Raw genomic sequence first — 144179 nt, 5'->3', positions numbered from 1 at the left:
ACTCTCTGCAGCTGTCATTGTTCGAGAGCAATAGGCCGTTGGCACCTCATAGTCATTATCGTCAACGTGGCTCAACACTGCCCCAAGCCCGTAAGGCGAAGCGTCGCAGGCCAGTATTAGTGGTTTCTGGACACTGAATGGGCAAGGACAGTTGAAGAATGCACCACCTGCTTAGCGTGACAAAAAGCTTCTGTCTCTCGTTTTGTCCACTTCCCACTGCTATGCTTATCAAGCAGCCTGTGCAAGGGTTATAGTGTTTGCGCAGCTCCGCACAGGAACCTGTTTCAGAAGTTCAAGGCACCCAGTAAGGCCTGCAACTTGTTTTTACACTTTGGTTCCTGTGCTTCATGTAGAGCACTCACCTTGTAATCAGTTGGCTGGATGCCCGCCCCGCTGACTTTATATCCCAGAAACTCTTGCCAGTTGTTTTTATTTATGAATTGCCTTCCGGGATTTTTTGCTCACGGCCAACGCCACCGACACCAACGCCGCCGATACCGGCTTTTCTGCGACCCGAGCTCCCTAACGCTGTCACGTTAAAACAACTTGCAAGATGGGCTGGGTGGGAATCGAACCAGGGTATCCGGAGTGTGAGACGGAGAAGCTGCCACTCAGCCATGAGTTCAATGGTTCAAAGCGGGACAAAAGCGCCTCAAGTGAATGCGGTGTTGCCTTAGAAACGTGCCGTAGAAAGTTATACTACGGTATATATCGGTAATTATCAGCATGTAAATTACAGAAGTCGCAGTTAAACGAGTAGTGAAGTAGGTTTCCGTTACATTTCTTCTGCGCTTGGCGCACACGCAGAGCCATCTTGCGGCAAACACAGAAGACCTTTCCTCGCAATGTATGGCGCTGCCCCGACAGGTGGCCCGCCACTTGCCCGCTTCTCCCCTTCGTCTCGTTGAGCGCATTGGGGCCGTACGGAGACCGGTGCGAGGATGCCCCAATACCCTTGCGTTTAATAAGTTTTCTCGCTCTCTCCCCTTCCAACTTCCAGCGTGCGTCACTCGAACCCTCGTGTTTAGGCGATGCGGCTCCTCTGCGGTGCAGAGTCCGATGCGGGACGCCTCTGACGTGTCGCAGCACCGTAGCGTGTCTGGTGGGAAAGCGTCCCCTGCGATGTGTGCCGTGCTGCTGGCGAGGAGTCATGCGTTTGCGTGGTGCTCCTGGAACAAATAATTAGAAAAAAGTTGTGCTGTGTGCTTAGAAGTGTTGTATATGAAAACTATGACTTTGTGTGACTCAAAAGCCTGCCGAGCGAATGAGTGGGTGGTGCGAACGGGGTGCGATAACGCTATCGTTCCACTCTTGAAGGCGAAGGTTAAGCGTCCTCCAATTTCCTCCCCTATGGCTTGGGGTTGAAATGCGCCGACAGCAGAGCTGGTGGGTACAGGGAACGAATGACCGCGTACGTCGCCGGCGAACTTACTGTGCACAACACGGCACGCTTCTTGACTTCCGTGGTTATGTCATTCGCTTCGAAGTAAAATTCTAGCCGTTCGAAGTACGAAGACCATGCCGCCTTACCGGAGCTTTTTGGTGTAAATTTTCCCACGGAGCCCAACGTTGGCGTCGTCGTTGCTGCCATATCGGTGGTTTCGCCTCGTCGCCAATTGTTATATCTTTATTAACTTAGCCACTAGCTGGCGGCACACAGGGGGTTACATAGTTACGCGTTACAACGGTTACAACTTCGGCAGCGGTGTAGGCGAGGCTCTGTCCGCCACACCGGGCACACAGGTTCTGGTTGCCAGTTACCCGCAGTCTGCACTCGATCACACAAGGTTACCAACACAACACAAGGGAACGTTTAACATCAACTCACCACTCTCGTGTTGGACAAGACGTTGAATAACTTGAACTTTCACTGTCAACATCACAGAGAATCATCGTCAATCAAAGCAAACTGCACAGAAAGCTTCGCTCACATCGATTCCCACAGCGCATGAGATGCGCACAATTTTTTTCCTTTCCGTCTAGCGTAATGGCCCTAGCGACGGCGGTAATGATGTGACTGGCTGACGGTTGCTACAACCCAGAAGTTTCTACATTCCAGACGCATTGCTGAGAAAAAAAAACGACGCAAAAAAAAAAAAAAAGACGCAGCGCGCACCGCACTTAGTCGCAGTGCCAACGCTACTAAATCATTGTGGTTCGAGATATTCGAGCTCGTCGCGAATTTATCTCATTGTGTATCCGCAGAGCCTAAAACGCCTTCGGAAATCTCCTTAAAAAATTATGGGGTTTTACGTGCCACAACCACTTTCTGATTATGAGGCACGCCGTAGTGGGGGACTCCGGATATTTCGACCACTTGGGGTTCTTTAACGTGCACCTAAATCTAAGTACACGGGTGTTTTCGCATTTCGCCCCCATCGAAATGCGGCCGCCGTGGCCGGGATTCGATCCCGCGACCTCGTACTCAGCAGCCTAACACCATAGCCACTGAGCAACCACAGCGGGTTCGGAAATCTCCTTCGCTCATGTCGAATGCGTCGCGCCATTGCCCCTCGTCACGTCATCGTCTTTGGCCAACACTCGCCAGCAACACAACCAGAGAAGCACCACGGCAAGCCCGTGACATTCCCATAGGGCCAATGGAGTCGGTTTTCGCAGATGGCTGTAGCGCCGCCTGGATTCTAACGCTAGTTGCACTGATACCAGAAAAATGTTTACTTACTAAGTAGAGATGATGTTTTGAATATTACTCATTTACAATCTAAATGTAAAACGACAGGTGACGTCTGAATGATTTCTAATTGCTTAGAAAGTCAAACGTGTATCGAAAGCATAATGACGCTTGCGAGGAGTACCGCAAAGCAGACGACCGACGCCGGCGTCGTCTGCTTCTGCTTTCGCTGTTGCGCTGCCCGCTTGCTTTGTCCAGGCTTATCCTAATTCTACCTCGTTCACATGAGACATATTTTTTTCTTATTTGGCTCTTAGAATCAGCTTGTACATTTACCTTTGAATGTTGGCGCTGCGGCATAGGCCGAGCGAAATCACAACGTTCATCACACCTACTTGCTGCAAATAAACAGCTTTATTATAACAGCGTCGATGTTTACATGAAATCAAAGGCACGTGAATAGCGTTTCAAAAGATATACTGGTGCGTAACATGCATCAGTCTTTATGTGCAAAAAGATACTTCGCACAGTCTCGCTACATATTTCTGGTGAACCGAAGTTGTCCGCCGCTTAATGAAGAAATGCATCCGATCACAAAGAACCGTCGCAGGCTGGTATGTTGCTAAAGTTCCTCCAGTTTTGTAGCTGAAGATGTCACACAACTTCGTTCACAATATCCAACAAATTGCAGCTCGATTTGCACTTAAACACGTAGCTTTCACAAGGGCGAATTCTGTCGCGACGTTTTGTCGTCTGCTTCAGATTGCCTGCTCTCTCTCTTGCCGATACCCATTCAGGAAGTTGTTACGATATAAATCTTCTTAGCGTTTAAACTGAATTTGCTTAAACAGCTTAAAATTTTAAATTAATGTTTTTCTGTGCGTGCTGATTTGAAGCGTTACAAATAAAGTTTAGAAGATACAGGCTTAGCTGAAGCTTCGATTACAACTGACGGCGGTGCGCTGTCGTCGTTTCGATGGTGGCGCCACCCCAAGGCTTGGGCGCGAAACACGCCACGTGCCCGGGGCTTGACCACGGGCCGCACTCGGCGTCTCCCTGGTCGCGCCGGCCAGGTAAAACTAGCAGACAGCCATGGTTGCCTTAGCAACTCTCGATATCATGTGATTGCGAAGAGAAAGAGGCGCTATTTTCTGCACCACGATAACATGATCGCGACCACGCGCGACTCTCGAGCGAAACACTTCTCCGCGGTTCTGCTCGTAGCAGACGACGGGTTCGGTTTCTAGATGACTGACAACCTGCGTGACAACAAAATTTGTAGTCACGCCCGCGAAGCGCCAACCTGTGGCGCTCGTGAGAGCGGAGAGGTTCCAACATTGAGGAAGAAGAAAGATAACAGGGAACGTTACGTCACGCAGTAAGGCTTGGCAAACGAACGCTCCTTGAAGTCACAGTGGTGGCCCGACACGACCCCTGCGTCGAGATCACGGAGCAAATTCGAGATTTGCGGAGACGTTTGGTTACCGGTAGCTTTTATTCGGTGCGCGCACGGCCAGCAGCTGCTAGCTGCTCAGATGGAGGCCTCCATTGCTACTCAGCTGCTGTGCCTGTATATCTGGTCACATTTTTCTCGGCATGCTTGTGCCGCTTCGGTCTGTTCCTGCAAGGCGTATGTTCCGCACCTTTGGCGAGTTGCGAGAGGTTGGCAATCCAACGCCTACGCATTTAGGCTACAGGTATACTTCGGCCTAAGTAAACCGACCGCTGTGAGCGATAATAAGAGATGTATGTATTCGTCAAATTTTTGACCGTGGCCTTGCCCGTGTGTAGATTGCCCTGATATGCGAGCATTATTGATTTGCATTGTCGCTGGTTCAGTGGCATCTTACGCATGAGGGCTTGATTGATCGTATTGCAGTAGCGGAGTCATCCTTGCAGGCCAAACGCGGTGGAGCTTATTGCCTCAGATGACGCTGACTCTCGCAAGAAACGGTGAGTTACATTTGATATGTACGTGCTATGCTCTTCTCTCGTGAAACGTGGTGCGTTGTCAATTTATCTGCCTCCAAGAAAAGCAGCAGCAACTGCAAACAGCGCTTGTTCCAACTTTTGGAGTTCGTGACCGTTATACGGCCGGGTCATGCAGTCTCCGCTATGTTCCCAAGTACTGGGCCTGCTTCGAAGACTGCCTACTGCAAACATGAACGAACGGTAAGTCATCGGACGCATACGATCTTATTAAAAAAATCATGCTGTTTTATGTGCCAAAACCACGATCTCATTATGAGGCACACTGCAGTGGAGGACTCCAGAATAATTTTGGCCACCCGAGTTTTCTAACGTGCACCAAAATCTCAGTACACAGGTACTTTCGCATTTCGCCTCTGTCCAAATGCGGTCCCCGTAGTCGGGATTCGATCTTGCGATCTCGTGCTTAGCAGACCAACACCAGAGCCACTAAGCAACCACGGCGGGTAAAACATAACATGTATCGGCGAACAAAAGAGAAAGATGCCCTCCAACTCATAAGCTAAACTTTGTTTTATCCCTCACACGAGAACTGACCAGCTTACAAAACAGTCTTTAGCCTCCCTGTATAAGTGAACAATACGCGTGCTTAGCTTCTGAAATGACAACAGACATTACTACGCAATTTACTGCAACACGAACCGCAGCGATCATTTACCGCCAAAGCAGACAGCAGTGCAGCAATGCCGCGCATCTCTCGGAGAGGCCTGCGACATTTGCCTTCTCCAACTTCCGACACGCTTGCGAGGCACTCACTCTGATGCGGCTCGCCGAACGGACACGCATAGCGCAACACCGCGATTCGACGCCACAATCCATGAGGGCGGCAGTAAGCGGAAGTGCCGCGGTGAATGTTTTTTGTTTATTTGAAGAGCTTCAAATATTTTTGAATGTGTATCGAAAAAGAAAAGAAGAAACCAACCGGGAGTACTAAAACCTACCGCGCGCTCTGACGTTTTTATCAAGTGTTGGGCCGCTACATCGGCATAAATCGCATCGCGGCATGCTCCCTCCAATTATTTCCTTCCTCCATGGGCTCCAAAGAGAGAAAAGAATGCAGAGAAAGGCAGGGTGGTTAACCAGAGGTAGTTCCGGTTGGCTACCCCACACGGGTGGAAGGGCTAAGGGGGATAAAAAGAGAAAGAGAGTGGAAGGGGGAGATAGAAAGAGAGAGAGAGAGAGGAGCACGAACAAAGCGCGCACACTATAGAGCGGTAAGGGGCGGCATTCTTAATGTCTATCGTGAAGCCACGTAGACCGCAGGAACCTTAATAACGCGAGTAAGGACTTCAACGCGGATGTTCTTTCGGAGCACTGACCTAAAGCTTTGAGTTCTGATAGCGGACGATTGTCCAACTGGTCCAGTACTCTGCACATCACTTGTCTCCGGGCACTATATCGCGGGCAGACACAGATATGTGCGAGCGTCTCATCGATGTTGCATGTGCCGCACGTGGGGCTGTTGGCCATTCCAATGAGGAAAGCATATGAGTTCGTAAAGGCAACGCCTAGCCACAGACGGTATAGCATGGTCTGTTCGCGTCGTGGTAACCCAGGCGGGAGGTGCATCCGTATGTCCGGAGACAACGAACGCAAACGACACATGGTGAAAGCATTCGGGTCCCACAGCGGCAAATTACAATCACTGGACATCAATCGCAGCCCAGCCGCAGCGCTTGTTCGCGAAGGCGGAAGGAGGACTCGTTGACCACTTTCATGTGCAGATCGGGCGGCTTCGTCGGCGTGGTCATTCCCGATGATGTTACAATGTCCTGGAAGCCTTTTAACGATTATGTTGTTTCCCCTGTCATGGCTTTGATGATATATTTGTCGAAATTCTGAGGCCACTTGTTCATTGGGTCCGTGGTGCATTGGGCTTCGTATGCACCAAAGGGTTACCTTGGAGTCACAAGACTGTCCGCTGTTGCGGTGGCTCCTGTTTAATGAAATCAACTGCAGCACGGAGTGCCGCGTGCTCTGCACCCGTCGATGTGGTCACACATGGAGTTCTTAATTTGATTTCTTCAGATTTTGCCGGGATGATGACTGCAGCAGCAGCAGAGCTGTTGAGTTTTACCGAACCATCTGTGTAGACATGTTGCCGGAATCTGTGAACGTTGTGACTGTTTCCAAAGTTGCTTGTTTGAAACCTTGCAATGGCGCTCCAGTTTTGTTTCTGATTCCTGGAATTGTCAGTTGCACTTGTGGCCGGTGCAGACACCACGATGGATCTGATAATCGTGTAGCGGGCGTAAATTCTGATGGCAAGTAGGACTGAAGTCTTGCAATAGTTTTGGCAAAAGTTGAATATGGCCTTTTTGCTGCCAAGCAAGCAAGATGGTGGGAGGGAACCCGAGTGAGGTGTCGGATGTGTGCTCTCAGGACCTCTGTATCAATGTAGAATGTCAAAGGAGTGTCTCTGGCTATGGCCACTGTCGCAATCGATGACGTAATTTTGGGGAGATCGAGAAAAGTTCTGAGGGCTTGTGCTTGCACGCTCTGGAGTTTGCGGACATTTGTAGTGCAAGTATTTCCTAGTACAGGTAAGCTGTACTGCAGGAAGCCCAAAAAACAGTGCTTTATATAGTTGCAACCTTGATGGTACTGTTGCACCCAGGACTTCCCGCCGAGAAACGCAAGAAGGTCCACAATGGCGGCAAAACACTTTGTCATGTACGAGATGTGAGGGATCCAAGACAAGTCTCTATCAATGATGACGCCAAGAGATCGGTGCGTTCGTCTATATCGTATAATTTGGTCATTAATCCGCAGAGCATCGCTTTGCGAGTAAAAGCAACGAGTGCACATTTCTCAGCAGTGTAACATTCGCGGTGCTGGTCGCATTCTCCGTTGTAATCTACAGATAAGATTGCCCCGCTAGCCACGATATCTTCCTTTCTTTAGCCACTCCCTGATTGGCTGTTTAGCGCTCGAAAAGCACGTCGCCGAACGAATAAACGTCATTGTCTTCCTGGCGCTGCGTGGGTCGTCTGTTCCTTGGGCCGGTCGTCCTGCCGCCCTCGGTGTCTAGCCGTCGAATACGTACCAGCAGAAAGCTCCAGGCCTTGTCTTCATAGGTATCTTGACACAGCCATTGAAGCTTTCTGAAGTCGTGCGCGGACTTGTACACGTGTCACGCCTGAAGCCCATATGCAAATGTCGTCTGCATATATGGAGAGCTGAACGGTTTGGGGTAACGAATCAGCGAGACCAACGAGCACTAGGTAGGAAAGGGTAGGGCTGAGTACTCTGCCTTGCGGTACACCGCCGCCTGTATAGCTAGACGGCGTTGGTCCGTGTTCAGTGAAAATAAAGAAAGATATGCCATTCAAATAGTTGCCTATCCAGCGAAATGTGGGCCCACCACAGCTTCTAAGGCGCCCAGAATTGCATGATGGTCTGGATTGTTGTACGCACCTTTAACACCAAGGAATAGGGCCGCAGTGATTCGTTTCAGATGTTTCTGGTGTTGTACGTATTTTACAAGGTCGATTACGCTATCTATTGACGAGCGGCCACGTCGAAAACCAGCCATTACCTCTGGATAGACGTTGTAAAATTCCGAGTACCATTCTAACTGTAAGGATCATTCTCTCCATTACCTTGGCGACACAGCTGGCCACTGTTATTGGACGGTAAGATGACCATTCCAAGGGGGATTTGCCAGCCTTGAAGAGCGGAACAAGCCGACTGGATTTCCACGTGGTAGGGACCAGGCCATCACGCCATGATGCGTTGTATAGGCCAAGAAGGGCATCTCTGGCCTCTTGACCAAGATTTGCAAGCGCAGAGTATGTGATGCCATCGGGTCCTAGTGACGAAGATCGCCTGCACCCAGCAAATGCGGCCTCCAGTTCTTCGATGGAGAATGGAGCGTCCATACGAGGATCTCGGGAGCAAGGGGGGACAATGGGAATAGGTGCGCAAGGTGAATACGTGAACGCCGGACCCGTGTCCTTGCGCAGTAATCTTTGGCTACGTCGACATCTCGGCGTCCTTGACGTAGGGCTAGAGATATAAATGAACGGCGCTGTTGAGAAGCTGTTCGAAATCCGCGGATTGTTCTCCAGACAACCGACAGAAGTATACGCGTATCGAGAGACTCTCAAAATTATTTCCAGAGTTGATCTTGCAGTACAGCAAGGCGACACTGAATTTTCTTTTGAATGCGTCTGGTCTCTCTAAGGTCGTAGACCGATTTAGGCCGTCTGTACCGTCGCTCCGCTCGCCGGCGGATTGCACGGAGGCTCTATATTTCCGCATCAAAATCTGTGTATTGCTCTAACGGTCGAAATGAACGCATTGCATCTCGCGTAGTCATGGCGATCTGAAATTCTAGTGTGGACGAAATGCCTTCGTGGCATGCGTCTTCCATAAGTGATTTAAACACGGGCCAATATATCTATCTATCTATCTATCTATCTATCTATCTATCTATCTATCTATCTATCTATCTATCTATCTATCTATCTATCTATCTATCTATCTATCTATCTATCTATCTATCTATCTATCTATATATATATATATATATATATATATATATATATATATATATATATATATATATATATATATATATATTGTAGTGAAGAGGAATTCCCGACGCTGCAGCCACATCGCCAGTCGTCCGGGAGGCGTGAGCTTGACATTGCCTGAGCTGCTCTGGTTCAGACACGCTGCCTGCTGCTTTGTTGTACTGTTCTCACATTAGATTCTGGTAGAGGAGCCGCGGTTTTCCCCGAACCTGGAATTACGCACCCGAACTCTGTCATCCGTCATGCCTGACGACCCCAGCTCGACATCCCCATCGTACGTGCCGGTGCCCAGCGTCAGCGGGATCCTGATATCTTCATCGGCACCGACGAGAAAGACGTTGAAGATTGGCTGGAATCGCATGAACACGCCAGCAACACCAAGAAATGGGACGATCTCCTCAAGCTCTTTATCGGGCGTCGCCAAGCTGTGGTTCAAAAACCACGAAGCCGATCTCCGCACGTTGGCTAGCTTCAAAACCATCATCGCTGAAGTTTTCGGCCGCCCTGGTGTGCGCAAAACTTCGCGCTGAACAATGCCTATGAAGCCAATTCCAGCAAACTGGTGAAACGTTCACCAGCTATATAGAGGACATCATCGACCTCTGCCGGCGCGTCAACCCGATGATGGCGGAGGTGGACAAGGTACGTCGCATCATGAAGGGCATTTCCGACGATGCCTTTCATATGCTGTTGTCTAAAAATCCAGGCACTGTTTCTCAGATCAATGAGCTTTGCCAGAGTTTCAACGAGCTCTGCAGACAGCGTCTTCTCACGCTGCGCACCCCCCGCATCCGACGAAACCCTCGCGAGTATGACCGTGGCTCCTGAGATTGACTCCTTGCTTTTGCCAGATAAAAGAGTTCGTCCGTGCTGAGGTCACTCGTCAGCTTTCGCTGCTGTCCTCTGCCACGCCACCACCTTCGCCTTTGCCGGCCAACCTTCGCCAGGTCATCAATGAGCAAGTTTGCGCAGCTCTCCCTTCTTCCAGCGAGACTCCGCCGGTGCCGACTCCCGTTGCTTTTCCCGAGGTGACTGCACCTGTCAGCTATGCCGAGGCTCTCGCGCGGCCACCACCTCCGACCTTTGCGCCATGCCCATCGGTCGTACCACTGCGTTCAGCTCCTCACCTCGTTCAGCCGTGGTACAGCAGTCTACAATGACGCACTCCTGAAAAGCGGACAATATGTTTTGCGTGTGGTCTACCTGGCCACGTTGCACGATTTTGCCGTCGCCGCGCAACCTCCTACCGCCGTAGCTTCGACACCGAACCATACGTTTCCCTATGACCGTCATCCTCCGCGTCTCGGAACCCTGCCCAGATATCTTCCTCCTCGGACCACGTTCCTCTTGTGGACCGCCGTTCGCCATAGCCTCGATGCCGCTCGCTTTCGCCGATGCGTCGTCGTCCTTCTAAGCCGGAACGGGAAAACTAATCGTCGCAGTTCTAGAGGCAAGAACTGCGTCACCCACGAACAGACCAAGGCCTCTCCCTTCTCCGACAAATGTTATTGACGTGTATGTGGACGGCGTCGCTGCACTCGCCCTCGTTGACACTGGTGCCGCAGTTTCAGTTATTGGTGCTAAACTTTGCCGTTCACTCAGAAAAGTTACGACACCACTGTCAAACGTGTCACTTCGTACTGCCAGCGCCGACCGCATCACGCCTGCAGCTGCGTGTACTGCTCGCGTTGTGATCAACGGCCTCCTCTACATCGTAGCATTTTCGGTGCTGTGTTCTTGTTCCCACGATCCTATTTTGGACTGGGACTTCCTTTCCGCTAATAAGGTCGTCATCGGCTGTTCTCGTGCTGAAGTGGAATTTCAAATGCTGTGTCATGCCCCACTCCTTGACGCTCGCGAACCTGAAGATAAAGTATTTGTTGCCGAAAACGTTACAATTCCACCGCACTCATCTGCCCTTGCAACAGTGTCCTGCAACATTGTTGCTGATGCCAGCGCAGTTTTTACGCCATCTGCAATTTTCACTCGTCGTAACTGTTCCCGCTACCTTTCGCTCATTTGGACGTTCATGCCGGAGTCAGCAGGCTGCTCGTCACCAGCAGATTGTCTTGTCCTCTCACTTTGCTTCGTGGGGAGTGAGTTGGCCGTGCCCACTGTGTCGAGCCTGCTGCCATCATTGACGTGCCAACTAGTTCCATCGCCACTCATGAGGTCGCCGAAGGGACCTGTAAACCCGCGCAGGAGCCGACTTCGCCCATCGCCAACACGTTCCATCGCCGACACGCTCCGTCGCCAACACGTTGAGTGCCTCTCAACGCGTCCAGCTTCTACGCCCTCTTGACAAGTTCCGTTCGTCTTTCGACTGCCAGCATGTTCCCTTGGGCCGCACGTCAACTGTTTGTCATCGCATCGACACGGGTACCAGTGCGCCACTGCGACAAAGACCATCGTGTATCCGCGACAGAGCGCCTTGTTATCAATGACCAAGTAGCTGACATGCTCAAGCGCGGCGTCACTCATCCTTCGGATAGCCCCTGGGCTTCTCCCGTTGTTCTTGTTAAGAAGAAAGATGGATCGATTCGATTCTGTGTCGATTACCGTCGTCTTTACAAAATCACTCGCATAGATGTTTACCCTCTTTCGAGAATTGACGACGCACTTGACTGTCTCCAAGGCGCGGGGTTCTTCTCTTCTATCGACTTCCGCAGCGGCTATTGCCAAGTCCCCATGGCACCCGAAGACCAACCTAAAACGGCCTTTGTAACACCTGATGGCCTATATGAATATCGTGTCAAGCCTTTCGGGCTTTGTAACGCCCCCGCGATATTTGAGCGTATGATGGACAACCTTTTGCGTGGTTTCAAGCGGAAAACGTGCCTATGCTACTTAGATGATGTGGTTATTTTCTCGCCCGATTTTCCCACCCATCTCTGTAGGCTGGGGGAAGTATTACAATGCCTAACTGCCGCCAGCCTTTAGCTCAACCTGAAGAAATGCCACTTTAACACAAGTCAGCTCACCTTCCTCGGCCATGTATTATCTAAACACGGTATTCTTCCTGACGCCGCCAAGCTCCGTGCAGTTGCTGATTTTCCCAAACCTTCCTCCGTAAGAGAACTTTGCCGCTTCCATGGCTCGTGTTCTTACTTTCGCCGCTTCATTCGGAATTTTGTGTCCGTCACCGCTCCCTTGAATTAGCTTTTACGGAGCAACTTGAACGATTACGCCTGGTGGTCCGCTTGTGACGATGCCTTCCAAGAGTTGCGTCGTCTACTGACCTCGCCGCCTATGCTGCGTCACTTAGACCCGACAGCTCCGACCGAAGTACACACTGACGCCAGCAGTGTCGGACTCGGCACTGTGCTCGCTCAGCGCAAATCTGGATACGACGAGTACGTCGTTGCATACGCAACCCGCACCCTCACCAAAGCCGAGAAGAATTATTCCGTTACGGAGAAGGAATGTTTGGCCATAATCTGGGCACTTGGTAAATTTCAACCCTACCTTTATGGCCACCCCTTCGACCTGATTACAGACCACCATGCACTTTGTTGGCTGTCCACGTTGAAGGACCCCTCAGGTCGATTAGCTCGCTGGGCTTTGCGGTTGCAAGATTTCAACGTGCGCGTTGTCTGCAGGTCTGGCCGCCGCCACACCGATGCCGACGCGCTTTCCCGTTCGCCCGTGTCAACCGAAAGCGATGCCTGCCTCTCTGCCGTTGATCAAGTACCTGCGTTCCCAGCAGGCTGCGACATGACTTCGGAGCAACGCGAGGTTTCCTGGATTAGTGCTCTTATCCGATCCCTTTCAAACCCGTCGACTGTTCCTTCACTTTCCCGAGCTTTGCGCCGTCAAGCATCCCACTTCGAAATTCGGAATGGACTTCTCTATCGCCGGAATTACGTCTCAGACGTCCGCAAATGGTTGCTGGTCATACCTCGACATCTTCGTGGTGAAATATGTTCTGCCTTACATACTGACCCGCACTCTGCACATGCGCGTGTCTTCAAGACGTACACATGGCTTCGCTCCAGGTTTTATTGGCGTGGCATGTACACCTTTGTGTGCAAGTACATTTGGTCGTGCCCTCATTTCCAACGCCGCAAGGTTCCTCCGCAGCATGTCTCTGGTCCACTCCAGCCAATCCCGTGTCCTGCCAGGCCCTTCGATCGCATTGGCATTGATCTGTATGGACACCTTCCGAGCACGCCTTCCGGGAACCGCTGAATAGTCGTCGCCATCGACCATCTGACTCGATACGCAGAAACAGTCGCTCTGCCATCTGCCACCGCTCATGATATAGCATCCTTCCTCCCGAAAATCTTTATTCTCCGTCACGGTGCACCTCGCGAACTTTTGAGTGATAGTGGACGTGTCTTCCTCTCCGAAGTCGTAAACGCGCTCCTTGCTGAATGTCACATCGTTCATCGCACCACCACCGCCTACCATCCTCAAACTAATGGTCTGACGGACAGATTTAACCGCACCCTTGGCGACATGCTCTCCAAATACGTCGCCTCAGATCACACTGATTGGGACCTCAATTCGCCATTCATGTTCGCCTACAACACTGCACCACAGGCGACCACAAACTTCTCCCCATTCTTCCTCTTGTATGTCCGTGAACCTTTGACTACTCTTGACCATTCTTCCGTGCAGACCCGACTCATCCGAATGTACGATGTGGGGATGCACGACTCTCACGCGTCTCCTGATATGTTGTTTTCCCCACATAGCTCCCGTCTCCTGTTATCCGGTATCGCCCGCGGCGGCCGGTGTGGTTGAAGTGCAGTACGAGAGATGGCGCGAGTGTTGCGCTGCTAACGCAGCCTCACGGCGGGGTTACTTGGGGGCGGAAGGGAGAAGATGCTTCCTCTTTGGGTGCGGGTGGGCAAGTGCCGCGGACGTCCGGCACGTGCACCGATCCATGCTTCTGCGAGATCGTCTCGCATGGCTTCCTTCGAACGCGCCACCGTTCGCGGGACCGTACGTGCGAACGACCAGGCGTTGGGATTCAGCATGGGGCTCGTTCGTTCGATATTCACTCGTTATCCGGTCGCGGTGAGTCGGACTTCTAGATTTGTCGCGGGCCCATCGGCGTGTCTTGTGGATAGCAACTCGGCTAGCAGGCACTGAACTAGGAAAGGTGCAACAAATGCCCTTGTGGTTGTTTGCCCTACTGTGTTGTCGTCCCTTTGTCCCAAGAGTACGGCGGTGAGAGCCCCACAACGCCCATCTCTGAAGCTGCCCGCCGCGCAGAGAAATGCCGTCAGCTCGCCCGTTCCTTTGTTGCCATCGACCAATGGCAACAAAAGTCTCGACGTGACGATGATCACCCGCATTGTCACTTTCTTCCGGACTCGCTTGTGTGACTTTAGGTTCCTGCCGTTCCTGCTGGACTTTCATCCAAGCTTGTCTCCAAATATCAAGGATCCTACCGTGTTATAGCGCGGACATCGCCTGTGAACTATATTGTCGAGCCTGTCACGGTACCTACGGGCGAACGCTGTCGTGGTCGTGAAACCGTCCACGTACAACGCCTGAAGCCGTATTACGACCCCATGATTCTATGTTCATCAGAGATGGAGATGGATGATTCTATGTTCATCATGAGTCGCCAGGATGGCTCCTTGTCCTATGGGGGGCCATTGTAGTGAAGAGGAATGCTCCGCGCTGCAGCCACATCGCCAGTCGTCCGGGAGGCGCGAGCTCGAGATTGCCTGAGCTGCTCTGGTTGAGACACGCTGCCTACTGCTCTCTTGTACTGTTTTCAAATTAGAATATATATATACACACGCGCTTGGCCGGCAGATCAGATTTTCGACGATCGCCGACTGTGTTCGCCGCTACCGTTGTTCTTTGACTGTAGCTTGCTTTTGAGGGCACAGGGTCACCCAATAGAATGCTAGTTTCGTCAATCGCAGTTTTGCTACCTTCTTGAGACGTGACATCTGGTGGAGGTGCTAGTGCGTTCATGTACCGAACGCCCCCGCAAAGCCGCGAACAGAGCCTGAACCCCGAAGAGAGCACCAACGTCGTCCAAGACCAGCGAGTTAGCCGCAGACTGCAAGGACTGCCCCCGGAGCATGGCCTCCTACTTGATAGGACCAGTAAGACCGTGGCCAGCTCAACAACCACAATGGCAGCCCCAGCGTCCCCAATCGTGCTGCAACAACACAGAGCGCCTCTCAAGTTCTGTAGAGATTCGTCAGATGATGTGGCAACCTGGGTCCCCTATAATGTAAAGCTATTCCAAACTTTTCTATCCTAATTCTGCAATGAGCCCTCCGCGATTGGTCAAAAACTTTTTGAACCACCCCCACGTCGCCTCTCTCTGACGCGACGTCACGAAAACCGCGCTATCTCCCTATCTGATATGGCGCGTACACACTGGTTATGCATGATTGGACCGAACAAAAGAAAAATAGTTATTTTTGATTCGGCGCCTTTTCGCCATTAAACGTCGGCTATTGGTCAGACATTTCAGGGCTGCACCCACTTCACCTGCCTGTCACGCGTTTAACAAAACCAACATTGTTTGGTTTTCACAAAACCAAACAAACTATTTTTTCTGGATAGTCGCAGGCTGGCCCCGTTTCGAAAGGAATAACAGATGGCCGCCGCCGATCGCTCAGGCGCTCGATACTCGCACCTGTCGGAGAGCATGAGTTTATTTGCGTATAATAAAACTTTTTGCGTGGCCGTGCAAAGTTTTCGAGCACTTTCGGCACGTTTGCGACCTCGCTATGTCAACTGCTCTTTGCTGAGGATCTGTTTTAGCAACATTCTCAACCTTTCGTTGCATGCCACAGCGATTTTCGACCAGCCAAAGTAAGGGAAAGCGGACCAATCGCAGACGCCAGCACGATCCCCTTCGTCTGGTTATCGATTTTCAGTCCACTGGCTCGGCACCATCGATACCCTCTCCATTTTGACGTGCTTCTTGCTTCTTGTCAGCCAAAAAGACAAGCCACTGAGAATAGGCAATGCTATTCGATTTTAAAGCAAACAAGCGTGACCTGCTATAAATGAGGAGAGCGCTTGATTGGTCTCTTCAGACACGCCTACGGGTCATCGCTCGATGCTTTCATCGGCGGTTACGCAAGTTTGACGTCAGGAGATTGGAATAAAAACTTATTAGAATAGGGGCCTTATAACGTAAAACTATTCCACTATGTTTTTATCCCAATCTCTTGACGTCAAATTTGCGCAACCACCGACGCAAGCATCGGGCAGTGACCCGCAGTTTAATCACGCGCTCTCTTCATTTATAGGTCACGCTTGTTTGCTTGAAAAACGAATAACATTTTCTACACTGAGCGGCTCGTCTTATCCAATTAGTTGACAAGAGGCGAGGAGCACGCTCATGTGGAGAGGGATTCGATGGGGCCGAGCCAGTGCGCTGAAAATCGATAACTGAATGAAGAGGGCAGTGCCAGCGTCTGCGATTAGTCCGTTTTCCCTTCTTAGCTTGAGGTCGCTGGTCGAAAATCGCGGTGCCATGCAACGGAAGGTTAATGATCCCACTAAAATGCCATCATCACCATCATCAGCCTGGTTACGCCCACTGCAGGGCAAAGGTCTCTCCCATACTTTACCAGCTACCCCGGTCATGTACTAATTGTGGCCATGTCGTCCCTGCCAACTTCTTAATCTCATCCGCCCACCTAACATTCTGCCGACCCCTGCTGCGCTTCCCTTCCTTTGGAATCCAGTCCGTAACCCTTAATGACCATCGGTTATCTTCCCTCCTCATTACATGTCCTGCCCATGTCCATTTCTTTTTCTTGATTTCAAGTAAGATATCATTAACTCCCGTTTGTTCCCTCACCCAATCAGCTCTTTTCTTATCCCTTAACGTTACACCCATCATTCTTCTTTCCATAGCTCGTTGCGTCGTCCTCAATTTAAGTAGAACCCTTTTCGTAAGCCTCCAGGTTTCTGCCCCGTACGTGAGTACTGGTAAGACACAGCTGTTATACACCTTTCTCTTGAGGGATAATGGCAACCTGCTGCTCATCATCAGAGAATGCCGGCCAAACGCACCCCAGCCCATTCTTATTCTTCTGATTATTTCAGTCTCATGATCCGGATCCGCGGTCACTACCAGCCTGAAGTAGATGTATTCTCTTACGACTTCCAGTGCCTCGCTACCTATCGTAAACTGTTGTTCTCTTCCGAGGCTGTTAAACATTGCTTTAGTTTTCTGCAGATTAATTTTTAGTTCCACCCTTCTGCTTTGTCTCTCCAAATCACTGAGCATGCATTGCAATTGGTCTTCTGAGTTACTAAGCAAGGCAATATCATCGCGAATCACAAGTTACTAAGGTATTCTCCATTAACCCTTATTCCCAATTCTTCCCAATCTAGGTATCTGAATACCTCCTGTAAACACGCCGTGAATAGCATCGGAGAGATCGTAGCTCCTTGCCTGCCGCCTTTGTTTATTAGGATTTTTTTGCTTTCTTTATCGAGGACTACGGTGGCTGTGGAGCCGCTATAGATATCTTTCAGTATTTTTACGTACGGCTCATCTACATCCCGATTCCGTAATGCCTCCATGACTGCTGAGGTTTCGACTGAATCAAACGCTTTCTCGTAATCAATGAAAGCTATATATAAGGGTTGGTTATGTTCCACACTTTTCTGTATCACCTGATTGATAGTGTGAATATGGTCTATTGTTGAGTAGCCTTTACGGAATCCTGCCTGGTGCTTTGGTTGACAGAAGTCTAAGGTGTTTCTGATTCTATTTGCGATTATCTTAGTAAATACTTTGTAGGCAACGGACAGTAAGCTGACCGGTCTATAATTTTTCAAGTCCTTGTCGTCCCCTATCTTATGGATTAGGATTATGTTGGCGTTCTTCCAATATTGCGGTACGCTCGAGGTCATGAGGCTTTGTGTATACAGGGTGGCCAGTTTTTCTAGAACAATCTGCCCAGCATCCTTCAACAAATCTGCTGTTACCTGATCCTCCCCAGCTGCCTTCCCCTTTTGCATAGCTCCCAAGGCTTTCTTTATTTCTTCCGGCGTTACTTGTGGGATTTCAAGCTCCTCTAGACTATTCTCTCTTCCATTATCGTCATGGGTGTCACTGGTACTGTATAAATCTCTATAGAACTCCTCAGCCACTTGAACTATGTCATCCATATTAGTAATGATATTGCCGGCTTTGTCTCTTGAGGCATACATCTGATTCTTGCCAATTCCTAGTTTCTTCTTCACTGCTTTGATGCTTCCTCCGTTCCTGAGAGCATGTTCAATTCTATCCATATTATACTTCCTTATGTAAGCTGTCTTACGCTTGTTGATTAACTTCGAAATTTCTGGTAGTTCTATTCTAGCTGTAGGGTTAGAGGCTTTCATACATTAGCGTTTCTTGATCACGTCTTTCGTCTCCTGCGATAGCTTACTGGTATCCTGTCTAACGGAGTTACCACCGACTTATATTGCACACTCCTTAATGATGCCCATAAGATTGTCGTTCATTGTTTCAACACTAAGGTTCTCTTCCTGTCTTAAAGCCGAATACCGGTTCTGTGGCTTGATCCGGAATTCCTCTATTTTCCCTTTTACCGCTAACTGATTGATCGGCTTCCTCTCTACCAGTTTCTTCGGTTCCCTCCTCAAGTCTAGGCTAATTCGAGTTCTTACCATCCTATGGTCACTGCAGCGCACCTTGCCGAGCACGTCCACATCTTGTATGATGCCACTGTTAGCGCAGAGTAGAAAGTCTATTTCATTTCTACTCTCGTCATTCGGGCTCCTCCACGTCCACTTTCGGCTAATCCGCTTGCGGAAGAAGGTATTCATTATCCGCATATTATTCTGTTCTGCAAGCTCTACTAATAACTCTCCCCTGCTATTCCTAGTGCCTATGCCATATACCCCCACTGACTTGTCTCCAGCCTGCTTCTTGCGTACCTTGGCATTGAAATCGCCCATCAGTATAGTGTCTTTGGTTTTGACTTTACCCATCGCCGATTCCACGTCTTCATAGAAGCTTTTGACTTCCTGGTCATCATGACTGGAGTAGGGGCGTAGGCCTGTACGACCTTCGATTTGGCAGAAACGTGGTAGAAACTTGGTGGTTAACAATGAAGCTTGAGAATAAAGAGCGCTCAAACAAGCGATGGAACGAAAAATGTTAGACCTAACACTAAGAGAGAGAAAAAGGGAGTGGTGTGGGCCAGAGAGCAAATGGGTTGGCTTTGGCAGTTGAGATTAAAAGGAAAAATTTGCGTTGGGCAGGGCGCATAATGCATAGGGCAGATAATCGGTAATCCATTAGAAATACAGAGTTGGTGCTATAGGGGAAAGGAAGCACTGTCGCCGACGGCGGAAAATGAGGTAAGGTACAAAATCAGGAAATTTGCAGGCGTAACTTCGAATCAGCTAGCGCATGTTCATTGTAAATATAGATCTCTGGGAGCAGTCTCCATCCTGCAGTGCACATAAAAGTAAGCTGATGACGTTTTGCAGCATCCAAAATTTGTGCGATATTTAGCGGTCTGTTGCTCTTGAGCCGCAGTTCGCTTCGCATTGCGAGTCCGCATTCACATGTTACATAACGCCGTAGGGTGCCGCTTGGATGCCACCACCCGCCTTGGCATCACACTAGATGTGCAGTCAGTACTTTGACCAAAGTGCGCCAGATTGATGACTGGAACAGATTTGATCCGAAACCAGCTGGAACATTGAACCTCGATGTGCTTCGTGTACGGTGCTGTTCAGTATTCTGACGCGCACTTGTGCGTGTGTTCTTATTAGGCTGATAAATTTATGGCAGTGTTGGCGCTGGGTATGGTGGTGATATGACTAATTGTCATTGAGTTCTATGAGGTGCCACTTGGGCAATCACAGATAGCGTAGTAAGGGGTTGAAGACGCTGATATAACCAACCTATGGTTAATTTCTGGTCTCCAAATTTGACGTATATGTGCTTTTGAGCATTTCGGCTCTCTCAAAATGCGGCCGCCTGAACCTACAAAAACAGTTACCTGCTGCGAGGCATCATCGTGTTTTATCAGCTGAGGAAAAGCCAAGCAGGAGCGATGAACGCTGATACGATGTCAAAGTCTGATGGGCAACGAGATGTGGAGGTGTGCATGTTACGTAGTGAAGTTTTCTGCCAAAACTTGGGATTGTCGGTAGCCGCGAATTCTTTTGAATTTATTTTTAGGGCTGCTTCCGTAACTATCCATGCCCTCGACAGTGATACTATGCGAAGGGAGCACGCATTTCTTCGTAGGTTGGCAGTCGACAACATCATCGAGCAGCACCTTAAGGCTGTTTCACATACTGCGACGGCAACGACAAAAATCGGTGCTGTCGCACGCGTCGCAATGCGATTTTTAGTTTTTAGAGGGCTCATTTCACATGATTGCGATTTCAACAATGCGACTGGTGCGACGCCCAGGGTTGCTTACTGCCAGGTTTCGTGGCACACGCCGAATAATTCTTTTATTGTAGTGAATAAAACGTTTACACTATAGTATTATTCACTTCTCTTGATAAGAAGCAAATAATATGTACGTTTACTAATTTAACAACGTTAGTTAAGATTTGTCTTGGAATGCGCGACGGCGGTTTCTGTAGTTCAGTGCGACATCGCGCACGTAAACAGCTGTTCGCAGGTGGTTCAGCGATTCTTTATGGTTCAGCGCTGTGTGTTGTCTTATCTACCTTCTATGACCGTTTCGTTCTGCCTGCGCTACAACAATCTACAAGATGACCCGTCGACAAATTCATATAGCTACCCTCACCGCTTATGCAGTATTCAGAATTCAGCTGCCACGAAGTTGTCGTGTCAGTCCAACAAGATCCTCGCGCTACCCGTGCTCGGCGTGAGCTCCTGGAGAAATGATGCGTGTATATTGCCCGTAATTGCGCTTATGTGGTGCCTGCTCCTAGCCATATTCTTGCGCCAAAAGCAACAAGAATCACCAACCCGAAAGCCCGCGTGTGCCCCTGAACGAAGCCTCAAATGATCTGTGTGATTACTGGACGTGGAATGAAAATTGTGTTGTGAAATTCAACCTTAGCGCTAGCCTGGTTCATCCATCGCCGTGCTTGCGCTGCGAATATATATATGGGAGCCCTCTCTAAACATTTCTAAAGGCGCAAAAGCCGACGCATCAAATGTTTCGAGCAGTTACCGTCACTTTTGTAGAAACCTGTACGTTGTAACACAGCATTATAAAAAACACGCTTCTCGTCCACTTTGTGTCTCGCGCTGGTAGGATACTCGGAACTTCTAACAAGAAGACCCTATCAATACGCGCTATTCATAATGCAGGATCGTAGGCCCACGGTAGGCGCACTTGCCGTAGAACTTTTCGGCTTTCTGGTCAGCCTCGCACGCCGCTCACGGTTAGCCTGTTTTGTGGAAATAAATATTATTATTAAATTAATAATGTTATGAGACATTATAGTTCCTTCGCTGTAATTTACAGCAATCATCCAGATTTCTTAAGCTAGTCATGCATTTAACATGTATTAGATCAACATTGTTACGACATGCTTATGGGAGTCAATTCAATCTACGTTGCTCAGCCAGAGAAAGTACAAATGCAAGTCTCAATGTTTATTCCAATTTAATATTCCTAAACAGATTATAGTGGCAGAATTTTATGCCTGCTTGCACTTCCTGCAATTCAATGTTCAGAGCTGGAAAAACTGATTCCTTTTCTTGCTGTCGAAAGGCTGATTCAATGTCGATAGCAAGCTCTAATTATTCATTTCGAGAGTGTTAAGCAATTACTATATCTCTAAGCTTATCAATGCGTTTTTGTTCCACGAACACAATTAAGTTTTCTGTCTCCCTCTCATTGACAGCCATGGAATGAAACTGTTCACTTTCATAAGTATCAGGATGCAAACATTCTGGAGTTTGTCCTGGGCATTTGTCTGCATCCTATAGTGTGCATGTTTGTATCAAGTTCTGGTGTTGCAATCGCAGTGATCTACGCATATTGTTATATTGCAACAAATTTACTTAGTTTTGTTTTCAAATCTGCAATGTGGCCATGCAGTAACGACCACATTAATAAGCGAAAAAAAAAAACAACTGCAGATGCAGTGAACGTGTTGGAATCTATGCGAAGTGAAGTTTTTGTCAAGTGGTCAATTAAAGGCTGGTAAAGTAACTGCAATATATACAATTTGTCTTATTTTCAACATCCAACATGTCATCTTTTGCAAGGTTTGCTTATGCACCGCATAGGTCACAACCTTAATGTCATGTAATCTTTATGCATGACACTGTTCACAAACCATACCGAAATGCAAACGGCAGTTAATGTACATGCCCGCTGCGAGACGTCAACACAGTGACGTTTGTTGAGCAAGGAATGGTGCGAGGTGTATGCAGATGAATGAATGACGTGCTGGTGTACTTCTTTATTTATATACCTCGCAGGCTGCAAGGTTGGAGTATTATGCAAGGGGAAATAAAAAAGTTGTTACAAAAGGAAGAAGGGCACAACATTAAGAAAAAAACAGCAATAAAAGCAGTACTAATACATTGCACCAACTAGCCCAACGTGTTTTACTGGCACAACGTTATACAATACCTAACAACCAATAACAGAAAAAGTTACTGCCCATGCACCCTGTACAGACGGTAAACCAGCGAAGCTGAAATGTGCGGCCCCGGTGTTTATCACTGGGTTAATTCCAATGGTTTATTCAGGTCTTTCTATATAATTGGTTATGCCTGTGTTTCTTAATGAGGTTATGCACATGTTTGGCTTGGGTTTATCACATTGTTTATTTGGAATGCCACACATTGCACTTTGCAAGATCACCAACATGGAAAGTGCAATGAGTGGTTCATTGTGTTAATCCAGCGGGTCCATCAAAGTCGTTCTGAATTATGTTACGCACTTGTGTTTTGTAATGCGTTAATCATAATGTTTATGACTCAGTTATGCACTGTAGTTACCAAGTAACACACCGGGGCTGCACATTTCATTTAATTAAATACAGGGACATATTTTCGAACCTATTGGGAAGTCGGAGAGAGACTGCTGCACGCGCGCTCTGCTGCTAGAGAGAAACGACGTCACTATCGCTGTGGCCAATAGCCCACCACACTTTGCTGCGAGATAATAATGACATCATGATCTTGTCTTAACCCCATCCCCCTCTGTGTCCCTTCCCTGCAATAATATGCAGATAAATGTATGTTTGAAATGCATAAGCATTTCTATGCCTACCCAACAAGAAATTTCTCCGTCCATCATGCAAGGCGAATGCAATGGCTCACACCCCCTTAAACAATGGCTCATACCCCTACAGTAGGGTTTTTGGGATCGGACTTCTCAACCGAAGAGATACGCACGGCGCTTCAGAACCTAAACAGCAAGTCAGCGCCGGGGCCGGACGGCGTAACTAACAAGGCACTTAGAAACCTCGACGAAACCTCAATCGAAACCCTCACAGAGGAAATCAACAAAATTTGGAGGAATGGAGCACTACCAGAAGACTGGAAAACGGCCCTTATCGTGCTCATCCCAAAGCCTGGCAAGGCGCCCAACATCAATAACCTCAGACCTATCTCGTTGACGTCTTGCGTCGGCAAGGTAGCCGAGCACGCGGTCCTAAACAGGCTCTCGAAACATCTCGAAGATAAAGATGTCTACCCCGCAGCAATGATCGGCTTTAGACCAGGGCTATCCACCCAAGACGCCATGAAGCTCCTCAAGCATCAGATCATTGACGCAGACACGAGAGACGCGAGAGTAATCCTAGGGCTAGACCTCGAAAAGGCATTCGATAATTTATCACATGACTACATACTCGACACGATCTCCAACCTCGACCTCGGCACGAGACTCTACGCTTATACAAAATCGTTCCTGAGCGACAGAACGGCCACCCTCCGTCTAGGGGAAATCAAGTCGCAGAAATACAAACTCGGAGGCAGGGGCACCCCGCAAGGTTCTGTCATCTCTCCGACGCTTTTTAACCTTGCGCTAGCCGGCCTAGGCAAGAAACTCGATCAAATAGAGAACGTCAAATACACGATATACGCCGATGACGTGACGCTCTGGGTCCCCGGAGGTAGCCTGGGATCAATTGAAAGCGCTCTGCAGGAAGCGATCGACGTGATCGAGGAATACCTCGCTCCCACCGGCCTGCGATGTTCGCCTGCGAAGTCGGAGCTCCTCGTCTACAAACCGTCGAGGAGCGGTCCCAAACCAAAGAACGAAATCAGAGACACACACGTCATTACTCTCAGAACAAAAGACGGAGGAACCATTCCACACGTCAGCAAAATCAGAGTCCTTGGGATGTTCATTGAGAGCAACGGCTCTAATGCCGCGACAGTGGAGAAGATCGTGACAAAGTCGAATAATGCCTTGAATCTCATACGACGCGTAGCCAACAGACAACACGGCCTTAAGGAAGAAAATCTCCTCAAGCTAACACATGCCTTTGCGCTATGCCACTTCACCTACGAGGCGGCCATGCACAGATGGAAGGTAGCGGAGAAGGACAAACTCAATGTACAACTGAGGAAGCTAGTCAAACTGGCGCTGGGAATCCCCAAGAATACCGAGACAGAGCTCCTGCTGCAACTGGGGGTACACAACACACTAGAAGAAATCGCCGAAGCTCAAGAACGGGCTCAATGGACAAGACTCTCTGGAACCAAACCGGGTAGAGAAATCCTAGCCAAACTAGGTCATGACACCACAGTAATCGAGAATCTATATCAAAGCATTCCGACGGACACACGCAACTCCTACACGGTTCGCCCACTGCCACGGAACATGAACCCCGCGCACCATCAACCCAGAAGGCTGGCACGCGGATCGTTCATCCTGCGCGAAATACGTGATAAGAAGATCCTAGCCTGTTTCGTTGACGCGGCACAGTACCCGACCAGGAAGGCCTTCGTTGCCACCACGATCAATAAGCAAGGTCAAGTCAGAAACGCTCTCACAGTCAAGACCCACAAGTCCGAGATAGCAGAACAGGTTGCCATCGCACTCGCGCTCACAGACCCGACCATCACCCACGTCTACAGCGATTCACGCTCGGCCGTCAAAGCCTTTCAGAAAGGAGCAGTTGCAAGCCAAGAACTACAAATAATAAATAGATCCGCACCGCTGCAGCATCACACCATCTGCTGGTTCCCGGCACACCTCGGAGAGATCGAGGACGCCCCTCGCAATCTTAATGAGATGGCTCACAGGAGCGCGCGAGACCTAACCCTCCGCGACGCCACCTATTCTGGTCGTGACCATCCCAGCGAGAATCGGGACCCTCCCTCCACATATAACGAGATCATAAAGCACTTTTATCTAGACCGCAGAATATTCAGCACACCTCACAATAAGCTCACCAGGCCTCAAGCCCTGACGTTCAGAATGCTTCAAACAAACACGTACCCTACGCAGAACAGACTACATCACTACATGCCTGACCTATACAAAACATCATATTGCGAAAATTGCCATAGCACACTAGACGTCCATCACTTGCTCTGGCCGTGTGGTCGGACCCACGCAAACAAGGATCAAGAGTCCGCCAGGCTACAAGACGCATTACGCAGCACGGATCTGGCGGAGCAGCTCTGGGCTGTCCAGCGAGCCCACGATGCGTCCAGGGAGTTACAACTCCCGGTCCCAACGTGGGAGTAGCCCGCTCTATGGGACCTAGCGCCCCGTAGCTCGCAGGACCTTTCAATAAAGTTATTCCATCCATCCATCCATCCATGAGTGTTTCGCCTAGGCATATACAGCTTCACTGTAAAAAGAATGAACACCTTTCTGCTAGAGACCAAGACAATCACGAGGTGTATTAACAAATGAAAGTTTATTGAACATGCCGAGTAAATGCTGGTCGACAAGCAATAAATCAAATTTACACAAAAAGCAGAAGCAAGATCTGATGTGTGTCCATACAGATCCCAACAGGAAACGCATCCATCTCTGAAAGTGTAACAGCGGCCGTGCTGACACGAGATTCTCCCAGTGTCTTTGCATCTACAGCTTCCATGATTTCTCTAGGCAGCCGATCTCCACAGAATGCTAGCTTCTTCCTCTACAATGCACTCTCCACATCTGAGCGTGCATTGTAGAGGAAGAAGCTAGCATTCTGTGCAGATCGGCTGCCTAGAGAAATTACGGAAGCTGTAGATCTAAAAATGCTGAGTTAATCTTGTCAGCACGGCCTCCGTTAGAAATGGATGCATTTCCTGTCAGGAAACGCACATGAATTTTTGCTTCTCCTTTTTGTGTATGTTAATTCTATTGCTTGTCAGCGAGCATTTACTCGGTGTGTACAATAAACGTTTGGTTGTTAGATCATCTCAATTTTCTTGTTCGTCCTATGTGTTCTCTGGTGCCATTTGCAGCCAGGCTATTCATATTTTTTTTAGACTGCAACAAGTCACTTTAATGGCCCTTATGATACCTTATAAAATCTTTTATTTGGCCAATGTAGCAAGACTGTACAGTGTGAAGCAGTAAGAACAGGGTACGTTAACTTCTAATTAAAAGGTTTATTGTGAAAATGCAGTGATCTATAAAGGTTACCACAAAGTAGTACAGCAATAAAACCTGATAAAGACTAGTGCTTGATGAAACCAAACATAAAAGCAGGAAAGGGAGAAAATACATATAGATATACAAGTCCAGAGAAAAAAAAACATTGTGATCACCAAGTGTGCATGTGGCTACCTTCCAGAAAACTCATTTTTTTTCCCAATGGCATGGAACTGGAAGAATGTGCTTGCATCAGCAAGCTGTCAGTCTGTTTATTGGAATAACAACATTGTTTCTTGAAAGGTGCTGGCATGCAGGATTGGCAATTGTGATGATTTTTTCCTGCACTTGTAATTTTTCTCTATTTTCTTTCTGTAGCATTTTTATTTATGTTTGGCTGCATCAAGCACCAATTTTTATCTATCCTTCAAAGATGTCTTTCTTTTTCTGGGGAAATCTGTTGCACTTTAGTTAATAATGAATACACACAAACTCATCTAGTTTTCAGTTATCATGTCGGGCTTATAAGCCCGCTTGTGTCCTGGAATATCTGCATGGCTATGTATCCTGTAATTTAATTTCTGGCCATGTGCTTGCAAGTCGCGTGTCAATCTCCTGATTTTCCTGACAATCCTGTGTGATGTGCAGGCCCAGACAGTTTCTGGTGAATCCATGCAGGGTGTTGTGCAGGGTGTAATCTGCACTAGAAGTGCTGCTTTGATTGCTTTCAGTTCAGCTTTTCTAGGTGTAGGATGACCTGGAATGGTACTCACTTATATGTGGTTTAGTTTTATGTAGTGTCATACTACTGTTACACTGCTATTGCCAGACCAGTGTACTATATGTGCCTTATGTTTGCTTGCATCTTCATGATTAGCAACCTCCTCTGTGTGTTTGGCAGTTGCATATAGTCTCCTGGGCTAATTTTTTGCACCCATATTTCACGGTATGGGCCTGTTGTGTTTCAAGTTCAGGTACTCCCGAGGTTGTGTTTCTGAAGGGAGGGATAGTCGTCTTTGCATCTCATATGCTAGTTGGCATAGTATGTTGGGACGAGGTTCTGAGCTCTTGAGACAAAGAATTTTGCTGCAGGCTGCAGCTCTACTCTGTCTAGGTGCTTGTTCGTTAGTTCTTTCTCATAGAGGTCTTCAAGCATGCTAAAGTTGGAAAGACCTATTATTACTACCTGATGTCTGTATTCGATGAGTTGTCTTTTTTGTGTGCTGCAGATAATTCATACCGTACTATACCTTGGACACAAGCACAGCATCTGATTTTCCATAGTATCCACTCGTACACCCCCATTATTTCGAGATTATTCTTTTCACCGGGTGTGGAAGTTGCGTCCAGGCATTGCATAATTGTTTCACCCACGTGCTGGCTCTGCCTTCATGGGCTTACACTAGCTGAGGATTTGTGGATGTTGACTTGCAGGCATATTTGTCCAGCTATGTGGATCACAATGTGTAATCTGGCGCAGTTCTTGATTCTAGTCTTTTTTTTCCGCCGTCGATATGAGCTGACTTATCAGAAAGCGAGAGGCCAGACTGGCCAAAAAAGTCTGCAGTGTTGTTGAGGGCTTGTTGCATCATTCTTGATTTCTGCATAAGATAGCTTTCCCACAGACTGTAATACACCATAGGCTGTAGTGTTTGTTGTAGTATGCCCGTGTTGTTGGTGTGTGTGGGCCAAATGTACCTCCAACTCTCACCTGGAATTTTCTGTCTTTCAGAAAGTTACTGTTTAAGTGCTCTACCAGAAATGTTTTTGCTCATCATTCCTCATATTAGAGTAGCATGAGGTACTGCTGTTAAAAGCCTCTTCACTCTCTTCATTCTTTCATAAGCGGTATTACACAATGTCCTGCAATAAAGTTTCTGCTGCTTATGGCCAACTCATATCTGCCAGAAGGGACAACTCTTGAAAAAGGTTTTCTTTGTGCTATGTGTGCGACATAGTATGAGCATTCATGCCTTGACATTTATACATCTGTAGAACCAGCTTCCTGACAGTACTTGCTATACCTGATCATGCTTATTTGTGCAGTGCTGTTGAACAATACATATTGATCCAATGAATATTTACACACTCGAATTATCACGAAAGATGGTTGTTTTACAATTCTGCCCTTTGCTTTCTATTGGTGCATAAGCATGCCCCCCCTATGCAATAGTATTTTGAAGTGTAAGGGTTCAATAAAAGGTCATAAACTAAATCTAAGTGCAAGAGCTTTTTTTTTCACCTGTGACTCCCATCAAAATGCGACTTCCATGGCTGGCAAATCAACCCCTCGCCTTGTGTTAGCAGCAGATTGCTATAGCCACAGTGGCAGGCGAACAAATTGAAGAACGATATGTCTATAATTTTTTTTCTTGCCTGTATGTAAGTAAAGTTTGGAATAAGTTTGTCATTGCAAAAAAGCCCAGTTTGTGGTCTTTTATTGAATAAACTACATATTGTGTATAGTTGAAATGCAGAAATTTGTTCTAAAATCCTCGGGTGATATATCTTCTTGCAAGTAGCATGGTATTTCATTACTTATAAAGATAGTAATCGCAGCGGATATCGTTACAAGGATTTACACATTAATATATGTGATCACAAACTTATTAGAAACTTACTAGAAACATGTAAGGCATGAATGTTTCTGCACACTTGATCAGCTGTGAACATGCAAGAACTGCTTGTACTGGCCGACTTCCCTTCACAGTTTTGATTTACTTTTCTTCAGCGTGTCGTTTTATACTGTTTTATCCCCACAAGAACAGGCCGTTTGCCTGGTTTTCGCATTGTTGCACGAGTTCTACATGATTGTGCAGGAGGGTACGTTGTCACTGTGCCACTATAGCAAGCAATTTACTTAATTTACTAGCTGTACAGTTAATTACGTTGCAGAGCAAGTGTTCATACAGATGCAGTAAGGATACAAAGTCCGCAACATAGTCAATGTTTATTGGTTTCTGTGCCAGAAAAAAAAAATTCTCCAGAGAAGAGGTGCAACTTAACGCGCATGTAATATTTTATTCAAGCCACGGATTTAATGCTACCGTAGCAAATTCATTACGATAGCCTACACTTTTGCTCTGTCAAATTTAATAAGAGGCAAGATAAGCTTTCAAGATGCATCGGGAAATTCATGCTTGAAAACCGACAAGAAAATGCAACTGAACGGTACCGCGTTTAGCGCAACGTTGACACTTCGGGTAGTTTGCTGTCTTGTCATTTGCCCTTGCCGAGGTTGAAATAATTCAAGCTGCTCCGTAAGTGCGATTTTTGCATGCTACTCAACAAAAGAAAATTGTGACGACCTCGTCGTCTACTGGGGATCGAACACCTCCTAGTACTGACAACTCACAAAGGCGTACGAAGCAAACGTGAAAATGCACTTTATTTGCTGCGTAGCGTGCCGACAAACGTACATAAATGGGAGAATCGAATATGCGGTACAAGTTTTTTATTCTCCCTTCGCGTACGTACCGAATTCGACAATCCACGTCTCCGCGCATTGCACTTGTCGTGCGAGACGCCATTTTCCAACACAAACCGGCGAAATAGCTCCGTTGACAGCTCTCCGCGCAATTTCGACGGAAAATCGCAGCGATCGGTGCGACGGTGCGACTGTGCGACCAACCGGTTGGTCGCAGCCGAAAATCGGGGGGTCGGCACTGCGACTGCGATTTTCATCGCAAACGACGGAAATCGCACTTCCGGTGCGATGAAAATCGCATCATGTGAAACAGGCTTTAGACGGTAGCGGCTGCCGATGACGCCGATATTGAGCATATCGCAGTCACATACCATACCTGTGAATATACGGTTGCTAGGCCACTTGCCTTGAGGCCATACGAACTATATGTTATGGAGCTTTTTTTTCACTTCCTTGATTAAGATTGAAATAAAGGCATTAGGTCGCTTTGTTATAGGGTGGTGGTGATGTATACAGGCGCGTTTAGGACCTGACCGGCAATTGCTCCGACATAGCATCTCTTTCTGTGCCAGAATATGTCACTATGCGTGCGTCAGTCCCGTCTCTTACAGAAATGTGAGAAGAATGCAATTGACGGCGGCTGGGCGAACGGGCGAGCGCGGTTGCGCTTGATGGCGCTGTAGCAGACGCCCGGAAAAGGAAGCTATCGAATAGGCGTGCGCAGTGATTTGCCAATAAAATATAGCCTCAACTACATGTGTATGTAGTTCGTCTGTGCTATCTGTTGAGCGCACTTTCATTTCTTCTCGTTTATTCAGAGCTTCGCTGAATGCCCTGACACTTCGGTTGTCCCCTTACCTAACCGTGAAAACTTTTGGGCTAAGAAATTGCGTAAGGACAGCGCAGCTTAGTGAATTCCGCCCCGATTTTAAAGGGGCTACACGATTGTTTTGCTCGTTCCACTGGAATTGCATATCGCCAGGTATTCGTTGTTCATGATAGATTACATTCACTTTGTCATCGGATTTCCTCCTTGATTTGGCAGAATTCATCAATTTACTTCTTAAATCTTCTATGCAAGGTGAAAAATCTTTGCTAATCGAAAAACCTGGCACGTTTCGCTTCAAACAATTTCTAAAGATCCTATTTTTGTCCCTAAAATTGAGAAATATAAGAATTATTGGTCTCGCTTTAGTGGTATCCGGCCTGCATAATCTATGAACGCGTTCGATACTGACACGTTCCAATTTCAACACATTTCTGAAATGTTTTTTTTAGTTTACTGCCAGTTCTTGTACGTCTTGACTTTCTTTGTCTTCTTCTGGCGCACCTTTCATGGTTATGATTCATGATGATGATGGTGGCAAACCACCAACATTCTCGCAGCTCGGCCGCATCTTTTAACTGAGCATCGTGCACCAACTGCAGCAACGCCTGTGCAAGCTTATTCTCCCCTCACCCAACGGGTGTAGTTTTAAGGTGACTCTTGCTTGAGTGCAGCCTTTCTTAGCATCACAACTGTGATCGTCCGCGTTTCAGAACTCATCCGAAGGAGGGGTCGAGCAACTGTCAGAGCCACAGGAGCCACCCAATTGGGGAACATTAATTGGTCGATTTTTGTCAATATGCAAGCGCAGCTAATGAATTATGTAAATGCCACACAGGGCGAAGTCTCCGAAAAGATGCATGGTGCGCCAGTAATATAGAGGGGAAGGGGGCAGAAGCACAATGCAGTTAATGCGCCTGTGTCTAGGCGAAAGTTAGACTTCAGGGTTAGTGGCGCTCGCTAGGGTTTGACGGAAGGATTTGATTGATTTTATGTATTCCTCATGTGCCTGGCGGCAAATACTCCCTGCTGGAGAAACACTCCCTGTTCGTTTGGTAGTCATTAAGTATGAAAGACGGCATTACTTCTTTTAGGAAATTAGATTGCTCGAGTGCATCTTAAAACGTTTGAACCAACCGATGCCGAACAAATCGTTACAAGATCTACAGCGTCTAATATTGCGTTCGCTAGGATCACTGAAGCGCGTTTTGGGAGAATGTTGAGCACATTTTTTTTTCCGTGGCGCTCGCTTTCAGTCAGACCGGTGATCAAGAAGACGAAGTGCGCCACATCAGCACGCGCGGCTGTTCTTTTGGGCCGAGAACGCGCTTTGCGTTGCGTGAAAACTATGGAACGCGCCGGCGGTGGCGACGTGCCGACTGCTTTCTCAGCGGGCAAGGGGAAAGCTTCGGGCCGAGGGCGCGGTAAGCCGGCGCGTACGGGACCCGCAGTGGGACCACCTTCGAACCAGCCCACCGCCCCTGTCGCAGCGGCACTGCAGTCATCGGACCCCGAGCAACGCACTGCTGCGAACCGCCCGTCACAGTATGGCCAAGGAGACGAGCAGCCCGTACCTAAAGAGGTGAGGCCGCGATCATGCCAAGTCCTTCGGAGGAATTCGCATCGCGTGTAGTGTACGGCGGGTACGGACGATGTCCTCTCGGCTAGTAAAGTAGCCTCTGGGCAAACAATCCGAATCCGGACAGGTATACGGGTCGGTATAAGTCGAGGAGGCGGCGGAAAGGAGGCGAGAGGTTTTGTTTGCTAGCTAACGTTCTCGCTATGATTGAGTGATTTTCTACGCCCGTATTAAACAATTATCGTGCCACGCATTCTTTGGCTCCAGCCAGACATGTGCGGTAGGTAGATTAGCGAGAACGTTACTGCGTCGTCTTTTTTTCATGGAGATCTCGCCCACTTTGGCAATCGATGTAAACGAAACTCTGGTAATCCGACAGCACGAAACGGCGCATCCCTGCTAAAGACGTGTGGCGGAGTTAGCGCTTTCGTGAACCTGGCCGGCGAAGAAACGCGACACAGCGCCGCCCGAGAACCTTCGGACGCCACGAAGCTTTCGCGCGAGAGCACGTCCCATGTGGAACGGAAGCGGACGCGGCCATGTGGGCTTACCTGCTGCCGCGTTCTACGAGACGTGGGGCGCGCGCACTGATTGCAGCAAAGGGCTACGTGGCGCAGGAGACGCTCGGGCGCGGTTGTGGCCTAATTTTTAGTTGGACTGTCGCGCTGGGGCTCTGAGGCTCGGCACAACACCAGACTGCTCGTGCTGCTTAAAATAATCAAGAAAGAACGAGGAACCGTTGCCGCGTAAGTGTAAATATTGCAATCCCACAAGACTTAACGCAACGCACCCGGCTGTGCAGCAGGGCGTTCTCGCAATATGCTGCTGGATATTGAAAGATTACACGGCGTTTATTGTTTTGCTTTACAGTGAGACCCATTCCTCAGTACTTACACTGTAATTCTTGTGGCGCGATTGCTTGTAGGTGAAAGAAGAAGCAAACGAGAAAACCGAGACTTCTAAACCCTTTCGACGCACAGGCTTTCCTTCAAAGAACGTCAAGATCGACACGCAGATGACGAAGCGTTCAGGTAAGAGCTAATAAACACCCACGTTGCGATTCTTACCTTGAACCAACTTTTATGTTTTGTACCGAATGCATTGGAGTAAATGACACCTGTTGTGGGAGGACAACGAAAACTATGATGAAACGGGAGTCAACACGGCAGGAAATGCTGGAAGTGTAGGAAGTGTTCTTCCTCCTTGATGCGTTCTAGCTGAAATTAACACTTTACAGGCCGTATTAGAGCTAACAAAAGCCTAGCTATATAAAAATTCAAGTACGTATGAAGGTTGTTTCAAGAGTAAACAATTTCTTTGAAATAAACAGTGTCGCTTTTGCAGACCAGGTTTAAGGTGAGGCAGACATTGTAGCTAATGACGTATAAGAACACTTTCTGACACAAATTTTTCCCCCTTTGAAAAAGCCTTCGGGGCAGTTACTGGCTATATATGGCAAGTGTTAGAGCAGCCACATATTATTCCTGCCTCATTTTTGAAGGTCTGAAGAATGACTCCAATTAAAAAAATTATGGGGTTTAACGTGCCAAAACCACTTTCTGATTATGAGGCACGCCGTAGTGGAGGACTCCGGAAATTTCGACCACCTGGGGATCTTTAACGTGCACCTAAATCTAAGTACACGGGTGTTTTCGCATTTCGCCCCCATCGAAATGCGGCCGCCGTGGCCGGGGAATCACTCCAATTGTCGACATATAGTCACAACCAAACTTCGACGCTCAATACATTGCGGCAGCGGTGACAAGGGAGCGCCACTATTGTCTCCCAGATAATGACAAGGATAAAATGCGTCACGAATTCTGTGTGATGACGTTTAAGCTACGTTCACACTTGGTCTTGGAGCAGGCGGAAGCGGAAAAAACTTGACAAAATCCGCCCGCCTAGGCGGGAAAACTGGGGGAAACCAGGCGGTGAAAAAATTGGTCTCGGACCAATTTTTTCGCTGCGGCGAAGCGGAAAACGGCTCCGCTTACCGGAAGCTTCACTAGCATGTAAACATCCGGTCGTAAAATTTAACATTTTCCGTTGTTCATTGTCTATTTTTAGGAAAAGCAACTAGCTAAAACTATCGAAACTATGTCGTTTATTTTCCATGGTAGACGAATGTTAAAAGCGGTTAAATGATAGCTTTTAGTAACGGATGGGTCAATGAATGAACGGATGTCCTGAAATAGTGTGATGAGCAGCGCCACCACGCGGACAAACGTACGCAAACTGAATGGATGCGGGCGAAAGCGGCAGTGGTTTCCGCTGCAGTGGCAAAACAAATGTGAACATCTTGTACATGCGCGGAAAAGATTTTCCGGCCGCTTTGGCTTTTCCACCCGTTTGCGGTTTCCCAAGTGTGAAGGTAGCCTTAGCGGCAGATAGAATATGGCATGTTGCACTAGATGTTTTCTATGTTAAGCGTGCCCTATTAGTATTTGTCGCGATAAATTTAAGACTTCCTCGCGGTTTTTCTGATGCGGTGTTCTCGTCTGTCTTGATAGCGGGTACGCATGTGGCTAGGATAAACGTTTTTTCTTGGGGGGGGGGGGGGAGGGGGGAGAGGGGCGGGGGCTGGAGGGAGAGGCGGAGGGGATATATTAAGGGAGCGGTCTCTCTTGACCCGAACAATATATTATCTAGGCAAAATAAAATAAAATAAATAGGAATTAAAAAAAGCGTGCTAAAACCCCACAAATACGGAACGTGAACCACTTGATTGAAATTAAAATACATTCACGTGTGTCTAAAATCAACGTAATTCAATCTATGTGTTCTGGGTGGCGTAATGTTCTGTATGCGTCATGCGGCTTATAATGAAATGTAATTTAAAAGCCTATTACACTGGAAGTGTCCAATGTGCTTCGATAAATTCTAGCATAAATGACATGTGCAATGGTTAGAGAAGTAAAGTTATGAAGGAGCATAAATTATGGATGAAATAGGTATTCGCCGATGTGGCATCTCTGTCTGCTAATAACCGGTTTGTGAATGCACTGGACAACGGGAGAAGGTCCACATACTGATGAATTATGCCGTCAGCGTTCAGGCAAACAAGCGGAAGCAGCGATTACCATGTAGATGAAGGTTCAAGCATAAATAGTATTTTATTCAACGTTGTGAGAATCCAAGCACTAAACATTTTGGCCCAATATGTTAAGCCCTTAGAAGGCCGAATGATGATTCTTATATATCGAGCCTACATCTAGTGTTGTGCTTTTGAAGGTTTCAGAGGGCGTCAACGACACTGCTGCTACGGTATTTTCAAGATCTTCGGCAAGATGTGGTTTTGGCCCTTTATAAAACTTTGCTTCCCACCTCGATTTGCATACATGAGCGCGGAGACAAATTCGTCGACGCTGTTTGAAACTCCATGAATGAACATGGCAGTGAGCACGCGAACTCGCTCTGCAGCCACCCAGTTGAGCATATTGTCAGTATAGTCTGAAATGCTGGTGGAAAGACAATCTCCATCTTTTGAAAGCTACGCACCAACTAGCACCCCACAACATCTTTTACTACAATAACGTCACCGAACGAGCACAGGCACGTGGACCATTCAAAACCCTCATGCCAAAGTAACTCATGCGCTCAGAGGTGGCCGGTGCGTTACGCGATCCAAAGGGCATAATTTTGAACTGGAAAAGACTATCGGGTGTCATAAATTCAGTCTTTTCTCTGTCCATATCGTCGACGGCGATCTGCCAGTATCCAAATCGAAGGTCTATAGAGGAGAAGCAGCTGACACCATATAGACAGTAAAGGTCCTCGCAGATTCGTGGCAGCGGGTACCCATATTGCTCAAGTTACTTTATTCCGATGGCGGCAATCCACGCAGAAGCTCCATGTCCCGTCTTTCTTCTTAGCAAACACTACTGGTAACGCCCACGGACTCGAAGGAGGCTTAGTAATGTTTTTTTATCAAGAATTTTGTTAAACGCAGTTTGAATTACCTGACAATTCGATAGAGATACTGGATACGGTCTACGGTGAATATGAACAGCATCGCCAGTATTGACATTATGTTTGAGGGCAAGAGTCTGGCCTAAGAAGCGATTGCGAAAGTCTAAAAGTTCGCTGTAGGAAAACAGAACGCAGTAGAGGTCTTCAGTTCATGTATGTAAAAGCTCCATTGCTATCATTTTCTGATACTTGGGGATCAGCAGAAGGTGCAGACTTTGGAGAACTGGTAGGCTCAGGCGAAGCATCGGGTAAGAGAGCCGTCACATGGTAATCTAAATGCTCAAATTGCGCGAGGCAAGCTGCTTGAGGCACAATTAGCTTGGTTAAACCAAAACTTACGATGTAAGTCGCGTTGCCCTTGATAAAGCTGTGTAACGTACGGTGGCATTATGCTGTAGTAGAATGTCGGGCAGCGGAGTTAAGGCGCTGAGACGAGAAGCCACGGGGCTGGGATGAAGGAGACTGACGAAGTCACGGTGACGGCGAGCGGTTGTGACGGTTGTGACGAATATTCGGAGCAGGGGCGTCAGTGGCAGTACGATCCTGATGAGAAGCATATGGAGCAGTAGAGGTGCAGAATCACGGAGATGTGCGCCGTTGTGTGTCGGAGATGCCGTTGGCCATCGGTCGCCGCAGTGACGAGCGACGTGGCCAATGCGGAAGTAATGGAAGTAGATGGACCTGTTGGTAGAGGTGCGCCATTCAGACGGGTTGCGGGATGTGGCGGATGTGGAGGAGGGTCGCGAGAGAAGTGCAGCACGCTTTGTACGTGGGTCAACGAGCACACGGAGGTGAAACCCATGTTGTTAAATTCCTGTGTGACAACAAGCTCGATCATAGCAACCGTGGCTGATGATGAATCGGTGGGCATCGCTGAGTTGAATGGCGGATAGGCGGCCTCGAGCTCGCGGCGAACGACGGAAGTTACGTTGCCACATGAGATTGACTGGCGAGGATGGCCCTCTGGAGTGGACGCGGCAGGATTATTTGGCAGGCGCACCACGTGGGGCGTAACACGTCGGCTCTTAGCTTGGTAGAAGCGGCGACATTCTTCGATGATGGCGTGTATAGCAGGAACGTTTCCGAAAAGCAGTAAGGTGAAGGCGTCGTCTGCGATATTCTTTAATATGTGCGCCACGTTGTCTCTGTCTGGCGTCTCCTCCTCTTTGCGGGAAAAATCCAGGACGTCTTGTATAATAAGGCTGATTTTTTGGCTAGTTGGTACGGTTGACTCATAATGGCAAAGCCTTTAGCGCAAGTCAAAACGACAGGGACGTGACAGAGACACAGGACAGCGCTAACTTTCAGCTGACGTTTATTGAAACACAGAGGCAGATATACAGCGAAGCAAGTATAAAGAGATACAAAATATACAAAAATACCTAAGATAAATCATACTCTACGCATGCACACGCCATTGCCGTCGAGGAACGACATTTCCTTGTCAGAAAGATTAACTGAAGATGTACTCACACAATCTGCTCCCTTTTTGCGAATTAGCCGGGCTTCGATTACTTCACGCATGCAGCGGTCTTTGCTTCTGGCCTCCACTGTGCATGCACCGAACATTGGATTGCACGTTTAGCTGGGACAATCATGGAAATGTTCAGAAATGTTGCCGTCCCTTGGTTTTGCAACATTTCGCTTGTGTTCTGCAAGCCTTTCCTTGAGGCTCCTGCCAGTTGGCCCTATGTATACCCGAGCACAAGTTAACGGAATACCGTAAACCACCCCTTGCGAGCACTCCACACACTTCTTTCTAGACTTCACTTTACATCCCCTTGATCATTTAGGAAAAGGGTCCATCAACTTGCTCAACTTTGATAGCTTGTGCTCCGCAACTGTTGTCTTATGTACGGCGAGTGTCCGGACGTGCAGCGGTGGGTGAAAGGGTTGCTTGCATTTTCGATGGCTTGGATGTGTTGCGCCACAACAAGCCCAACGTGCCCAAACTGCCTATGAGCAAAGTGACTGAATATCTGGGCGAAAATTACCTTTGTGTTATTCCCGCTGACAAAGAGGGGGATTTGTCATTTTATCACGTCAGTTTACCAGCAAAACAAGGGATGCTATCACGCCTCTGTTCAACAAGCAGCGGAAAGTCACATTATCCAAGGTGAAGACAAAAGCAATAAAACTGTGCAATAGCGTTAACCTTGACCTTCTAGCTAAGCATGTAGATAATAGCTAAAGAAACAGTTTGCAGGTATTGTTTTCCGCGAACTCTCACAAAGTGGGATGCCCTCCAAGGGTAATCATTTCTTAATGTGATTCCTGGCAGAAGACTGTTGCCAGTCTTCTGAAAGAAAAATTAAATCTCTTGGACATCAACGATACCTTTTGTGGTAAAGAATTCAGAAAGTGTTGTAGAATTTTTAACAGATGATTCCGACAAGCACATGACTGCCATGTCTATAGACGTAAAAGATCTGGATTATTCGCTCCCTCACGACCAAGTGCTTGCTTGTGTGGAAGACAGCATCGATTGCTTTGGGTCTGTCACGTTTCAGGATGCTGCTGGTGTATCAGTGGCAGGGTACATGGAGCTTTAACAATTTTATCTAAACTCGACCTATGTGGAATGGGATCATGGTGTATGTTTACAGAAACGTGGTTTCTGCATAGGGTCTTGCATAGCGCCGGTTCTTAGCGATTTGTTTTTAGCTCACCGTGACAGGGCGGTAGCCACCCATCTACAAGATTTTAAGGTTTTAAAGGTATTTAGATGTTTAATTTTGATATACAACAGCATAGAGAGCGTTGGACATGACCTTATCCTTTTTAAGACTTTTTAGGCACCATTTTAAGCCACTTGATTTGGCCCATGAACTACCGGCTGACAACAAATTGCAATTTTAGATTTAATATTAATTTTCTTAGAAACCCACATAAGCTGGTATACCACCGCAGGGCTAACGAACCACTATTTCTGTATTCATCATCCTACTAGAGGATTGTTAACGGGCAATTGTGAACGTGTGCTTCACCATCGCCATGAAAAAACATATCCTGTCATGATACCCGTCAGCCTGAGCGAGCAAGCCCGTCGGTTTTCTGCGGCTGGTTATACCAACGATGTGCTTGTTTTCGTGGCGGAAGGCTTGGCGAAGATGTGCAACAAGAGTCACTGCAAACAATCCACCGAAAGAAAAAAGATGGTGGTGATTCCGTACATGCACGGAATCTCCCATAGGCTGAAGGGGGTTGCCAATAAGGCGAATGTGAAGTTGACATTCTCTGCCCCAGACAAGCAATCAAAGCTGTGTAAGTAGATGGAACCTTTTCCTAAAGGATCAAGGGGATTAAAGTGAAGCATAGAAACAAGTTTCTGGAGTGCTCGCAAGGGGTGGCTTACGGTATTCCGTTAACTTGTGGTCGGGTATACATAGGGCAAACTGGCAGATGCCGCAACGAAAGGCTTGCAGAACACAAGCGAAATGTGGCAAAACCAAGGGACGGGAACCTTTCTGAACATTGCCATGATTGTCCCAGCAAAACGTGCAAACAAATTTTCGGCGCATGCACAGTGGAAGCCAGAAGCAGACCACTGCATGCGTCAAGTTCGTAGCCCGGCTAATTCGAAAAAAGGGAACAGACTGTGTTAGGACACCTTCAATTAATCTTTCTGACAAGCAAATCGCGTTCCTGGACAGTAACGACGTGCGCATAGATAGAGTGTGACTTATCTTTTGTATTTCTTTATGTTTTGTATCTTTCCATGCCTGCTTCGCTATTTATCTGCCTCGGTGTTTCAATAAACGTCAGTTGAAAGTTAGCGCTGTCCTGTGTCTCTGTCACGTCCCTGTCATTTCGAGTGGCGCTGAAGGCTTTGCCATTATCAGTAAAACGTCTGGTATGTATGTGTGGTAGGGCTCGGTGGCGCCATGTGCAAGCGTCGCAAGGGCCTTTTTTGTTGCAACCGTGCATCCAAAGGGGTCGCCGAATAGTTCGCGAAGTTTTTGATTGAAAATGTCCCAGCTTGTGAATTCGCCTTTGTGGGTTCGGTACCACACGCGTGGGGTGTCACTCTGGTAAAAAACGGCGTTAGCGGGCATGATCGCTGGATCCCCCCTGCTATTAGTGCGGACGCGTTCATACAGGTTGATCCGCTCTTCGATGTCAATGCCGTCCAAGCTCGAATGCAGACCAGGGTGGTGAGCGTGGGATAGCGTTATGACTGAAGCAGTCCGAAGAATTGTAGCCGACGCTTAGAGGGTCTCAGCTCTCGGAGGCATGGTTGCAAACTCGATGTATCGACCGCTGCGGGCAGCCGTGGCGAGGACGGGGATCGCGAACCTCCATTAAAATGTTACCTGTGGGGTGAGACAAAGGAAATAACTACTGCGCATTTGCGAGAGCGTGCGGGATAAGAAAGGGCAGATTGGGTGAGGGAACCAACGCGCGGTAATGACATCTTAGTCGAAATCAAGAAAAAGCAATGGGCATCGGCAGGACATGTACTGAGGAGGGAAGATAACCGATGGTCATTAAGGGTTACGGACTGGATTCCAAGCGAAGGGAAGCGTAGCAGGGGGCGGCAGAAAGTTAGGTAAGCAGATATTAGGAAGTTTGCAGTGACAACATGGCCACAATTAGTACATGACCGGGGTAGTTGGAGAAGTATGGGAGAGGCCTTTGCCCTGGAGTGGGCGTAACCAGACTGATGAAGATGATGATTTGCGAGAACAGCGCATGCCGTGGCCTAGGTAGAAACCAGCTCGTGTCCAGCCCACATGTCCGTCTTCGTGTTCCTTTGCGGCGTGTCTCTTAAGCGTCGTTTGTATCGCAACTATATACTTCCCGAGTGACGAGAAACTGCTTATTCAGTAACTGTTGTCAAAGGGAGTGTTGCCGTTGTTGTGAATGTGTGAAACTTTGGTGAACCAATCACTTTCGCAATCAACTACATCTCTGCCTCTGTTGCACCACGTGGCGGTTCTTCTACTTGCGTGGCCTGCCATTTTCTCTTGCCATACCCGTCGTCCCGATATAATATAGGGATATTACCACTACCACATCCTTGAAGAAAAATTAAAAAGCGCCGAGGCAAAGCGTGCACTTCGCAGCGTGCTTGCATGGCACAAACTGCAAGCTCCTCAGTGTTTTTGGGTGGCTGGTCAGATAATCAATATCAGGAATACACATGTATCGCCTGTAGCACTCCATTGCAGTACTATAAGAATATTTGATCCGCTATTTGTGTGTGCCAACCACATGTGGAACAACGCACTTCGCTTGTAGCTTGGCCGTTCTGTCTTGAAATGCTCAAAACATTTTTATATTCCGTCTCCAGTCTTTTACACCAGGGAAACGGCTCTCTAATGCCGCAATAGTGTCGATAGATGTGTTGTGCAGATGCAAGGACAAGTTATAGATCTCACTAACAGGGAGTGTGTGACAAAAGTGAAGTTGTAGGCACGTTCGTGGAAAGAACATGCGCGAGGAGGAGGAGGAGGAATGAACGTTTATTGTAAGAAACAGCGAGAAAGTGTCCTTTCTTCGCCCTAGGTGGGCGGCTCTCTTAGTCCAGAAAGCCGTTGGCTAATGCTGCATCCCGGGCCCGGTCCACCAGACTTCGCTGATCTTCCAGGCTCTGTGCCCTTAACATTGCCTCCCACGTTTCTTCGATCGCTTGTAGCGGTTCTGAGGCATCATCTTCACTGTTTTTCTCGCGGTGCGGGCACACCAGCACCATGTGTGGGAGCGTGTCTGGTACGTCACAATACCGGCATAGGTATGAGAATTTGGTGGGGTGCATTCGGTGCATGATAATTCCATGTACATACGTACTTGTTTGTAGTCTGCGGAGGGCGGTGGCTTCTTCTTTGCTTAATTTTGGATGAGGTGGAGGATATTGTCTTCTTTCCAGTCGGTAATGTTGCAATATTACGGCGTAGTTGATGGGAATGTCCTCCACCCTCGTCGCTTTCCGGAGACCGTGCGGTAGGAAATCCCGGCTGGTATGCTCTCGGGCGACAGCATGTGCTGCATCGTTTCCTGCCAGGTGTTCGTGGCCTGGGGTCCATGCGACGTAGGTGTCGGGTAGTTCTTGGCGTCTTGTTATTTCTTTGAGAATCTTCACTGCTGTGGCAGAAATTCGGCCTTTTCGTAAGTTTCTACATGCCGTTTGCGAGTCGCTCAAGATGATTGCTGTGTCTTTGCATGTGGCGATGCCGAGGACGATGGCCACTTCCTCCGCCATTTCTGGATTTCTGGCCGGTATGGTGGCAGCGATTAGCTCCTTCCCTTGGTTGTTGGTCACGGTAATTGCGTATGCTCGTCTACCTGGGTATTTTGCCGCATCTGTATATCTCGTGTTAGGGTTCTTTGAGTATTTCTTGCTAAGCGCTCTAACTCTTGCTTGTCTTCTGTCTTTGTGGTATGTTGAATGCATGTTGCGAGGTATTGGAGCGACTGAGATAGAGTCACGAAGAAGTGGCGGCAATCGAGCGTTCGCGTCTGAGTCTGCTATGAAGTTTTTGCAGTATGCGAGCTTGCGAAGTACTGCTCTGCCTGTTTGAGTCAGCTTAAGGCATTCCAGCTGGCTGGCTCTGTGTGCTTCGCTCATTTCTTCCCAGGTGTAATGGAGGCCAAGTTTGAGGAGTGTCGTGGTTGAGGTCGTACTGGGGAGTCCTAGTGCGCTCTTGATTGCTTTTCTGATGATGATGAGTTTTTCAATTTCAGCTTTCTTGAGGAGTAGATACGGGGGGCCATATGTGATCCTGCTTATAAGGAGTGCTTGGATTAATTAGACGGTTTCTTGCTCTTTAAGTCCTCTTCTCTGGGTGGTTATACGCCGAATGAGATGGGTTACTTGTGTTAGGGTCTTCTGAAGTTTCGGAAGTGTAGCTGCCCCAGAACCGTCTTTATGTATTGTGAGGCCAAGGACGCGGAGGGAGCCAACTTGAGGGATATCGATTCCATTGAGTCTGACGTTGGGATCTGGAGCGACGTAGGCTGGTGGTCTTCCCCGGGTCCTTGCCTTGAGTATAAGTAGCTCTGATTTTTCGGGGGCGCACTGGAGACCGCATTTTGAGAGGTACTGTTCTATCTGATCGATTGCCTCTTGGAGAATAGTTTGCTGTTGGCCGGTTGTGGACGCTTTTGTCCATAACGTTATATCGTCGGCGTATATTGCATGGCTTAAATCTTCGATGCCATCGAGTCGTTGTGGGAGCTTAATCATTGCGAGATTGAACAGCAAAGGTGAAATGACTGACCCTTGTGGAGTTCCTTTGTTGGGCATTTCGAACTTGTCGCTTCGGATGTTGCCTATACCCACCGTAGCCGTGCGATCTTTGAGAAAGTCGTGTACGTATTGGTAGGTCCGGATTCCGCAGTTTGTATCTTGGAGATTTTGGAGGATTGCTTCATGCTTCACATTATCGAAGGCTCCTTTTACATCTATTCTTAAAATAGAGAACTTTTTGTGGCGTTCTAGGTGGTCCAAGAGGTCTTCCTTGAGCTGTAGTAGTATATCTTGTGCTGAGAGGAGCTGTCGAAAGCCAAACATTGTGTCGGGCATGAGTCCTGAGTCTTCGAGGTATGTGGTGAGGCGATCGTGAACCATGTGTTCGAGCAGCTTTCCATCGCAGGAAGTAAGCGACATTGGCCGTAGGTTGCTGATTTGTAGTGGCTTGTTGTGTTTTGGGATCATAATTACTTTTGCGTGCTTCCATTCTGCTGGGAGCACACCTTTTTCCCAGCACTTATTCAAGTAGTCGAGGAGTCCATTTAGGGCCTTGTCTGGGAGGTTTCGTAGGATCTTGTTGGTCACCTTGTCATTTCCTGGCGATGTGTTACGGGTCAATTTGGCAAGGGCGGCATGGAGTTCAGGAAGCGTGAAAGGGCCATCGAGGGTGAGATTTGGTTCGCCTTTGTACGGTCGGGGATCGGTAACCTTGGGGGCATTGTCTCCGACAAGCTTACGCTTGACTTCTTCCAGAATTTGTTTTTCTGTTCCTGGATGGGAGTTAATGATTTTCTTGAGGTCATGTCTTTGCTGGGTCTTGGTTCAGGTGGTAGCTAGAAGGGCTCGCAGTATATGCCAGGTCTTCTTCGTGCTGAGTGTGCCTTGAAGTTGGTCGCACAGTTTATGCCAATTCTGTCTGCTGAGCTGATCTCCGTATTCTTCTGCTTGCTTTGTTATGTGAGCGATCCGTCCCTGCAGTTTGCGGTTAAGTTTCATTTTTTTCCACCGCCTCAGTAGTCCTCTTCTGGCATCCCAAAGATGTGGGAGGTGAGAGTCTACGGCCCGCGTGTCCATCGTGAGTTGGATGACTTTAGTGTGCTTCTCCGCCGTCTTGACCACTTCGGTGAGCCACTCTTCAATGTTTTGGATGTTTTCTTCTATGTCATGTTCTCGGAAGGCCTTCCAATCCTTCAGCTTTGCCGTTCCTGTTCTACTCGGCTTCTTATGGTGCAGGATTTCAAGCTGAAGGATGTGGTGGTCGCTGCCGAGATCTTCTTCCAGTCGGGTCCATTCCGCCTTGGATATTCCTACTGTAAAGGTGAGGTCGGGATTTGTATCCCAGGACACACTGTTGCCTATTCGAGTCGGTAGTTTAGGATAATTCCAGAGGGTGAGGTGATATTGTTGCGCCGAATCGTGCACTCGCGCACCTTTCTTGGTCGTGTGCTGGTAACCCCATGCTTTGTGGGGGGCAATAAAATCCCCAATTATTACGAGTTTATGTCCTTTAGATCGTTTTCTGGCTTGCGTGATGAAGTTTACAAAGTCGGATAACGGATCCCTGGGTGGGCTATATAAGCATAGTACGTATAGTCTTTGGTGTGTCTTCTTCTCAGGTAGCACTTCCACTAGGGTGTGTTCCACGGTTGTTCCCTGAATTGTGTGATCCTGCGTGGTGAGATTTTTCTTCGTCAGGATGGCTGTTCTGTGAGATCCGGTGTGTGTATCATATCCCTGTATGCGCAGATTGGTGTAATAAGTTTCTTGGATAGCGATGATATCTGGTTGTTTCAGTTTGGTCAGTTCTTGAAGGTTTGTTCTTTTGGTTCGGATAGAGCGACAGTTCCATTACCACAGCTTCATTGGGAGTTGTGGTAATCTCTTCTTGGTATTGCTCGCCATCTTGTTCGATATCGTTCTTTTCGCCCCGGGCCATGGATTCCGGTCTGGCTGCATTGAGGAGGTCTTTACGTGCTTTCTTGCGAGCCGTGTCGGTGTTGTTGAGTAGCTTTTCTACTGTGGCTTTCGTTACGTGGTTCTGCTTGGCATAGGACATGAAGTTGCTGAGGTCTTGGAGGGTAGAATGGATAGGGGCCAGCTGAGCGGTGAGTTGTTGCAGGAGCTGTTGTGTTATCTCCTTTGCAAAAGTGGCCATGGCCTCCTGTATCTGCTTCCGCACCTCCATTGTTACGATTTCCTTGATTCTTTCTTCCGTAAGGGGCGGTGGGATGTTTGGCATTCCTTGAGGTTTCGAGGCTTGATTGGCGGCGTTTTGTTCTTTGCACCTTTGTATGAGCTTGTCAATGAGGGCTTGCTGATTTTGGAGTTGTGCTCGCAGGTCTCCTTCGGTTTCCGTAGGTTCTTGTGCTCGTGTGTTTCCTCCTGCAGCGTCTGCATACGTGACTCGCTTTTTTGGGTTGTGTGTACGGGATCCAGATCGTGATCTTGTCCGGGGTCCATCGTTTGCTTGACCACTTGTTGATTTGGAGTCACTTCTGGATCTGCGTGGACTGTACACGAGTATGTACACGAGTATGCACACGAGTATGTACACGTGGACTGTACACGAGTCCTTCGAGGCACGCAACTGTGATATCTTGTTTCGGTATCTAATTTTGGTTTCGAATGATTATGACTGCTGGCGCCACTTCGCGCCTAACACTGTAAGTGGGCTTTGATCTATTTCCTTTCCCCGCACTGGAATAAACGCATTCTTTATCTGGTCCCGACTCGAGCAGTCCGGCTCTTCTCGCGCCCGGCCGTTAGGCCTCACGCCGTAGGTCCCGCGTGCGGCCGCCCTCTCTAATGTACTACAAACTGGCGAGGAGGATGAACCCATTCTGCTACCACGGATGCCGGATCCTGCCCGGACGCCGCTAGCGTTGTACCTGTGCCACGTCCGGCTGCGTAGTGCGTTCCCTCGCCATCCCCCTACTACGAACTGGCGATGAGGATGAACGCTCCCATGCTGTCTTGCTGGCGCGGACGCTAGTTCCTGCCCGCACCCTGCTAGCGTTCCACTTGTGCAGCGTCACCCACCGTGGTTCCTCAGTGGCTATGGTGTTGGGCTGCTGAGCACGAGGTCGTGGGATCGAATCCCGGCCACGGCGGCCGCATTTCGATGGAGGCTAAATGCGAAAACACCCGTGTACTTAGATTTAGGTGCGCGTTAAAGAACCCCAGGTGGTCAAAATTTCCGGAGTCCTCCACTACGGCGTGCCTCATAATTAGAAAGTGGTTTTGGCACGTAAAACCCCATAATTTTTTTTGTGCAACGTCCAGCTGCGCATCGCGTTCCGTCGCCATTCACATACTGCAAACTGGCGACGAAATAAACCGTTTGTTCTGCTTGCCTCTGCCGTTCTACTACGGCTCCTATACGGCTACCGCCATGCAAAACGCTACAACTACTACCTCCGTCAACCTCACCGCTGTCAATTATACCCCCATGACCATCCCCATCTTTGTTCCCGAGGCCCATCATGGCGTTTGCACCACCCTTGCCGCCTTTTCTTGCATTACCTCGTACTCCTACGGGACCGTGGTTAACTTGGAAGCGTTCTTTTTGCACGTTTCTCCAGGCGACCAGATGCGACGCACTACAAGACGAGAGGAAGACAGTCATTTTGCTTAGTAAGGTAGTCATTGAGGGGTAGCGTCTCTACTACGACCTGGCGTAGCAAACGGACCTGACAACTGCAACAATCGAAGACATTATTCGCATCTTCGACCGACATTATAAGGGAGGCACAAATCCCCTCATGCATCGTATATATTCAGGGATAGGAAACAACGACGCGGGGAAAACTTCACCACCGCATTACAAAGGCTAGCGTCTGCTTGTGCGTTCGGCGCTTGGCACGACGAGTTCATTCGTGACCAAATCTTGCAAGGCGACGCATCAGCAAGAATACGAGAACGGTTACTCTACGCAGGACGTTCCCTCATACTCATAAGAGCCTAGGAAATCGGACGAAGCGTTGAGCAAGTTCACAAAGAGCTTGAAGTTTTCAACGGCTCGCACGTCCATCGCGTCTCAACGCAACGCCAAGATGGCGGCGACAACCGTCTCCTTCCTCGCCCGGGTACGCAAGTTGGCGGTCCCCGCCAGCCTTCTCCCTCGACCCGGCGGGTGGAAGATGGCGCCCGACGGCATGGCGGAAAGTCGCGGCCTGGGAAGGCCGGTCAACATGTAGCCTGGTCCGAATTCCACGAAGCCAGTCGGGACGTCGCAGTCCATTGCTACCGATGTGGTTCATCTCACCCGATCGCATCCGATCCAGACTGTTCGGCCAAGCACGTTACCTGCCGTGCGTGCGGAAAAGCGGTACATTACGCTACAGTTTGCCGTTTGACGAACCGAACGCATCGACATTTCCCGGCTCGAGCGCAGCTTGTTTCCGCTACCACCGATACAGAATCATCCACTGCAGTCCTGTCTGTGCTTGCAATTCAAGCACCGAATTCCCGTACGGCAATAATTCATGCCGAAGTCCTCATTGCGAATACTACGCTCGAGTTGCTGGTGGATACAGGAGCTACGGTGTCGCTGATGAACAGCTCCCTGTAGGAAGAACATTTCAAGAGTTTTTCTGTCTCCTTTGAGTCTTTGACTCGAGAACTATTCGGAGTAAGAAATTTCGCATCCAGGACATTTCTCAGTGCACGTCAAGTACCATAACAAGGCTGCAGTTGTGACATTTCACGTCACGAACGAAGGCACTTCTCTTCTGGGCCTAGATGCCATTCAAGCTTTGGGCATTGACATTCATGGGTTTTTACTCACATGTCAGCAAGTCTCGGGAATTCCAGCTGACCCAAGCGTTCAGCTTTCGTCTCTACCGCACAACGCTCCAACAGGGTCCGCTCACGACGTTCGTCTTCGAGCTTCAGTGCAACCAGTCTCAGCGAAAATGAGTCCTCTACCTCTGGTTCTCCATGAGCAAGTCTCCACCGAACTGCAATGGCTGGAATCAGCCGATATCATCGAACGAGTCTTAGCGTCCTAGTGGATTTCTGCGCTTGCCGGGGTTCGGAAGAAAGACAATTCCATCCGACTTTGCATCGATCTCAGGGATCCCAACAAGACTATCATGATCAACGCCTTTCCACTACCGAGGGCTGACGAACTGTTGCATAGACTCGCTGATGCTACTGTCTTCAGTAAGTTGGACTTAATAGTCCGCTTATCACCAGGTTTTATTGTCCGAGAACAGCCGTGAGCTTACTACGTTCATGACACCTTCCGCTGTTCTGCAGATAATGTCATCTGTTTTAAAAGACTGTCTAGGTACCTTGTGCTGCCTAAGTGATGTTTTGGTTTGGGGCCACACACAAACTGAGCATGATAAAAATCTGGAAACTGCGCTTTCCAGAATCTCAGCTACTGGCATGGAGCTAAATGCAAAGTGTGTATACAGTGTCCCAGAACTCACTTCTCTTGGACATAGGTTCAGTGCAAACGGCATTTCGCCGCTGAAAACAAAAGTGAAGTAAATTGCTGATGCACCGCAGCCAACTCACAAGAAGTCACTGCATTCGTTTCTTTGTCCCACGCGATACTACGCTAAACTGATCCCGCAGTACGCTGAATTGGTAGAACCGCTTAGGAAACTGCTAAAGCAAGAACCACCTTTTGTCTGGGATCAGGATACTGAATACAGCTTCCATACTATTAAGCAAGTGGTTGCATAAGAGTTCAGCTCTTACTCCAAAAATGTTAAGACGTACGTGGACCGTCGTCGCGCAACAAAATGCTCTCAATTTCGTCCAGGAGATTTTGTCCGAGTACGTAACTCGAGAAAGTCCGGTCCTAAATACTCAGGTACATTCAAGATTTACCATAGGACAGGTCGCAATACTTTCAAGCTTGAAAATGGCAAACGTTGGAATGCGTCTAAACTTGTGAAATGCCCTGCACGACAGGATTCTGTTGAAAAAACTGAGAGGAATCATTCCAGTTACCACCCATTTCTTGATGATGGTTTCCCACTTTTTCTTCTAATTTGTACTGGTATAGGGGATACCTTACATTTCTCGTAACGTAAGCGTGCAGTACGCACAACGTCAAGTTCACTACGGTAATGACCGTGATACGAAATCGTTTCTTTGTGCCAGAAGCATTCTACATGTTGCTTATGTCCTATAGTATCCTCACAGGGTTGAATTCGTTGCATTCGTTGCATTCTCGCAGAGTAAACGTGCACTACGCATATTCAATCCATGGCAGCCAAAGAGTTGTCGCGGCTCAGGCTTAGAGCGAATGAGTCACCCTTCCGTGTTACTGAAGGGGGTACATGGACGTTTGCATTGTCGGTTCCTTGTACTCATTGAACTCTTATCATGTATGACGTATGTGCAAGTACGCATCTCTTCCTTGTCCTCCAAGACGTACTTCAGTGCATTTGTGTTCATGAACTTGTATTCATTTTCAGTGTTTTTAAATTGTATGCTTCTCTATTTTAAAAAATGGGAAAAAGAGATGCCTGCTAAAAAACGGAAGCCTGTGATAGGTACATGTACCTGAATTTTTTACTTTATAGAGACAGAGAGAAAAAACTTCATTTTCATGTTGGGTGGTATAGTGGAAAGGCCCTCAGTCCAGAGCCTCGCTTGCGGCATTCTTCAGTGCAGCACTGATAAACGCCGCAAGGTACCGTCGGTCGTCGGCGCTGGCTGCTTCTGTCAGCCACCCGGCTTGGGGTTTAGGGGAAAGATTTGTGGGGGCAGGATGGGGAGGTGGGGGTGGTCCACAGGACCAGAGGATATGGGATGTGTTCGGGTATTCGCCACAGTATCGGCAGGGTGGGGGATCTTCAGGTAAGTGGCCGCGGAGGAGGTGCATTCGCGCTGGTGCAGGGAGTGTTTCAGTCTGGGCTTGACGAATCAGTACACCCTGTTCACGGCTGAGCACTTACTTTGCTGAGCTTGGGGAACTTGCGTCTTGCCTCTTGATATGGCGGCAGAGGCAGGGGAGCCCACCTTTTCGTCTGGGCGGGTCGCGCAATGCAGGGTGCCTGGTTCAAAGTCTCGCAGGCAAGCTGATTAGCTCTTTCATTTCCCGGCAGCCCATCATAACCAGGTATCCAGATGATTTCCAGAGGACCCTGAAGGTGCTCTTGAATAAATGTCGAAATGTGGGCCGGGAGATCGTTGTGAAATAATTTCCTGCAAGCCGCCATGGAATCAGTAAATATGACTCTTGGGTAGGCTGAGTTACTAAGGGGCATGTGTTTGATCGCGGTTGCGATGGCTGTCAGTTCCGCTAAGGTCGGATCTGTCTCTGGGAGTAACTCAGCATGTACAGTTTGGAGGTCGTTATTCACGACTGCTATAGCGGAGCCCTGTGCACCAACGCTAGCGTCAGCGTAGAAGTAAATGCCATCAGGGTGTCTTGCCGTGTACCTCTTGAAGTAGGCAACTCGCTGTCGTCGCCTCTCCTTGCCTCGTTCTGGATTCATATGGCGTGGCAGCGGAGCTACGGTTAGGAGTTCGCGTTGTTTCGGGGGTAGTGGGCGCGTGTTCAGAAGGGGCGCAGCTTCTGGATGATGACCGATGCTATGGAGGATGTGCGTGCCTTGACACGTGCGCTGCAAACGCAGTTCTTGGCGACGACGATGAGTTCTGACTAGTTCCACCACCGTGCTATGGCAACCGATGTCAAGGAGGAGCTTAGTGCTGGCACTAAACGGGATGCCAATGGCCAGCTTTGTCGCCTTCCGGATGAGCGCATCAAGGCGATTGATATTTTGCTGACGGAGATTGGTATAGGGCAGGTGATAGCGCAGGCACGACATAATTAGCGCGTTTCTTAGTTGAAGCATATCCGCTTCTTTCACTCCATTTGCTCAGTTGGAGACCCTACGCATCATGTGCAGCACCTGTTCTCCTTGCCTGAGAAGGTGATGCACCGTCGCAGCGGGACCTCCATCTTTCTTGATATGGAGACCGAGAATCTTAATACATTTTGGTTGGGAAATCGGCACGCTTTCGTTTACAATTTGTACGGTGGGGGGTTTCCATCTTTTGTGATGGACCAGTAGCAACTCAGATTTTTCCGGCGCACATCTAAGGCCAATAGTTTGAACAGCCTCATGCACCCTGTTCATAGCCTGTTGTAGAGTTGCTTGAATATGCCCTGGTGAACTCGTGTTGATCCAGATGGTGATATCATCTGCGTAGATCGCATATTTGATGTCGGGGATGTCTCGTAGCGCTCTATGAACTACGCACATGGCAATATTAAAGGGTGTAGGCGAGATCACGGAACCCTGCGGGATACCTCTCTGCGGATGGGGATACTGTTGAGGTGATGTCGCCTACTCGTAGTGTGTACGTTCGACTCCGTAAGAAGCCCCTAATATAGTTATAAAGCTTGGTTCCGCAGCCAGTAGCTTCGACCTCTTGCAACATAGCATCGTGGTCAACATAGTCAAAAGCTTTCTTGAGGTCTATGACAAGAATAGCTTTAAGTTGAGCGCTGCTTGTTTCCTTCGTGATTTCTTCGTGTACCTGCAGCAGAACGCCTTGAGTAGATAAGTGATGTCTGTATCCAATCAAATTATGGGGTAGGTGTTGTGATTGCTCAAGATGACTAAGAAGTCTGTTAAGCACGATGCGCTCCATTAGCTTACCCACGCATGATGTTAGCGATATTGGACGCAGATTCGCTATGGCTTGGGGCTTGCCAGGCTTAGGAATGAAAATGATGCTGGCTGTCTTCCACTCTTCTGGCAAGCTGCCTGAGTCCCACACATGGTTAATTTGCTGAAGTAAGAATGCATGATCGGCTTCTGTAAGGTTGCGGAGCTGTGTTGTCGTAATTTGGTCTGGTCCTGGCGCTTTATTCGGCTTTGCTTCTGCTAAGGTACGCTGTAGTTCCGCTAATGTGATTGGGCCGGTGAGACCCTCATTTTCTGGCTCTGCGCTTTTGTAGTCGGCATACTGTGGTTGCGCTGGATCCGCAATGTGTGTTGTTATAAGCTCGTTGAATAGGTCGTCGGTATGCTCAAATGTTCGAGCAGCTTTCGCAGCTTATGGGACGTTTCCGTCTTTGTCTGGGTCGGGTCAATGAGTGATCGGATGAGATTCCACGTGGAGCTCATATTCAATGTCATTGAACCTGTTGCACGTACCGTACCACTGTTCACGAGTGAGATGTTCAGTGTAGTGGACGATCTGCTCGTTGAGCGTGTTGATGCGTGAGCGTAGTTTTCGATTGAGCTTATTTCTTTTCCATCTCTTAATGAGGACATGCCGTGCCTCCCAGAGATGAAGAAGATGCTTGTCCGTGCTTGGTTGCTACCACTTCTCTATTATTTCCTTCGTGTGTGACTGGGTTCGTTGCCTGACCATCTCTACCCAATCTTTCAAATGCATGTTTTGGAAGTCTCCTACATGTGTTTTGCGGAACTCATTGCAATCCGTGAGGCGATGCTTGCGCTGGCGTTTTGGGAATCCTTTGATTGGCAGAAATATCTGTATGACAGTGTGGTCACTCGTTAAAGTATCGTGCGTGTTAACCCATTGCGCTGTCAGTCGTCCTTTAATGAAGGCGAGATCGGGCGTGGTATCCCTTTCTACGGAGTTTCCGTGCCGCGTCGGGGAGTTGGCCTCGTTAAGGAGAGTTAGCTGGGCCTGTTGCGTATGGTGTAGTAGGGCGGATCCTTTGGAGGAGTTTTTTGTGTATCCCCATGAAATGTGTGGAGCGTTGAAGTCGCCTGCTATTAGATGATCAAAATACTCCGTTGGCCGCAGATTCGCAACCTCCTTGAAGAAGTTTCTGTTTTGGGGGGCTATAAAGATTCGTGATGAATAAGTGGGGCTCTGCCTTGCTCTTGACATTTTTAGTTGGAAAGACGCGTACAGTGAGGCTCTGTTCCGTGCTGTGGACAACATTTACTGCTATATCTTTACGAATAAGAATGGCCAGTGCCGAATTATGGCTATAGCCTGCAAGATGAGGTGTTTGGTTAGTTTCCTGGTGTAGGAGAATGTCGAGTCGACGATCTTGAGCGGCAATGTACTGCGTGAGAAGGCCCCGTTTTCGAGCAATCCGTCTACAGTTCCACTGCCACACCACCAGATTAGTCGCCATTGTTCTACTGATGATTTTGCGGAGCGCCCGCTGTAGCGTAAGGAGTGGGTCGCGTTATGCTGATAGATCGACGTGCTTTGGGTCGTTCGCACTCTTCCTGGCGCGGTAATGCGGCCATCGCAGCCTGCACTTGTGTAGAGACCATCGCCTCTGCATGGCTGCTGAGGAGCTCGTTGAACAGGGAGCGCATTTGGCTCATTATTTTTTTAGTGTATGCTTTTAGCGCCTCCTGAACTTGAGCAGCAACCTGTTGAGCTATCTTGGCCTCTAGACTGGCTTGCATTTCTTTCATTTCGTCCCTTATTAGTTTAAAATCTGCTTCAAGGCGTTGTAGGGCTGTTGTGTGGTATCTTGCCTTTTTCACTGCCGGTTGCAATGACACTGGTTCTACTTCCTGTACTAAGGGTTGCACTATATGACCCAATGGTGTAGCTTCAGGTGCGTGTGCCTCTGCTTGCATGTCCATGTCTTCGGTAGGCTCTAGTGATTGTGACGATAGTGTTGACATTTGGTTAGGTCTGCGGGCTTGAAGTAGAGCGTTCTTATAATCCTTGGCTACTTTTGAGCTCGTGTTTGAACTTGAGATGCATAGGTCACGGGGGGGGGGGAAAGGGCAGGTGCCGGGTGACTGACTCAAGTTTCGCTGGTTGGCGGGTTGCTCGGCTTGTTAACCTCGGGAATGGTTGTGATCCGGAGACTGGCTGTCACCTCCGGGCCGGTTGCAGTCCCCCGACTGGCCGCCGCTCTTGGACTGGCTGCTGCTGCCGGACTGGCTTTGGCTCCCCAAATGGTCCCGGCCCCTGGAATGGCCGCGTCCCCTAGATCGGCTGCGGCCCCTGGATCGGCTCCTACCTCTGGAGCGGCTGCTGCCCCTGGACTGTTGACGGCTTCTGGAGCTACTTCTGTCTCTCGATGTGTTGTCGGAGTTGCGTTTTGGGCTTGGGCTTCGGCTTGCGATGGTGACTGTTTTCATTGGCTTGTTGTCCTTTCGTTGTTTCAGACGCTTCAGGTAGGCCGCTTCTCTGACCGCTTTATCAGCGACTCGTCGCACTTCACAAGTTGGGTCATCGGCCTTGTGGTCCTTGCCACAATTAGGGCAGCCTGGTTTGCAGTCATGATCCCCTACATCTCCGACAGACTTTCCACATGTTCTGCACCTTTGTTTTCCATTGTTGCGACAAACGTCTGATCGGTGTCCTATAGCAAAGCATGTTGAACAAGATTGCGCCTTGGGTCGGTGAGGGACGCAGCGGTATACACCTCTGCCGAAGATGACCTGGCGAGGTACATGCGAGCCCTTGAAAGTTATGATTGCAGTGGCTGTTTTACCCATCATACGAGCCGCAATAATTTCATAATTTGGGGCTCGGAGCTCACGCATGAATTCTTCGGTTGGGGTGTTCAGTTCCACGTTGTGAATCACACCTCTACACGAGTTGTGGGGCGAAGCGATATAGATCTAGACAGGGTAAGTTTTGCCATTAAAAGTGGTTTCGTTAATGCGCTGGAGCTTTTCTGTCGCCGAGGAGTCATCACTGGTTATTATAGCCAAGTTCTTTTCTTTTTTGATGTCAACTGTAGCGGCCAAGCCTCTGCAGCAGTGAGGGCTGCTGAGACGCTTAGCGCGTCGTGAAGCGTTCGTGGGCTCCACTAAGGTAGGAAAAGGCCAGTTGGCGGACGTAAAATGAGCGTTGCAACGTTCTGCGTACCTTGGGAATATTTTGATACTCGGGTGGTCCATCCACCAGCGTCGCTGACGAATTTCGGGGCCATTGCTGCTGCAGGAGTGCGGGCTTTCGGCGTACCTAACGGTAGGCCTACTCTCCCAGCCGTTAGGGCTAGCTGAGCACCCCACCAGGTCCGTGACAAAAACACAGAAACTCTCAGTACGTTGGTCCGATCATAGCAGAAGTTGGCCAGAATGTTCGGATGAGACGCGAGCGTCGCTCCTGTCCGAGCATACGTGCCTTCGCATCGCTCCACAGGAAAGACCCGAATGCCCACTTATTCGACAAGGACCAGTCCTCAGACACGGCTCGGCTCCTCTACTTTATAGAGATGTCATCCACCAAACACTTGTGTTATGGGGCTTACATGTGATATATAGACAACTCATCTCAAGTTAGACAACACATGGCAGGGTGTGAGTCACATTTTCACTGCATTTAGTTTCCATTGGCCAACGCCAGCTAAAATGTGTAAATTTCATGTCAATAAGTCGTACTATTTGAAAACCTTATTCATTGTATAACTGCTTAGAGGTCTGTATTCCTCTGTAAATCGTGGCTCTTGCTTTCCTCGAGTGAGGAGAGCGAGTGGCGAATTTTCTTTCAAGGGAGAGGTGATGTGATATCCTGTTGCGGTATAGAGTTTTGGTTTCGAATGGTTATGACCGCTGGCACCACTCCGCGCCTAACGCTGTAAGTGTACCCTGGTGTATTTCCTTTCCCCTCGCGGGAATAAACGCATCCTTTGTCTGGTCCCTGACTCGAGCAGTCGGGCTCTTCTATTGCGGCACTTTGCGCCCGGCCGTAAGGCCTCACGCCGTATGTCCCGCGTCCGGCCACCACCAACCTCGCTGCGCAATATCTCTGTGAGCAGCGGGATGAGTTCTTCAAGTCCGAGGTGTTTTCCCGTTATTTTACAGCAGTTATTTTGGGAAACAAGCAAAGGAAAGGGCAGGCTTTACTTACTGCGCCAGAGGCCCATTGAATGAATTGTTCAGCTGAGACACTGTCTCAGCAAAGATTGCGAGAATGTGACGAGCAGTACGTGTACAACGTGTTTGGGAAGTCGTGTCTGATGAGCGACAGCGCTCCGTGTTGTTGCCCACTCATAGCTTCTGCGTCATCAGTCCTTGACATCTAATCCTGCTAAACTGCAGGCCAAGTTTCGCCGGCTCACCTTTTAAGTGCGTCAAATAAGCTTTAGACACCGACCTCTTCAACAGGCACGTAGAGAAGCTCTCCCGAACGCTAGAAGTAATGGAAGCGACGTAGCGTGGGCGCACAACACTAATGTATCGGTTTGGGAAGCCATGGTTGCCGTCTCCCGAGTTGTAGTGAAAATTTGGCTATAATGTTTAGTCTGATATCTAGGACAGCATGCTGCGGAAACTTCCTTGTTTTGTTATAAGAACGGGTGCCCTTTCCTTGCGAAAGAGATGTGGGTACCTCATTGCTTGTAGTTCTACAAAGCTTTCGCATGCGAACATTGTGTAAGCTTATGCTGCAAGCCCCTTAGATGGCTTAGATGGCCCTTAGATGGCTGAGTCCATGCCCCTTAGATGGCTGATAGAAGGGCGACTTTGCTGCCCTACGGGCGTTTGGTTTCAATATTACATGTGTTGAGCTTTGAATTCTGATGACGAGTACCTGAAATAAGATGCAAGATTTAAAAGCTCGTTTGCAGACGCAATGCCGTTGAACACCTCGAAAAGTAAAACCGTCGAAATCTGTTTCACTCGCCTGCAGCGGCTGCCGCGGACCAACCGTACCAACCCGTGCGTAGAGACGAGCAAGCCCCAACGGCAAATAGTGGTGGCTGCAGTGCCAACACGGACGGTTCTGAAGGCACTGCCCCTCATCACCGTCATCAGCAGTCGTCTGCATCCGCGACGGGACGCTCAAAGGTGGGCAATTTCGAATGCACGAATAAGCGTATAGGCCGCCATGATGACGCCTTGGCAGTCGCAGCAAAACAGACCTAAAATGCTGGGATGTCGAAATTATCGCAAATAAGAGCTGAGCACACCGAGGCAACATGTACGCAAGGGTTGTACAGAAGGTGCCCGTGTGGGGGCTGAGACGTCAGTCAGCAAAAAAAAAAAAAAAGGCCGTTTGTCGCGTCTGTTTCCTCTTTTCGCTATGATTATTCCCGACCAGACCAGATTTCTTCAGGCTGTCGACTTCATTAATCACCTTTTTTATGAACCACATGGCGCTTCTGAAACTAACGGCTAATGTTTGTTTCCTGTTGCGAAGTGATGCACAGTGCAGCGCACGATGTTAATTTGCTGTTGTTTTTCATTGCCGGTGATCCCAATTTGCCGGCAAAGATGTTCCTTTGAATTAGTGAAGGCACGGCGTAGAAGACCAGGACTCAAGAACACAAACGACAGGACCGGCGCCGAATGTTCCTTCTAAAGGGGCTACGCAGTTTTGTTTTTGTTATTGTTTCACACATTTCATATCTCAGTCCCAGAATATTGTCCCGTAGTAGTGACGGTGAAAAAGGCAGCAAAACTGTGAATAACGAAACTAGCATGTTATCGGGCGAACTTGTGCCCTCAAAAGCAGGCTAAACTCAAAGAACAAAGATAGCGGCGAACACAGTCGGCGGTCATCGAAAATCTGATCAGCGGGTCAAGCACGTCGGCCTTTTATACATCAGTTGTCGAATGTTACAGAGTAATCGCTGGGACCCGCGTGTCTTCCACAAAGTTTTACACTATTCGCGTCGAGCATACATACAATCAGATTACACAAGGTTCGGTGACAGATGGCGGATGGATCCATCGATAACATTCCAGAAACTTCCGATACATGCAGGCGAGTCCTGCGCTGTGCGTTAACATTTCTTAGGCGGTGACAAGTGGCCACGCGGAAAAGATCAACAAGTACACGTGTCAATACCCCCATCTTAAAAAGCATCGACCCAATGCTGCAAACAAACGAAAGCAATAAACAAAAACCCCGTAACAAAGAGAAAAAAATAAGTTTGTCAGCGTGAGTAAGAGCGCTTAAGACACACCACGTGGACCGCTTCAGATCGTGCGTGGCGCCATTGCGAATGCGAAATGCTGTCTGGCACGACCTCATAGTCCAGTTCACCTATACGTCGGATGATCTTGCAGGGTCCGAAATAGCGTTGCAATAGTTTCTCACTGAGTCCTCGTCGGCGTATCGGGGTCCAAACCGAAACACGGTCGCCGGGCTGGTACTCGACGTAGCGTCGTCGGAGGTTGTGCTGTCGGCTGTCGGTACGCTGCTGGTTATTGGTCCGTGGACAGGCGAGCTGTCGCGCTTCGGCGCGCTGGAGATAGGTAGCGACGTCAAGATTCTCTTCGTCGGTGACGTGCGGCAGCATGGCGCCGAGAGTCGTCGTCGGGTTCCTGCCGTAAACCAGCTTGAACGAGGTGATCTGTGTTGTTTCTTGCACCGCCGTGTTATATAAGCAAAGGCTACGTACGGCAGGACCGCGTCCCAGGTCTTGTGCTCGACGTCGACGTACATTACTAGCATGTCAGCGAGGGTCTTGTTCAGGCGCCCCGTGAGACCATTCGTCTGCGCGTGGTAGGCAGTTATCCACCTGTGGCTTGTCTGGCTGTATTGCAGAATGACTTGGGTGAGCCCTGCTGTAAAGGCCGTTCCTCTGTCGTTGATGAGGACTTCTGGGGCATCATGTGGCAGTAGGATGTTCTCGACGAAAAATTTCGCCACTTCCGCTGCGCTGCCTTTCGCTAGAGATATATTTTCAGCGAAGCGGGTGAGATAGTCCGTCGCCACGACGATCCACTTATTTCCGGATGTTGATGTCGGAAACGGTCCCAACAAATCCATCCCTATCTGGTTAAATGGTCGGCAAGGAGGTTCGATCAGTTGTAGTAATCCTGCTGGCCTTGTCGGTAGTGTCTTGCGTCGCTGACAGTCTGGGCATGTCTTGACGTAACGGGCGACCTCGGTGGTCAGAAGCGGCCAGTAACACCTTTCCTGTATTCTCGACAACGTCCGGGAGAACCCGAGGTGCCCAGAGGTCGAATAATCATGTAGGGCGTGCAGTACTTTCGGACGCAGCGCTGAGAGAACAAGAAGGTAGCTGCCGCGGACTGGTGAGAAGTTCTTCTTCACGAGCAGGTTGTTTTGTAGCGTGAACGAAGACAATCCGTGCTTAAATGCCCTAGGGACAACGTCGGTGTTCCCTTCTAAATAAACGACGAGGACTTTAGCTCCGGGTCTGCTCGTTGCTGTTCAGTGAAGTCTAAAGATTTATTATTGTTATTGTTACTATTATTATTATTACTATTATTATTAGGACTTATTATTATTAGGCGCTTATTATTCCAAGGAAGGCGTCATCGTCCTCGTCGTCTTGCGGCGGGGGATCGACGGGAGGGCGTAATAAGCAGTCGGCGTCAGCGTGTTTTCGTTCGGACTTGTAGATTATCGTGATGTCATATTCTTGCAGTCTGAGGACGGCAGTGAGGGCTAGGCTACTGGCGTCAGTGTGCATTTCGGTATCGGCGTCGTTGTCGAAGTGTGCCAGTATGGGCGGTGACTGCATGCGTCGTTTGAGTACTTGAAATGCGTCCGCCTGCTGCGTTTCCCACTTGAACTCGATATCACATTTGGTTAGATATGTCAGCAGCCCAGCGATGCGTGAAAAGTCATCGACAAAGTGCCTGTAGTAGGCACACATGCCAAGGAATCTACGCACTGCCTTCTTGTCGGTTGGCTGCGGGAATTTTGCGATGGCAGCTATCTTCTGCGGGTCGGGGCGTACTCCAGATTTGCTGATGATGTGGCCTAGGAATAGAAGCTCATCGTAAGCGAAGCGACACTTTTCCGGCCTCAGAGTGAGCCCTGATGACTTGATGGCCTCTAATACTGTCGCAAGCCGCCTATGGTGATCGTCCAAATTTCTGGCGAAGACAACGACGTCATCCAAGTAAACAAGACACGTCTGCTACTTCAATACTGCTAACACCGTGTCCATGACGCGCTGGAACATTGCAGGCGCCTAGCACAGTCTGAATAACATGACCTTGAACTCGTAGAGGCCATCTGGCATGATGAAGGTGGTGTTTTCGCGATCTCTCTAGTCGACTTCTATTTGCCAGTAGCCAGAATTGAGGTCCATCGACGAGAAGTATTTAGCGTGGCAGAGCCGATCCAATGCGTCTTCTATCCGTGGAAGGGGGTATACGTCCTTCCTCGTAATCTTGTTCAGTCGACAATAATCGACGCGGAAGCGTAGGGTTCCGTCCTTATTATTCACCAGGACTACAGAAGATGCCCACGGGCTTTTTGACCACTGGGTGATGTCGTCGCGCAGCATTTCGTCGACTTGTTCTCTTATAGCTTCACGTTCTCGCGTTGAAACTCGGTAAGGGCGCTGGCGGAGTGGTCTAGCGCAGTCTTCGGTTATTATGCGATGTTTTGCAACTGCACTCTAAGAACAGTTTACACCCTTTGGCGTGCCCTTTCTGCCACACAACAATAATCGTCATCTACCATGATGCGTTTCCTTTCTTCAAAACGCCGCACCCGCTACTTTCCTGTCGGGAATACTATCGTGCTGATAACGCGCATGCCGTTCGTTAGTGGAAAGTACCGGGCTCGCAGCGTTAAAGATAGGAAACTCATCAAGACAGATGACGATTATTGTTGTGTGGCAGAAGGGGCACTCCAAAGGATGTAAACTCTTCTTAGAGTGTGGTGTTTGTCGAATCCTCGACGACATCGAAAAGCAGTCTTTGTATCGCCGGAGAAGACTTCTGAGCTGTTGCTGCTTACACATGGGGAGACTTGGATTTACGTCGAAGTCTGGTTCCGGAACTGCGGTCGTCGGAGCAAATGGGGCAGAATCCGAGAGGACAAATTCAGTGTTAGTTTCCACAATTTCCTCGATGTACCCGATTGTTGTGCCCTTGCTGATATGCTTGAACTCTTGGCTGAAGTTGGTTAGCATCACTTCCGCTTTCCCTCCGTGTAGTCGAGCGATCCCTCTTGAGACGCAAATTTCACGGTCGAGCAGTAGATGTTGGTGGCCCTCGATGACGCCTTCCTCGCGAGCGGGTGTTTCGGTGCTGACGGAAATAATGCTGGAGCGCGGCGGGATGCGCACGTGATCTTTGAGCACACTCCAGGCGTGGTGACTACGAGAGCTCTCCTGCGGTATCGCTTTATCTTCCGACAGCATTCTCGATTTCGACTTCAGGTCGATGATTGTGCTGTGTTGGTTCAGGAAGTCCATACCCAGAATGACGTCTCGTGTACACTGCTGGAGGATAACGAAGGTGGCAGGGTAAGTGCGGTCATGAATGGTTACTCTTGCCATGCAGATTCCAGTCGGCGTGATGAGGTGTTCCCCAGCGGTCCGAATTTGAGGGTCTTCCCATGCAGTTTTAACTATCATCTGGGCGGCGATGTGTCCACTCATTACGGAGTAATCGGCCCCTGTGTCGACTAAGGCGGCGACTGCGTGGCCGTCGAGAAGCACGTCGACGTCGGTGTGGCGTCGGATCACAGCTGCGTCCCGTTGACCTGTCGCTGGTATGTGGCGTCGTCAGGTCGTTTTTCGTCGGCGTATTCTTTGCTTCTAGACTTCGTCGGGACGGCGGCGTTTCATTATGTAGTCAAGATAGTCTCTTCGGCGTCCTCGTCGGCGGCGGAGAATCTTCGTCAGTTCGACGAACAGCAACCGCATTTCCATCGGTTGCTGCTTTTAGTTTCCTGGATATGGGCTGGCAGACCGGTCCTGGGCTGGGCCAGTGTATGGTCGGTGCTACAGTGACAGGTAGCGGCCTGGTGACGGCGAACGGGATAGTCGTCGATGGCTTTACTGAGTGGCGGCGAGGTAGTCGGCGATATCGCTACGTCGGTCACCAATCTGTGGTCGCGGCGCGTTAACGGCTGATTCTCGCAGTGCCATCTCCCGGTATGGGCATCGGCGTAGACGTGACCCGCTTCTCCGCAGTGGTAACAGAGCGGGCGGTGGTTATGAACGCGCCAGACGTCTGTCTTCCTTGGGTAGCTTCGCTGGACGACGGGTGGGCGATCTGGCGGCGGCGGCGGACGGCGGAACTCCGTCTTAACAGCGCTCTGGCGCGGGTGCAGAGCGTGACGGCGCGCGATGGCGGCGTAAGTCTCTGCTTCAGGCAGGGCCTGTGGCGATTTCGGCTGGCCTTCGGGACGTTCCAATGACCGCTCGACTTCTCTCACGACTTCCGCGATTGGCGGAACCTGAGGCAGGAATCTTGGGAACGTACTGTGAAGTTCCTCTCGCACGACCGCTCTAGTGGACTCGCGTAGGTCGTCGGTGGCCAATGATTGAACTTCGGCGTAGTTTGCTGGGCTTGCGCGGCGGTTGAATTGCCGTTTCCGCAGTTCCAGCTTCTGCTCGATGCTGGTAGCCTCGCGAAGGAACTCTTCTACTGTCTTCGGTAGGCTTCGTATCATTGCGCCGAAAACTTCTTCCTTCACACCCCGCATGAGTAGGCGGACTTTCTTCTCCTCGGGCATATCCGAGTAGGCGTGGTGGAACAGATGGCTCATTTCTTCCGTAAAAATGGCAACGTTCTCGTTAGGTAGCTGCACTCGGGTGTCCAGCATAGCTTCGGCTCTTTCCTTGCGCACGATGCTCGTAAAGGTGCGCAGGCAGCCGCTACGGAACAGGTCCCATGTTGTCAAGGTCGACTCCCGGTTCTCAAACCATGTTCTGGCGGCGTCCTCTAAGGCGAAGTATACATGCCGCAGCTTGTCGTCGGAATCCCAGTTGTTGAAAGTACTATGTTTAAGTCATAAGTTTCATATGTCTCGAGCCAGGTTTCTGGCTCTTCAGACGATGATTCATGAAAGGTTGGTTGGTCTCGAGATTGTTGCAGCAAAATAAAGGACGCTGGGGCAGCCATGGGAGTTTCTGACTTGGGCTTGATCCCTCTGGTCTTCTCGGGAAGAGGTCCGTGTTCCGGTCGCAATCTTTGCTGCCTACGGCTTGCTCGCTGGTCCTTGGTGACGTTGGTGTTGTCTTCGGGTTTCGGGCCTGGATCGAGCCTTTGCGGGAGCGTTCGTTACATGAACGCACTAGCACCTCCATCAGATGTCACGTTGTAGTGACTGTGAAAAAGGCAGCAAAACTGTGATTAACGAAAGTAGCGTTTTACATTATTGGGCGAACTTGTGCCCTCATAAGCAGGCTACACTCAAAGAACAGCGATAGCGGCGAACACACTTGGCGATCGTCGAAATTCTGATCAGCGGGTCAAGCGCGTCGGCTTTTTATACATCAGTCGCCGAACGTTCCAGAGTAATCGCTGGGACCCGCGTGTCTTCCACAAAGTTCCACACTATTCGCGTCGCGCATACATGCAATAAGATTACACAAGGTTCGGTGACTGACAGCGGATGGAACCATCAATAACATTCCAGAAACTTCCAATACATGCAGGCGCGTCCTGCGCTGTGCGATAACATTTCTTAGGCGGTGACAAGCGGTCACCCGGAAAAGATAAACAAGTACGCGCGTCAATATTTAACATAAAAGTCATGAGCTGTCGGTGTTTGGTTTCAGGACAATTATTTCTGAGCTGTCATTCTCAAAACTCCTTCGCAAGCGCTGATGGCGATAAAAAAAATCGCAGCCATTCCAGCTTTTGAATATGGGCTACCAGCGGAGCTTGAAACTAAAGACAAAGCACACCACTGAGTGTAAATGTTGACTTATTTCAGGGCTTTCCCTCCCCCAACTGTTTAATACTCTGCGAACATGCGCATTCCCTACTTATAGCGGCTTAACTTGTAGAGGTGTCGAAATTGAGACACGCCAAATCTCTCAAGATGCTCGCTTGCCTGCAAGAAATTCATGAGGGAGCTCTATGCCACCTGTCGATGCATGCATTCGGGATGTAGTTGCTTCAATGTCGCTCTTCTGTCCTAGAGGTCCTGTGTTCGAATCATCCAGGTGAATAATTTAAAAAAAATGTGCATTTAAATATCAAGGCGAAAATCCTAAGTGCTTATGTTCGCGGTGACCTTGCTGGAGCTGCCCCGTGACGGAGAATAACCGACGCCGCAGAGAGTAAAAACACGTCAACAAATTGTCGGTTTCACACGTCACGGAGTAAACTAGCAGCTTTGAAATCAAAATTTGGCACATTCCGGTGTGGGTGGGCCTCCGAACCCGGGCCTCCGGCGTGCCAGACAAGCACCCTGAAGCCTTGGCTGCTCCATGGTTCTGTCTCACTAAAGACGTGCCTAGTGCGTGCGAGGCCGCACACGTAACAGAGGCGCGCTCGTGTCACCACCCACGCGTTCGTTGTCGTCTTTCACAGCTGGCTCCGATGCAGCTCATCATGCATGCGCTCCCATACTGACCCTGCCTCTGCGAAGGTGCTGACGGCACTGGCCGACTACCAGTAGGTGCGGCGATTTCGGTTCGTTCTGTCTTGCGCTCTGATAGGCGGACCTTCGGCGGAGATAGCAGCGAGAAAAATAAGGAAGTGTCACACCTTTGTAAGACGTGCAGGCGAAAGCCTGATTGCACACCTCGCACACAGTTGCCACAGCTCTTCATAAACGCATCTTAATCGTGTCAAAAAGTTTGGCAAGAGTGCAGTCAGGCTTTCGCCTTAACGTTTTACGAACGTGTAACATTTGCTTAATTTTTTAGTACACAGTACTTTGTGGAAAATGAAGAATTCACAATGTCGAGGAGACCTTTAAAGTCACATGGCCGAAGTTTAGGCAGATTCATGTACTTCTCATTATTCCCATGCATGCTGAACCACCCCGATTGCAGCTCTCGTAGACACTAAGGTTCCTTGACAATTTGAAAAAGCGACACGCTCCCGCCCGCGGCGCTTTCCTCCTCGATTCTCCTCTCGCGGCGGCTGCAAGCTGTTGCGTTCTCCAGGGTAGCGTACCTCACCGCTGCCGACCAGTTGTTACGACGCCTGTTTTCCGAAGTTCGACCGACGTTACTATTGGGTAGCGTGGCGTTGTCGGCGGGCTGCAGGCGTCCGGTAAACCATGGCGGCTAGGCAACGACGAGGCGATTTCTAGTGCGAAACTTGCACGGTTTATTCAATGGTTGGTGAAAGATGAGAAGAAGAGAATGAATTGAAAAAGTACATTGCGGGGCCCTTTAAATAGGCCCACTAAAGTCGTAGGCGGGATCTTGCTCACGTCAACATCACGTGACATCCACTCAGTCCCCATTGGTGCTTTCGGCTGCTCCTCCCCTCCTGGGCGAGGTTGCACGTCCCCGTTTTTGCTTTGCGGCTGCTCCCGCATTCTCAGGTGAGCCTGGACGGGCCCGCCTCCGCAGGTATCAACCCGCAGTTCCGGGATCGTAGGCGCTTATCCTTTGTTCGATCCGTTCCTATTTATCCTATTTTTTTCCTTTCCGCGAACGTTGGTTGGGCGGCTGACTGTGGATAGGCGACTGATCCATTCTTCTAGGCGACATTGGTTCGCGGAAGTGTAGTGGTTGACAGTTCATGGAAAGGGTTCTTCTAAAGTCGCAAACACGAAAAGGGGCCTGTAAGCACTGCGGGGCGCCAGACAGACCGGCAACCCCTCGTGACAACCATACCAAATTAGGGATCCATTCGTTTCGCTTAGGCATGCACACACACGAAGAGGCGGGGCACCTGCCAGACCGGTACTGCGCGGCAACTGCGGGGCACCTGCGGGGCACCTGCCAGACCGGTAACCACTCGAGACAACCACGACAAATTGGGAAATCACGCTTCGTTTTTATGAGGCATGGTGGTCGAGCATCCTTTTTGCCCGGGGAGCTACACGCCAACCGTAACAGCGCTTTGCGCACGGCACGCTTTTTCACCTGGGCTCCCGCGGAGTGGCCGCAGCAGTCTATGGAGGCGCGTTATTTTGGGCCACTTGCGCTTCCTATTGTGGTTGAAAATTTTGAGAAATGCTGATAACAGCATCGATAATGCCGAGGTCAACGCTTATTAGGAAGTCGTTTCTTGAAGGCCATATGAATGGGGTTCACTGATGTAAGAAGAGCTTTGAGGCGAGTTCTATACTCCAGAGAATTTTTCTCGGCCACATAATGAGGTGCTTTACTCTGTGCCTCTTACAAGCTCTTATCGTTTACAAGGTCGCGTTGTGAGGTATAGAAAATATCACGTGGCCCAAGGAAGGCCGCAAGCAAACCAAAGCATGTCAAGCCGTGTATAAGGAATGATTACTGATTAGCAAAGTTAATTAGTGAATGATAAGTGATTGTATTGAAATGGATTAAGGTAGATTAGGATAGATTAAGGTGGATTAGGGCGGACGAATGCTCATTAAGGAGAATTGTGGAGGATTAGTATGGATTAAGAAGGATAAAGGAGGATTATGGTGGATTGAGGAGGAGTAAAGTCGATGAAGGAGGGTGAAGGTTAATTAGGCTGAAATACGTTTCACTGCACTGCACATACGTTGCACGTGGAGGTCCCTCCTCATTCTTTGACTATGGGACCTCCTAGAGTTACTTCTTCTGTAAAACATTTCAATCGCATCAATAAACTTAAACGGAAACTGAAACTGCTGAACATAATTGTTTGCAGAATATTCTCTGCATTATTACGTCATGACCACAATTATGATTGACTGCTCAGCCTTCGTAATCAAAGCGCATTAACGCGATGGTTCTGGCTCGTTTTAAATCAATGGAAAAAAGTCTCCCCACAGAACAAAACCGCAGAAAGGTCGTTTTAAAACATTCGCTATTGATGTGACGATTCCCGTCCTCCGCCTAGATGTCGATAGCAACAGCAGGCGTGCACGATCGTGCGAACACACCTTGCACATTGCCTGTATCCGTGAGAAAACAAAATAATAATCGTGGCCCATTCATGCATGCGTGGAAGTCCAGAGCAAATTCCGCAAATCCAAGGTGTCCTTAGGTATCGCCTCAGAGACGCGAATGCTGAATCACTGTAAAGCCCACTGTAATTCACTTTAATCCTCCTTAATCAACCATGATCGTTCCTAATACTCCTTCATTAACCCTAATTCACCTTAATACATACTAATCGACCTTAATCTACGCTAATCCTCCTTAATACGCCTTAGTCTTTGTTCATGCACAATAATCCACCTTAATCCTCCTTAATACACTCTAGTCCAATTTAATACTCCCTATTCAACCCTAATCCTCCATAATTCACCATAATTGCATCACTAATTGATCATTAATTAACTTGGCTAATGATTATTCTCTTATACACCCCTGAATATGCTTTGGGTCGCTTCTGGCCTTCCTGGGTCGCGTGGTATTTTGTGTTTACGACGCGGCCTTGAAACAGAGATGTAAAGGCTTTCGCCTTAAAACTAAAAAAAAAAAAATAACGCAATGTGGACTAGCTGGTGCTCATCAACTGCAATACGACGGGTATACTCGTCACCAATCTTTTCAGCTCCTGAATTGATTGTATGACTGACGCACACCTCGTCGTAAGCTGAAAATACTAGCTCCTCCACAAGCCACTATTTCAATCTTCTGTAAAGCAGGCAACGGATCCTAACAATCGCGAAAAGTGCCATCGAGACGCTGCATCTTCGCACATAAACGTTCACAGCGGAAAGGAGAATATATGGTGCATCATTTTCGACTGAATAACAATAGTTGGCGACGCGCGACGTGATGGAGCCCCAGCAGAATATTAAGCACACCGAGGACGTACAAATTGCCGCAGCAAGAACGCTGGCGAGCTGGCCGAAAGAATAAAAAGAAGTTCAGCAGAAGGGGATGCTTCGGGGGGGGGGGGGGGGGGGGTATACCGAGCAATAAGAAAGATGCCTCAATTTGCAAACAACACTGTTCTTTGGGCCAATTTTATGCAGCCACTGCTTCCTGGGCAAGCCGTCACGTTTTCCTTGTGGTGTAATAAAAACTACATAACCATGTCCAGATTTCTTGCAGCAGCTTTATGCGCAGCAGCACGGCATCGCGCTAGCATAGAGCGCAGGAAACACAGCTTACAAAGTTCGCTACGCCGAGCTATAGCGGCGAGCCAGCCGTGCTGAGAAGAAAAATGGCGCGAACAGAAAACAAAAACACAAGCAAAACGCAAGATCCGCGTGTTTTCAAGGGCTACAGCAGGGAGACCAATCGTCGTGGGGAAAAACGGCCGCTACGGCTTCTCGCGGAAGGGACGCGCAAGGAGCAAGAAGGAAGCCAGGAGGTCGCACGCCAGCGGCAGAGTTCAAGAAGTGGAGGTACTTTCAAATTATCAAGGGGTTTTAGTAAAACCCCTTAAACTTCCTAAAGTAGCCACACTCTCCTCCTCCGCCTTCACTCCTCCTCGTTTCTCCTCTCTTTCACGCTCCCTTCTCGACCATGGCGCCGCCTACGCCGCTAGAGCGTAGCAACGGCGCCAACATGCGCTCCTCGCCGTTCCGTAGACTCTTCTCGAGCGAAAATGGCGCTGAAGCACGGCGCGAGGAACCACGTGATGCTATTAGGCCAATAGCGACGCAGTGTCAGCCTCGGCCAGAACGCGCGAGCAGGAGGCGGCATTCTTCAATGTGTGGCTATACTTTACGAAGTTTAAGGGGTTTTACTTAGTAGAAACTAGCGCCAGAGTTCCCTCTATAGGAATTATTTTAAGAGACTGTGTATTCGTTGTTTCTCTAGCTTTCGTCTTGGTACGCCAGGTGTCAGCACATGCCTTACTGGTTTGCTTTGCGGAATGTTGAGGCACGAACATTTAAAAATGTTTTTGAGGGTAGTCATACAGCTCCGCTCTAAAACGCTGAAATTGTGGCGGCGCTATTAGAGAGGTTTAGCTTGTCCGGAAAGCCGCCCCGTTAGCATTGGGGCGTTTTACCGGGTGCGAACTGCGCATGCGCATGACTTTACCGGATACCGTATTGCGTTACCGTATTGCCGGATCCCGGTACCGTCCGCTCCGACCCAGGTGGCCAGATTACCGCGTCTACACCGACGACCAAATAAGCCGAGTCAAGACAAGCCAAAAAGAAAAAAAAAACTAACTACAAAATGGCTGTCCCTCCTATCGTTCGTTCGCGCAGGCGATTCATGCCGAGCGACGATATTATTACAAGAAGTGCTAACACATAACCCGTTCGACGACCCACGATGTGGGTGAAGATCACCGGGAAACTTTGCGAACTCACGCAAGTGGTTCGCAATCTCCGTAGCGTGAGAGAACGGCTGGACCTCCTCCTGGCGCAGTTCTTGCGGGACGACATAAAAAACAGGAAAAAGTAAGTGTTCCAGACGTTTATTACTCGTCGATATCCTAAGCTAACACGTTTCGGCCAAATTTTCTAAATGCGCCTGTTTGCGTTTCTAGATCAGGGACGGAGGAAGATTACGAGGTGTTGCACAGGCTGCTACAGCAGGTAGCAGACCTGGCACGTGAGTGCAGCTACCGACCACCAAGATCAGCGGTGCGGAGCCACCGCGGCACTAATAAGGGTAGGCCTGTCTGCGCTGCTGCGAGCGCCGCAGGGGCAAAGCAGCGCCAGCCCAGCACCCGCAAGACAGCTGCCATGGAGTGCTTCGCTGCCTCTTCTACTGATTGTGGTAGGAGACTTAATACTTCACTTTTTCTTTTATTCTTCTTTGAGGGGAGGGGGGGGTGACGTGCATGAGTTGAGATGTTAGCACTCAACTCGATTGCTAAATACAATGCTGCATGCCCTTGTGCCATACCATATGCATTGCTATCATTATTCATTTCACACCTAAGATTGGTCGCTATGTGGCTTCCTGAAAGCTTGCATTCAAGTATGCATGCCATGTTCATTTTACTTAGCCGTGTAGCTGCAGTTTTGAATCATGAGACCCAAGTAATTACTGTAATTACCATAATCTAAATGCCTCAAGCCTGCAATTTTTATGGGACCGCGTTTTAAAATGTGTAAATTATGTAGAACTGTGCTGCTGCTTCCTCTTGAAAATGCAGTTTTCTCCCACAAATTCTTTAGGCAAACATTTCACCACGCACGCCTCCCTATGATTGAACTGTTGGGAAACAGTACAAGGAACCTGCCCTAAGTGTTAGCAAAGCTACTGGTTTTGTTTTAAATTTCATGAAATTTTATGCTCTTTTCTATCTGTAGGAGAGAACAGCGACGTGCACGTATTCGTACCGGAGCCAGAAGAGGAGCCTGACGACCCAGGCAGGTGGGACTCAAGTGGATGGCCTGCATCGCCTGAGCCATGTTGTCGCATGTAAAAGTACCTTATTCTCAGTGCATGTGATGAAAGCTCAGTAAAGTAGTGCCGCTTGTACTCGATTCTTCAAGTAATCTGTTACCTGTTGTCTTGAGGAAGACATTGTTAATGTGCTCATATAATAGGCGCCACTTCGTGGATTTCCGCAGAACTCGTTTACTCTATCAGTATCCTGGTGCTTTGAATTGTCAATTTTTTCTTCCTCATCTTGTCTTCTGGTTAGCTCAGTCGGTGGAGGAACTCTCCTGGAAAGGCATTAGTCCAAGATTGAATCCCAAGGCCAGGATGAATTTTCTTGGAACTGTGCAGCTTTCTTTAAAGAAAAAAAAAGGAGGGGGCGGGTTCCTAGTCGCTGTAGGCTACTTTCAGATGGATAACACAATTCTTTCCTTTCATGAAACTTCCCCCACATTGCTGATTTCCACAGAACAGTGCATTTGCTCATACTGTGTTCCGAGTTCGTTGGATAGCAGCATTTCTTGAAGCTAGTCTGGATAATCTCCAGACTGACTTTATGGCCTGCGCGTCGAAGGAACTCCATTAGCTCATAAATATTGTTAGCTTTTTCACGAATGTAGATCAAAATTTTTTGCAATGAGTATGAGGCAATAGGTCATTTTGCATACCATTCCAGAAAATAAAGGGTGACCTATATTGAAATAAATACGGTAGTCCTGCATAAATGAGAAAATATTGCCAGACACTGCAATTATTAGCTGTCAGTCAGTAACATAAAACTGCTGATGTGAGTGGCAGATTTAGGACTTCTGAAATATCGGGGAACAATTTTTTTTAGACCCTTAAACATGCAGATAACATTAAAATGTTAAAACACTAAACAATAGAAACAAATAACATCGATTATATTCCTGAATCTATGGAAGCCACATAGAGAGTTTGATTGTACTCTGCAGATTTGTCAATGACCTGATTCATGTGCAAATCTTATACTCCATTTTTTTACACCTCAAGGGCAGCCGGCAAGTCCCAGTGACTTCACACGCGAAAACCCCACACAGAGGTCACCAGTGGGCACAGGTGGTAATGACGCCCGTTTGCCATTGCAAGGTAACTATCTTATTCGTTTCACTCCCTCTTGCACCATAAATAAGGTATATACAGTATATATATATACTGTATATACTACTGCTTGTATGTATATACAAGCAGTTGTGTATACAGACTCCCTAAGTGTCGTGAAAGCCTTGTTGTCAATCTGTAAGCATAAAAAGCCCGTACTTATTTAGCTCTTATTCCGAGCTGTGTAAAGCTTATCTTGCTAACCATCATATCATTATATGCTGTGTACCCAGCCATAGGGGAATCAAGGGTAACATTCTGGCGGACCAGATGGCCACATCAATTGCATCACATGCTGTTAATCCTACCGCTGCTGTCCCTGTCACAGATCCGAAGCCTTTCTTACGAAGGAAACTGCGAAACCACTGGCAATGCATGTGGAACATAGAAACAAATAATAAACTGCAGGTGATAAAGCCACAATTAGGTTCTTGGCCCTCTGCAACAAAAACAGATTTCCTATTCGAACAGATTTCCTATTCTGTAATATCAAAATAGGACCCACATTTGGGACCCATAATTTTATACTTTCTAGAAATGAACCTTCAACCTGTTGTAGATGCTGGGAGAGGGTGACCGTCCTCCACATCTTACTTGAGTGTCGGGAAGCCGAAGCTGAGAGAAAGAAACATTTTCCTCTGGCATAGCGCTATTGTATCCCGCTTCACCCGGCTATGTTTCTTGGCAAAGAACCGCATTTTAACGTCAAAGCAGTCGTCAGTTTCTTTAATGATGTTGTCCTACATGTTATTAGTCCCATACATTCGTAGCGCTCCCTCTCTTCAGAGGATGCCGCTGTGATAGCAGCATTGCATAACACATACCTCCAGGACCTTGTGTCTCAAGGGCTCTGGTGAGGCCATAGTGCTGTGGCCAGTCTTTGATTCTGACATGCTTTGTATATCATCATTTTCGTAATGTACTTTAAGGCTGATAGTACACGTCGTTAGCCATCGCCATAACCTTACTACATGTAGATTTTACAGCCTTTAGAGCGACTATTTTTTAGGCCCCTTTACAGCCACGTCACATCAACTTAATAGAATGTATCACTCCACTGCGAAATCACTAACACTGGCATGGCACTCTTTGGCCATACCTGGCCCTTGCGCCAATAAAAACCACACATTCATTCATTCATTTCCCTCTGGCACCACAGACATGCTGTATACATTGTGGTACTAGCAGTGCAGCCAGTAATAGTAAGGCCAGTATTTTATGCTTTAATAATATAACTGATTGGATGCTGCCAACTGCCTACTTAACACATTCCGAATGCTTTCTGTGAGCACTTGCATAAATAATAATCATCAAGTGAGGCCACATTGGTAATGATGGTAGTTTTTAAACACAACATTGGTGTATGTCATATAACTGTCCCCTTGCCTATAAAAGTATTGTCACACCTATATGGTCATACTGTTTGTAGTATGTACAATTCAGCAAAGCTGCATTAGTCGAGTGAATACTGCTTGTCTGAAATTCAAGTGAAAAGCCAATTTTCAGCACTGCTTTACTGCAGTTAGTGCCAGTACTGCCTGATGTTACAGAATTCCTAAATGCACACTCAGGCAATATTAAATTTTGCATTTTGAGAGCTTTCTGCAATTGCAACGGGCACCTGCCATGGGACCGTGCATGGCAACAGCAGCAGCAGCAACAGACCATTGCCACCTGCTGCCCCTATACAAGCGACCCCTCGTGTACGAAGGACACCACTGAGAGGTAAATAACTTTCTTCACAAAGAACCTGGTGTCACAAGCGCTTGTCTGCCTTACTGACCAAGTCTGGCAGTAGGGTGCAGTGGAATGCAGTGGAGTGCTTCGTGTTACGCTCACGTATGTTTTGCGCACTGTTGTTACCACAGTCTTCGGTTCCGGTGGCCACTTCAAACTCGTCAGTTGGATTGGCGCATAGCATAGGCTCGTGAATTGCGCAGTTCGGCACTTGTTTGCAGATAGTTGCATATTCCGACCATGGTCGAGCTTGTGGTTCTGCAGTGTTACACCGCGTGCGAACTGCGTGGTGCTTTCTTTTGCTTTCATTGTAGCAAGTGTGAAGTGTTATTCATGTATGAGTGGACAATTATGAAAATTAGTGTGAATGGATTGAGGATTGGGCCAGTTCCATGACATGACTGTTTGGTTTTCTGCATGCAGTGCAAGGAGCTGTCACTAAAAAAAATTGGAAAGGAGAGCAGGAGCGAGCCATGCAGCAAGCAAGGAACATAGAATCATCACGTAGTTAACTTTTGCGACCTTAAGAGGAAGGTTTAGCTCAGGAGCTTCAATCTAAATCCACAGAAAATGAGATATCATTTTTATTAGCAACCATTGCACCGAATTTGATGAAATTTGTTGCATCTCAAAGAAAAAGATTAAATCTAATGACTGTTGGTAGTAAATTTTTTATTTACGCTGTCAATTTTAAAAATAAAAATGGCTTAAAATCGAAAATTTTCTGAAAAGGTTACTGTGAAGTTTGCAGCGATGTAGCGCAGTAAGGAAAAATAATATAACTCTGTGAATTGCATCTAACTGTACATTTAAAGCGGACATAGTTGACATAGTATGCATGGTTCTGAAATAGACCACTAACATGTGAGTAGGACTTTCGCAGTACTCTTATAAACAGTGTAGTAAATCCACGCACAATATAAATTGATGTCGAATTTGTTTTGAGCGCTGTAATGGGCGTAGCTTACAGAACTGCGCATCTGTTCTTGGTACAGAGCTACAAAGTTGTAAACTTCGTGCTTTTATTTTTTTGCAAACTTACGAAGTCTTCGAAAAAAAAAGATTCAGGCCTTAAATCATAGTTTCGCTTCCAACAGTCACTAGACTTTTTTTCTCTCAAGTGCAACAAATTTCATAAAAATTGGCCTAGTGGCTGATTGTAATACATGGTTTCAATAAGCGTTTCTGCGTTTCACGTTCTGCGACCACGCTAAAACTTTACATTTTTGGGTGAGCTAAACAGTGGTTACTGGCCCGTTGTGGCTTCTGATGCATTCAGAAAGGGGTGTTGTATTTAGCATGCGACAGAAGGAGGGTGGTGGGGGTTTGCACACCCAGATCAGGCTGTTCTATTATTTTTTTCGATACGGCCATTTATTTGTCTTTAATGGTACCTTAAACAATGTTGCACGTTGACCCCTTAAAGAACTGTACAGGAGGCATCAATGCATCTGTTGTGCAGGTGCCAGTATGTCGTGAATATGTGTCACGGGGTACCTGTCGGGCATTGTGACACTGTTCAGTGCTCGATAGTACCCGCAAGGACGCCAGTCACCGGATGATTGCTTAGGAACCATGTGAAGGGGAGATGCCCAAGGACTGGAAGATGGTTGGATGACACCCAACTCCAACATATGGTCGAATTCCTGTCGTGCCACCACCAGTTTCTCGGGCGACAATCGACATAGTCGAGCGTAAACCGGTGGTCCAGTAGTGGTGATGTGGTGAAACACGTCGTGTATTACTCGGGATTCCACTTGGCGCTGGTGTGTCTGGTCAGAAAATTGGCTCAGTATGGAAGTGAAACGAAGAGGGCCTGCTGGCTTGATCAGCATAGGGCTGAGCAGCGTATGTCTTGAAGGCTTGCCTTTTACATCGCTTTGTGACACAGGGTCCTGTAACTTCCGGTTATGCAAGTCGACTAACAGTCCGAAGTGGCGCAGAAAATCCGCCCTGAGAATGGCGAATTTCACGTCGGCTAGTATGAAAATCCATTGTAGCGTTCTCTGCAGGCCCAGACTGACAGTTAGGGCCTGCCAGACTGGCAGATGCACGTTGCAGCAGTCAGTAACCTACTGGAGCAAAGCTTCTTTGAGCTGGGGATAAGCTGCGGTTCGCAACCGCTTTCTTGATGCTTGAAGAATCTGTTCATTTTCACGTACGTTCCCAACGTGCTCTGCTTCACGTTGTACTTGGTCATCATGTGCTGTCGCAATTCGCCATTCTTCAAAGCCTGCAAAATTTCCACCTTAGTCGCCAAGTTGTTGGCTTCGTACTTCTCCCGCTTTGCCGGCGTTGCCATCACCGTAGCACAGGATGGTGGTGGCATGCAGAACATGGTCACAACGAAAAAAGACAACTCCGCAAGAAGAGATGATGCCGACTCGACAACACAAGGAAAAATGGCATCGAAGGCGCAGTGGAGCAAAGAAAGAAGACACTGACATTCGGCGACGCTGCGCTGCTTTACCACACTTTCGTTTAGCGGCAACCGTCAGCATTTGTCTGAATTAAGCGGTGCGGGGCCGAATTCTGACAAATTAACGAAGGTTTGGGCCCATAGACTACCATGCACTTTGGCCGGGACCAATAGAGCCATCCGAATTACCCAAATTTCCAAATTAACGCGTGTCGCATTAATGAGCTTTTACTGTAGTGTCCCTGAGTACAAGACACACGTGTGTGTCCTTGTACTCAATGCTGCGTTTGTCGCCTTCAAAAAAGCACTGCTTGTGCTTCAAAGCATGAAATTCAGAAACGCTTCATAACATTTCTTATGTTCCTTGTTTGATTTGTGCAGGCACACGAGGGCATAATGAAGCCACCCTGGCGTATCTGGACGCCCGGTCAGACCAAGAAATGCAGATGCGCATGCTCGGTCATGAACTTGACCGGGAGAGACTGGCCCTCCAGATACGCCAGCACGACGACAAGATGCAGCTCCACATCCGCCAGCATGACGACAACGTGAGGCTGAGGGAGCAGGAGCTTGAGCTGCGAAAAACTGAGCTGGCCGCACTTCTTGAAGAAAGGCGGAGCAGCCAGGTGTACCAGACTGCCCAGCTGGAGCTGATCAAAGCTTTAACGGAAAAGCTCCAAAAATAGTGTTAATTGTACCTGATGCTCCAGTTTCTTGTTCAGTGCTCTTTTTTTCTCTCTTTTCTCTCAATTCACATGCATGACGCTCCCATTTCTTGTTCACTGCTCTTTTTCTTTCTTTTCTTAATCTCGGTACATACAGATCATGGTGCACTATTTTAAAACAATTAAATTAGGAAGTTTTACGTACCAGAACCAATATTTGATAGTGAGGCACGCCGTAGTGTGGGACTCCGGAAATTTGCACCACCTGGGATTTTTTAATGTGTACCTAAATTTAAGTACACAGTGTTTTCACATTTAGCGCACTGTTTTAGCATGCTCTGATGGGATAGTGAAGGGTACACTACCTTGCACAAGTTGAGGTGTATCTTTGCTGTGAAGGTTTTAAGCCATGAGAATGAATGCTCGGGTTTTGTGTTTAATTCATGTGTTCCTCATCAGCCACACTAATTCTGCTTATTTAGCGATGATTTATTGAGTTGCCATAAGTGTTCAATGTTTTGCTCACGCATAGAGGATCCCTTGTCTTCAGAATGCACGATGCCCCAATTTTTATTCAATATTTATTTTTTATGCCCCAATTTTTATTCAATATTTATTTTCTTTTTATTTTGTTAGTCAGTTCGTACAGATCATGGTGCACTGCTTTAACTGGTTTAGTTTTAATAGAAATCGTTGATGCGCCACTTTGTCAGACACTTTTGCATAATCTAAGAAAATGGCATCAGTTTGTATGTTGGTGTCAAAGTTAATATGCAAATCATGAATGAAAATGAACAGTTGTCTCGCATAAGAAACCCCTTTTGAAAGCCACGCTGGGATGAATGAAAAGTATTTTTATCGAGAAATGCCACGATATGAGAGTAAATGAAATGCTGAATGATTTTGCACGGGACACTTAATGACAATCACCACCATCAATCAGCCTATTTGATGTCCAATACAGGACAAAGGCTTCTTCCTGTGATCTCCAATGACCCCTGTCCTGTGCCAATAGATTCCAGCTATCACCTGCGAATTTCTTTTCATCACCCCACCTAGTCTTCTGCCGGCCTCGGCTGCGCTTTCTTTCTCTTGGTGCCCATTCTGTAACCCTAATGGTCCACTGATTACCTAACCAACTCATTATATGGCCTGCCCAGCTCCATTTTTTTTCTTAATGCCAATTAGAGTATTGGCTACCCGTTTGCTCTCTTCCTGTCTCTTAACGTTACACCTAACATTCTTCATTCCATAGCTCTTTGTGCGGTCCTTAACTTGTTTTTGAGCTTCTTTGTCAGTCTCAAGTTTCTGCCTCATATGTCAGCACTGGCAGAATGCACTGATTGTACACCTTTCTTTTTAATGATAATGGTAAGCTTCCAGTCAGTATCTGACAATGCGTGCTGAATGCGCTCCAGCCCATTTTTATTCTTCTATGAATTTCCTTCTCATGATCAGTGTCCCCTGAGTAATTGACCTAGGTGACCATACTCCTTCATAGACTCGAGAGGCTGACTGGCGATCCTGAACTCTTGTTCCCTTGCCCCACTATTTATGATCATCTTTGTCTTCTGCATATTAATCTTCAGCCCCACTCTTATACTTTCTCTGTTGAGGTCCTCAATCACATCTTATAACTCGTCCCCGGTGTTGCTGAACGGGACAATGTCATCTGCAAATCGAAGATTGCCGAGATATTTACCATTGATCCTTGCTTCTAAGCCTTCCTACTTTAATAGCTTGAACACTTCTTCCAAGCACGCAGAAAATATCAATGGAGAGATTCTGTCTCCTTGTGTGACCCCACTCTTGATAGGTATCTTCCTACTTGTGTAGGATAAGGTAGCTGTGGAATCTCGGTAGATGTTTTCCAAGATATTTACATAAGCGGTGTGTACTCCTTGATTACGTAATGCCTCTACGACTGCTGGTATCTCTATGGGATCAAACGCCTTTTTTTAATCTATGAAAGCCATATAGAGAAGCTGATTGTGCTCTGCGGATTTAAGCTGATTGATGGCATGGATACGATCCAATGTAGAGTATCCTTTCATGGAACCTGCCTGTTCGCTTGGTTGACTGAAGTCCAGTGTTGCCCTTATTCAATTGGAGATTATCTTGGCGATTACAAAATGCTGGAAGTAAGCTAATGGGCCTATAATTTTTCAATTCTTTAATGTCATGTTTTGTGGATTAGTATAATATTGCCATTTCTCCAGTTCTCTGGGACTCTTGAAGTCCATGGACAGTCAGATAAAGGGCCGCTAGTTTTTCAAGCATTATGTCTCCTTTATCGTTGATTAAATCGACTGGTAGTCCATCTTCTGCCGCTTTTCCCTGTTTTATGTCTTGCAAAGGCCTTTTTAACTTCTAGTGATATAGGGTAGTACTTTAGTGGGCAATCTTCTTTTGCCAGATTTGAAGATAGAATCGACCTACTGCACTTTCCAATCGTTTGGCATGTGACTTACAGAGAGTGAATGATAAAAGAAAATACACAGATATGTAGTAATGGTATGTCTGGTGTCCTTTAACAGCTTGGAATTAATATCAATGGCGCTTGTGGATGAAGAAAGCTTAGTGTTATATAACAAAGATAAATTTCCATCATGAAATATTGTGATAGCAGGCATAGTAGACGGAGTTCTGGCCGGTGGCGTAGGCAAATATATGCTAAAAACGATGTTAAAGGTGTTATCACATTCGAGATCTCCAGTGGTTTCTCCGAATTCATTAGAGTGACAACGTGATTCAATAGGGTTGACGACCTTCCAAAATTTCCTCGGTTTATCATTTAACAATTTTGTCAAATCGCAGTCGAAAACTTTGTGCTTATCATTGCGCAGGGCAATCAGGCAGGAATGCTCAGCAGTATAATATCACTGCCACGCATTAGACAAAACTCTCAGCTTAGCAGCACAAAACAGGCGCTGTTTTTCTGCCTTATCTCTTTAGTGCCTTAGTGTACCGTAGCTTTTGGTGGTTTTCATAGAAAATAAATTTCGGAATGAATTTGTTGGATGCTCACGTGTTGTTAAGGATGCCTAGTCTTCAGAATGCACAATGCCCCAATTTCTTGTTCTCTTTTTTTTTCTGAGTCTCAATTCATACAGATCATGATGCACACTTTCAGAATGCATGGACAGGGCAGCAAAGTGTACACTACCTTGCACAGGTTGAGGTACAATATCATTGCTGTGATGTTTTCAAGCCATGAGAATCAATAGCCACATTTTATGTTTAATTCACGTGTTCCTCGTCGACCACGCTATTGTAATTCTGCTTATTTAAAGATTATTTATGAGTCATCGCAAGTGTTCAGTTCTTTGCTCACGTGTTGAGGATGCCTAGTCTTCGGAATGCACGATGCATCAATTTTTCATTCCCTGCTTATTTTTTTCCCCTCTCTTTTTGTAATCTCAGTTCACACAGATCATGGTGCACTGCGTTAGAATGTTATGGCAGTTAAGTGCACAATGTGTTGCACAGGTTGAAGTACAATATCCTTGCTGTGATTTTTTTCAAGCCATGAGAATGAATAGTCACATTTTATGGTCAATTTCATGTTCATCAACTGCTATTCTAGTTCTGTTTATTTAAGAATTGTTTATTGTGCCGTGTGTTCAGTGCTTTGTCCATGCAAATCATGGTACAATTCTTTAGAAGGCAGGGCAGTGAAGTGTACACTGCATTGCAGTTTGAAGTGCAATATTTTCACTGTTAATTACATCTCTATTAAAGTATTTGTCTGAGTATTCTTGTCCGTTGTCGTGCTGCCATGTTGCCAGGAGGCTTAGGTTTCATGAAATGCGAAGTCCATCTCTGGTTCTCTGGTTTTTCCCTTTATTTTTAGTTTGTACAACTAAATGTAAAACACTCTAACTTGTAGTCCTTGCATGTCACAGATGTTACCAACATGTGGGGCACGAACGAAGTAGCTCATTAGCCAAAGTCATGCTGGAATCAGTCGTTATATTTTCCTCTGCAGATTAACATGTTACTATGCAGCCTTCTCTGTGTTAACATGCCTGTGAACCTTAATTCTAATCAATTTCTGTGGACACAATACAAGCAACATACGACATTCAGAACTTTTTTGCTACTTTTGTGTTGCAGATTATGAATGTTTCAGTAACTTGCCGACATTCACTCACCTAAATTCAATTTAGCTTTATTTTCATTTGAGACAAAGGTTTCTGGACTAAAAGCTGCTTTTTAGCAGCTTGACTAGGTCTAGAAACACAGGCAATGCACAACACAAACGTTCAAAGAAAAGCCACACAGGAAACAGAGTAACACAAAAAAACATAATACGCAAAGGGTCTCGTGCTATACATGCCGAAGTACATCATACACAAACAACAAAGAAAAAATTGTACATATTGTTACGGCGTTAAAAGTAGTCAGACGTATATTTACAGGATATTTACGATAATCGTAGCGGCTGACAAGACGGTAGACAGCGCGCGAAGTCCAGAGCATCGTCTTCCGACCAAGCTGACATCATCATCTTCGTCAGCATGTCACAATATGCATGGTAAACGAACGTATTGACACTTTTCATGGAGCAGTTTGTTGTAGAGAAATGAGATGGCGCACCGCACGTCTCCTCAGTGACAGCACACGAATATGAAACCATTACCGCTTCCACCTTGCTTCTGTACAATCAGCTGTTGGAAATAGAACTGAGTTTTCGCTAGTGCACTGTGCTCCAATCTTGTGGATTGAAGACGTACAGTAGTTGGCTGCAAAAATGGTGGCTGGCATACTAAGGAATGGAATGAATCTGTGCAGCAAAATTAGTGGACTGTTTCTGCAATTGTCCGCACATGTTATCGGCACTTCAAGATGTACGGCTTTCTTCGAGGATACAGAAATTTGCTCATCCACCAGCGTTGTATCGTTAACCTTCAAAGAAAGTGCTTCAGCCCCGGGATGACGGCAAGAGTCAGTATCGCTCGTTAAACACAAAAAAGAGTAGCGCCGCTTCGTGTCATAGTACGTTCCTGCACAGTATCTACAAACATCTACCCCAACTGGCACGCAATCTTACACCTACTCTATTGCCAATGTGTTAATAAGTGAATGGGCACACACTTGAATATGCATGCGATATACGCACAATAAATAAGGGACTGCAATTATAACACACGAATGGTCGAAGCCGAATGCTTTGTGACGGTCCACAAGAGTAAGCGAGTTGCTAGCAATAAGACACCTTTGCTACAAGATATTAGAATGTACAAAACGGCCACGTTTCAAGCCTCGCGCGCAGCAAGAACAAATTTATCGCAAGTGAGCACACCCACAAGTGTTTAGGCAGAAATAATCAGATGGTGACCGCACCAAGGAAATTTGAGTCAGAAATGTGACAAGCCGCTGCTTCAAAAAATTTGCCATATAAAGAACGAAGAGCAAAACACTAATCCTGATTCAATTCATGAACGGAAAGTGTGGATAGCTTGGAATATGTATTTAGCCTTGCTTTTAAAACAAGCACCATATACGCTGTTTGGACATAGCATAATCAACTTCCAAAGCACTTTTGCATGTTCTCCGAAACTGGAGTCAAAGCTTCGTGTCATCCACCCAGTCACCATCTACGACACCTTCCAAAAAAAAGAGGTTTGCTAAGCCACACCAGCGTCATACACACCCACTGTAAACTCGGAGGCAACGGACGCAGTTGAGGCAAGCAATGGATGCGTCGCCACATGATCAAAACATGGCAGCGGCCACGGGACTGCCATGAAAAGGGTCAATAAAGGAAAGTCGCATCATTTAACATGCGAGCAATGCAACAATGGCAGGCACGTTACGTTTTCAAATTTACAAATATACTGCAGCAGTCATTCATTTGTGAAAACTATTGTGTGATCATACCCAGTCAGAATAAAGGAATATTATGTTGTAGTGACAGAAATTTGCAACTAATCCGAAAGTGGGGAACGAAACACGTTCCTTGTTTATGTGTGCACAATTTACTGCTGTGGTGTTAAATTCAATATGGAAGCTAGGAATTTTATAAATTTGAGTAGCAAAAGAAAAAAGTTCGCACAATACGAGAATAGAGAGGTTTAGCTTGTCCGGTATTTGGGTAAATGCAGGTGGGCGTTGGGGCGGAGGCGTAAACGTGAGCGGCCTGGACGGTGCAGAGCTCAAACAGACAAAACAGCTAATATTGCCTTAACCAAGTGTATTCCACTTTGCTGCTGGTGTAAATTTTGGGCACTGGCATAACCGTGTTGCTGCCAAAAATTTAAACCCGCAACAATGTAAAATACACTTGGTTGCTGCAATATTAACCATTTTCGTCTGTTCGAGCTCTACGCTACCAGGTGGCTACACCATGTAGGCCACTCCCGTTTCCGCCTCCTCGCCAACACTCCGTCCACCTGCGTTTACCCGAATACCAGACAAGCTAAACCTCTCTAATAATATCACTGTTCTATTTTTGTAGAAAAAGAATAATTGTGCACCGACTAAACCTGTGGGTAAAAAAAGAAAGGGCGTTGTAAACGCAAGGGAAAATGGCTCGGTGTCTGACTTCTTGTGTCAGCTCAGTTTCCTTATATTTTCGAGGCCGAATACCCCATGCACGACACTACGTTCCTTCACATGATTCAAGGGACCTTACACTCGACCACTTCACGCTGTGGGTGAGAGGATTAAGAGACCGACGAACACTCCCAAGCATCACCAAGGAAGCCGGACGCCTGTGTACTCACAGCTGAAGAGTTTCACTGATGGACCATCTAAAGAACAAGCGGGCAGCTTGACATGCCCAGAACAGCAAGCAGCTGCAGGGGCGTCCAAGTGCTGCTCAACAACTGCAACACTGACATTGCCAATCTCACACGTATTCTTGACTGCCCGAGTTGCAGCAATCTTGAAATTCAAGTGTTAATGCCAGTATTCAAGGGCACGTTCCTGACGACGAGCTTGAGGCAGAATACAGCACTGCAGCAGATTATGACAATCGGGTCATGGTACGCTGGCCGAATTGCTCTGCCAGACAGCCACTTTGGAACGACTTGAATGCGACCCGCAGTGCAGTTTCTGCTCAACCTTATCTGGCTGCAACTAACATGGCATTGTCGCATTTAGGATTATGACTGCTTAAGCTTAGCATTCGAATTTTTAGAGGACATTCCCCAATTAGCAGAATTTTGGGAACAGTCTGAAGAGAACTGTCCAACGCAGTGCGACACTATTGCACAAGACCAGGTTCCACTACTTGAGGAATTGCCTTGTAGATAAGGCAGCAGCGTCGATTGCTGGTTTACTGACCAAAGAATGTTATGTGGATGCCGTCGAGTTTCTTACGTAAAGGTTCGGTGACCAAAAGAAGACTGAACAGTTTCACTTGTCAACCCAAGAAACTTTCCGCATGTCATGTCGGGAACACGATGCAAGGTCTCCAGAAGTTGTATGATGCCACGTAACTGCATATTCACTGCCTTACTGCATCGAACCTACCAGCCCTTCATTTTTCGGGAATGCTGGCAGACTTCATGCGGAACGCCTTGTCATGTAACATGTACTTGATCTTGTGCAAGAGAAGTGCAGAGAGGCGCTAAGGGGACTTAGCATTGCCAACCCTCTGGGAAATGTTTCGGGACAAATGGTAGCAGCTAAGTTGAAAGAGCTGCTCAACTTTACCAGGGTAGAATTAGAAAGCCAGGTGAAGTGCTTCACATAAGCGGCATGCGTTCGGAAGGTGTACATACACCGAAAAGTCACGAGACCACAGCACCACTTTTGCATAATGCGCCTTTGGTGAGAAGCGCATTTCTTCTGCTAATCAAAGAACCATTCCACACGAACCTGTGATGCTAAGCTCTCTCTGGCTGAGAAAAAGGAACAGCTAGATTAGGACAATTGTTGCTTCAGATGTATGTCATGAGTTCACCAGTCAAGATCTTGTCATGTAAAGCTCACTTAGTCTGGCAATAAGGTTACGACCGAAGGTTGTTGGTGAGACAAGAATTGCTTTCAACACAGGTCCGTGCGTTTCAGCACTCCATCAGGCACTGAAAGGCGTAGAATCGTGAAAGTTGCTTTGCATAACTAGTACAATGCCCAAGTCTTCACAGTGCAAGCAATCATGGTGCCATATGCCGCTACGTTTCTGCACCATCCATCGACAACAACTTTGTGGGACAAGTAAGACTTAAAGACAAATTTCTTGCAGATAAGCGGCGTTTCTTTGAAGCAAATGCCAAATCCGGACTTTGTTTGGTCATCGGGTCAGAACATCTCTGGAAGGTTATGACTGGAGAACTTGAATGGAGCACAGATATCTAAGGATTAGTCGGAGTAAATTCCATCATTGGATGGACACTCCAAGGACCAAGTCAAAGCAAAGCATTCATCGAACGCAATACGAACTTGATGGTTTGTGCACTGTAAGTGGCAAGTCTTTCTGATCACAAAACGTTACAGATTTTGCAGTCCTTTTGGTGACTGACTCAAAGCAATGGGTAGCGCTCAGCAAAGCGACTCAATCACTTACAAGTCTCTAGAGCGATTTGACGAGACTAACAGCAAATCTAATGGCAAATTTTATGTCGCGCTACTTGGGAAGAGGGCAAGCATTTATTCAGAGATAACTGTGATACAGCTCTCACTTGCCTTAGTTAGCTGGTTAAAATGCTAACGCAACGTGACACAACTACAGCTTGAACAAGACCTCACATTGAAGAAAGCAGTACTTTGCGGCAAGCAGTTTGAGGAAGTCCTTCAGCAGCAACCGCACATTCATGCTGCCGGCTCATCGGAAACCATCGATCTCTGCATACAACTCGCCCAACGCGACGTGTCGACAGGAAACGCAAAACAGTTGAGCAACCTCAGAATAGCATTCCTGTCACTGGTGTGGTAGACAAGGAACATACCCCAAATAAGAGTCCAGCATCAAAAGTGCTGCAAAAAGGGACGTTTCACCACTGTATGCTGATCATCACGCATGCTTCATCATCTGCAATTAAAGGGACACTAAAGGTTACTATTAAGTCAACGTGGACTGTTGAAATACCATCTCAGAAACCTCGAAACGCTTGTTTCGTGCCAAGGAGAAACTTATTTTAAGAGAAAATACGTTCTGAAGCGTCCGCGTACCTCTAGAGCAGTTCAAGTACTGTTCGAGGAGTACTGACATCATGGTCTCTTAGTGACGTTGCGCCGTCGGTGAGTAGAACGGCGGCCACAGACGGTGCTACGGCTTTTCTGCGCAAAACGCAAACGCGCGGCCAGAAACATAGCCAAGACAGAGCCGACAGCAGAGCGAAAGCGGGAGTATGGTGGCTGGCGGAAGGAGAAACGCGCGACCATAAGCTGGTACTTCATTCTATGACGCAAACTTCGACGCTCGTCGCAATGGACCTTGACAACGACAGATTGTCTCGCGATGCTGGGCTCAACTTCAGCGATTTGAGCACAGACGAGCGCGACCTGCTGCTGAGGGCTCGCGCTGCCGGCGTCGTTGCATACTACGACAGCGGCCTCGACACCGGCTCTCCGGAGCGGGAAAGCAACGAGGGCTTCCCACGACATCACATAGACGTGGCATTCTCGCTGCTTGTTCCAAATGAAAGTTTCGCGAGCCAGCAGAACCCGCACAGCACGACGCGATAACGAAACTACTGAAACTCCAAAGCGTGCGCGGCGCAGAGTCGAGCGAAAACGAAACCTTTCGACCACCCATACTACTGAAGGGCGTCAAAATGTTATTTTTTCTTAGAATCGAATAGACGTAGACAAGTAGCATTTTCTTCCGTCTTATAATCGAATGAAATATTTTTAATACGAGTAGTTGAGTATTAGTAACACAAATTATGAGGAGTGCTTTCGTCATCGGGCTAGTACCGGAATGTCGCTGGGGGTCTCAAATCGTGTCATGCATTTACCTCAATTTCTCGGTTACTAAAGCTCTGTTCGCCATTATAGTGATGCCTTAGACGTTCTAGAACATTGCTCTACCACTTTAACTTGACTTTCTGGTAACCTTTAGTGTCCCTTTAAGCACATCTCCGGAAAGTACAAGCTTCCTGGGAGCGATCACAGACGGCTCAACAACTCCGTGGACATAGAAGCCATCGCTAAAATGACATGAAATGATAGAGCTCAAGCACTTCCAGAGGAGGACCGACTTCGTATTGGTTCATTCCAAACTTCTGTGACACCGCACACCCGCTGATGGAGCGCTTGCATAAATCCAACTCGCATTTCATTTGGGATGCCACTCAAAAGCAGGCTTTTCAACAAATTAAGAAAGCCTTGACTTCACAACCTGTCTTAGCTCTCTATGACTCAAGGTGTTAACTAGACTAGACTTTGCAGGACCGCTCCACATAAAGCAAACAGACCATCAGCGCAAAGGATGACACACACTACAGAGCGCTACTTGTAACTATTGTTTTATTCCCCCGTCAATGGAATAAATGCAGGAAGGTACTGGGGGGAGGGGGGGTAGCGACTAAAAACAAATAAACAAAAAAGTTTACAAACATGGCCATCTACCAATGCCAAGCCGGCTTTGTCATGTGATAATTTTTTCTGCAGTCAACATCCCAATAAAGGAACCAGGATACAAAATTTCAGATTAGTGAGTGAGGAAATCTATTTCCTTTGCACTAAGGGAGGCTGATGGCATGCTCACGCACATACTTCCCAAACGCGCAAGCTCAGCGGCTTTATCTCTTGCGCCATTTGGCTGACATCTTTGTTCACAATCTTGCATTTCTTAAAGAATGGCCGACATCCGCAGTCTCTACAATGTATCCCAATGTGTCCGGCTACTGCTTTTGAAAAGTTATAATCATGCTCTTTTAATCTTTCGTTCAAAAGCAGTCGCCAGACACCTTGGGATACATTGTACAGACTGCGGATGTCGGCCATTCTTTAAGAAATGCAAGATTGTGAGCAAAGATGGCAGCCAAATGACGCAAGAGATAATCAAAGCTGCTGAGATTGTGCGTTTGGGAAGTATGTGCGTGAGCATGCCATCAGCCTCCCTTAGTGCAAAGGAAATAGATTTCCTCACGTGCTAATCTGAAATTTTGTATCCTGGTTCCTTTATTGGGATGTTGACTGCAGAAAAAATTCTCACATGACAAAGCCGGCTTGGCATTAGTAGATGGCCATGTTTGTAAAAGTTTTTTGTTTATTTGTTTTTAGTCGCTACCCCACCTCCCCCCAGTATCTTGCCCCATTTATTCCATTGACAAGGGAATAAAACGACAGGTGCAAGTAGCGCTCTGTAGTGTGTTTCTCTTCTGTGTGTGCCGTCAAAATGTTGCGCAATCGCACCTGTAATACACTATCTCGGGCAACTTATTCGGAAGGTACCAGATATTCTCTGAAAGAGGGTGGTGCAATGCCAAAGTATGTAGACACTTGACTGCCATACATGCAAGTACGGCAGTTGGACAGCAGTGTTGCAACTTTATACATTCGCCCCGCCCTCTGCTGAGTCATTTTTTGATTTTTGTGGAAATCAACGAATGCGAAGTCCGCTGCCACCTTGCCAAATCCCCATTCCACAGCCTGCCGCACAGTGCTTATGCGCTTGTTGAAATGAGCCTCGTAGGGCTGCAATGATGCACCTCCAAAAGGCTTAAGGAGCAGCGGCCGGAGTGGATAGGCTGGGTCGCCATAGATAACATATTCATGGCCTTGGGCGACTTTCTCCAAGTTCCAGTAGAGGGCCGTCTTCTTCAAAATTTCTGAAATAAAGTTACAGATCTTGTGAGAGTAGAAGAAAAAGAGTCATGCAAATGCACTTGTTTTGCACAAACAGAAGCAGTGCGTGAGCTAAAGAAAAGTTAAGGGACCTTATTAGGGTATACATTTTCACCATTAAGCATGCAAGGTGCTGGTAGCGTTGAAATGGGTGAGCAGAAGGCCTCTGTTCGAAAACAATTTGTTTGTGAAAAAGGTAACCTTGCAACCTTGTGAACTTCATGCGTCGTCCATGACTGAAAAATTTAGCTGAAATGTTCATAGGAGTGTATGCTATCCGCTGAATGTGTTTTTTTCACAATGCGCAAGGGGTGGTTCACGACCTCTTTAATTCTCGGTCAGACATACCTAAGTAAGCAAGAAAATCAAACAACACAAACATGTATAGTTTGATATTTGGTGGAAGTCGTCCTGTAAGTGTAAAGTGGTTCTGAAAATATGGAACACGCCAGGGCAGGACATGCATAGGCAGCTTGGTAGCAATTATAACATTGAATATTACCATGCTAGATTAGGTATTTGAGTTATTGAAGCTAATCGCCATGGCGCATTAGAGAAGCATTTAGAGGCAACCTCACGCACCAGCATCGTGGCGCCGACCATGAAATGGTCCATCCATTTGGCATATCAAGCCATTGGGGCACATTACGGCTTGATATTTTTGCACGTGATGCCGTTTGTGGCCAGAGAAGTGATCCTGCTGTCCAACTGATGGCCTGCAAATTCGTCGCGCTGTGCCATCAACGAAACCCCAGCAGTTCTTCAGTGGAGCGCCTTTCCTGTGAATGGCCTGATAAGAAAAGAAAAAGAAACAGCGGTAAACAGCTATCTATAGCAAGAAACTCTTAACGTATTGAGAAAAAGATCATAATAGGATTAGACTACAGTGTAAGATACACTCTTTAGGTGTGGACATCGTGCCTTGCAGGAAGAGCTAATTATGTCCCTGTTTCGAAATCGTGCCAGAAGATGTAGCTCTGACTGTACGTGTGTCACGTCGGAGGTGGCAATTCTTGTATAGTAGAAATGTCCGCTGTTGTGGCGTCGTTTCATGCATGCACTTGTGTGCAACAAACAAATTTACTTGACTGTTCCTTTGCCAAATCTTCGTCATCTGCACATGGTTACGTGCGAAGTACAAAAAGAACTATTTTAGAAGGTAAGGAAACGACACACTTCTTCATAACTATTACACACAGCGTGCACTAAAAACACGGATGAAGAATAGACAAAGACGAGCGCTGACTCACAACTAAAAGTTTGTTGCATTTAAACACGTGAATATCTTCTTGGCTCACTATTTTGTTTTCCAGAAGTAATGAATACCACCCTGCCACTGACCAGGCAGAAATATCCACGTTGGTCCTGTGCATGATAAGAGAGCGCACTGTGTACCAGTTACCATGGCAACAAGACCATTTCCTTTCATTCTTCTTTTTGCTCGTGCAATGTACCGGTTTCTCACCGGATGATGCTTTGACCGGTATGCACAAGCGCAACATGAAGGTACATTAGCTGGGAGCGCTCGTGACTACATTCCTTGTCATGTGCACACACCTAAAGAGTGTACATATGCCTTGCAGCATGGATTAGACTTCATTCCTCAGCCAGCACTGCTGCTCAAGATGCAACAAGCATACCTCACTTCCTGCACTTTTGACATGACTTAAAACTCTAGCACCACTACAACAGAATAAAGCAAGTTTCTCCCTCGCTCTCTTAAACACAAACCCATACAAGCACACAACATAGGTGAAAAAGCATGCATATCCCACATGCTATGGCAATCAGTTGAAGCAAAGCTTCCTTTAATTCTGGCACTACCTGACCATTAATTAGTGCCGAATTTTTATGTTCAAGGTTTTGTGAAGTATGACAGTGTTGAAATGATATTAACCTTTATCTTGGGTGCAAAATGTGTTTGTCTACGCAGTAGAAAGAATACACAGTGAGATGTTTTATTACGGTTTGTCCTGCACAATTTGTATTCAGTGGGAAGTTGTGTACTGTCACCACCTCACACAGTGCACTGCATCGTGGCACAACTGTTTATGTGCTGGACTGCACCTTGCACATTAGTGTCACCTTGATGTCACGGTCTGGTTGTGAGCAAGGGCTGTGTAATGGAAAAGTATGGAACATACTGTGTGAGGTTTAGCATTTAAGTACCCTTTGTGAAAACAATGATCGTTACCACCACTAGCTCTGAATTTAGGCAAAGGTGTGTTCAAGTGTCAGCGCAGAATGTTTACACCAATGGCCTCGTCCATAAAATTCGGCAGCCAGGACATTTCGGCTTTCCTTAAATACAATTTCCTTGCCGTCCATTAAGTTAGCACTGCCCAGTGCGCATATTAAAATTAATACTCTCACAGCTCTCATTTCCGATGAAATGAGAGCTGCGTCGAATTCTGAAATTCCATAAAGCACCTCCAGATGACACCCACATTCACTTGCTTTGAAGCATTCATACATTTGTAGTTTCGCCTTGCAAACTGCCATGAGCAAAGAGCAAAGAGGCTGTTCACTCATTTCATTACTACATAGTTGAAAGTGAGGACCACACTGATTACGTGGTGTGCCTGTTCGCGCCATAGTACGACACGTGTTAGCAACGGTGACAGGACAAGCGTAAGACACACACTGTTCACCTGCAGCGGTCTCATACGGCTGGTTAAATCCTGTATGGAGGCAAAAGCTGTAGTGCAATGTTCTTTGGGATTACTACAGCGAAATTTAGAACAAGGCTTTCCTTTACATCTATATCAGGTTCCTTTGCTGAGAAAGAACATGGCATACCTTATGAAGCTGTAATTTTTCTAGTTCTATATGGCATGTGGACAAGCCGCATTGTGCATTAGCACGACGACGTCGACTCGCGATGTATGCAGGCATACTTCTGCTCGTCGACAGCGAATTCGCCAAACCCTAAAGCCTTCAGCCATATGTCCCCGAGTTGCTTGCTTCGAGAAGCTACCGCGTTGCATTTTCCAATGTTGTTGATTAGGTCGTTTCGTTACCCGTTTTCAGAGAGTAAAAAAAAAAAAAATGCGTCGCTGGCTTAACTGAACATGCATATTTTTTTTTTTTCATGCCCAAACAGGGCATGCTTCCTGGCGTCGCCTTTGCCCCTCTAGCCTGCTGCTCATGTGTATTCTGCACGCTCTCGGGTATCCCCGCGGGAACGTCGAAGGAAGAGCAAAGGTGGTTTCGCTTAAATCAAAAGAAAAAGTACGCACTAAGGAAAGTGGGTGTGGGGGAACAGGATGGATGTGTATTTTACACTTCTGCTGAAAGCGTGCTCTTACCTGGGAAAACAGCTCCAGGTTTTGTAGGTTGAGCCGCCTGTGCTCCGTGAGGTCCGCTAGGAGGTGTCCAAGGTAGTATTCAATGTGAGATAAAACTTTAGACACCACACTCGATATCACCGAACTGTGGCGGCTGAAGAACACCTCAAGATCACACAAGCGGTTCGGATAGGCGAGACGCCGCAGCGTCAAGCACAGCGCCTCGCGGCCTGGAACTCGAACCCGTTTGTAGGTTTTGTAGGTTGAGCCGCCTGTGCTCCGTGAGGTCCGCTAGGAGGTGTCCAAGGTAGTATTCAATGTGAGATAAAACTTTAGACACCACACTCGATATCACCGAACTGTGGCGGCTGAAGAACACCTCAAGATCACACAAGCGGTTCGGATAGGCGAGACGCCGCAGCGTCATGCACAGCGCCTCGCGGCCTGGAACTCGAACCCGTTTGTAGGTTTTGTAGGTTGAGCCGCCTGTGCTCCGTGAGGTCCGCTAGGAGGTGTCCAAGGTAGTATTCAATGTGAGATAAAACTTTAGACACCACACTCGATATCACCGAACTGTGGCGGCTGAAGAACACCTCAAGATCACACAAGCGGTTCGGATAGGCGAGACGCCGCAGCGTCATGCACAGCGCCTCGCGGCCTGGAACTCGAACCCGTTGAGCGCTCTCTACCTCTTCTGGAATCAGGAGGCCGGTCAGAAGATCGTCCAGGTCCGATTTCTCGAACCTGAACGACCGGTAGAACAACGTGCTGTCCATGGCATCCAAATTAAGCAGGCCATGCTTCCGAAGATCCCGCCGTGGTTCCACTGGGAGCAAGTGCACATCTTCTAATTCGTCCCAGTGCAGAGATCGCAGCAGCAGTTCGTCGTGAAGCACGCTATACGGCATCGCTGATGAACACAGACACAATTGTGCGCACAATTCAAAGGCAAATTACTGAGAGTGCTTGCTTATAGCCTGGGTAAGTCACAAAGGAGCGATCAGCGTCCAGACGTGGCTCAGGCTTGTCTTGGCAAGGCTTCATGTTGGCTACTTTGGCGCGTAGCAAACGCAAGACAAATGTTTGTTTATTGCTTCGTTCAAATAATAAAGCGGGCAAATTACTTACTTCATAAAGAAAAAAAAACACGACTTAGCATGGCTCATTGAGTGTCAGTTTTTGGCAGTAAATCTGAGCTAGGAACGTAGCGGGCGTTGGGGGCGAGCGGGCGTACGGAAAGCATGCTAAAACTCGATTGCTCGCTTTCATCCGGCAACCCGATAAAACGGTAACCGAGAATCAGGTAATACGCCCACGGGGCGGCTTTCCGGACAAGCTAAACCTCTCTATTGTCACCTTATCCTAAAGCTCCGACCGCCCATTGGCTTAACCGAGCTTGTGGGCTGACAAGCTGTCGTCAGCTCGACGCACCGTCGTTGTTGCGTCGTTTGCACTGTCTCTGTGACTCTCTCCATTTTATTTATTGCAGATCGGTGAAAAACAAAATCATTGTTTCCGGCACCGAGTATCGAAACTAGATGCAGCGGGGTGAAACGTTTGTCACAGCTGCTTGCAGCTGTGGTCGGGTCTCCAACGCGACAAGCGTTCGGGGCCGCTCATTCAGCTGAAGGTGGCGCCACTAACTTTTCAATAAACAAGCCTCAGCGGGGAGCCCGCGCTGGAGCACTCTGCATCGCCTCGGTGTTGTTGTGAGACTCCGGGCAGCTGCTTCCAGGGCACCGTTTCGAAGCGATAGTTGCCACGGATCCTACGTCGATACATTTCTATCCCTCTACTGATGAATTAGCGACCAGTGAGCTCGAGTGCGTAAGATTGTTATCGCTGTGGATGCTCCGCGCTCCAGGCGAAACTGGCAGTTTCTTGCCCTCTGCTCTCAAACTGCCCCTGGAGAGCATTGGTCTGTTTGTCAGCATTGTTTCTTGAAGCCAGTGTGGGTTAATTGTAAACAATGGTATTGGTGGAGCCAGCCTTTCTCCTTCACGCCAGATTTGCGACGTTTGGCTTTCAGTTGCGCTCAGAAAAACATCACAAAGCAAGGTATTGCAGCGAAGCTCGAGCGCAGTCACTCATCACACTTCATAATTGACCTTAAACGGAGACACATATGGAGGCAAACAGATATCGTAAACTCATCCTGACGAATTACTGAGTTCTTGTGCTCTGGAAGCGAATGTCAATTTGCGATTGTAATGCATATACATCAGGTGCGCGGTTTGTGAGTGTTAAGCATTGATGCTTTATCATTTACCTTGCCTTGCAGGTTTTCTTGAACGCATGTCAATATATATTAAAAGAGGTATTTCCTACAGAGAGCAGTTTACTAAATGTTGTCAACCAGCCTTGTTTTTACGAAAAAGACCTTTCAAGGACGCCTGAAATGTCGTGCCTTCAGGAGCGTCAATAACCAACGTCGAACAACCTCCAGATAACCAGCCAGACGGTTTGAGTACTTTTCAAGACAGGAATGCTTTGGTTTTTGTACTTTCCTGAGTGCTACCAGATAGAGCTGCTACAGAGGAACAGTTCAGCAGTTCAAAGGCGCTATAACGTAAAGCTGTTCCAAACTTTTCTATTCTGATTCCGCAATCAGCCGACCGCAATAGGTCGAAAACATTTTGGACCAGCCTCACGTGGCCTGACTGTCACACGACGTCACGAAATCCGCGATGGCTACCCAGCTGATATGATGTTACACACTGATTATGCATAATTGGACTGAACGAAAGAAAAATAGTAATTTCTGATTCGACGCCTTTTCGCTATTAGACCTCGGCTATTGGTCAAAAGATTTAGGGCTGCGCCTACATCACCTGCTTGTCACGCATTGTCACAAAACCGCGGAACCTCTCCGCGTCAGAGTGACGTGTACGCGTTAAAGATGCATTAATGTGCCGAACAAAACTGAATTTTTTTCTGCATAGCCACAGGCTTCCCCATTCCGAAAGGAATAAAAGATGGTTGCCGCCAATCGCTCAGGCACTGGCTACTCGCACCTGCCGGAGAGCATGGGTTTATTTGCGTACAATAAACTTTTTGCGTGACCGCGTAACTTTTTCGAGCACTTTCGGCACGTTTGCGACCTCGCTCTGCCAACTCTTCTTTGCTGAGGACCCATTTTAGTGGCATTATTAACCTTCCGTGGTACACCGCCGCGATTTTCGACCAGCCACCTCAAGCTAAGCAAGGGAAATCGGACCAATCACAGACGCCGGCACAACCCTCTTCATGCGGCTATCGATTTTCAGGGCGCTGGCGCGTTCCCATCGGATCCCTCTCCACTTGAGCGTGCTCCTCGTCTCTTGTCAGCCAATTAGACAACACAAGCCGCTCAGTGTAGGAAATGTTATTGGTTTTTAAACCAAGGTAGTCTCCTATAAATGAGCAGAGCATTTGATTGGTCTCTTCAGACAACCCTGCGGATGACCGCCCGATGCTTGCATTAGCAGTTACGGAAGTTTGACGTCGGGAGATTGGAATAAAAACATATTGGAATAATTTAACGCTATAAGGTCCCAAATTTGCAAGAAGTGTTCTGCTGGAATCGTCGGTGTCGTCTCATGTCGTTGTATATGGCGAGTACTCTTCGCACGCTAAGTGCAAAGAAAACAATACTTTTATTAGTTACCGCAGATATATAAAAGCAGAGTAAATAATTTTAAGCAGTTGCGAAAAGAAATCGGAAAACAGTATTAAAAGGAAGGAAAGCAGAAAATTAACACGTGCTTGCGTTCTCGTAATAATGTTTGTTCTGTATTGTGTTACGTTTAAGCTAGTGCCATTATCCTTTCTCTTACTTTAGTGGTATAAACGAAAATAATATTATGTTATTGTTATTTTGACCAGTTTGCAAATGAAATCGCGGCACAATATTCCAGGAAGGTATAAAGGCATTCACAACGGTGAGGGGGCTCGTCTAATAGTAAGTACACTATTTTCAATTTCTGTTTATTGAGCATTCTCTTTCGCACAGTGATATGTTCAAACACAATTATCCAATATTCATACACAATAATAGTGGTTACACAATAAAACGAATAAAATAAAACAGTAAAAAAGATGCAAGGAAAAGAATTAAAAGCTGCTTAAAATAGGAGCTTGATGGGATTCCTGACCTTGATATTTTAGAACAGTTTGCCAGGAAACAGTGAAAAAAAATACACGTACGTAAAATATAAAATCAGTAAATAGTGAAATCAAGAAACAGTGAAAGAAAAATACTTGCACATATTTAAAAAGGATATGGCACTGATTGAACAAAAACACGTACATATAAAAAAAGCAAAAAAAGAACTTCGCTGAAATTATTGAGTACATTCAGCAATGCTACATGGGGTTTCTAACTAAATATTCTTTCCATTCTTTCCTTGTCTCTATCAGCGGTAATACCCTCGCTGTCTAAGAAATTTAAGAAATTCGGCATATTGTACTGTAGATTTTTAAACTGCAGCCTGTTCGTGAAAAAGGTATATAAGATGTGTCTCTTTCCTTAATGTTATAAGGTGTTTCAGGTGATTTTGTTTGTTGGTATAGTGTGACAAAGTAGTTGCTTTTATTTTAAGACCGTGCTTGTGTTTAACGAAACGGTTAAAATTGTAGAGCTGTTCTATATGAAGTACATTAAATATTTTGAAAAAGTTAAATGTATGAGCATCATGTGCGACAACTGCGATATGCTAGATTGCCTTTTTTGTAGCATGAGCAATTTTAATTTGTTCTTATGCGTGGTGCTTCCCCAGGCAAGACCAAAATAATTGAAATGTGATGGAAAAATGGCGTTATAAATGAGCAATTTGATTTTACATGTGACTACAACTCGAAATCTTGAGAATACATCATATGCCTTGGCAACTTTGTTGGCAACGGCGTGCACAGGGGAATCTCAGTTGAAATCTTCTCTGAAAGTAACTCCCGATATTTTAACATCTTTTCCTATCTCAATATTCTTATCACCGAAGTAAAGTTCTAAGCAATGATAATTTATTTTACGAATTGGTTTGAATAGGACACCATTTGTTTTTGCAGCATTGATAACCAGAGAATTCACCCTACACCAATGCATTTGTATGGTTTAAGTAGATGTTGAATAACACGGGGCCTAATACACTGCCCTGTGGAACGCCAATACTCGTTTCTTATAAGGAGGAATTTCTATCTTTGATGCTTACGGACTGTTTTATGTCTTTTAGGTAATATTTGATTATATTAGGTCAACACCACAGAAAGCATAGTGCTCTAGGTTAGTAAACAGAGTTGCGTGGAGTATTTTATCAAACGCCTTTGAAAAATCAATATAAATACCTAATGTCAGCCTTTTTTATTCAAAACGATTTAAAATTATTTTTTTTGGTGCTTATAAGGCCTGTTCAGTTCATAAACCTTGTCGAAAACCAAATTGTTCAGCCGCGAACAGATAACTTTTTCCAACCATCTTGAAGTAACAGTCAATATAGCGATTGGTCAGTAGTTTGAAAAATCATTCTTATTACCTGATTTGTGAAACACGCTAACTTAAACGTGCTGCATTTTCTCAGGAAGAACTCCTGTGGACAGGCACAAAGTAAATAGAAAAGTAAATGTAGGTACTAAAACGTCTAGCAGGTATTTAATTGGCCTAAATTGAAGGTTATCAATATCGCACGCTTTGGTGTTCTTAAGACCCCCCTAAATGTTGAATACACTTCCTGGAGAGTGGTTGAGTCGAGAAACGAAGATTTCAGATTTGGTGCGCCCATATTTTGCAATATATAGTGCTCATTTGCAGCTGGTGTTCTACTTGAGACAAAAGTACTGAAATATTTGTTAAAACTATTTGCGAGGTCTTCATCCCTCAATATTTTGTTATGCATCACGAGCTCTAATCCTTAGTTTGGCTAAGGCCCGAACATTGTAAACGATTGATTTCCTGGCATAGAATATCAGTACGGCTTCTTGCTCTTTCAAATAGGTTCATTTTTATTATGTAAAGTTTTGTTTAAAGAGCTTTTTTTTCAGTTTATTGAATTCAGCCAAATCATTGCTGTCTCTAGTTTTGATCAAGCTGAAAAATGTATTTTGACTGTCCCTATCACTGTGCAGTTGCTCTGTTCCATCACATGTTATGCGCACGGAGTTTTGCTAGTCAGTGAATGGGGAAGGCTCACTGGGGCGCACAGTAACAACGTAAGAACGCGTCATTAGTCATTCGTCTGCGGCTGCTAAAGCGGTATTTATTGATTTATCTTCAAATACTGCAGCCCTATTCAGGGCTATTGCAGGAGTGGAGTACAGCAAACGAAAGAAACAAACAAAGGCAGTTGAACATAACAGATAAAATAAATAGGCATCTGCACAAGCACACCCCCCCCTCCAGTGCTACGCAACGGGCCGCTTCGCTCCCTTTGTTAGGAACTCTCCGTGTCAGGCTTGGTGGTGAAGCGTAGGACAACAGAACAAGTATGGCAGAAGTAAAATGAAAAAAATAAGAAATAAAATTATGCAGCAGCCTAAAGCTCTCAATTTCGCCCGAATGGTGAATCATCGATTGCGAAGTAAATTAGTAGGCAGGTACATGAAGGACGGATAATAGTTTTATCGGCCGTATAAATTTGTAAACATTCGCTTACTAACTAAATTACCAACCATGGTGTCACACATGCACCATCAAACATCAACATATCTTACTGGATGACCGCACACATCGCTGTCGCAACGCTGGATGGGGAAAGCGTGGCAGCAGCGAGCGAATTGACCTTCGTGCTGCCTCTCGCTTCAACGCTAACGAAGCGGCGAGAATAGAGCGCACGCCAAGCTGTTAGTCTTCGGTGCACCTAGACTTTGTGGTCATCGCAAATAAAGATGAAGCCCGAGCGGCGTATGGCGTGGCCTCCCCGCATGCCGCTGCCGCCGGAGTAGAGCGCCACCCTCCCTCCCCCCTATGCCTTGCGCGGAACGGAAGACGCTTCCTCCCCGCTTTCATCCCTCGCGCCCACGAGATTGAGCCACCATCGTCGGGTCACTGTCGCACGCTTTCACTTGATCGTGCAGCATACGGCGCGTGGATACGACGTTATCACCTTTGGACTTCATACAGAACATCACGATGACGGCGAAGCGGAGGGCAGAAATACGCCTGGAGTTTCAATAGAATTGCCGTCAGCATAAAAACTGCCCACGACCCGATTCGAACCCAGGACCGCCCAACAGCGATCTCGACGCTTTTCAGCGGCGCCATAAAGCCAGACGGGAAAGTCGGCTATACACCTGTTCTGATTGGTCGCTGTTACCATTCAATATAGTGTTGAGGCTTTAGTGAAGGGCCCCTTCAACATAGTCAGTTTGAAAAATTAATCAAGGGTATTTTTTCGTTGCTAACGCAGTAAAATAATCAGTTATAGCGTTCTTTTCAAGTTGTTACTATATGTGAAATACATATTGTACTCTTACCTTGCAAGCAGCAAGCCAGCGCTTCGCGCCTGCCTTGACCCGCTTAGAGGCGCCCTTGTTCACAATTGTTAATACCAAAGTACGCGGGCAGGAAATGAGCAATGTGTCGAGAGCTGCTGATATAAAGTTGTACGTACGTAGGTAGTATATATGCATACGTGTCCTCTAGGCACAGCAGTGGCGAGTAACGAATTACGCATTCAAACCAAACTTTGCGGGCGCTTTACGATTAACGGATGGATCTACTGGCTATCGGCCGAAGGCTCGGTTTCGAGGAGTCTATAGCAGCGTCAAAATATTAGCCACATGGCAGAGACGTAGACTGGCATTGAGCTGTGCCGTCTTCTACGCAGCGTCCATCTTCCAATCGCGCCGGTCAGCAGCATGGCCAGCCTGGAAACAGCGGCGGCCCCGTCCAGCAGCGTCCCGGCGGCGCGAGTGACGAGAAGGCACATTCTGGAGAGCAGCCTGCGTGCCGGGAGAAATCATTCAGCGTCGTGCAGCAAGCATTGCTAGGTACGGCTTGAATCACTCACAAACACTCACCACTGGGGCTTTGCAGTGTTGCTGCTGAGCTCCGAGTCGCCGTTTGATGCCATGCCTTGGCGATCGCATTGCGCTTGGTAAACCCATCCTCATGTATCGTCATAATATTTTAAAGCGAAAGCTTTACTACGCCAGCCAGCGAGCCATTTCGGCTCGTAGCGCCGTATGCCCTACGCAGGCAGCCGTATGCCGTATTCCATATGCCATGCAGACGAACGACCTTGAGCCGCCGTTGCCTAGCAACGCCGCAGCCGCGCTCCAACAGACCAAGAGATGGCGCCGGCGGCGACGCCGCTGCCGTCGCCGCTCGCTCCACCAGATGTGCTCCGCTGGGGTAGAGGGAGAGGTGTCGCCTCGCGGGGGTATATATATATATATATATATATATATATATATATATAATATATATATATATATATATGCGCTTTGCCTCACTGTATTTAGTCGTTATGGAGAGCGCGAAAGAGACGCATCAACGACAGAACGAAGCGAGGAAGAGAAAATGTGCTCAAGAGACGCCAGAAGAACGGGTCGCACGACTGGAGAAGCGTCGTAACGAAGATGCGGCTAGAAGTCGTGCCACGTCCCTGAGTGAATCGTCAACTGCGGAAGAGACGGCTTTTGCAGCTCTTGCTTTCGCAATTCAACTAGGGTTAATCAGAGCTAAACCACAGACAATTTTTTCCTTTATGAAGGCATTCTAGCGTAGCAAAACAAACACGAATTAAGGCTAAACCCCATTAGCGCGATTTTGTGCGCGACAGCGACGAGCGACGGGTTCGCGCGACGGATCAGGCCGTCGCTTGAACAGATCGCTCGTTCTTGTCGCGCGATCGCTCGGTTTTGCAAATCTAGAATTCGTCGCTCGTCGCCCGGAAGGGCTATGAGCGACTAGCCAATAGCGCAAAGCCGGAACTGGATGTACAAAACTCCAGTACTTCTGATTGTCGCACGGAACGAGCAAATGATTGAATTTTTTATAGGTGCGAGGATAAGAACCTACTGCAAGACTTTCAGATATATTTTATGCTGCTTTTTACAGTAAAATACATCAACTTAAGTTAATAAAGCACGCGTCACGCTAGTTTCGGCGCCTATATTGCTGCCCTCATACCGGCAACACTGGGGAGACGTCGCTCGAAGTCATCGCTCGCATGGGGTGCAACTTGTAGGCGACGAGCGAACGCGACAGCCATCTCAATCGCGTCGCTTGTCGCTGTCGCGTGCAAGATCGCTTGCATGGGGTTTATACTTTAAAGACAACTCAGCATGGGTGCTACACTCGCAACTTATTGATTGCAGACGCAGTGAGCAGAAGAAATAAAATGTACAATACTGAACATACATATAGTTTAATCACCGCAAAAAATAATTGAGAACGCCAATGCAAGGCACACATTAGAATGGATATGAAGTTATGACTTCGCGAAGCGCTTTCTTAAAGCTACAAAACCATTCAGATTCTGTAACGCCCATCGCAAATTAGCGATACGAGCCAGGCCGGCAAATCACCAAGATGTTAGAACTCTCTCCACACGACCAACGAACGCGACTAACGTACGATTACACTGCCTCCGGGCTTCTCCAGTACCAGAGAGCAAGAGAGGGATTGTGGCGAGGAAGAGATTTTGTTTTCTGCAGCCTTTTAAGGGACCACGTCTCAGCACCTGCCCCAGTTTACTATTGAATCAGGACCGGCCCACCTTACGCGACAAGCAGCCACTATAGCCGACATGCCACATCCCGGGAAGGAAGGCATATAAAGTTTCGATTCAATAAATGAATTATGCTCGTGAAGACGGATATTTGCTGCGCTTAGAATATATAGGCAGCTTTCGTTGTTCTATCGAATAATTTGGTTGACAACGCGGACGTCCATTGGTACCACTGTGGGTAGTACAGATACAGCTACATATAAATCAGATCGCTATGTGAGTGCTGTTCTTTGTATGGTCCCTTCGGAGAGATGGCAACGCTCATGGTCAAGAAATTCCTCGAGAGCTTCTCTGTAGTAGGGAATCTCGCTTCCTGATAGGCATGCCGCTGGAGCAATTCGTGCTCCTTTTCCCGACATCAATGATATACCGAAGTTGACTTGCACTAAATTCTTAGCTACATTCAAGAATTATAATCCGAGCAAACCAAGGTACACAATCACAAGCTCTGAAATAGGCAGGGAAAGATGCGCATTGCTTTTAGTGCGAAGGCGCTACTAGCATGTTAGCCTGGATGTTGCCTCCCTATCGAGCCTTTTTACGCCCAAAAGCTGTGCACGCGCGCTTCCTGGGCACAGGATCTTCTCTGCTCGCTCAGAGAAGATGCGCCCGAACGAATTGGATTCCACGTCAAGCAATCACAGACATAATTTGGGCTTTGTTTCCGGCGCAGATGTGGGCTTTAGGATTGGTGCTTGCAGCTGCGTTCGGTGGCAGATTATTGTTAGGAGCCGGCACAGCTGATGCAAAATCACACACATCATTTGTTAGGAAGGTGACGCTGAGAACGGGTAGAGGGAGGATCTCGTCGCCCCGAAAGAACGAGTTTGCTGCATGCGAATACTGGGGCCGCGTTCTTGAACGGTTCTGTCTTGCTGTTAGGTCTGGGTTACGTCACTCGGAGAAATAGTGAAACGTTACGGCGCAAGGTAGGTCAACGAACGCGCGGTGTTCTGCCGCTAGGTCACGTCATCAGTATGATACGATAATGTTAAAAGCCCGTGTCGCAAAAACTCATTTTGGCGTCGGACGTCGCTCGGCGAAAAGTCATTCCGGACAACAACCACGCAGGACCTCCGCGTGGCCCAAAGACGTTACTGAATTGAATTTCTCAATGTAACATGCATCAGAAAAATCGTAAAGTTTAACCTAAACACAACCTACAGACACGAAACGTCGGATTGTAATGTGAACATACCAGAAAGCATTATTCTTTTACGCAGAAACTCCAACACGAACCCCCTTTTCCACCATTGCTACCATTCACAGAGCGGCTATGGCCAACTACCGGCGTGCGCAAATCTCAGAGGCCATAAAGCCTTTGAGATTTGGTTCCTTGCAACACCTCCAGATGACGCTCGCCTCCGCCGTCCCCACTGAGGAATATGGAAGAAGGTAAATGGGCTAGGAAAGTTTTCAAGTATTCATAAAGGAAAAACGTTGGTTTACAGCGAAGGAAAAGAACTAGGAAGATTACCAGCAAGTATGCGAACTGTATGGTGAGCAACAACGAACGTCAAGCGGAAAGTTAGAGAGTGTGAAATAATCTCAAGGGTGGCGGCAATGGAAAAGAAACCTGCCATGAGTAACTACTTAGAGGAAAAAAAAAACGAAATCAGGAAAGAAACAGTTTATGATAACTCAAAGGGAAGCTAATTACTTTTCGAAGCGAGATCAGGATGCCTCAGAAATCGCACTTATAAAGCGAGATATAAGAAGGAAGAAGAAGCATGTGCTTGCTGCGGTGAAGTTGGGAAACGATGGTGCATGTTGCATTGGAATCTGCCCAGCGGTCGATTTAGGAATCGCTGGCCTCGTTGAAGTCCTCGGTTTCAGCAAAAACTGGGGGAAAGTGAACTTGTCCGCAATATAATTTAGTAAGAGGTGATTGGAAGGTGGGTGGAAAGAAAGTAGAGAAACGACAAACAACGGAGGCGCACGAGAACAAAGTTCACAATAGGTGTTCAGAAACTTTGGTTATGGGAATTCATCATGGGTTTTTTTCTTTTTTTTTTAAACAGGTATGACATTAGGCAATATAATGAGATCATGGTGGCACAACCCCTCCCCCCCCCCTCCCCCGCCATTCGAAAGGAGACTCTCATAGCACCCATCCATCCACCCATCCGCGGCCCACGCAAAAGGCCGCGTTTCTACCAGAAGGCTCGCTTTGTGCATGGCATTCGCCGCCAGCATTTCCCGTTAAACATTACGGTTACCTAAGCTGCAGTGGCCGGGAAGCGTGAGGAGCAGTGAGGGATTTGGAATGCTTTCCCGTTGCACTCTTAAAGCTTAAGCGTCCTCCCAAATCTTGTTTGTACTTTTGGGATGATGTAATAATGGACGGATGTTGCTACTTTGATAAGCAACATTTGTTTTGTATCCATCATTTGCGCATTTATTTTGAAGTATTATCTGCGATATTCCGACGCGGACAGCTTGTAATTTCATTTTATTTGCGTCTTACGTTATTTGATTTGGTCGCTAGGTGGTGCGCCATAAGTTAGGCGATCAATTTTGTGCGATATTCTGTAAATGGAAGGCTTAGCCAGCGATTGTCTACAGCTTTCGAGCTGAGATTTATTTGGAAAATACCGTTTGCGTTGAATGGCAAGGGATGAGGAACTGAGAGAAAGTTGATATTAACAAGGGACTGAGGCAGGGGTGCCTTTATTCACACAGCTCTTTATGATGTACATGTGAGGACGAAAAGGGCGCTAGATGAAAGTAATATCCGGTTTAATTTCTGATAGAAACAGGCGGGTACAGTAGTAGAGCAGGAGCTTCCAGGTTTGTTTTATGCGGACGATTTTATATTGCTAGCTAACAAGCAAAGTGGTACGCAACGCCTGGCTAATATCTGTGGACAGGAAGGCGATAAGTGAGATTTGAAATTTAGCGTTTTCACGTGGTCTGGTATTCAATGAAAACAACGAACAGAGAGTGACAATATAGGGCCAAGAAATACCTCGGCTAAGGAATATAAATGCCTTGGTATATGGATAAACGAAGGCAATAGATGTATGGAAACAGCAAAAAACAATAAAGGTAAAGCAGAAGAGAAATGCGGCAATATTGAAAGAAAGAGTGCTATGGGGATACAATAGGTACGAGGTTCTCCGGTGTATGTGGAAAAATGCAATGGTTCCAGGGGCTCCAGGAATTACTTTTGCAAATACGGTTGGTTGCTTGAAATCAGGGGTACACGCAGGACTCGATGGCAACCAAAGTTCAGTGGGATGCCTCGCATTGGGCGCACACGGGAAGACTGCAAATGAAGCTATGCAGGGTGATTTGGGCTGGACAAGTTTTAAAGTGAGTGAAGCTCATAGCAAACTTGATAATGAAGAAATGAAAGTGAAAATGAAAGTTTATTTTCCATCTTGTAAACGACTGAGGAATATGAAAGAAAGTGAATGGGCTGGGAGAGTGTTGAGGTATTTGTACAGGAGAAACATTGATTCACATTGGAGGAAAAAAAGTACGAAGCTTAATAGAAAGTATGTGTCCTGTAGGGGGAGCAACACAGCAACGAAGAACGTGAAGCGGAAAGTCGGAGAGGCTGAGATAATCTCATGGGTGGCGGCAATGGAAAAGAAACCTGCCATGAGTAACTACTTAAGAGGAGAAAACGAAATTAGGAAGGAAACAATTTATTATAACTCAAAGGGAAGTACATTACTTTTCGAAGCGAGATCAGGATGCCTTAGAACACGTAATTATACAGGGATATATTAGAAGAAGGAACAAGCATGTGCTTGCTGTGGTAAAGACTGGGAAACGATGCAGCTTCTTGTATCAGCATGTGAAGATATCTGCCCAGCAGTCAATTTAGGAATCACTGGCCTCCTTGAAGCCCTTGGGTTCAGCAACAGCAGAGAGATGGTAGACATGTCCGCAATAGAGATTTGTAAGAGGCGATTGGAAGATTGGTGGAGGAAAAGTAAGGAAACAACAAACAACGGAGTCATACAGAAACAAAGTTCACAATAGGGCTTCAGAAACTTTGATTATGGGAATTGATCGTGGGTATCATTTTGTTTTAGTTTTTTTCCTGTTAACATAGGTGGGACATTACGCAATATAATTAGAGTTTTGTGGCGTAACGCACCACTCCGTTCCTTAGATGATGCTCATAGCGTCCATCCATACAATCAAAGGGGTGCTTTCGGTGTAGGCCGCGGCTCCTATAGGATTTCGTTTCGCCGGTGCTGAGCTTCTTAGGGATGATGATTGCGGTGAGAGTTCCGTCCACACATCCCACCACTTCGAGAGTCTACCCGAGGTCAAGGAAGCGTTCTTCACAGCGGCGCTCTCCGGCACCGTGGGGAGAAATCGCACCCTCCTTTTAAAGTGAAGCTTTGTTTGCCTGTTTCTTCGACTTTCGCACTGCTGCTGGTGCTGCTGTTGCTCCGGTCTGGCACACCGCGTCGGGGGGGAAGGGGGGAGTGCAGAGCCTGCATATACGTGGAAGGACCGTGGAAGAGAAGAAAGTAGGGGCGAAAACCTCGTTTGGACCGCACCGCGTCGAATGTGCTCAATGCCCTGCGCAGCTCCCTGGGCATCGCCGCATTAGTCTCTTGACAGGTGTAATTATCTTAGACATCCACCCCCCCCACGTTTCCTGCAGTCACAATCATCATCAGCCTGGTTATGCCCACACCAGGGCGAAGGCCTCTCCTATAATTCTCCAACTACCCCGGTCATGTACTAATTGTGGCCATGTTGTCCCTGCAAACATCTTACTCTCTCCGCCCACCTAACTTTCTGCCGCCCCCTGCTACGCTTCCCCTCCTTTGGAACCCAGTCCGTAACCCTTAATGACCATCGGTTATCTTCCCTCCTCATTACATGTCCTGCCCATGCCCATTTCTTTTTCTTGATTTCAACTAAGATGTCATTAACTCACGTTTTTTCCTTCACCCAATCTGCTCTTTTCTTATCCCTTAACGTTACACCCATCATTCTTCTTTCCATAGCTCGTTGCGTCGTCCTCAATTTGAGTAGAACCCTCTTCGTAAGCCTCCAGATTTCTGCCGTCTACGTGAGTACTCGTAAGACACAGCTGTTATACACTTTTCTCTTGAGGGATAATGGCAACCTGGTGTTCACGATCTGAGAATGCCTGCCAAACGCACCCCAGCCCATTCTTATTCTTCTGATAGCTTCAGTCTCATGGACCCGGATCGGCAGACACTACCTGCCTTAAGTAGACGTATTCCCTTACCACTTCCAGTGTCTCGCTACCTATCGTAAACGGCTGTTCTCTTCGGAGACTGTTAAACGTTACTTTAGTTTTCTGCAGATTAATTTTTAGACCCACTATTCTGCTTTGCCTCTCCTGGTCAGTGAGCATGCATTGCGATTGGTCCCCTGAGTTACTAAGCAAGTCAATATCATCAGGGAATCGCAAGTTATTAAGGTAGTCTCCATTAAATCTTATCCCCAATTCTTCCCAATCCAGGTCTCCGAATACGTCCTGAAAACACGATGTGAAAAGCATTGGAGAGTTCGTATTTCCCTGCCTAACGCCTTTTTTATTGATATTTTGTTGCTTTCTTTATGGAGCACTACGGTGGCTGTGGAGCCGCTATAGATACATTTCAGTATTTTTACATACGGCTCATCTACATCCTGATTCCGTAATGCCTCCATGACTGCTGACGTTTCCACTGAATCAAACGCTTTCTCGTAATCAATGAAAGCTATATATAAGGGTTGGTTATATTCCGAACATTTCTCTATCACCTGATTGATAGTGTGAATATGGTCTATTGTTGAGTAGCCTTTACGGTATCCTGCCTGGCCCTTTGGTTGACAGAAGTCTAAGGTGTCCTGATTCTATTTGCGATTATCTTAGTAAATACTTTGTAGGCAACGGACAGCTGACCGGTCTATAATTTTTCAAGTCTTTGGCGTCCCCTATCTTATGGATTGGATTATGTTGGCGTTCTTCCAACATTGCGGTACGCTCGACGTCATGAGGCATTGCGTATACAGGGTGGCCAGTTTCTCTAGAACAATCTGCTCACCATCCTTCAACAAATCTGCTGATCATCCTCCCCAGCTGCCTTCCCCCTTTGCATAGCTCCCAAGGCTTTCTTTATTTCTTCCGGCGTTACTTGTGGGATTTCGAGTTCCGCTAGACTATTCTCTCTTCCATTATCATCCTGGGTGTCACTGGTACTGTATAAATCATTATAGAACTCCTCAGCCACTTGAACTATGTCATCCATATTAGTAATGATATTGCCGGCTTTGTCTCTTAAGAGGAAGCTTTAGCTCGGGTGTTCCTATCTAAATACATGTAAAAGGAGAATTCGTTTTTCTCGGCAACTACTGCACCAAATTTGACGAGGTTTGTCGCATTTAAAAGAAAAACTTAAAATATAGTGACAGTTGCTTTCACATTTTGGAGCTTGGTGGTCAATTTTCAATAAAAATTAGAAATATCGAAAGGTTTCGAGAAAAGAAACTATGAAGTTTACATCTCTCTAACTCAACGAGGAAAAATGAGAATACAATTCTGTGAATTGCATGTAATACTACACTTAAAGCGAACAAAAGTGATATGTTATACATGAATATGAAAAATATTTGTATTACGGAAATACAGCTTTTCCAGAACCTTTGTAATCAACGTAACAAGTTTACGTAAAATGTAAGGTGCCATATCGAAATTTTCCCCTTTGAATGATCTAATCGATGCCGTTTACAGAACCGCGATATCTGTTCTTGACGCCGAGCTAAGAATTTGTAAACTTCATGCTTCAATTTTTTTCAGACGGTCGAATATTTGAAAATGCTTTTAAAACATTCAAGCCCTAAATCGGAATTCCGCTTCCAGCAGTCACTAGAATTTAACTTTCTCTCTCAAATGCAACAAAATTAATTAAAATCGGTGTAGGGGTTCTCTCAGAAAAACGTTTTTGCGTTTTACATGCATTCGAATAGGCCGCGTCGGAGTTGGGCCCGAGCTAAAGGTTCCTCTTAACGCATACATCTGATTCTTGCCTATTCCTAGTTTCTTCTTCAGTGTTTTTAGGCTTCCTCCGTTCCTGAGAGCATGTTCAATTCTGTCCATATTATACTTCCTTATGTTAACTGTCTTACGCTTGTTGATTAACTTAGAAAGTTCTGCCAGTTCTAGTTGTAGGGTTAGAGGCTTTCTTACATTGGCGTTTCTTGATGTGATCTTTCGTCTCCTGCGATAGCTTACTGGTATCCTGTCTAACGGAGTTACCACTGACTTCTATTGCACACTCCTTAATGATGCCCATAAGATTGTCGTTCTCTGCTTCAACACTAAGATCCTCTTCCAGAGTTGAAGCCGAATACCTGCTCTGTAGCTTGATCTGGAATTCCTCTATTTTCCCTCTTAGCGTAACTCATTGATCGGCTTCTTATGTGCCAGTTTCTTGCGTTCCCTCCTGAAGTCTAGGCTAATTCGAGTTCTTACCATCCTATGGTCACTACAGTGCACCTTGCCGAGCATGTCCCCATCTTGTATCAAAATGAAATTATTAGGTTTCACGTGCCAAAACCACTTTCTCATCATGAGGCACGCCGTAGTGGGGGAAATTTGGACCACCTGGGGTTCTTTAACGTGAACCTAAATCTAAGTACACGGGTGTTTTCGCATATCGCCCCAATTTAAATGCGGCCCGCCGTAGCCGGGATTCGACCCCGCGACGTCGTGCTTAGCAGCCCAACACCATAGCCACTGAGCAACCACGGCGGGTACACATCTTGTATGATGCCAAGGTTAGCGCAGAGTATAAAGTCTGTTTCATTTCTAGTCTCGCCATTCGGTTTCCTCCACGTGCACATTCGGCTGTCCCGCTTGCGGAAGAAGGTATTCATTATCCGCACATTATTCTGTTCTGCAAACTCTGCCAATAGCTCTCATGTATATGCTATATTCTCTACTGACTAGTCTCCAGCCTGCTTCTTGTCTACCCTAGCATTGAAGTCGCCCATCAGTATAATGTATTTTGTTTTGACTTTACCCATCGCCGGTTCCACGTCTTCATGGAAGCTTTCGGCTTCTTGGTCATCATGAATGGATGTAAGGGCGTAGACCTGCAGTAGCAGTGGCATTGCAGTAGCATTGCAGTAGCACTGCAGTAGCACTGCAGAAATTGCAGCGCTCACCTTTCTACTAACGTGCAATTTCTGAGGGAAGCTACATATTTATAAAAAGGATGGAAGAGAGGTGAGATAATGGGCAGAAACGACGAGTGAATAGCAGCTTTGCCACTCTTCATTCCCAGTTCCCATAAAAGAGGACTGGGGACAGGCAAAAGCGACGTGAGAACGCAAGGAAACGCTGCTACCTTAGGCGCGACAGCGGTTGCGGGCAAACGGAATAAATTTAAGTTTAAGGTATGGTACAGTACGTTTCTGCTATTCCTGAAAAATAAACACAATGCAAAATTTTCAAGCGGACAACTTAAGCAGGGTGTGCAGAAGCAGAGCTAGCCGCATTAAAGCGCACCATAGGCACAAGGCGACACAACGGAACCGGTCACGCGTCAAATCGACGTTTTTTTGCCCACTATGGTAGGTTTGCAGCTATTGAATTTAGGTACACTGTGGTAGGTCTGGGGCACTTGAATTTAGGGACACGTTAAAGAACACCACGGTGTCAAAATAATCCAGAGTCCGAAACTATGGCGTGCCTGCGAACCCTATAGTTACTCTTGCATTCTTGGTATGTACATCCTCATACTTCAATTATAGTTTAATACTTCTACCATGATTCGATGTGCCATGTGAGGCAATGACAATGCTCAAGCGTCTCGGTTCTTATGAAGTAGAGCGCACAACAACGCCTTAAGCGAACGACTCTCCTTTCTTTTTCTTTTCTCCCTACCGTAATGCCCATAGCGACGATGGTAATGATGCAGCTGGCTGACGGTAGCGAGAACCCAATAGTTTATACATTCCAGACGCACTGCTGAAAGAAAAACAAGCGTGCCAAAAGAAAAAAAATGCAAGGAGCACAGCACTTAGGTCGCAGCGTAAACGCTACTAAATCATTGTGGTTAGAGATATTATAGCTCGTCGGATATCCATGGCACGCTGTTCTTGCAGGGCCTAAAATGTATTCGGAAATCTCCTTCGTTCATGTCAAACGCGTCGCGCCGTTGCCCCTTGTCACGCCGTCGTGGTTGGCCAACGCTCGCCAGCAACCAAAGAAGCCGCGCGGGCCGCACTGGGCGTCTCTCTCGTCGAGCCGGCCGGACGAGACTAGCCGACGGCCATGGTTGCCTCAGGAACCCTTGATATTATGATCGCGACCACGCGCGAAGCTCGAGCGAAACACTGCTCCGCGGTTCCGCTCGTAGCAGACGGCAGGTTCGCTTTCCAGATGATCGACAACCTGCGTGACGAAAACAAAATTTGTAGTTACGCCCGGCAGGGATGACTGTAACGAAGCGCCTACCAATGGCGTTCGTGAGAACGGACAGGGTACGAAGCAAAACGTTGCAGAATACGGCCCCTGCATTTACTATGTTAAGTAGGCGAACCAACATCATCGTATAAGTGTGTGTATTGTAGTGACACAGCTGAAAATGTGCTTAAACGTTTGCAGAACCACGATGTCTTATACGACGCCGCAACACCAATTACCAGTTTTTTAGTTTCTTATTAGTCGTCTGCCTTGCGGTGCGATTAAAGCAGCATTAACAAATAAGTCTCCCAAGCAAGAGTCAAGAAAGAACTGCTTGAGCGGGAAAGCAAAACGATATGCTTCGTCTGTTCGCGAACGAAAAGTGAACGCGACTTCAAGAGGTATTATCTGTGGAGCTAACTGTAGGGAGAATAATTGCGCCTCTATGCTTTCGTTAGTTTACGATCCCATTCATTTGTGGATTGAAGTTTCGATTTCGACATTTTACTAATGGTAGGCGCCCACTACGGGCGGACTCGGGGGCATGAGCCCTCTCCGGAGATTCCCCCCCCCCCTTCTTCGTAAACTGTGATTACCACAGTTTTCTGTTACTCACATCACTTAAGTTTTCTTTTGAGTTGCCTCTACATTTTAGCTTCAAAATTTCTTGTGGCTAAGAGCTCACTGCATCAGTGCTGACGTGGACGTGCGCGGCTGTTAATTTATGTTTTCGTTTTATTTGAGCAAATGTTCACGAAAGGACAAGTGCGTTAAAGCACCAGCGGCGGCTACATCATCCTGATTTTTTCACTTCAACATATATATTTTTTAATTCCCACTGTGAACACCATGTACAGACAAAAATATGTAAATATAGGGGGTGTCCGAGCTATCTTGCACCCACCAAGATTAAAAAATATGCAAATACCACGCAGCTGGACAAAACCAAAGTGAACTTGTTTGCGTTGCTTGGAGACACTCAGATTATTTTTGGCATTCTGTCTAATTGCATAATTCGTGTTACATAATTAATCAACTGCTCGAGTTTTATAACTGCATGAAGAGTGTTGATTAGAAAATGGTAGAGGAATATGAAAAGCTCCCGATGCAGCTTTCTGTGGCTCGATACGTGCCACGTAAAAGTGTTTTTTTCGAGCGTAATAGAAGCCCGCGAATGCACGCACACTGCCTCGAGCGGCCTGTGGCGTGGCAAGATTGCGCGTATTTGCGGGCTTCTTTCACGCTTGGAAAAAGACTTTTACGCAGCACATATTGAGCAACGAAAAGCTGTATGGGGAGGTTTTCATGCTGCTTTACGGTGTTCTCTTGACACTTTTAATCGAATTATGATACTTGAGCAGTTTATTTATTTTTATTTTGTTTGTACACACTGCAGTCCTATTTGGACATTGCAGGAGCGGGTGTGAAAAGCAGAAAAAGCAATAGCGTTGAAGCCCAAAAAGAAGCATCCCGCGTGTGGTTACATGTTCTTCGTAAACACTAGGCAGCCGCTTAAAAAAAAAGAAAGGAAGTAGAAGAAGTTTATTTTACCACATAAGTACACTGATGTACACAAAGCGGTAGGGATGGCAGGATAAAAGCTGCATTACGGCAGCTTGACTAGTCCCACCTCCCCGTGAACAGCAGGCAGCAACATGGCAAGATATTCGTTGTACATACTTGTGGCAAGGTTGATATATATATACCTACAAACATGCATATACGCATACATATATGCAAGAATACCAAAATAAACACTTTGAAATGGCATAGAAATACTTTTCAAACGACAAAACAAAAAGGTTTACATTCACAGAACTTTTTGAAGTAATGTGCTCTTGGATATATGACGTATGTTGACATCACTTAGATTATATTTGTTAAGTGCTGAGGGAAGACAGTAGGAGAGTGCTTGAAGGCCATAGTTAGTCCTAAGGTGTGGGACTTCGCAGTGTTCAGTGTATCGATTTAGGCGAAAAGAAGGATTCCGCTGCAAGTTCGCGATGTTTATGATATGGTTGGCACCCTTAAAAATGTCACGTTTAAAAGAACACATAAGTTGATACTCGTAAAGGTGGTCTACTCGTAAAATTTTAAACTTTCGGAATATATCACGCGTATGTGCATTGTAAGGCAAGTCTGAAATGGCACGTCAGGCATTCTTTTGAAGTGAAACTAAATTAACTAATGATTTCTTAGTACTATTTAACTAGACGAGGTTACAATGGCGCATGTGAGAAGCAAATAGTGCGCTATGAACCATAAGGTTCTGTGGCATTGGTAGTAGCCTCTGGCATCTGCGCAATATACCTAACGCTTTACTAAGTTTATTTCGTAGGTAATTGGTGTGGTGGTCCCATAGCATCAATTCATGAAAGATAACGCCCAATGTTTTCCTGTAGCGGAAAGTTGGATTTTTGTGTCATTGAGTGTGGAAGGAGTCTGGAGAAAGGAAGGCGGACCGGGAAAGAATAACCGCAAGAGAATGTCTCACAAGTGCAATTGAAGTCGAAGAGTTCACTGCGACGGTGGCACAAGCCCATGCGAGCCTGGAATGTTTCTCCATCTGACGAATGTTTACACACTCCCCAAGAATTACTTTTAGCAAGCTCTGTGGGTTTGATATGCGGGCTAATTTGACATTTATATCCTCTTGTGTATTTGTAGGCGTAGGCGGGTAGTAGAGAAATGATGTTAGGTAAGCCGCATATCGCCTTGCCGTCTCTCCGAGCGCAGATCCCGACGTCCTTACGCCCGAGCAGGTGGAGCGGCTGGTGCACGTTCTCTGCAAGAAGGCGATCAACGAGGCCGACTGTGCGGAACCGGCAGCGAAGTTCTGCGCCACCGTCATCATGGTAAGGCACGCACGGAGGGGGGCCCTCCACGCTTCCCGTTAATGACGGAGGCACGCATCTGTGGCTGGCAGGTAAACACTGCAAGGTTTCAAACGTTCTTCACACCCGAGCCAAAGATGCTCGCTGGATATAGACGAATGTCATTGGTGTGGTGGCGGTTGAAGATTAATAATTTGATAGCTTGGTGACGCAGTAATTTGCAAACCACGCGTCTTGAATCGCAACGGACGGCAATTAATTTGAGTCAAAAAGTTAACATACTGTGGAGATAGGTGTACCGCGTCTCATTGAATCGCGAATGCTTCAATCGCACGCAATGCACTCACCTACAACGAAGTAGTGGCCTTGCATGGGACACGAAGGTCACCGTGTTTGAACGCCAGATGCTGTTGCGGCGGGCCCAGCGCGGCGGCGATAGAAAAGTTAGCCTTATGTGTATGTATATGTATACTGACACGCGTATAAGTTGTTGCGTTAGATTATGGGGTTCTACATGCCAAAACTACGGTCTGATTACGAGGCACGCCGTAATTAGGAACTCCGGAAATTTCGACCACCTGGAGTTCTTTAACGTGCACCTAAATCTAAGTACAAGGTTCTTTTCGCATTTCGCCCCCCTCCAAATGCGGCCGCCGTGCTGGGATGCGATCCCGCTACATCGTGCTATGCAGCCCAACACCAAAGCCACTATTTTGGTGGGTGTACAAATCGTTATATTGTCGGTGAATCTTTTTTTTTTTTTTGAGCCGATCTGTGTCACAGTGTTATCGCTCAGTGCAGGACGTGCCTTCCCGTGCCAGCAGTTTCTCGAACGCTATCGCTGTTTCTATTGGTTGTCTCTTGTCACAGAACCTTGTGTAATCTGACTGTATGGACGACAAAAATTCCGCAGTGCTTTCGGGAAGGCACGCCGGCACCAGCCATTACGCTGCAACCTTTGACGAGTGACATGTAAAAGCCGACGCGCCTGACCCGCAGGTCAGATATATCATCATCAACCTATTTTAAGTCCGGTGCAGGACGAAAGCCTCTTCCTGCGATCTCCAATCACCCCGGTCCTGTGCCAACCGATTCCTACTTGCGCCGGCGAATTTCTTAATTTCATCGCTCCACCTAGACTCCTGCCATCCTCGACTGCATTTCCCTTCTCTTGGCACCCACTTTGTAACCCTAACGGTGCACCGGTTATCTAACTTACGCATTACATGACCTGCCCAGCTTAATTTATTTCTCTTAATGTCGATTAGAATATCGGCTATGCCCGTTTGCTATCTTTTACACACCGCTCTCTTCCTATCCCTTAACGTTCGCCTATCATTCTTCGTTGCATCGCTCTTTGTGTGATCCTTGTTTTCCAGCTTCTTTGTGAGTCTCCAAGTTTGTGCCTCATATATTAACACTGGTAGAATGCATTCATAGTACACCTTTATTTTTAGAGTTAGTAATAAGCTTCCAGTAAGGATCTGAGTACGTCTGCCACATGCGCTGCAACCAAATTTTATTATTCTGTAAATTTTTTTCTGTGAGTAAGCGCCCTAAATAAACGTTTTCTTTCGCACACTCTAGAGGCTAAATGGCGATCCTGAACTCTTCCCTTGCGAGGCTATTGATAATTCTCTTTGTTTTCTGCATATTAAGCTTCAACCCCATTTTTACACGCTCTCTGTTAAAGGGCCCCTCACCAGGCCTGGCTATATTTAGCTGACAAGTGCAGAGCATACAATGCGCGCTAACAATCCTGTTCGCAAGGAATTGCATCACAACGCCGTTTTTCCTTTCCCTCGCGGCGACCGCGCTCCAAGCCGGAGGATGACGTACTCGTGTGCCTGCGCCTACGTACTGGTGTCCGCAGTGTGACGTCACTGTTGGTGACACGTGACTTCGAGAATTATTCAAGGCAACATCTGTTATTTGTGTGATCTGTTGCTTTTATTGACGAATTGAAGTTTAGAAAAATAATAAAACGCACAAACTGAATCCCTGCGTATTTTTTGCTTCGCACCGAAGCAAGAGAGATGTACTTCCGCTTCGTCTGCTTGTTCCCACGGTCGTGCAGCCACTTGCGCAGCTACCGAAACTATGCCATTTTCTACCGCGTTTCAGCGCGTCATCATGCTCTGCGATCCGCTTGTTCTGCCGCAGTATTCGTGTAGCACTGAATTGTATCGCTAGTCATGGGTCATTGTGCACAGTGCGCAAAACATGCGCTGCGCGAAACGCGACATCACAACAGCTCGCGCGTAACGCCGTCAGTAAAAATGCGCAGCGCCGCAAGAAAAAAGAAAGCTAGGAGAAAAAAAAAAAACGAAGCCGGGTCACGCACTCCTCGAGGTCCGCTATGAGAGAACGCAGGGAAGCAATTTCGCTTGCGGAGACTACACGGGTCGAGTGGAGAGAGCGTCTCGGTATGCAGGGTAGCTCGCCTTCTGAAATCATGGCTTTGCGGCCCTGAAATATTTCTATCTCGGCTATTAATGAGGCGACGACTTAAAAAATTTTTGAGGCAGGACGTTCACTAGAGGACATGTAACAACTTCGAGCGTATAACAAAAATTTGCTATGGGGTCTGGTAAGGGGCCCTTAAATTCCTTCATTTGTTGTAACTCGTCCGCAACGTTGCTGAATAGGACAATGTCATGTGCAAACCGATGGTCGCTGAGATATTTCCCATTGATCCTTACCCCTAAGCCGTTCCAATTTAATAGTTTGAATGCTTCTCCAAAGCACGCAGTGAATAACATAGGTGAGATTGTGTCTCCTTGTCTGACCCTTTTCTTGTTAGGTATCTTCCTACTTGTGGAGAATTAGGGTAGCTGGGGAATCTTTGTAGATGTTTTCCACAATATTTACGTAAGCCTCCGCTACTCCTTGATTACGCAGTGCCTCAATGACTGCGGGAGTCTGTATTGAACCAAATGCATTTTCGTAATCAATGAAAGCCATGTAGAGAGTTTAATAGTACTGTGCAGATTTCGCGATTACCTGATTGATTATATGGATATGATCCATTGTACAGTATCGCTTCCTAAAGCCAGCCTGTTCGCTTGGTTGACAGAAGTCAGTGTTGCCCTTATTCTACTGGAAATTATCTTCGTGAATATTTTACACAATACTAGAAGTAAGCTAATGGGCCTATAATTTTTCAATTTTTTAACGTCTCCGTTTTTGCTGATTAGTATAATGTTGGCATTCTTCCAGTTCTCTGGGACCCTTGGAAGTCGTTAGACATCTCGTGTAATGTGCCGCAAGCTTTTCAAGCATGCCTCCTCCATGTTTGATTAAATCGACAGTAAATCTATCTTCAGCTGTCACCTTTCCTTGTTTCATGTCTTCTAAGGTCCTAACTTTATCGCAAGTTATAGAAGGAGCCTCTGTAACCTGCTCATTACTACTTTCAAAGGAGGTGTCTTGACTGCTCTGGGTATTGTGCATGTCAGCATAGAATTCTTCCGCTGCTTTTGCTACACCTTCGAAATTGCTGATGATATTGCCCTACTTTTTCTTCAGTGCATACATCTGGGCTTCCTATGTCAAGTTTTCTTCGCACTGATTTAATGCTGCATCCATTTTATTACTACTTCCTCAGTCTTTCTTACGTTATAATTTCAAATATCCTTTATTTTCTTCTTGTTGATAAGTTTTCGCAATTCCGCGAATTCTGTCAGATCCCTCGAGTAGGACTGTTTCATTTCGTTTCTTTATTAGCTCCTTCGGTGCCCGGGAGAGCTTACCTAGTGGTTGCCTTGATGCAATGCCTCCCACTGCAAGAGCTGCTTCCGAAGGCAGCCTGGTTACGCCTTTATTCATTACCTCTATGTCATCCACATCTCGCTGTTCTAAAGCTGCAGATTTCTTTGCAAGTAATAGCCTGAATTGGTCCGCTTTTATCGTTACTGCGGCTAGGTTGGCCTGTTTCTTAACGAATTTTACCCTTTCTCTCTTCAAATTGAGGGGAATCCAAGCCCTCACTAACCTATGATCACTGCACTTTACCCTACCTATCACTTCTTCTTCCTGCACTATGCTGGGATCGGCAGAAAGTATGAAATCAATTTCATTTCTTGTTTCACCATTAGGGCTTTTCCAGGTCCACTTTTTGCTCCGATGCTTTCTGAAGAAGGGGTTCATTATTGGCAGTTTATTCCTTGCCGCTAATTCTGCCAATATCTCCCCTCTATTGTGTCTATAGCCGACGCCCTAGTTGCGAATTGCTTGTTCCCCAGCCTGATTTTCCTACACTTTTGCATTGAAGTCGCCCGTTACTACAGTATATTGAGCTTGTGCTTTTGTCATGGCTAATTCCCCGTCTCCATAAAACTGATCTACTTCATCGTCATCATGACTAGAGGTTGGAGCGCAGGCTAGTACCACCTTTAATATATACCTATTTTTAAGCTTTATCACGATGACTGCTACCCTCCAATTATTGCTGTAAATTCGTCAATGTTGCCCGCTATGTTCTTATGTATTTGGAATCCTACCCCTCATAACTTCCTATCTAGGAGGGCTCTATAACAGAGGACGTGGCCGTTAGTCAGCACTGTATAAGCCTCACCAGTTTTTCTGACCTCAGTAAGGCCAATGGTAACCCAAACAATGCCTGAAGGTTCCTCAAATATTCCTGCTAAGATTGCATCACTCGAAATAGTTCGGGTGTTAAAGGTTGCATGGCTCAATTTCCATATATATATATATATATATTGTATTAAGTCGATTAGAAAGATAAGGAGCACAACTTCGCGGTTATTTTTGGATTACTTACTTAACAGTTTCGGTTGGCAGACCGACCTTTTCCGAGGGAGAAGATAACTTTTTGCAATAGTGTCGATTTAGGCAGAGAAAGACAGACACCCAGAAAGAGGGAAAAGACAGAAAAAGGAGAGACGATGAACAAGAAAGCAACATGCCTGATATGACAGACGCTAGGGCCAGAGAGATCACTTGTCGGTAATGGGGCTATTGACGGCACATTCGTCTCCGGCTTCATGAGTGGCAGTGACGGGGACTGTTCAGACGGTTCCAATCACACGTGCTTTTACGTGATGGCGAACACGTAATCCATTTTATGGTGTCCTTATGAAATTGAATAGAATGCGTAAAAAACACCGGATTCAGCAGTGATTTATGTCGCGTACTATGCTTAGCGAACAAAATTTGACATTTAGCTGATCACATAAGGCCATGCTTTAAAGCAGCACGAATGAACCGTAGAAGAAAAAGACTCGATTCGAGCGCCACTAAAAGTGTGTTCGCAGGCCCTACATTATGCAGCCCTCGTAGACAGGAATAATACGGCTATGAGCAAACAACATTAAAGAATAAGAGCAACTTCTAGGCTCATGCAAGTAATGTAGAACGACCAAAAATCTAGGAGATATACTTATTTACAAAGAAGCACTGCAATGATGATTTGCACGGAAACGAATAAGAAAAATTACCCCCCTCTCACGAATTGAACGCGAATTTCGTTTGAGCCTCCTTCTAATCGTTTATCTAATTAGCGTCCTTCTAACTCGCCGTTCAGCTGCAAGACAACGAGAAGCACCCATACTATTGCACAGCTATGAAGCACCGGCTGTTGTGTTCAAGTGCCGATACAGGGCGGTATGTTGTAGCGATGCCTTTTCCGTTTCTATGCTTTTTCAGGCTTTTCGAGCTTGGCCAGTGGTCAGAGCGACGGTCTGCCCCCATTATCAACGGGATCAGGCGGCCGTGTGTGGTGGATGATAAGAATAGCATAGAATAAGGCATAAGGCATCGCTACAAAATAGCGGCCCTGATCTGATCACGTGCCTCTCCGAGCGCCGAGTTATATTGGGCGCTGAAGTTATCCGCCCCGCGCTGCGCTACCAGTGTGAGTCGATATCGCGCCCGCTGTGTCGATGACGTCATCCTCAAGGTCTCTCGCCTGTTCTTATCTAGACCATCCATCATCTGCCGTGAGAGCTGCGCCGTTGACATCGTTCTTGGCGTTGTGCCAACTGTCAGCGCCGAGCTTTACACAACCATATAGCTAATCTTCAAAGTCACCGTGGCATATAGGCTCATGTGCGAAAGAATATACCTAGCATTGCAGTTAGTGAAAAGCATTAATACTGTTGCGAGGTTGATAATAAAAGTTTAAGCACTTCATCATTAAAGCAAATCTTGTCGAGGTATCATTATTACAGTGGAACCCCGCAAAATAAGGTATATTGCGACACGTTAGGAAATTTCTAAAAATAATCACGAGATTCAATTCATGCCACTCACTATATACATGCTTTCGCAGCTAATGTTAGCCGAGCTCTTAAAAATAAAACAGGATACATGAGGACGCAGCCAATGGTATTTCGTCAGCACTGAGGTAGAGATCCAGGGTATTCTTCGTGATTGAACCATACATAACTAGAACCGAACAATTACGGAACTTTTTAATTGACAAATTGAACGCGCGAATTTTTATAGAAAGTAGTAATTGTGTTTTAGAACACGCGATTCAGTTGTTTTGAGTAGGCTATGTCTTGAGTACATATTTTCTTTTCTGGGTTATTTGGAAAACGCGTGAAATGTGAGAATGGGCGCATAATTACGCGTGCCTGCACCACGAGAACAGCGGTACCAGGCGTTACTAGGAATTATGAACTCTGCTCAATGCATGGCTCGGTTTCCACGTGAAATGGGCAAGGCGTCGGCGTTGCAGTTGGTCACCGTGAAAAGCGAGCTTCGTTCTCCGCGTAATGCGCGAAGCCAATGCAGTGCGCAGCGGCATTGAGGACGAGGAGGAGGGCAAAGCTTTGAGCACCTTGATAAGGCGCTGTGACTGGTTTCCTCTCGACTCAAAAGAACTACGGAAGCTGCCGCTAACGAATTCAGACATTGCGGCGTCGCCATCATCGACTCGAGGCAGTGAGAGCAGAACAGCAAAATTACGTAGGCGCTTTGACGAGCACATTATAAATGGATTTCTCCACTCTTTCTGCGCATGCGCGAGGAGCAGTGGTTGCGAGAGAGAAAGATGGGGACTTTTGGTCCTTGAGATTTCTCTTCGCCTAGGTACTACGGGGAAGAAAGTTGTTAGCTCCATTCGTCCCTAGCCGAGCTAGCAACACAATCGACAGAATGCGTGGCCAGCAAGGCGAAGAAGCCGTGTCCAAGGTGAGTTTGTTGCTATTTTGTTGTGACGGTAACATATTAAATTTTTATAGTCGCAGGGGGGTGCGTCTGGAAGTGAACTGTCTTCTCGGATGATTTTAGCGGCAAAGCATTACATCGTGTCGATGCATTGTTCATTAGTGTCGTTTAGCAAGGTCGGCATACCGCACACTTCAGGAGATTCGTGGGAACGGAAACAGTTTATGAACTTGAGTGCCGTGCCGATGTGAGTTCGTTGCCTTTTTTGTTCTTTTGCGGCGGTTTCATATTAAATTCTGATAGTCGCAGGGGGATACGTTTGGACGTGAGGTGTTTTCTCGGATGACTTTAATGGCAAAGCATTACGTCGTGCTGATACATTGTTCGTTAGTGTCCTTGAGCATATACCACACACTTCAGGGGAATCGCGGTAACGGAAACAGTTTGTGCATTCAGCTGCCGTGCCGATGAATTAGTTCTTAATGTAACTGAGCATACAACACACTTGGAGATTCGTGGGAATGGAACATTTTGTACTCTGTATGAGAAAGTACTAAAACTTGCATCGCCATGCAATGTGAGCCGTAAATCGTTGTGAAAGCTGTACAGCCACGCTGGCAAAACACGACGTCCTGCGGATGAATACCGGGCAAATGTATGCTAAAGAAAAATGGTCGTCATGCAATTTCATAGCAGTAGACTCTTGTGAAAGCTGTGCAGTAACACTGATATTGGCTACGTGGTGCAGATTCGTAGCGATTCTGAGGTGCTTGTGCGCAAGGGTAATTAATGAAGGAGCGCGTATTACTAATTCCGGCTGTTACGATGTCTAGCTCATATACGGGGAGCTATATGTGGGCGAAACAAGGGCTCGGAGCGCTACAACCGCGTGCGAAATAGCTCTGAAGGCATGCCAGTACACTTGGCCCGCGTCTCCGTGCTTGTACTGCGACAGGCGATGTGACGGCAGGTGCGCACGTATATCACACTGTATCCTCTGACAGTGACCGCTTTCCACTCTTGGTATACTTCGCCGCAATACATTGCGTATGCTTGATTGCGCGACATTGCTGCTTTACGGCGAAGCTGACTTTAGGCAAACGGCATTGTGCAACGCTCGAGCCATCTTGTCCGTCACTGCGGATAGAAAACGCATACACGTTCAAGCTATTTGAGCTGCATCATTTTAACGCGATAGCGTTAAGGAGCTCGTGTCGCAGAAAAGCCGGTGTCGTCGGTGTCGGCGTGCGCGGCGAAAAATCCCGGCAGGCAATTCATAAATGAAAACAACTTGCAACATGGGCTGCGTGGGAATCGAACCAGAGTCTCTGGAGTGTGAGGCGGAGACGCTACCACTCAGCCACAAGTTCGATGCTTCAAAGCGGTACAAAAGCGCCTCTAGTGAATGCGGTGTTGTCTCAGAAACGTGCCGTAGAAAGTTATACTGCGGTGTATATCGGTAATTATGAGCGTGTAGCTTACAGAAGCTGCAGTTACACGAGTAGCGAAGTACGTTTCCGCTACATTTCTTCTGCGCTTTCCGCACACGCAGAGCCATCTTGCGGCAAACACAGAAGACCCCCTCCTCTCATTGTACGGCGCTGCCCCGACAGGTGGCGCGCCACGCGCGCATTGGGGCTGTGCGGGGACCGGTAGGAGGCGCGTCGCGGCCCCGACTCCCTCTCCCCTGACGACGCTTAGCCGTGCTCTCTCACGGGTTGCAGAATCAAGCGTCCTTCCTTTCTTTAGATCGCTATCTACATATCTCTCTGCCCGTGCCGATCACGACGTTTGGCTGGCGTAGATCGTTTCCCCCTCCGAGACACCGAGTTCTTTGGTTCGTTCCGCTTGCTCAGGCGCACGTTTCGTTGCCGCGCCGAACGCTGCGTTGCTCGACGCTCACCGCGTGGTTGGTGGGTGCAAAGTCCGATGCCGGGCGCCTCGTAAGTGATCGCTGCGCCGTAGCGCATTGTCTTACACCCCTTGGCGGGTCGACGGGAACGCTGTCGCGTTTCACTCTTGAAGGCGAAGCTTAAGCGCCCTCCAATTTTTGTCGATGTTTAGCCCTCTTTACTAAATGAAGAGGGTAACGTACGCCTGTGTGGGTGATGTAAAAAATTGATAAAAAGCGTGGTAACCTATGTGCAGTCAGTCAAAAAAAAACTATTTATGCAGGTGTCCACGATCCTGTAAAAAAAAACATGCAATTCAATGATGACCCTCTGGAGGTGGATCCGCACCTATGTAAGCACAGCCGGCTCATCAGTCGCAAAGTAGGAGCTGAAGAGAACATTTTAATGCTCATTATACGACATTGATAGCGACTCATTCGAGGTCAGCCAATGACAAACGCATTGCCGTAAACAGTGAGACTTCGCCTTAATCCGCAATGCTTATGTGGCGAACCGGAGAGCAAAAGGTGAAAACAATGTTTTCATACAAGGCAAGTCATCCATGTAGTGGAATTGCGTTTGTCGTTCGTGTAATGTTGACGCACTTACTTTCACAATTCCAACTTTTACTGCAACTTAGGTTCCTTTGGTGCAGATGCTTCTACTGTAAACATCCAAACTATAATTTATCAAATCAGGTTGCCGTCTTGTATATTTAGAAATTTTCCTCCGGTCTTAAGTCTTTTCTGAATCTGGAAGAGCTGGCTGATTGCACAAACGTACCACGTAGCCAATATCAGTGTTACTACATCTACAGCTTTCACAAGGATCTACTGCTATGAAACTGCATGACGACCATTTTTCTTTAGCATACATTTGTTCCGTATTCATCCGCAGGGCACAGTGTTTTGCCAGTGTGGCTGTACAGCTCTCACAACGATCTACTCCTCAGATTGCATGGCGACGCAAGTTTTAGTACTTTCACATACAGAGTACAAAATGTTCCATTCCCACGAATCTCCAAGTGTGTTGTATGCTCAGTTACATTAAGAGCTAATGCATTGGCACGGCATTTGAATTCACAAACTGTTTCCGTTCCCGCGATTACCCTGAAGTGTGTGGTATATGCTCAAGGACACTAATGAACAATGTATCGGCGCGACGTAATGCTTTGCCATTAAAGTCATCCGAGAAAACGCCTCACGTCCAAACCTATCCCCCTGCGACTATCAGAATTTAATATGAAACCGCCGCAAAAGAACAACACAAAAAAAGCAACAAACTCTCATCGGCTCGGCAGTCGAATTCATAAACCGTTTTCGTTCCCGCGAATCTCCTGAAGTGTGCGTTATGCTGACCTTGCTCAACGACACTAATGAACAATGCTTTGCCGATGTAATGCACGATGTAATGCTTTGCCACTAAAGTCATCCAAGAAGACGCCTCACTTCCAAATGTATCCCCCTGCGACTATAAAAATTTAATATGCTACCGTCCCAACAATATAGCAAGAAACTCACCTTGGACACGCCACGCATTCTGTCGATTGCGTTGCCAGCTCGGCTAGGGACGAACGCAGCTAACAACTTTCTTCGCAGTACCTACATGGTACCCAGGCGAACAGAAATCTCAAGGACCGAAAGTCCCGACATTTTTCTCTCGCGACCACTGCTCCTCGCGCACGTGCAAAAAGAGCGCAGAAATCCAATTATGATGTGCTCGTGGCGCTTTGCGGCCGAGCTGCCGCCGGCAATATGTGCGCCGACGGAAGCGGCGTAGCGCTCACGTGACCGGGAACCGGCCGGATCTCGCCATTGCTCCGACGGATGCATTGCCCAGAGGGCGCTGCGAAAAAGGTGATAAAAAGCGCCCTCTGTCCAAAAATGGGTCGTACCAAGCTCGGTCGTCTGCTTCGGAAAGCACGTTTACAATATGGACCCGCCACTTTCGGTTGTGTTGTATCACGGCCTGCAGCAAATATCGGGCGCCGAAGATTTTTTCAGGGGTGGCACGCTGCGTAAAGGCAAGAAATTATGCAGTGCCGAATGCATGTACGCCGTTCAAGAATCAAGCGGCGAAGTTTTAGCGCGGTGTCAATCGCAAGTGAAGCGAGTCGCGTACGAAGTGGAACTTCAGGTAAGGTTTGCACGCTGCTAGATTCAGGCGCACAAACGCGAGGAAATGCTTGCTATAAATGAATCCACAGCAGCGATAAGCAGACATCATGTGTACGGAACTGCTCGAGAACACGACGGTACGCGTCGCGATGTACGAACTGCTCGAGCGCACGATCGTACGCGCCGCGACGGCAGCGGTCTTTCGACATGCCGCGAAACGGCGGGCCTCCTGCAATCTTTGTTGACTGCATGCCGCTAAACAAGTAGTTATGCCTGCGTTGTAGTAGCGGCCATCTGTCCCTTTTAGTAAATGGTAATAACTGATGCAATGCATATGAGCTCGCACGTACGTGCGAATCGCGCTGCAGCGCGAGCTCGTGCACAGCTCGCTTGATGCAGCTTTTAATGACAGCGCTCGAACATCGGTCTGCTGTAATCAATACTACCTTGCTGCGCTGCCTCAACATGCTGGCTTGAGGTTAAGTATGAGCACATTTAACTCTCTAACTTGTGCTGCTCGTAGTGGAGTAGTGAATTGTCACCGAATCAGCCCGACCATTTGTGGTCATTTGCACACACCTGGTCACCACTTCGCATCGGTCGAATTGTTCATTGATCGCTGTGGCCGGGTCTCGAATCGTGAATTACCAGCCATGCCTGCTGCTATGTCGGTCTGCTGTCGGGACTGTAGGTGCAAAAGACCGAAATTTAGAACGCAGATAATCAAGCAAGCTTCAAGACAGGCGAAGCAGTCAGCATGGCGCGAAGTTTCGCTTACTTAGCGCGACGAACTGCAGCTATGCAGCGCGCCCGTCGCTCCACTTCGTGAGGCCTTGAAAGAAAACGGTAGAATCTGATGTTGGGATTCAGGCCTTCTTGTTCATGGCAGCCCACGACGCAGAAGTAATGACGGTGACGCCTTTTCGAGGCAGGGCTAGGTCTCTCCGGATCGGCGTCACCGATTCCTTCTGCTCCCAGCATTACGGCACACGGAGAGTCCGTTTTCGTTAAACTATAGGCTGCGTCGAGCTCGCAGCGTGGTCGGCATGGTCTGTGAGAAGTGACGAGCCTTTTCGCACTCGCAACAGGGCAAAAAAAAGTGCGAATCGACGCGAAACTCGGCCTAGAAACGTGCTACGCCACAGCCTGGGCTTAATACGACCCAAGCTGGTACGACCCAAATGTCGTTTCCCGCGCCGCCACCAGGCGCCGCTACTATACCTCAAACTCCAGCGCAAGACGCCCATAAGGGCGCTTCTAGTCGGATTTCAGCGAACTGAAAGAAGCGAATTTAATGGGAGCATCTCTTTTTTAGACCCCCCCCCCCCCGATGTATATGACAACCTCTGGAGTGCTCAAAAACAATCAATTTCGCAGCGTGCGAATTTCATTCGCGTTTATTTGGTTGTTGTTTCCCGCCCTCTAGCAGTTGGTTCCTAACAGTGAGTCTCCGTCACATGAACACACTAGAACAGCAAGGAGTTATATACCTACAGAAAACGGAAAAAGAAACCCTAGCTTACTCCCGGCAATCCTGGAGCCGCTTTCGGGGCATATGTACAGCTGGTAAAATTAGTGAACGTTGTCACACTTGAGGTACGTCCAAGTCTCCTGCATCTGCTTACAGATGCCTACTGGCATTCACATCAATCCGACGCCATAATCCTGTCTGACGGGCAACTCATGCCCAACATTTCGGGCTTCAGGCAAGCGTAGTATTTCACGCCCTGCTAGCTAGTGAGAGGTCACCGTGGCACTGACGACCGCAGTCAATAAAGCCTGGGCTCTTGATTAAATCTGGGTGCTGCCAGTAAGAATGCGATGGCAGCTGTAGAGAAAATACTCTTGTTCTAATACGAAGAGCTTTTCCCCATAAAATGTCCAGCCACGTTTTTATTTGCCTAATCTCGACGCAAGGGAAGATGACTCTTTCAGTGGTAGGAGCACCTACATTGTTGAAGCACCATCCTCGAGGCAAGCTAAGATTCGATTAACTACAAATGCAAATTGTTCAACTGATCAACAAGGCGAAAATAAGTGATATTTGAAACTATAACATGAGAAAGACTGAAGAAGCCGTGAAAAACTGACGCAGCCTGAAATCAGTGAGAAGGAAACTTAGCATAGGACAAACCAAGTAGTATGCACTGAAAGATAAACAGGATAATATCAGCAATCTCGAAGGTATAGTAAAAGCAGCGGAATAATTCTATACTGACCGGCACAGTACCCAGAGGAGTCAGGATACCTCCATTTGAAAGAGTAATGAACAGGATACAGAAACTCCTCCAATAACTAGCGATGAGGTGAGAAGGGCCTTAGAAGAAATGAAACTAGTAAGAGTGGCAGGAGAAGATGGAATAACAGTCGATTTAATCAAAGGTGGCGACATATTGCTAGGAAACCTGGCGGTTCTTAACGCGTAGTGTGTATCGACTGCAAGGTTCCCAGAAAACTGGTAGAATGCAAACATTATAGTAATCCCCAAAAGGGAGACGTTAAAGAATTGAAAAATTATAGGTGCATTAGCTTAATTGCAGTATTATATAAAATATGCACCAAAATAATCTCCAGTAGAATAAGGGAGAGCGTAAACTTTATTTCTAAATCAATAAGATTTGAGTCCGGCGTCCTTTTAGTGGGTCTGGGCACCCGTCGCGGACGCGGTTCCGAGACCTTGTCTCGAAGCAGCTTCCTCGGCTCGCTGGACGGCCCAGAGTTGTGCTGTCAGGTTCGAGCTGAGCAGTGCGGTCTTCCAGCGCGAGTGGAGGCTGGCGGTGGAAGAGACGGAGGGGTCGGCACTGCCCTACTTGTTTGTCAAGTCCCGACACTCCCATAGCATGTGATTAAGTGTGGCAACCTCACCACACGATGTGCATCTGTTTGTAGTGTACATGTCTGGATATATGGCGTGCATGAGTCTGGGGTTTCTGTAAGAATGTGTTTGTAATTGTCTGAAGTGTACTGCTTGCATCCTGTCTAACTTAGCGTGAGGGAGCGCGTATACGCGTCTTTGTAACTGGTAGTGTGTCGTGATGTCGTGGAACCTGGTCAAACGATCCTTCCACGCCCAGACGTTTGCAGTACCCCGCGGGGGCTCTTCCTCCGATGATGCTCGGTGAGTGAGGCCTCGAGCAACGCGGTGAGCCGCTTCGTTGGGGGTGCTCAGTCCAGTGTGTGCCGGGATCCATAGCAAGTGCCTTCGGGTATCGAAGTCGGCCTCTCACTGGTGTATAGGATGTCACTGGAGTATCTGATACGCCTCTTGCGAGATGCGCCCATTTGCAAAATTGCGAATTGCCGTTTGCGAATCGCAGATCACGTATGTTGCTTTGGTTTGTGTGAGTGTCAGTGCTATGGGCGCTTCCTCTGCCGCTTCGGCATGTGCCGTGTTCACGGTGACGCTCGTGAGGTGGTCGCCTCGCTGGCTAGCAACTGCCGCCACGAAACTCTTCCTGTCTCGATAATTGGCTGCGTCGGTGAAGACCGCCTCCTTGTTGTTGGGGTAACTTTGGTTCATGTGTTGCGCACTGGCTTTACGTCTCCCCGTGTGGTGTTGGGGGTGCATGTTGCGAGGCAATGGGGGTACGTATAATTGTTCGCGTATGGTTCTTGAAATTTGTACTTTGATGCCGTGCTGCGTGTGGTACGTGATGCCGAGCTTTTCGAGCACGTGTCTGCCCGGGCGGGTCTTGGATAGGCGCTCGAGTTGGGACACTTGTCGCGCCTTCACGAGTTCCTCGAGCGTATTGTATAGACCTAGTTCTAAGAGCTTGGTGGTGCTGACTCCGGGCGCAAGTACCAACGTACATTTGTACGCCTTGCGTATGAGGGCGTCGAGCTTATTTCTTTCCGCTACCGTCCAGTGTGAAACGCTGCCGTGTACTTTGAGAAATGACAAAGGCTTGTATGAGTTGTATGACGCTGCCTTCGCGCATGCCCGCGTGTTTGTTGGTGATGCGTCGAATGAGCTGCATCGTGCTGGTGGCCTTGGCCGTTATCTTGCGAAGTGCTTCGCCATTGCCGCCCGTGTGTTCGATCCCCATTCCTAATGCTCCTATCTTATCTACCATCCGGATGGGTAGGCCATTCGGTGCCATCAATTGGATATGTTCCTTTTCCGGGGGGTTGACAGCCTTTAGGTGGGCGCCCCTTTCTCACCGGTCTATATAGCAGCAGTTCTAATTTTTTGGCCGAGCCGGCAAGTCCCGTGCCCACGAGGTAGTTTTCCACGCATTGAATGGCCTGCTGTAAACGTTGCTCGATCGGTCCGTCACTGCCCGTTGTTGTCCAGATCGTAATATTATCCGCGTATAGCGTGTGATGCAGTCCTTCAATTTGAAGCAATCGGTTAGGTAACCCCAGCAGGACAAGGTTGAAGAGCATCGGCGAGATCACCGAGCCCTGCGGGGTGCCCGAGCTCCCGATGTTGATTTGATCTGACTCTAGTTGTCACACTCGCATGCGAGCGGTTCTTCCCGTGAGGAAGTCTCGGACGTAGTTGTACGTTCGCAGTCCGAGATTTAGCTTGTCGATTTGTCGCAATATGGCATCGTGGCGAACGTTATCGAACGCCTTCTTCAGGTCCAGCCCGAGGATGGCTCTCGTGGAGCGCCCCGCATTGTCTATAATTTTATGCTTTATTTGCAGAAGGGCGTCTTGCGTGGAGAGACGTCTTCTGAACCCAATCATGGTGTGTGGAAATAATTCGTTGTCCTCGAGGTAATCCGTGAGTCTATTGAGAAACGCGTGCTCCACCAACTTGCCCACGTAAGACGTGAGGGAGATGGGGCGCAGGTTCTCCAGATGTAGTTTCTTGCCGGGTTTCGGTATCAGTATGATATTTGCTTCTTTCCATTGCTGGGGTAGCTTGCCGCGCGCCCAACACTTGTTAATATATTTTGTGAGTTTCTCGATCGATCCGTAATCGAGATTGCGTAGTGCCTTATTGGATATTCGATCGGGGCCAGCTGGGGGCCGACTTGGTGTTGAGTTTCACGAGGGCCGCCTGGATTTCGGCAATGGAGAATTCCGCGTCTAGGGTGGCGTTGCTTTCTCCCGAGTAGTCCTTATATATGTGCGGTGGCGTTTGGGATATGTAAAGGCATTCCACATCCCGTAGGAATTTTTGCTCCGTTCCCCCGTAAGCGTGTATGATTTTGTATATGCCTTGTATGCGTGTGGGCTTGGTGTTGGTGGGATCAATCAGGTACCGTAGTATCTGCCACGTGCAACGCGCTGTGAGTTGACCGTCCATCTCCGCACATTTCTCTTCCCATTGTTGTTGTTGCAGGTTAACTGCGTGCTTTTATATTTCTTTGTTGAGTTGGGCTATCCGTTTACGTAGTCTGCTATTGTGTCTCTGTTGTTTCCATCGGTGCTGCAGGTGGGTTTTGGCTTCCCACATGTGCAGCAACCGGGAGTCTATTGTCTCGACCCCAGCTCTCGACGGGATCGTTTGCGTCACGCGCTCGATATCCCACCCATAAGGGAAACACTGGGCTTTAATCGACCAAGGGAACATGCTGGCTTCAGGATGGGATATTCTACAATGAATCATAACCATGTCATTAATCAGGTAATCGAGAAATCTGCAGAGTAAAATAAGCCTCTCTATATGGCTTTCATCGATTACGAAAAGCATTTGATTTAGCAGAGATACCAGCAGTCAAAGAGGCATTACGCAATCAAGGAGTACAGACCGCTTACGCAAATACCTTGGAAAATATCTACAGAGATTCCACAGCTACCTTAATTCTACACACAAAAAAAGCAGGAAGATACCTATAGAGAAAGAGGTCAAACACGGAGACACAAACTCTCCAATGCTTTTCACTGCGTGTTTGGAAGAAGTACTCAAGCTATTAAACTGGGAAGGCTTAGAAGTAAGGATCGACGGCGAATATCTCAGCAAACTTCGGTTTGCCGATGACATTGTTCTGTTCAGCAACACTGCAGATGAGTTGCAACAAATCATTGAGGACATTAACAGAGAGAGTGTAAGTATGGGGTTGAAGATAATATGCAGAAGACAATGATGAATAGCCGGGTAAGGGAATAAGAGTTCAGGATCGCCAATCAGCCTCTAGATTCTGTGAAGGAGTACGTTTACCTGTGCCAATTAATCACAGGGGACCCTGATCTTGAGCAGGAACTTCATAGAAGAATAAGAATTGGTTGGATCGCATATGGTAGATTTTGTCGGCTCCTGACTGGAAGCTTGCCATGATCATTGAAGATGAAGGTGTGCAATCAGTGCATTTCACCGGTGCTGACATATTGGGCTGAGACTTCGAGATTGACAAAGAAGCTTGAGACCAATTTAAGGACCACGCAAAGAGCGATGGAACGAAGAATGCTAGGCATAGCGTTAAGAGACAGAAAGAGAGCGGTTTGGATCAGAGAGAAAACGCGTATAGCGATATTGGAATGAACAAGAAGCGAAAAAAAAAAAAATGGAGCTGCGCACGTCATGTAATGCGCAGGTTTGATAATCGTTGGACGATTAGGGTTACAGGATTGGTATCAAGAGAAGAGAAACGCAGCCGAGGACGGCTGAAGTTTACGTGGAGCGATGAAATTAGGAAATTCGCGGGCGCTGGTTGGTATCGGTTGGCGCGGGTCAGGGTGTAATTAGAGATCGCAGGAAGGCGCATTCGTCCTGCAGTGGGCATAAAATAGGCTGATGACGGTGATATTTATTTTTATTTAAAGTTACCTTACAGGGCCCTAGAAGCATTGTGTAAAGGGGGAGAGTACACTCAAAGGTTATGGAATGATTAGAGGATTAGAATACATATTTGAATAATTATACAAGAAATACATTGTAAGAAATGCGCTAAATACACTAATGTAGTGTTAATATTGTACAATGGGCAAACCAAATGGTTTGAACGCGAGATGTCATTGAACAAGAAACTTCCACAACGTAAAACATCATGAATAGATTTACAGAACGACCAGGACATATTTGGCTATAACAAAACATTATTTAAGGGATAGTAGCATAAAGGTCGTGTAACTAAGAGCATTATCATATTGTTCTACTGCTACCGCTAGCTGTACTGCTTCCGCAAAAACTACAGTGTAGCATGGGGTCTTTTCTTCACAGCATCATAGACATTGCGAAGAAAGACTGCTGGGCCAGAAGCCAGAGCTGATGCAGGCCAACGTTCGCGTGCTTTAGGTTACATGATAATCCAAACGCGACACTGTGTCTCGTTGGTCACTATGGGAGGGGTTTTCTACCAGCGCCAATCTTATACAGATAAAACTTATACAGACAACGTAGAGCGCTGGCCTTTTACATGACATTTTTCGTTCGTCGACTACGACACCTAAGGGTCAGGGTGGGAACGCAAGGTGCTCGAGGGCTTTCTCGCAACCGCTGTGCTATCGATCGCAGAAGGAGAGCGGGGACACGTTCCTCGATTTCCTGATGGACAACTGCCGGGATCGCTTCAGGCAGCGCGACCAGTTGCTGCCAGGGTGTGCAGGCACTGGCAAAACGACCGAGCAGCCGCGCAAGTCCGGAGAGCACAGCCGCGGTTGGACGGGTTTCGTGAGCTTCCTGGCCGAGCTCCTGGCAGCCATCACAGAGAGAGGAAGCGTGGTCGGCACCAAGCTCTGCGGACGTGCTTTCTGCCTGGCGGCGATGCTGTGCGAGTGCTGCAAGAACATGGTCGATGAGATGACACAGGACAGCGCTGCCGAGGTCCGTGGGCGATGACCGTCCTCTGCGCTGTGAATGCTACATTGCGAGCCCGTCTATATCCGCACGAGCGTTGATGTAAACCAGGGAAGGCAATGTAGCACGGCACGCAGTAGCAATGCTTTGCGGCAACCGAGGATATAGCTTCGTAGTGAGTCTAATACAGGCAAATCAAACGCTACGATCGGCCACCCGAACAAATTAGCATATGAATGAATGTTTATTTCCACAAAACATGTACAATACAGTGGAGTGGTAGGAGAGTGGAAAAAAAAGCTGAACATGGCAGCTTCGCTGTTCCCAAATCCCACAAACATCCGAGCAGCAGGGTGGAGCAACATATTTCGTAATGACTATAAGAAATTAGCGATTATATAAATACAAAAAGATTGATCACCCAGTTAATAAAAAACATTTTGAATCATAATTGAATCAGACATAGTTTAGACATGAAAGATATAACTGAATCCTTTAGAGGCGTGAAAGAAAGTTAAAAAGAAACTGGAAAACACGGCAGTGCATCAATTTCATTACTCATGAGCTAATTGAGTAACCTAGGCAGTCTAGAACATAGCATTTGCATGCCGTAATGAGTACGCGAGTGAGGTGTGTACCAGTATTCCGGAAATCGGGTTGTGTAACGAGCTTTACGCTTCCTGAGTTGGGCTATTGACTGTGTAAGGCTTATATTGCTTTTGTGCTTGTTTTGATAGGCTATCAGCAGGCGGTATAACATAGGACTTGCAATTTTTAAAATTGAAGCTCTGAAATAAGGAGGCAGAGAGGAAGTCGTACGGCTTGTTACATATAGCACGAACCGCTTTATCCTGTAGTACGTAGAACTTCTTAATGTTTGTTGAACAAGTCGTACCCGACACATGGCAACAGTAGTTTAAGTGGCTCATGAAACAGGAATTATATACCAACTGTTTATTGGAACGGGGGAGAAAGCTCAGTGAGTAGATGAAACCAGTAATTTGGAATAGTTTGCCTGCCACGAAATCTGTATGATTGTTCCAAGTCATGTGTTGGTCAAAGTGTACACCTACAGATTTTACAGATTCAGTGACTTCAATCGTAGGGAAATTATTCCTGAGGTGTTCTTGTAAAGTGGCCTGCATATTTTTATACCGAAATAGCACTCCTTTAGTTTTTGTAGAGTTAATACTTAGGCCAATTTCGACTAACTACTTATATAACTTTTCCAATGCGATATTAGGCTTTGAGACTAAATCAATTGGTTTTTTTGGCGGAAGAAATAACGTGGTATCATGAGCATATATTATAAAATGTGAGTATCGATTAATGTTTACCAAATCGTGGGCATAAATTTTAAGAAGGGGCCTTAAAATGCTGCCCTGTGGAACACCAATATTAACTGAAGGAGGTTCAGATGCCTTATTGCTTATTTGTACACTAAGTCATCCTGGGCAACATGCCTTCCAACGCCGTGTGAACGTTAGAAGAAAGCACATCAATGCTTTGTGTGACTTGGCATGGATTTGTCGCAAGGTATCCCAGTCACTTTCATTCTTTTTGTCGCTTAGTCTAGAACGTTATTATGAGCAGTCACGTTTTCAATTTTCACGGTGGTTTCTTTTTAAGGCATGACTTCCATAGCATAACCGTATCTCTAGATAACTCGCTTGTTGCTAAATATAGATGCTCGGTAACACTCGCTGTACGTAATTATTCTCTATATCTTACGAGTATTGCTTAACACTGTTCTGAAATCCACCCAAGTTTATTGGAGCCTATTAAACCTCAGTAATTAATGTCGTAGAGCAAATTTGATCGATTTGTCTCCAGAATTATCACCAAAACAACCAGCAAGGTCGCTGGATGCCATAAAACGATAAGCACGGGGTAACGAGACGGAAAATGTAGTGGCCATCATCGCTGTGCTATCGCTAACGCACTTGGTATACGTATGAACGCTTCGTCCTTGCTTTTGCGCAGTTGGAGTGCCTTCGCTTCGCGCTGAAGAGCGCCGGCAGGAGCGCCGAGCGAGCCGCTCCCCTCCGCGTGGCGGCGCTGGCCAAGTGCCTGCGGGACAGATTCCTCGCGGCGGGATGCCCGCCAGGGGTGCGCGTGGCGCTCCTCGAACTTCTCGAGCTGCGAGCTTCGGGGTGGAAAATGGAGGCGCTCCAAGAACGCTATTACACGACAGGTGCCGGTGGTGCTCGGCGCTCTGATTGACATTCGGTTGCGATTGTGCTGTGTTGAGGGGTGCGAAGGCACTGTAGTAAACTGTTATCAAGCATGGTGTTCTTTTTTTGTCGAATAATTCATGTAACGAAAGCTAATCTTTGGTTTAACTTGTGTCATTTCAACAGGTTGCATGCGAAGCGAGTGCTTTATGAACAGTAAGAGACATTTTAGGCGACGGTCTAAACTTGGACTGAAGTCAGTGCGGATCAGATAATGGCCTTTGACATTTCGCACCGATAATGCAATTAAGAGCCCTGCCATGTATTATTTGCTCACTACGTTATCAGTCGGACTATTATAGAGCACCTTAATTTTTGCAGTGCAGCATGAATAATTTGAATAAGTGAAAACCTTTATTTGCTTAGGTTCAATAGTTTCCTCCCTGCAGTCAAGAAGTGTTTTTCTTTAAATACGCTTAACGGCTTCCCGTGCATCATGGCATGCCAATGCATGTTCGGGGAATACTGTAGTGAAATCTAGGCGCAATGCGACAGAGTAGACATTAGCGGCTTGGATAACCGTGGACGTCTCGGATATTACGATGTGTGTCTTCTGTGAATGCTAATTGCATAGCTTAAGTCGGAACGTCTACATATGTTTTTTTACGGCTACAAGAATTCATATAGATTGAAAATTCGCATAATATATTCGCTGGAGACAGTGCACAGATGTACATTATTTCAAAGTTTAATGAGTGCGCGTCGTCAAGTGATACGTTATAATTTCACTGTCGAACAGTGAAGCTGCCACGGACCTTCGTGCTTGTGAAAGTTATTTTTTTAGGGCATAAAAAGAACAGTGATGAGGAGAAATCCTTCTCGTGAAAGAGCGCCACGTTGATTGAGATCCGTCATTACTGCGATTGCGCTAATACTCGGCATTGCTAATGAACTTACTGTTTACTTCGTAGCGTCCCTCTATGGCATGTGATTTGATGACTAGCGTCATTACAACAGCTCAATTTGACGAATATTGGCCTGCGCAAACTCGAATTGTTTCCGTGTACCTTCCACGGAGAACGCAATGCACGAATATCGCCATAGTCAACCCTGTACATTTGTCACTGCACGTGAGTACAAGCCTGAAAGCAATGTTAACAGTGGGAGCACGTGCTTTCTTTAATTGAAACAGTACGCGTTCGTTTGAGCTGTCGTACTTTCAACAGCTAAGCAATCGTTTAAGAATATCACACATACGTCAATCTGCCAGCGCCTTATAAAGTTAGATGCGGGAAAATGATCGAAAATAAGCGCACCACCACGGAGTCCACCTTTAGCAGGAGTGTTGTCCGTTATCGTCTTTGCGCAAGCATGACAGTAGCTGTGCCATTTCTTGAAAAATGCAGGCCCTTTAGGCCCTGAATTTTCTCCTTAAGGTAGAGATTTTATGCTTGACATATTTAGTGTGAAAAAGCTCTCGAAGCATGATGCAAACGAAAAAAAACTAATCTTACAATTTTTTGCAAAGTTACAAATACGGAGTCAAATGAAGCCACCAGGCTCAAAAGTTGTGAATCAACATGTGATGTATTCTTTGTAAGACGTGCAGCTTTTTTGTATCTTATATTCCAGGCGCCGGAAACGTTTGATTTTATTTTAGCGAAACGCTATGTTCGCTATCGTAATGTTCAAACCAGGATGTATAGATGTACCATATTAAAAGTTCTTTATAACACGTGTTGATAACTCCTGTTCTGAGTGAAAGCTTGCGCTGAGCAATAGAGCGCAGCTCTTCGGCACCAGCATCTGCGGCGAGCTGTCGGCGTTGGCGCTCGTAAACGGCTGAACGAACACAGCGAATGATTTAAGCCATCAGGTAGCGCAGCGGGAGATCAAAAACAACGAGAGCGAAGGGCCAGGAGGAAAGCGGAGGATGAGGGTATGGCGAAAGCGTGAGAGGAAAAGGGTGGTGCAGCGCGAGGTGGTCTTTTCGGCGAAGATCGCTACGAGATGGCGTCAGAGTAATAAGCGTCGTCTGTGTGGAAACAAAGCGCTGCCTCAGCGGAGGCCTGTTTGCTGCTGCCGCTGCTGCCGTGAATCGCGCCAGCGCGTCACCCACGTGCTGGGTCTCACGATTTCCCAATCAGCGAGACATTCGAGCCACAGATCGCTGCGTTTGCAAAGTGCAGCACAAGACATTGCCTCCACCTGCCAATATATCGCGAATTGAAAAGTGTACAGCTGCGCTCAAATTTCGCATTAGGGAGTATCGTAATCACCGGTGGATTTTTACAGCGAAGCTGTTAAGGGCTATGCTTTCCTCACTATCATGCCCACGTATAGAAAGAAATCCCGAAGACAGCAGAATACCGGGCCGACCCGCCGCGGAGGTGAAGCAGGCGTCTTACGAGTCGGTAAATTTTAGCTACTGAATCAGAATGGGCTATCGCGCATGTGCGCCGATATCGTTTGCCACTTCTTTCCCTCGCTCTCCTTTCTCTCACTGCCTACGCAAGTACATAAGCGTATGAATAAACAACCAGTTGGTCTTTCTTTGCTCAGCAACAAGTCGCCTCGGTCCGTTACTTCAATCATAATACATGGTGTCAGAAGTGTTTGTCACGGCAGCAGAATGAACGCCGTCAAGCCCCCGGAGCCATTGCAGCTTTCCGGAAACTTGAGAAGAAACTGGCTACTGTTTAAGCAGAAGTTGGAACTCTACATCACAGCGACGTCGTCAGACAAGCCAAGGAAGGAAGCTGTAAAAGCGGCAATACTTCTCAGCACCGCAGGTGACGATGCCTTGGACGTGTACAACAACTTCGTGTTTGCCGAAGGTGAGGACAAAGAAGATTATCAAACTTTGGTCAGGAAGTTTGAAGAGTACTGTCTCCCCGAAGGAAATGAAGTTTATGAAAGGCACGTTTTCCGCCTTCGAGTGCAGGACGAGGCAGAACCATTTGAAAGCTTTTTGCGGGATCTCAAGAAGCAAGCGAAACTCTGCAACTTCGGAGAGCTTGAACCATCCATGATAAGGGACCAAGTGGTCTTTGGTATCAACGACAAAAAGCTCAGGCAGAGGTTACTTGGCGAGAAGGACCTTAGCTTGCAGAACGCTGACCAAATGTGCAAAGCAGCCGAAGTTTCTGCGCAGCAAAATGCATCATGGTCGAAGGAAAGGCTTCAAGTAGAGTACACGAGAGAAACTGAACGAGACAGCAAAAAACAATATCGATGCAGTCAATGCGGAAGAAATCATGCGCCAGAAGAATGTCCGGCTCGCGGAAAGTTTTGCTACACATGCAAGAAAAAGAACCACTTCGCGGCGTATTGCAGAAGACGCCAGATAAACCAAGTCGACGAAGCACAAAAGGCCGATGATAACTTCGATATCCTGAATATCGGCGTGTGCGGCATAACTGACGGGCGCGGGAGCAGATTGGACAGTTCGCGGCAAGATAGCCGGCCAAGAATTGCGATTTAAGGTAGACACTGGCTCGCAAGCCAACCTACTACCTCTGTCTGTGTTCAGGCGTGCCAATCGAGCGATGGAGCCAAGAAAGCACAGCAGTTTTAACGGCATATAACGAAAGCATTATCAAGCATGTGGGAGTCTCAACAGAAGTCCTGAGCATAAACGGCCAAAAACGTCACGTTACATTTTTTATTGTGAAGAAAGGTCGCCATGCCATCATTGGTCTCAAGGCATGTCGGGAATTCGGACTGATTCAAACAGTGAATGCAGTAGACTCAGGCGAAGAAGGCGCTCCCCAGCTGGCTTTTCCCCACCTATGTCGCGGAACCGGCTGCGTAAAGCGACTGTACAAGATGGTACTGCGACGGGATGCTGTTCCAGTGGTGCAGCCTGCCCGGAGGGTACCGTTGGCGATTAAGGAACCGCTTCGCCGGCTTCGAATATGTTTGGAGGGCCATAAACAAAAGTATAATGCGGGAACATTATCCGATGCCATCCCGGGAAGACATTGAAAGTGAAATATCGGTCGCAAAGTACCTTTTTCAGCTTGACGCAAACGCTGGCTTCCATCAGATACCAGTGGACGAAGCTACGTCGCGCGTGTGCACTTTCGCAACGCCCTTTGGGCGCTACAGGTTTTTAAGGCTGCCGTTTGGAATCTCTTCAGCGAGCGAAGTCTTCCAGAAGACATTAACAGAAATATTCGAAGGCCTGACAGGAGTACGCGTTTACATTGACGACATTCTGGTCTGGGGTGACTCAACAGAGCAGCATAATAAAAGGCTTCGAGCCGTACTAAAGCGAGCGGATCAAGCTGGGCTGACGTTTAATGAGAAAAAATGTGTATTTTGCGTGACACAGGTAACATTTCTTGGTGACGTGATCAGCGAAAGCGGTGTCCGTCCCAGCCCAGACTTAATTGAGAGCATACGCGCCATACCACCTCCGAAGGATAAGCAGGCGGTTCGAAGAACGTTGGGCGTCGTGAATTACTTTCGCAAATATGTACCCTCACTCAGTGAAAAGACGTCATTACTTCGTGGCCTTATGAAGGAAAGCGTGGTGTTTGAATAGACATCAGCGCACGCGCAGGAATGGGCTCAGATCTGCGAAGCACTGATACACCCACCGCTTCTAGCCCTCTTCGATTCAAAGAAAGAAACGAAGGTAATGGCAGATGCCTCGGGAACCGGCATTGGTGCCGCCTTATTGCAAAAGCACGGAAACGACTGGCGTCCAGTCACGTACGCATCGCGGGTTCTGAGCGAGAGTGAAACGCGGTATGCTCAAATCGAAAAGGAGGCGCTCGCTATAGTTTTTGCGTGCGAAAAGTTTCATCAGTTTGTGTATGGCCGCAGGATCTTGGTCGAAACTGATCACAGGCCACTGATTACTATCGCTCAAAAAAGTGTTGTGGACATGCCGCCAAGGCTGCAGCGATTTTTTATCCGTCTCTTCAAATATGATTGTCTTGCAGTTCATCACTGGGAAAGACTTGCTGCTCGCAGATATGCTGTCCCGTGCTGCCACGCTGCCTGGGTGCGCTGAAGAAACGGAAGACGTGGATATCCACACAGTTCAAGTGGTCGCGAGCCATGTAAGCACGAGAACAAAGCAACGACTGGAAGAAGAAACTTGCACGGATCCGCATTTAAGCAGCGTTATAGAACAACTAAACACAGGTGCGGCCATTCAAGGGGAACTTAAGCCGTTCACATCCGTATCAAAAGCCATGAGGGCCGAAATTCTGCGGCGGATACACGAGGGTCACTTGGGAGAGAACAAATGCAAGGCCAGGGCACGTAGGCTAGTTTTTTGGCCAGGACTCGGCAGTGATATTGAGAACCTGGTACGAACGTGCCATGTGTGTCAAAAATACGCCTACAGCCAACCCAGCGAGCCCTTGCGGCCTACACCGGAACGACCATGGCACCGTGTCGGAATTGACCTGTTCTAATACGCAGGGCACTCGTACGTGGTAGTGTATGACGACCACTCGAACTTCCCAGAGGTTGAAAGGTTGGTGGGCACAACAGCGACGGAAACCATTTCTAAGATATCTGCCATATTCTCTCGCTATGGCATTCCTGCGCAAGTCTGCACTGACAACGGGCCCCAGTTCGCTTCAAGTGACTTCGCTGCTTTCGCAAGGCGGTACGACTTCGAACATATAACATCCAGCCCTAATTTCCCGCGCTCAAACGGCCTAGCCGAAAAGGGGGTACAGATTGTTAAAAGAATTCTCAAGAAAGCTACGGAATGCCGTGAGGATTTCTGGTTGGGCCTTTTGGCTTATCGATCGTCTCCCTTAGAAGATGGACGGTCTCCCGGAGAGTTGCTGCAAGGTCGTCGTCTTCGGACAACTGTTCACGAGTTCAACACTGATGGGGGATGCCCTGTATCAAAACATCGGCAATCATTGCGGGGCAAGCCAATATCGCCTCTTGAAGAAGGAAACGTCGTTCGGATAAAAAATGGGAACTGGTCACGCAAAGCAACGGTGCTTAAAGAAGCAGCACCACGTTCGTATATGGTCCAAACTGAGAACCACTAACAGGTGAGGCGCAATCGACATTTGCGGCGAACAGACGAGCACTGCGAAAACGTGAACGACTACGAGAGCAGCCGGGATGACACTGAGCCGCAACCGAATAACCTATTACAACCGATCGAAGACTTTGAAGCGGTAAACGACGCAGGTGACACTGCGACAGCCGACCGCTGCTCAAGCCGGCAAATGACCGGGGTTCCTGACTCAGCCGGGCAACAAGACACACCGGGAAACCCATCCGCACTGCCAACAATTCGTCGATCTATCAGATCCCGGACGGAGCCGAAGCGTCTTTGCTACGACGAAAACTTTCGTCAAATCTGCTAGCTTAACTTTGTTTTTTTGTGAGTGTGTGTTTGTTTGTGTGAAGACAAGCAAGTCTCCCAATTGTATGAAGAAAAGATGTATCAGAATGGGCTATCGCGCATGTGCGCCGATATCGTTTGCCACTTCTTTCCCTCGCTCTCCTTTCCCTCACTGCCTACGCAAGTACATAAGCGTACGAATAAACAACCAGTTGGTCTTTGCTCAGCAACAAGTCGCCTCGGTCCGTTACTTCAAACACGATACAGCTACTAGTAAAAACATCTCCCGTTTTATTCAACTGTGCCATCGAAGAATGAAGGTATGTATCTCTCGCTGAAGAATGAGAGCTCGCTGTTATTTGGAGCATAATTCCTTGTCGCGTAATCCTTGATCAATTGAAGGTTGCTAACAGCAGGAGAGACACGCTGTTTGACGTTCAGGTGAATGAAGCAGTGGTCGCTTACACGGGGAAAGTAATCAATGGAATTTGTAAGTTGTGGCTCAGTATCGAGTACTAAGTCAATGTTAGACGCTGTGGTCCCAGGTTCAGTAGGTGTTGATACAAGCTATGTAAGGTTAAAGTTAAGGCAAAGCTCAAGGAATGACTGACTTTCGCGTGATCCCTCCGCAACAGGACAGGGAAGAGACCAGCTAATTTTTGGTAGATTGAAATCGCCTAGAAGGAGTGCTACTCAATGTGAGAACTGGAACACCAAGTGGTTTAGTACATCATGCAGATTAATGAAAAAGGTAGATGCCGAACATGGTGGTCGATAGCACGCACATAATAGAGCACTTTCACGGTTTATATCAGCATGGACAAAAATAAATTTGAAGTTAGTAACTGCAACAACACTAGATTTTACCTCATCTGCAACAGAAACCAACATGCCAATTTATCATCACGATTCCAACGGTAAAGGACGTGGTTCTTTTCACAAAGAATAACTCGTTATTGCAGATTTTATTAGACAGCCAGGTTTCTGTCGGAACAAGCACATCAACAGCGCAAGAATCGAAAATGGCAGATGGTGTCCCGCTTGCCGACAACGCTTCAGACATTAGAATACAGTAACGACATGTCCCTGAGAGGCAGGTGACTTCGCGCATTTTTGGTTAAGATAACGATGTATCACCAGAAAAATACAGCAAGATACAAGAATAACTCCATAACATGGACACATTCGCAAGAAAAAAAAAACACTTGTTGGCATGGAAGAACGAATAAGCAAACGTGCTCAGCCTTTTTACAAAATAGTCGAACTAAACCCACCTGCGTAAAAAACGAAATGGCGTCTGTTGCCGCTGCATGGCTGTCGTACTGACACGCCAACAAAATGGGGGCTGCTCTTGCCGGCTGCTATAGTAGTGCACTGAAGACGATCCGTCTGTCGATGAGGACGGCGCCTCAGTGACGAGGTGCAGCACGACGCCTCCACTATCGGGAAATCATGGAAGATGATTCCGGCGGTCAACGTGGGTGGCGCAAGAAAAAACGACGGCGCGCGTGCGTTGTTGACAGGATGATTCCACCTGGTAGTAACGGTGCTTACGTGAATCACAAAAAGAAATGGCCTTTCATGCGTCTACGGGGCTGTCGCAATTCCATGCCCACGAAGCGGAGGCGGTTCTTGCCGGCTGCTTTACTAGTGCACTGAAGACGATCCGTCGGACGATGAAAATGGCACCTCGGAGATGAGTTGCAGCACAGATTTATTGAAACTGCGGTCTGCCGTATCCCAGCGGGACGCAGCCATTATCGGGAAATCTTGAAAGCCGATTCCGGCGAAGGATGTTGGTGACACAAAAAACGACGGCGCGTGTGCGGTGCTGACCGGATGATTCCACAAGGTAGTAACGGCGATTAGCTGCGTCATAAAAACGAAATGGCGTTTCGTGCGTCTGCAGCGCTGTCGCACTTCCATGCCCACAAAGGGGGGCGGCTGTTGCCCGCTGCTTTAGTAGTGCACTGGAGACCATCATTCTGTCGATGAGGACGGCGTCGGGTTGACGAGTTGCAGCACGGAGCCATTAAAACCGCACTCTGACGTACTGTAGCGGGACGCCTGTATCATAGTGAAATCTTGCAAGCTGATTCCAGCGGTGAAGGTGGGTGGCAGCACAAACACCGGCGCGTGTGCGGTGCTGACGCGATGATTCCACAAGGTTGCATTGGCGATGATCGTCATCAACAAAATTAGCAGTTCCGTCGGAAAGGTGATGTACCGATTGCGATAGCCAATTAGTCGATAGCTGTACTAAGTAAAGATAGTAATTTTATCTGCCGTATATACTTGTACACATTGGCTTACTAACTAAATTAAATATGACAGAAGCGTAAGCGTGACTTAACGAGGATGTAGAAAGAAACTGACATACGGAGACAGCGCAGTCTGTCTGTCTGCTTCTTTCTACGTCCTTGTTCAGTCGCACTTACAAATTGTATCATGGATTAACCAGCATGGTGTCAAACGCACACAGGTAAACATGAACATCGCTCGATGAGAGCTCGATGAGAGCTCGATGAACACATCGCTCGATGAGAGCTGGGACTTTCTGTGAAAACACTGGAGTTAGGAATTGCGGCAACACCGAGAGCCAATTGACCACCGTGCATATGTCGCTTCAACGCGTACGAAACGTCGAACGCACAGCGGATACGACGCTACCGGCAATACGCGCACTCTGCAAACTTCGTAGATCGCTTTGAACATGAGGCGCCCACGTTGGCGCACTTTAGCCACGTCGCAGACCGGTTTCAGGACGCACGAGCGCTGGCAATGCGGCCCTACGGCGTCCGCCAAAGGCGTCTCACTGGCGCGTCCGCGATTCGCGTGGCCAACACCGTAGTAGACTCCGCGGTTCTGTCCACTCTGTATGGAGCGGCGGGGGAGGGGGACATCGAGGCACCATAGCCGCCACCGGAGAAGAATGCCCCTCCTCCGTCGCCTCACCACCCTGCCTCGAGCGCCACATGAGGGGGCACGCATTCGGGCCGCGTTCCTCGCTTGCGCACGCGAGATTGAACTGTGTTCGGCGGCTCACCTTCACACACTTTCCCTCATACGCAACCTCACGGTGACGGCGACACCGATGCCGATGTCGACAGCTGAAATCCACCTGGAATGTCCATATAATTCTTGTGCCAAAAAAAAAACAACAACAATCGAAATGGCGCTTTACATGCCCACAAAAGTGGGGCAGCTTTCGCCGGCTGCTTAAGTAGTGCGCTGCAGACGATGCGTCTGTCGATGACGACAGCGCCGCGGTGACGAGTTGTGGCACGTATTCGTTGAAACCACGCTTTATAAATTATCCTTTATAAATTAT

General features: G+C 47.3%; 3 protein-coding genes across 4 annotated transcripts; 2 read left to right on the top strand and 1 right to left on the bottom strand.

Annotated features, from left to right (window-relative positions):
• The first annotated feature begins 32144 nt into the window (after positions 1-32144).
• LOC126526646 (MIF4G domain-containing protein-like) lies at positions 32145-134671 on the top strand. 2 transcript variants are annotated; one of them, XM_050174513.3, is made up of 7 exons: positions 32145-32456; positions 33379-33484; positions 57184-57341; positions 99375-99537; positions 113416-113534; positions 132062-132370; positions 134327-134671. In XM_050174513.3, exons 1-7 carry the CDS (start codon positions 32223-32225, stop codon positions 134564-134566), a joined length of 1329 nt encoding a protein of 442 aa, XP_050030470.1. In that variant the 5' UTR covers positions 32145-32222; the 3' UTR covers positions 134567-134671. The 2 variants fall into 2 exon arrangements, with proteins under 2 accessions (XP_050030470.1, XP_054924303.1); XM_055068328.2 differs by lacking the exon at positions 32145-32456 and adding an exon at positions 33054-33199.
• LOC140219936 (uncharacterized) lies at positions 69545-76623 on the top strand. The gene is made up of 5 exons (XM_072290115.1): positions 69545-69672; positions 69762-69826; positions 70534-70593; positions 73325-73453; positions 76266-76623. The coding sequence occupies exons 1-5, from the start codon at positions 69545-69547 to the stop codon at positions 76568-76570; spliced, it is 687 nt and encodes a 228-aa protein (XP_072146216.1). The 3' UTR covers positions 76571-76623.
• Positions 87819-92486, bottom strand: LOC140219935 (uncharacterized). Its single transcript, XM_072290114.1, has 4 exons — positions 92036-92486; positions 89937-89944; positions 88874-89081; positions 87819-88275 (listed from the first exon to the last, which is right to left on the bottom strand). Exons 1-4 carry the CDS (start codon positions 92484-92486, stop codon positions 87884-87886), a joined length of 1059 nt encoding a protein of 352 aa, XP_072146215.1. The 3' UTR covers positions 87819-87883.
• Positions 134672-144179: the final 9508 nt, after the last annotated feature.

The sequence above is a fragment of the Dermacentor andersoni genome, chromosome 8 (assembly GCF_023375885.2).
Source record: "Dermacentor andersoni chromosome 8, qqDerAnde1_hic_scaffold, whole genome shotgun sequence".
NCBI lineage: Eukaryota > Metazoa > Arthropoda > Arachnida > Ixodida > Ixodidae > Dermacentor > Dermacentor andersoni.
The sequence above is the reverse complement of the archived record's forward strand: the minus strand, read 5'-3'. Positions and strand labels throughout refer to the sequence as shown.

What these genes read in the sequence shown, in the direction of transcription:
- LOC140219935 (XM_072290114.1), bottom strand. Translation starts at nt 92,486, where the DNA reads ATGCCGTATAGCGTGCTTCACGACGAACTGCTGCTGCGATCTCTGCAC. An exon ending in TGGTCGGCGCCACGATGCTG is followed by an intron (nt 88,276 to 88,873) that starts GTGCGTGAGGTT and finishes ACTTTATTTCAG; the next exon opens with AAATTTTGAAGAAGACGGCC.
- LOC140219936 (XM_072290115.1), top strand. Translation starts at nt 69,545, where the DNA reads ATGTGGGTGAAGATCACCGGGAAACTTTGCGAACTCACGCAAGTGGTT. An exon ending in GCAGGTAGCAGACCTGGCAC is followed by an intron (nt 69,827 to 70,533) that starts GTGAGTGCAGCT and finishes TTCTATCTGTAG; the next exon opens with GAGAGAACAGCGACGTGCAC. An exon ending in ACGAAGGACACCACTGAGAG is followed by an intron (nt 73,454 to 76,265) that starts GTAAATAACTTT and finishes TGATTTGTGCAG; the next exon opens with GCACACGAGGGCATAATGAA.
- LOC126526646 (XM_050174513.3), top strand. Translation starts at nt 32,223, where the DNA reads ATGGAACGCGCCGGCGGTGGCGACGTGCCGACTGCTTTCTCAGCGGGC. An exon ending in CCGCGACGGGACGCTCAAAG is followed by an intron (nt 57,342 to 99,374) that starts GTGGGCAATTTC and finishes TCTTCTACGCAG; the next exon opens with CGTCCATCTTCCAATCGCGC. An exon ending in TCTGCGCCACCGTCATCATG is followed by an intron (nt 113,535 to 132,061) that starts GTAAGGCACGCA and finishes TATCGATCGCAG; the next exon opens with AAGGAGAGCGGGGACACGTT.